The sequence below is a fragment of the Balaenoptera ricei genome, chromosome 19 (genome assembly GCF_028023285.1).
Source record: "Balaenoptera ricei isolate mBalRic1 chromosome 19, mBalRic1.hap2, whole genome shotgun sequence".
NCBI classification, from domain to species: domain Eukaryota; kingdom Metazoa; phylum Chordata; class Mammalia; order Artiodactyla; family Balaenopteridae; genus Balaenoptera; species Balaenoptera ricei.
Window position 1 is genome coordinate 7786738 of NC_082657.1, and position 121896 is coordinate 7908633.

Consider the following 121896-nt stretch of genomic DNA (forward strand, 5'->3'; position numbering starts at 1 on the left):
TTTATTTCACACATAAAGTATGCAGATCTTAAGTGTCTAGACTGATGAAGTTGTTTTTTTTTTTTTTTATCTTTTGGCCACAGCACGTGGCATGTGGGATCTTACTTCCCCGACCAGGGATGGAACCCGCGCCCCCTGCAGTGGCAGCACAGTCTTAACCACTGGACCACCAGGGAAGTCCCGCAATCAGGTTTTTTTTTGTTGTTGTTGTTGTTTTTGTTGTTTTAAATCTAATACAGTGTTTATTTTTCATTCACCAGGTCTTTTTTTTTTTTTAAATCAGGTGTCTTTAATTAAGGTATGTACATTGGGTTTTTTTAGATATAAAGCTATTGCACACTTAATAGACTACAGTACAGGGTAAACACAACTTTTATATGCACTGGGAAACCAAAAAAAATTGTGTGACTTTGTTGTAATATTTGCTGTATTGTGGTGGTCTGAAACCAAACTCAAAATATCTCTGAGTGATATTTGTATTGTGTACATACAGGGGTGTGTACTATATATATGGTGTGCAGGTGACTGTGAACAAATAGCATGTGTGTATATGTGACGCTATGCATACATTACGTGTATACACATTGTATGTTGAAATGTGGGTGTTTATAGACTGTAAGTATACATGTGTGGCTGTCTATATATAATGAGTTCAAGTGTACGAACCTACTATTTACTGGGGATCCAGTTTCCTTTTTTTTTTTTTTTAAGATATGGCAATTTATTATTTATCTTTATTTATTTATGGCTATGTTGGGTCTTCGTTTCTGCGCGAGGGCTTTCTCTAGTTGTGGCAAGCGGGGGCCACTCTTCATCGCGGTGCGCGGGCCTCTCACTATCGCGGCCTCTCTTGTTGCGGAGCACAGGCTCCAGACGCGCAGGCTCAGCAGTTGTGGCACACGGGCCCAGTTGCTCCGCGGCATGTGGGATCCTCCCAGACCAGGGCTCGAACCCGTGTCCCCTGCATTGGCAGGCAGACTCTCAACCACTGCGCCACCAGGGAAGCCCCAGTTTCCTTTTTTTAATAAATTTATTTATTTGTTTTTATTTTTTTGGCTGTGTTGGGTCTTCGTTGCTGTGCACAGGCTTTCTCTAGTTGCGGCGAGCGGGAGCTACTCCTCGTTGCGGTGCGTGGGCTTCTCATTGCGGTGGCTTCTCTTGTTGTGGAGCACGGGCTCTAGGCGCGCGGGCTTCAGTAGTTGTGGCTCGCGGGCTTCAGTAGTTGTGGCGCTCGGGCTTAGTTGCTCTGCGGCATGTGGGATCTTCCCGGACCAGGGCTCGAACCCGTGTCCCCTGCACTGGCAGGCGGGTTCTCAACCACTGCGCCACCAGGGGAGCCTGGGATCCAGTTTCTAAAGATGTCCATCTCTTCATGCCCTGCCTATCTATATCCCCTTTGATGGGAAATTGCCCTGCCCATCAAGAGCTTGACCTGTCCACCCTCCTGGCCAGAGATGACTGAACTTGAGATAGATGGCTAGCTCCACAGTGGCTTCTCCTTTCCTTGGTTAAGGTCTTGACAAGTGTAGGCTGGCTCTAAAAGACGAGTTGGCCAATTCACTCTTTTGAGTATTTTTATTAAAAAGCTCAGAAGGCAGTTGGTAGGTGAGAGTTTTTTCCTCCTGATGCCATTGGGGTGTCCAACAATTCAAGTCAAATCTGACACTGTCTTCCTGGACTTAGTATCAGATCCCACAAGTGAAACAGTTTAGCTCCAGAAGACTGCCCCCAACTTCAGACACTCATCTCAAGTCCAGGGCCATTCATACTCCGACTGACCAGTCATAGATCGGGGATTCCCATGATCAGGAAACTAGCAGGCTTGATAATTTGCTAGAATGGCTCACAGAACTCAGGAAGACACTTTATTTATGTTTACTAGTTAATTATAAGAGAGACAAATGAGTAGTCAGAAGAAGAGGTCCATAGGAGGAGGTCCAGAAGGGTCCTGAGCACAGAGCTTCTGTCCCCTTGGAGTTGGGGTAGACCACCCTCCTGGCTCATGTTTGCTAACTCAGAGGCTTCCTGAAACCCATTGTTCAGGGTTTTTTGGAGGTATCATTATGTAGGCACGATTGATTAAATCATTTGGCCACTGGTGATTTGCTCAATCTCTGGTCCGTCTCCCCCCTCCAGAGCTGAAAAGTGCCAATCTTCTAATGAAGGCTTGGTCTTTCTGCTGACCATCTCCCATCCTGAAGCCATCTAGAGGGCTGGCAAGAGTTGCCTCATCAAGTCCTGTCACTTAGCAATGAGAAAATGCCAAGGATATTAGGTGCTATGTGCCAGGAACTGGGGACAAAGACCAAAGATCATTCTATGAAACCACAGCAGGTAATCTTGAAAGGGAGAGTAGAGGTAGGTGTGGCTGGGACATATCAGTTGCAGGCTGAAGCAGAGGAAGCCAGTAACCAGAAGATACCTGAAGAGATGTGCAGACACCTCAAAGGAACTTCAACTACTGGTCAAGAAATCCCAGAAAATCTGCTTATATTTGAACAAGTACAACCTGTTCCTTTCAACTCTGGTTACAACAGAGGCTAGTTCCAGGAGTTAGGGTGGTTGCATACATAGGACAGACCTCCTGAAAACACATGGGCTCACTATGGTATTGAGACAGGAGGGAAGGGGGCAGGGCACACCCTTAAAGAATAACACAGCCATTGAGAAAAACAGGGTGTGACAAAAACTGGTTAGAACCAGTTAGGTCCAAGATGGCGGAAGATTCGACTTCCAGTTGACCCGGAGCCTCATTATATGCTCATTGTAATACATTAGCATATGCTAAATGACACACCCACAGGGGCCATGACAGTTCCATGGCTGACCATAAAAGCCCAAAAAGTGGGCGATGGTCCAGTTCCTGGAAATCTCTGTCCCTTCTCCAAAAGAGGTGGAATAATCCTCCCACTTCTTAGCCTATGAAATTTCCCAGCCCATAAAAACTAACCACCCCATATCTTGGGGCCACTCTCACCTTCTGAGATGGTCTGCATTCTGCCTACGGAATGTGTATCTCTCTAAATAAACTTGCTTTCACTTTACTATGGCTCGCTCTTGAATTCTTTCCTGTGCAAAGCCAAGGACCCTCACTTGGTGGCCCGTCCCAGAGACTCACCCGAGACCTGGGACATGACAATCCTCTCACACCACATTCTCCTGCGACATCATTATAGGAGGTCCAGGGCATTGAGGATTCCCCATCTTGGGTCATAAATCTTGACCCAGTGGTTTGTAGAGCGAAGCAGTTAATTAAGCTGTTGGCTGAGATTGTTTAGAACAAATCAAAGGCCCCGAAAGGATGAGACTTTGAAGATATGGTTGCGGAGCATAAGTAAAGAAAAGCAGGAAATGAATTGGTTCTGACTCCCCATTATGTAGCTAGAAGCCAGCAAGGAAAAGCAGAAAAATCCTTACTTAACGTCATCACAGTTAACACCTTATTGTTGCTAAGATCCCATCTAGAAATGATTGATGGGCTTTGTCCTTCTGCAGTCTAGGCTGGACCAACACATGTTGCCACAGGGAAAGTCCAGGTCTGGCCACTGACTGAGCAAGCTTGGACTCTTGAGTGAATGGGAATGCCGATATCTGGGGGGATATCCCAGGAAAGATGGCTTTCTGTTCTCTCAGCTCTTCCAAAGGCTTCCCTCCTCCTTCTCTGTGAATATGAGGTTCCCACCCAGGTTAAAAAAAATCCCTTCCTCCTGAGCAGGCTTTAATCCCAGCATATCCTGGAAGCTCTGCACCAAAGTAGGTTAGAGGTAAAGGTTTCTATTTGATTTGGTCTAGGGCTTGTGTTCCTGGTCAAACTGTTGAACCAAATGGCCATTAAGAAGAGAACATTGGGGCTAAATCAAGTTAGGTGTGACCTGATTGAAGCTGGGAAGCTTCCAGAAGCTATTCCGGTGTGGTCCTTTAGGGTTCATTATGGCTGAGAAGAGTTAGCACAAGACCTAATGTAGCAACATCCCTGCTTCTGATTTATAAGTCTCTGAAACCCTCTGAGTCCACTAAGATCACAGGAGGGTTCTCTTTCCAGAAGAGACTCAGGCTTGTCAACTAGATGCCTGGATTTGAATTGAACCAACTCAGCGGGGGGTGTGGGACCTTTGGGTGCCCCCAGGTGTTGAGCACAACCAGAAATAGACTTCTGGGTGGTACAACTTCCTCTAGCCCCTTCCGCATTGAAAGAAAGGAGCCAGGGAGGCTGGGTTTGCTAAATAAGGTTTATTTCAAAGCTCAGTTTTGGCTCACGAAAGTCTCAGCCTTATTGCCCACAGGCTCCAGATAAGGCCGCTTTCTCAAGGCCACAGAAAGTGAAGCCTCCACTCACTCAGCCCTGCATGGAGTGTACTTGACTCGGTGACTTGGAGAGGACACATCTCTCTGGGGTTAAGTGCACGCCCCCCTGCTGCGGACTGGATTTTGGCTCCTATAGTCATTAGCTGTGTGATTCTGGACAAATGACGTCACCTTTCTGAGGATTAAAACAGTGCCTGGCATACAAACACGTGCAGTAAATTTTTGATATTATCACATACAAAGCAAAAGGTGATGTTCTGTATGGGCTCTGGGCCAGGGACCAGTGGGTTTCCACTTTTCCTGTTGGGTGTATGGGTAATGGTCAAGTCTAGCGTTTAGACCACAGATCATCGTATTGGGATGATCCTCCTCTAGGTCCTCTAGGGCAGACCTAGAGGAGGAATCAATTTCATGAGAGGCTGCGAATCCTGAGACCAACTAAAGTAGCTCCGTACTGTCAGAAGCAGACACAATAGATAGAGCTGACTTTGGGGATTATCCTTCTGGGGAGTGAGTGAGTGTGTCTGTGATTCACCTGCCATGATTGCCATTTGATTTTTTTTTTTTTTAAATAGAGTTGATGGGAATTTCCTGGCAGTCCAGTGGTTAGGACTCTGCACTTCCAGTGCAGGGGGTAGGGTTTCAATCCCTGGTTGGGGAACTAAGATCCCGCAAGCCGTGTGGGTAGCAAAAAAAAAAAAAAAAAAAAAAAAAAAATAGAGTTGAAGGCATGAGATAAAGAATATGGGTGATGGGTGATCAAGAGTTGCACTGACGGGCTTCCCTAGTGGCGCAGTGGTTAGGAATCCGCCTGCCAATGCAGGGGACACGGGTTCGAGCCCTGGTCTGGGAAGATCCCACATGCCGCGGAGCGACTAGGCCCGTGAGCCACAACTACTGAGCCTGCGTGTCTGGAGCCAGTGCTCCGCAACAAGAGAGGCCGCGATAGTGAGAGGCCCGCGCACCGCGATGAGGAGTGGCCCCCACTTGCTGCAACTAGAGAAAGCCCTCGCACAGAAACGAAGACCCAACACAGCCAAAAATAAATAAATAAATACATAAATAAATTTATTTAAAAAAAAAAAAAAAAGAGTTGCACTGCTTTAAGGAAGTACGTTTTTGCTTGCCCAACCCATAGACCTTGTTACAGCCCGTTATGGGTTGAATTGTGTCCCTCTAGAAGAGATATATTGAAATCCTAACCCCTGGTACCTCGGAATGTGACCTTACTTGGAGACAGGGTCTTTACAGAGGTGACCAAGTTATAATGAGGTCATCCGAAGGTGGGCTCTAATCCAATAGGATGGGTGTCTTTATGAAAAATGCAAGCACAGCCCATAGTGCATCATATGATGTTGGCCCAAGGGTGGCCCATCCATTGGCCAATCTGTGATGTGTGCAGGTGGGTGCTGGCTCAAGAGGATAAATTGTACCAAGCAGGTTCTCTCCCTTGGGAATTTGAAGTTAGAAGCACAGAGACGGTGGCCAGTTGATTGTGGGCTTGGCAGTGGAAGGGCCTCTTAGGGCCCAGTTAGTGCAGTATGTTAAGCCATATCTAGGATGAACTGGAGAAATCCAGTTCAGAGCAGAATGCTCCAGTTCCAGAGCAGAGTGAATTCAGCCCTGAGAATAAAAATCGATAAAAGATCCTATGGAGAGGTGAAAGCATCACTGTGCTCCAGATGCCTTCCTGGTTCCTGGTTTCCCTCAAGGCCATGCAGCACTTTCATTCGGGTCCAGATCCCCACAGGATTCCTCAGACTCTGCCCCTGACGGGGGAGAGGAACCGTCTGAGGACAGGAAAGCTGGAGGAAGGAAGAGGGAGCGTCGAGGGAGGAGGAGGAAAGCTCCCTGGGGAGTGGCCTCTGCCTTCTTCCCATCACGGTTTTCTCTTCCTTCCTCCAGCTTGAAGGGCAAGGAGTAGACTTGGAGCCTCTGTCTTGCTCCAAATTTGCTGAGCTTGGGACATGGAACAACGGGGGCCAAGGGGGATGCTTGTAGGAAGGCAGAAGGATGGAGGGAAGGAAGGGAGACAGAGAAGGAAAGGAAGGAAGAGAGATGGAAAAAGACAGGAAAAGAGAAAGAGGGAAGTAGAAAGAAATGGAGAAAAAGACAGGGACAGAGAGAGAGAGACAGAGAGAGACAAAAAGAGACTGAGACAGAGAAAGATGGAGGCAGGGAAAGAGAGACACAGAGAAAGAAACAGACAGAGACAGGAATAGAATGACAACAAAAGAGACAGAAGGAGAGGCAGAGAGGGAGAGAGAAAAAGGCCGCCAGGCAGGATAGATCTTGCTCCACTGGGTCCCACCTCCAGCCCCTGCTCTGCCCCAACTCTCTCTCTCTCTCTCTAGGTCAGTCCCTTTTGAGATCTCTCAGTCTGTGTCTTTATTACACACTTCCTCCTGTGAAGGAAGGGACAGTGTCCATCTCGTCCCCTGTGTGTCCCCTACAGCCCTCGGAAGCTGGGCTCGGCACATAGCAGGTGCTCAGGAAATACAGGCAGGAAGAATGCAGTCCCGTCTGGCCCCATTTTTTTTTTTTCTCCCTCCTCTCAGTGAGTCTCTGCCAGCATCTCCCTGCCTCATTCATTTTCCTATATCCCCTCTTTTTTTTTTTTTGGTCTCCATTTCCCAGCACCTAGTAGGTTAAAAAAATGAATATTAGAAGCACAGACCTTCACAATCAAACCTCTTCAATTCTGGACCGGCAGCGGGTGCCCCTGAATGTTCCTTCGAAATTTGTTTACAGCAGAGAGAAAGACAAGGTAAAAGGAAAAGCAGAATGTTCTAGAACAATGTCTCTCAGTCTTCCTGGTTGCTTCTCCCCTCCCCACCCAGGAAGGGGGATTGGCCACTGCTGAGGAGCCTCACTGGCCTCCAGAACTCAACCCCATGACCTTGACCGAGGCTTGGGGAGAAGAGGAAGAGATGGGGAGAGCCTCACAGGGTGAAACCCAGTGTCTGGGAGTGGGGGGCCCCGCACTGCGAGGTTTTGAAAGATTTAGGTTTGGAGAGAAGCGCTATGGGGTGTGGCAAGAGTCTCTGATTAGCTGTGTGACCTTGACCAAGGGCCTCTCAGTGTCATCATCCAAAAAGTGGGGATAATAATAAAAGCACCTCTCTGCAGGCCTGTGGAGTGAATGCTGGACCACACGGGCTGTCCCTTTCATCTGGAGCAGGGTTAATACCCCAAACTCACATTTATGTCGGGCTCGAACCAAATGTCCTGTCTGTCGTCGTGCTCCTCTTCCTCCTAGTTCTCACAGCTTTATCTTGCTGAATTTTAACAACAATCTTGCGATCATAAACACACCAATTTAAAAGCTAAGGACACTGAGGCTCAGAGACCGGTCAGAGAGCGGGTGAGTGGCAGGCTTGGGGAAAGGCCAGGGCTGCGGGGCGGTGGGAGGGGGGGGCGAGGGGGGGAGAGGGAGCTGGGGAGGGGAGGAGACCTGGAAATCAGCACCCCCTGACGTCATCGGGGGTCATTGGAGGTGAGCTCTTGGGGAAAGCCGACAGCTGCAGTCAGAATCTAAGGCTACACAGCTTCTGGCAAATGGGAGGAGTTTGCCTTTCGCTTTAGTCCTCTGAGGTCAGGAAGTCCATCTCCTTACCTGCCCTCAGTCCTTACAGCTGCATCATACCCTTCAGGGAGGGGCGAGAGGAAGAGTCAAGGTCCCTCGCTCCACCCGGTCCCCTGGGAGTCATCCCGTGAGGGGCTGCCCTAACTCTGCAGGGGGATTCTGCCTTCAAGTCCCTCAGAAAAGTGGGGCCACCCAAATCCGCTGATAGCTTCTTTTAAACTTTCTCGTTCTCGCCCACTTACTTCCCTCTGTCCCAGGCCTGGCCTCAGCCCCTCCCCTCTCGGAGTCCGGCCGAAGCCTCCGTGCCTCCCCTCCTCCCCCGCCTCTGTCCCCACGTCAGAGCTCACCCTACCGGCTCCTCTGCTCAGAACCCCAACTCTCCCCAACCTGAAGTCCAGTCCCATCACACCCTGTAATTTGCGTGTCCGATTCCTTGAGCTCTGAAAGCCCTTCCCTCCCCCTTCCCGCCTCCTCCCCCAGGTCGGCTCCGGTGCCCAGCTCAGTCCCTGCTCAGCTGCACGATCCCCTCCACACCCGCGCCGCCGGGCACGGGCAGGTTTGCCCTGTCCATCCCTGTCCCCGAAGTTCACCCTATAATCACAACGCTGGGGAAGAGCTTAAGACAAAAATGTGAGGCTACCACTTCGGAATCCCCAGTGTTCTGCTCGGCCTGGAATGGAAACGGTGACTTAGCACAGAATCTAGGGACTCAGGGATCCGCTCACCTCCCCGGCGGGGGGCTTGCCTGGGGCTGGAGCCTGCAGCCCGGGGTCTCTGACCAGGGTCCTGCCGTCCGTCTCGGAGGTCGGGGAGCAGCCTACCGTGTGGGACCAGGACATTCCAGTTACCGCGGTCCCCGTCCTGGTCTTTCGTTCTCAGTTTGCCTCGGTTCCGGGGAACCGGGTGACAGGAGGGAGGGAGGGAGCTGGTGGCCTTGGGTGGGGAAGGGGAGAGGGGTGGTGACAGAGGGGATGGGGGTGAGGTCAAGTAACATATTTGCCAGGAAGGAAGGTGATGGGAGCCGAGGAGGGCGGCTGGCTTGGGGGCTGACGGAGAGGTCAGGTGGCCGGTGTGCTGGGGGGCAGAGGCAGTGGGCGCCTGGGCTGGGAGGGATGGACCCTTTGCTTCCGGAGACCCCCGGACGGGGCTGCAGCCCCGAGTGGGTCAGAGGCCAAAGGATTGGACAACTGAGTCTCCATTGCCGCTGAATCCCTGGGATCAAGTCTCTTCCCAGCTCTCTGTCGCGCGCGCGCGCGCGTGTGTGTGTGTGTGTGTGTGTGTGTGTGTGAACGCAAACGTGCTGCAGGTACAGGGAGAACTCCCAGTCGCCATCTCTCACCTGGTTCTGGCTGGACGACAGAGTGGCTCGGCGAGCAGCTCAGTGCATTCCGTTCCCTTGGGGTCGACTTCTCAATCAGAATCTCCCGAACCTTCCAGCACCTGTGGCCGCAAACCCTGCCCAGGATCTACCCGGAGCCTGAGGGAGGCGGGGTGGCCGAGCAGCTGGAGCCCCTCCCTCTTCCCTGGGCGCTGCCAGGACGCTGCCCGGAAGGCCGCCTGGAGGAGATGGGACGGAGTCCTGCTGGGCCCGGTTCTTCCTGGTTCAGTCCTCTCAGCGTCCTACGTTTATTTAGTTTGGCAAACAACTGTTAGCACTTACCTGGCCAACCAACCTGATCCCCATCTTCACAACAATTCCTTGAGAGGGACACCCTCTCATGGTACAGCGAGGAAAACCGAGACACAGAGAGGTGAAGTAACTTGCCCAAGGCCACACGGCTAGAAAGTTGGAGAAGCTGGAATACGAAACCAGGCAGGACGGAATCTTAGAAAACACCCGGCAAATAGAACGCTTCTCAGTTTCCCTTATTTCAACAAAGATTCCCTTAGGAAATGACCATTTTGCATCTCTTAATGGTATGTTATGGGTCCAGGTGTGAGCAGCGTTTTGCAGGAAACTACCCTCAGCCCCTTTCCCTCTCACTTTACTTATTTATTTTAATTTATCTATTTTATTTATTTATTTTTGGCTGTGTTCGGTCTTCGTTGCTGTGAACGGGCTTTCTCTAGTTGCGGCGAGCGGGGGCTACTCTTCGTTGCGGTGCGCGGGCTTCTCATTGCGGTGGCTTCCCTTGTTGCGGAGCACCGGCTCTAGGAGCGTGGGCTTCACTAATTGTGGCGCACGGGCTTCAGTAGTTGTGGCACATGGGCTCAGTAGTTATGGCTCGCGGGCTCTAGAGCACAGGCTCAGTAGTTGTGGCGCATGGGCTTAGTTGCTCCGCAGCATGTGGGATCTTCCTGGACCAGGGCTCAAACCCATGTCCCCTGCATTGGCAGGCGGATTCTTAACCACTGCGCCACCGTGGAAGCCCTTCCCTGTCACTTTAGCAAACCTATGTTATAACTAATTTTTAAGCCAGGCATCTTCATGCTCCACTCATCTCCAGCCCAAGCACACCTTTCACATCTTTTAATCGCACAATACTCTGCCTAACTTGTTGGTTCTTTCTGCGGATCAAAGAAGTAGAAATGGGGGCTTCCCTGGTGGCGCAGTGGTTGAGAATCTGCCTGCAAATGCAGGGAACATGGGTTCGAGCCCTGGTCTGGAAGGATCCCACATGCCACGGAGCAACTAAGCCTGTGGGCCACAACTACTGAGCCTGCGCGTCTGGAGCCTGTGCTCCGCAACAAGAGAGGCCGCGACAGTGAGAGGCCTGCGCACCGCGATGAGGAGTGGCCCCCACTTGCCGCAACTAGAGAAAGCCCTCGCACAGAAACGAAGACCCAACACAGCCATAAAAAATAAAGAAAGAAAGAAAGAAAGAAAGAAAGAAGCTTTCATTTAAAAAAAAAAAAAAAAGAAGTAGAAATGAAGAATTAACAGATGACCAGGTCTCTTCCCTAGCTTCCGCTCCAGTAATCTCCTGAACAAACTGTGTGACCAAACTGTGTGAAGAAGATAACATCTAGAGGAAGATCACGAGAGTCCACAGCCTGCACACAGCTGGATGACGGTGACGACACTGACCCCCTATCTCAATGATGAACCGGGACTACTTCCCTCTTTCCCTTACAAGTTTCATGGCAGAATCTTCAGACGTGGTTTTTGGGGGGACACTGAGTCCACCATCTCCCCAGGTTGCCAGCACTCTGATTAAAGGCACCTTTCCTTTGCTGTCAACGTTTGTATTGACTTTGTTAGCGGCGAGCAGCGGGGCCCGATTCACTCGATAACATTAATGGCATATCATGGGTCCAGGCAACGCTTGTCTATGGCTGCCAAACTCAGGCGCAAGACTGATGAAGAATTTTACTGGGGAGGGGTGAGGTGGGCATCAGCAGAGCCCCCAGCAGTCCTAACACTGAAAGAGGAACAAGCAGCGCCTCTACCCCGTGAAGTGATAGGAGGTCCCTGCACCACCATCTACAAATGCCCGCCTCAGCCTTCCCTTGCCAAAAAAAAAAAAAAAAGAACCTGAATCCTATCAAGCCTCTCACTGTAATCGCCAGTTTTCAGAAAATAGGAGGAAGGAGGATAAAGTTGCCACTGAATCAACACCATGAGGATGAAATCAGCCAAGTCCAGAACGTGGGACACAGTCTACAGGACAAATGACCCGGTTTCCCCAACGATTCGGTGACGTGGAAGAAAGAAGCAGGGGTGGGTGGGGTTACCTATAATACATGCAAAGCAGATTCAGGGCTCAGAAACGTATAAACAGATTTTTCAGCTGTACGAATGTCTAACAGGTTGTTCAAAAGTCATGGGGATGCGGGATGATTCTTCCCCTTGTAACTTTCAGTAGTCCTGGCCCTCAGTCACTAAGTGCTGTGCTAGTGTCGGAAAACCATCGTGACAACTAAAAAATGCTCCCATGGATTCCCAAAATGCCCCCTGGGGGACAGCACTACTCATTTGAGAACTGTTGTCTTAACCCTTCTGCTGTCCTGTCTTAGCAGCACCAGCTCTCTGGAGAAGAAAACCCTTCTTGGTAGCAATTGTCAATCTCCACAGTGTAAAAACTCCCACCATGACCAATGGCTTCATAGTGTATGAATATCTATATGAAATGTCCAGAATAGGCAAGTCAAAAGGGACAGAAAGTAGGTTAGTGGTTGTCAGGGGCTGGGGAAGGCAGGGAATAGGGAATGACTGCGCTGGGTACCGGTTTCTTTTTGAGGGAATGGGAATGTTCTGGAATTTGATAGTGGTGATGCTTGTACAAGACTATGAGTGTGCTGAAAATCACTGTATCATACACTTTAAAGTGGCAAATTGATTATTGCCATTATCAGTTGTGATATTGAAACCAAGCAGGACCCTGTGGGGCTCCTGGGCACAAAAGCCTTTCTGTGTCCCCTTCCTTGCGTTCCAAAGGGCAGGTTCAAACAGTTGCTAATCAGGGAAGGGAGGGAATGCAGAGACAAGGGAGGAGTAGTCAAGAAACAATAGTGCAGCCTTGGGGCAGGGTCCTGGTTCCCCCTCACGGGATACACATAACAATATCTTTGAGCTGTTTACAGAACTAAAACCCACCCAAGATGGAAGATGTTAGCATTCTTCATTCCAGAGAAGACCACCTGAGGCCAGATTAAAAGAACCAGAAAAGCTCATCAGGAGACCACCTGAGACCAGATCAAAGGAGTGCAGGCCCTGCACACACCCTAATCCTTATCAGCAGCCCCGCCCTTGAACCATTGCTATAAAACTCCTCACCGAATCCCCCCAGGTTGGGACACACCGTTTTGAGAGGCACAAGCCCACTGTGTCCCCCTTTGCCTGGCAAAGCAATAAAGCTATTCTTTTCTGATACTTCACCCAAAACTCTCTGAGATTCGATTCGATTCCGTGCACAGAAGCTGAGTTTTCCGCATCAATCTCACTGGCCCTAACCCTCCTCTGCCCAGCCTGGCCTCGATTTAAGTTCCTCGCACACTTCCCCAAGCCTCAGCAGCCAGGTGTCTTGCTTTGACTTCTGCTTTGCTCTTTTCAGACACCCCAGCTCAGAATGCCAAGGAGAAAGCCCAAGGTCACACAGAGAAGGTGACATAGAGGCAGGTTTCAATCTAAGTCACTCATACCCAAATCCTCGCTCGCCCTTGCCTGGCCAGTGCCTTTGCAATTTGGGTATCAAGGTTAGTCTGACTTCTTGGGGGCTTCCCTGGTGGTGCAGTGGTTGAGAATCCGCCTGCCAATGCAGGGGACACGAGTTCAATCCTTGGTCTGGGAAGATCCTACATGCCGCGGAGCAACTAAGCCCGTGCACTACAACTACTGAGCCTGTGCTCTGGAGCCCGCAAGCCACAACTACTGAGCCCGCGTGCCGCAACTAATGAAGCCTGCGCGCCTAGAGCCCATGCTCCGCAACAAGAGAAGCCCCCGCTCACTGCAACTAGAGAAAGCCCGCATGCAGCAATGAAGACCCAATGCAGCCAAAAATAAATTAAATAAATAAATTTATTTAAAAAAAAAAAAGAAGCCTGCACACCTCAACAATGTGACTTTTCTAGGCCAGTGTTCTTTTCAGTTTTTAGGACCACGACTCATTGTGACACAGTTCATAAACACACAGATACAGTCCTTTTTGCCACTTCAAGTGGCATATGCACAAGTTCCAGGGATTTGGATGTGGACATCTGGGCAGGAGGGTGAGGGGCATTTTTCTGTCTACTACATGTTCTATAGTTTTATTACATTTGACTTTCAATCAGTCCGTTTGTTCAGCTCTCAATATCACCCTGAGCTGCCTTTTGGAAGGTGAATTCTGTCCGATTTACATACCTCAAAATTTTGGCTGTTTCATGGTAGTACAGTGGCTTAGTGCATGTTAGCTGCCGGAGCTGGCTTTCCTTAGTCTTTCATGGGAACTCACCAGAGACAGGTCCAACCGGGATGATCTTATTATCTTGACTCCATGGATTCCTTTGCCCTAAGAAACTTGATTATGGAGAATTGTAGGTCAGGTGGGTCCTCTGAATAGAGCTCTGTAAAGTTCCACATGAGCTCAAGAAAGAATGTAGTTGTCTGGTGATAGTCATTCATTCAACAAATATTTGTTGAGTGCCTACTAAGTGCCAGGTGCTGTTCTAGGTGTTGAAGACACAGTAGTGAACAAAACAGACAAGGGTCTGCTCTCATGTAGTCTACATTCTACTGGGGAGATAGACAATAAGCCAAAGAAAAGCCAAAGAAAGGGACTTCCCTGGTGGCGCAGTGGTTAAGAATCCGCCTGCCAATGCAGGGGACACGGGTTCAAGCCCTGGTCCGGGAAGATCCCACATGCCGCAGAGCAACTAAGTCCATGCGCCACGACTACTGAACCCTCATGCTGCAACTACTGAAGCCCGCACGCTAGAGCCCATGCTCTGCAGCAAGAGGAGCCACCGCAATGAGAAGCCCGCGCACCGCAACTAAGAGTAGCCCCATTCACCGCAACTAGAGAAAACCCACGCACAGCGACGAAGACCCAACGCAGCCAAAAATAAATAAAATTAAAAAAAAAAAAAAAGCTTAGTCTGACTTCTTGAGCCACCAAGAACCTCCATAACCCTCTGTTTTATATTCATACTGCACCTTGAATGATAATAAAACAATAATAATGGAATCATAATATCTACAGTGGCTGTAGGCCCCTGAAGGCAGGAGCCCTATTGCTGTTATTTATTGCTGCACAATATCAACAGCTTAATCCTCCCCACTCCAGGAGGTGATCACTGCCAACTGAGGCACAGAGAGGTGCAGTCACTTGCCCAAAGTCACACAGCCTGCAAGTGGCAGAGCTGGGATTTGAATCCTCAACCCGTATCTGATGTGGTTTTTAAATTATAGTAAAATACACCTAACATAAAATTTGCCACCTTAACCATTTTAAAGTGTGCGGTTCCAGTGTTAGGTATATTCACAGTGTTGTGCAGCCAACCTCCCGTACTCTTCATCTTGGAAAAACGAAAACTCTGTCCCCACCATACAATTCCCAGTACTCCCTCCTCACCACCTCTGGCAACCACCATTCTACTTTCTGGTTCTGTGGTTTTGACTTTTCTAAGTACCTCGTATAAGGGGGATCATACAGTATTTGGCTTTTTGTGACTGGTTTATTTCACTTAGCACAATGTCCTCCAAGTTCAACCACGTTGTGGCCTATTTCAGAATCTCCTTCTTTTTTAAGGCTAAGTAATACCCCATTGTATGTATAGATCACATTGTGTTTCTGCATTCATCCATTGATGGACACTTGGATTGCTTCCATCTTCTGGCTCTTGTGAATAGTGCTGCTATGAACATGGGTTTAGTCTGTATTTTTTTTTTAACTGAAGAAGTTTTCTTTATATATAAATTTAGTTACTTATTTAGTTTTTGGCTGCGTTGGGTCTTCATTGCTGCGCGCCGGCTTTCTCTAGTTGCGGCGAGCGGGGGCTAGCTACTCTTCCTTGCGGTGCACGGTCTTCTCATTGCGGTGGCTTCTCTTGTTGTGGAGCACGGCCTCTAGGCACGTGGGCTTCAGTAGTTGTGGCTCGTGGGCTGAGTAGTCGTGGTGCACGGGCTTAGTTGCTCCGCGGCATGTGGGATCTTCCTGGGCCAGGGCTCAAACCTGTGTCCCCTGCATTGACAGGTGGATTCTTAACCACTGTGCCACCAGGGAAGTCCCTAGTCTGTAGTTTTAAAAGGAACACTCACTGCTTCTTCAGCACCCGGAACCATTTCTGCTGATAATAAATGCTCAGAAGTTTGTGTTGACAGTGTTCATTGCAGCACTATTTACAATAGCCAGGACATGGAAGCGACCTAAATGTCCATCAACAGATGAATGGGTAAAGAAGTTGTGGCACACATATACAATGGAGTATTACTCAGCCATAAAATGGAAAGAAACTGAGTTATCTGCTGTGAGGTGGATGGACCTAGAATCTGTCAAACAGAGTGAAGTAAGTCAGAAAGAGAAAAACAAATACCGTATGCTAACGCATATATATGGAATTTTAGAAAGCGGTACTGATGAACCTAGTGGCAGGGCAGGAATAAAGACACAGACATAGAGAACGGACTTGAGGGCAAGGCAGGGGGGAGGAAGGGTAAGCTGGAACGAAGTGAGAGAGTGGCATGGACATATATACACCACCAAATGTAAAATAGCTAGCTAGTGGGAAGCTGCCGCATAGCACAGGGAGATCAGCTCGGTGCTCTGTGACCACCTAGAGGGGTGGGATAGGGAGGGTGGGAGGGAGACGCGAGAAGGAGGAGATACGGGGATATATGTTTATGTATAGCTGATTCACTTTGTTATACAGCAGAAACTAACACAACATTGTAAAGCAATTATACTCCAATAAAGATGTGAAAAAATAAAATAAAACTAAAAAAACAAAGTTTGTGTTGAATAAATACAGGGGTGCCCAACACCTACATAGTGAGTGCTCTTGTGAACCTCTTGCCCTTAGAGATGGAGAAACCGAGGTAGAGAATTCACGCCCTTCCTGGGAGCCCACAGCTGAGGTGGGCAGAGTGGGATTGGATCCCAGGACGTGATGTTCGGGGACCCTGGCTCCTTGCCATCCTTCAATCCAACCCCTACTTAACAAACCTGAAAGTGGCCGTCACCTGCGTGGGGCTAGCTGCACAGAAGTGGGAAGCAGTACAGAAGAGGGGCACACTGGGTGTCACTGGCCCAGGTTGGAATCCTGACTGTGCCACATGTAAGCTCGGGGACTCTGGGTGAGAGACTGACTTTCCCCAGCCTGTGAAATAGCCTGGCACCTGCTTCAGAAGATTGCTGTGGATAAGCAGTGAGGCCCCGTGGGAGAGGTACCAGCAGGTGAACCATTACTAGTAAGCAGTGACTGTGACTCAGCCCCTCTGCAACGGTGCTGACCCTAAACAAGGTCCTGCACAGACACCTTCTGCATTTCCTCAAACACTGACCCGTGTCCTCTTGAAATGCAGCTGCCATGCTGTGAGGAAGCCCACCTATCCTTCAGGAGAGAGGCCACATGGAGGGGACCCAAGTGTCCCAACCAAGCTCCCCACTGAAGGCAGCTGCATGAGAGACCTCAGATGACCTCACATGGAGATAAGAACCACCCAGTCAATCCCTATAACTTAGAAACAATACATTCTGCAGTTGAAGCCATTTTGTTTTGGGGTTTTTTGTTACACAGCATTAAGGTGGCATGCTTCCCTGAGAGCTGGAAGCATGTCTGTTTTGCCCCCTACTGTGTCCTCACTGCCAAGGACATTTCTTGGTAGATAGTAGGTGCTCTATACGTATTTGTTGAAGGAAGGGAGGGAGGAAGGAAAGGATTTTCAGAACTTCGTGTCCTGGACAGATGTCCATGAAATGTAAGGGAAGCCAGTAACTACCCACCAGCCTCTATGTATGTATCTATAGCGTGTGTTTAGTTGGAGGCTGTACATATGTATACAGACACCCCTTGGAAATGTGGAGGGTTTGGTTCGAGACCACTGCAGTAAAGCGAATATTGCAGTAAGTCAAGTCACACAAGTTTTTTGGTTTCCAAGTGCATGTAAAATCATGTTTACACTGTAGTCTATTTATTAAGTGTGCAATAGCATTATGTCTTTAAAAATGTACATAGCTCAATTAAAAATACTTTAGTGCTGGCGCTTCCCTGGTGGTCCAGTGGGCAAGACTCCACGCTCCCAATGCAGGGGGCCCAGGTTCGATCGGTGGTCAGGGAACTAGATCCCGCATGCATGCCGCAACTAAGAGTCCACATGTCGCAACTAAGAAGTCCATATGCTGCAGCTAAAAAAGATCCCGCATGCCGCAACAAAGATCCCGCGTGCCGCAACTAAGACCTGGCGCAGCCAAAATAAATAAATAAATAAAATAAATAAATATTAAAAAAGAAAGAACTTTAGCGCTAAAAGATGTTAACCACCATCTGAGCCTTCAGCGAGTTGTAATCTTTTTGTAATAATAACAACAAAGATCAGTGATCACAGATCACCATAACAAATATAATAATAATGAAGAAGTTTGAAATGTGGCGCGAACTACCAAAATGTGACACAGAGACATGAAGTGAGCAAATGCGATTGGAAAAATGGCGCTGATGGACTTGCTGGAGGCAGAGTTGCCACACTTGTAAAAATCGCAGTATCTGCTGAAGCGCAATAAAGAAAAGCACGATAAAACGAGGTCGGCCTGTAGATACTACTATCTCATTTCATAACCAGGGCCTGGGATGCCAGAAGTTTCCTGATGGAGGATTGTCCCGCAACCCCATGACTTTTGAACATTTTGCCAGACACGCATGTAGCTGTAAAACTTGTTTCTAGGTAGCTGAGCCCAGGACGTGTTTTGCTTATTAACCGTGGAGTTGGAGGTTGCACGTGGAGCCCAAGGAGTTGGAGCCCAAGGCTGCATATTGGTATGTGGACAGGATGCTCTCTTGTGACCACAGGGAAGGTGCGTGGGTGTCCAGAGCTGAGGGTGAAACGCTGGAAGCTTCCTGGACGCCCCGCCATCCACGGGCTCTGCACTGGGCAGGAGATACTCAGCGGAAACTAAAGGACCACTTCCAACATCCTTCCAGCCTCTCTCACCAAGGTTACCTGTGGCCTCTGCCATCAGGCTGAGAGCCCTACGGGGTGGGGACTGAGGCCAGGCCCACTCCTAAGCTGGTCCCCTGGCACAAAAAAGGAGCCTTGGTAAATTTTTAAAAACCGTATTATGGAATTTAAATTTAACAACATGCAGAAAAGTAGACAGACTAGTACAATAAAGACTCACATACCCATCGTTGTTTTCAATGCTTTGCCAGTCTTGGGCATCTGTACCTCACCCAGGCTTCCTCATTCAATCTGTAAACATTTCATGGTACTCCCCCGACTGATGAGACTATTTTAAAATACATAACAAACACCATGCTGTTACTAGATCTAAATATTAACAGTAATCTCTGAATATCACATAATACCCAGCCTAGATTATAATTTCCTGGATAGTCTTAAAGCTGTGTTTTTTCTTTGAACCACGACCAACACATTCTCATGTAAAAGTGAAAATCCACTGGTCTGTGCCCCAGACCCCACACATAACAGCACCCTTTGCTTTGGGTTTTTGTTGTTGTTGTTTTTTTTTTTTTGGCCACACCACGTGGCACGCAGGATCTTAGTTCCCCGACCAGGGATTGAACCCGTGCCCCCTGCAGTGGACGCTCAGAGCGCTAACCACTGGACCGCCAGGGAATTCCCAGCACCTTTTGCTTTGTGCGTGATGATGGCTAATACTCACTACATGGGTGTGTGTGCCAGGAGCTGGGTTTTTTAAATAACAGCTTTACTGAGCTATAATTCGCATACTATAAAATTCACCCATTTAAAGTATACAGTTCAAAGAGAGTAAATTCTACGAGTTCTCACCATAGGAAAAAGAAATTGTTTTTTCTATTTCTTTAATTTTGTATCTCTATGAGATGTTGGATGTTCACTGAACTTATTGTGACAATCACTTCATGATGTGTGTAAATCCAATCATTCTGGTGTACGTCTTCAATTTATACAGTGCTGTATGTCAATTATATCCCAATAAAACTGGAAGAAAAATAAATAAAGTACACAACTCAATGGTTTTGAGCAGCTTGGAGATCAGTGACTTCCAAATCGGAATGGATTCAGAGCTCTGCACCCATCCCTACTGTCATTTTAGAACATTTTCATCACCCAGTTAAGCAATCACTGCGAGGAAGGTCTCCATTCACTCAGCCCTGTATGGAATGTACTTCACGCGATGACTCAGAGGACACATGACTCTGTGGGTAAGTGCACACCCTCTGGCCACGGGCTGCTGATTTCAGCTTCCCACACTCAGTAGCTGTGGTCCTGGGCAAGTGACTTCACCTCTCTGAGGGTTAAAACAACGCCTGGCCAAAGAACCACATATTGTAGGAAATGTCCAAAAAAGGCAAGTCCATAGAGACAGAAAGCAGACTGGTGGTTGCCAAGGGCTGCGGTGCTTAAAAGGGAATGGGGAGGCTTTTCTTTCAGTGGCCGTGAGGAAGGGACCTTATCTGGAGCTTGTGGGAGATAAGACTGTGAATCTCCTGAGCTCTAGCTGAGCTGCGAAATGAACCTTATTCAGCAAACCCAGCCTCCCCGGCCCAAGAGGGTTGTCCCATCCAGGCATCTATTTCTGGCTGGGCTCAAATAAACACATGGAGGCGACCCAAGGGACCCAGCCCCATCTGGGTTGGTTTGGGTCCAGGCATCTAGTTGGACAAGCCTGAGTCTCTTCTGGAAAGATAACGCTCATGCGATCTTAATGGGCTCTGAGCGTTTCAGGGACTTATAAATCCAAAGCAAGGATGTCGCTGTAGGTCACTCCTGTGCCACATCTGTATAGCTTCCGGCAGCTTCCCAGGTTCAACCAGGACTCACCCTGTTTGACTCAGCCCCATTGTTCTCTTAATGGCCCCTGGGTTCCAGGCTCTGACCAGGAGCACAGATCCTGGGCCAAGGCATCTGTGCACATGCTGGCTGTAACCTGTTTGTGTGCTAAGCCAGGAGCACTGACTCGGAGCTTGTTCAGTCCATTCAGTAAATATGCATTAAACGCTGTATTCGTTTTGTAGGGCTGCTATAACCGCGTACCGCAAACTGGGTGTCTTCAAACAATAGGAAATTACTCTCTCACCTTCCTGGAGGCCCGACACCAATCTCTGCCTCGGTCATCATGGGCGTTCTGTGTGCCACCTGTCGTGCTGCAGTAGGGCACACCTTATTCCAGTGTGACCTCATCTTAACTAATTACATCTGTAAAGACCCTTTTCCCAGATGTCACATCCTGAGGTACTGGGAATTAGGATTTCAACATCTCTTTTAGGGGGACACAATTCACAATTCAACTCATAATAAACACACACGATGTGCTGGTGCTCTCTGGAGCGCTGGGCTATGAGAGCTCTGTCTTCAGAGACCCTAAGTAGTCCCTGTCCTTCTGGGCGTCCTTGTATCCCCTCTGGTGAGGAGCAGGGGCAAGGTGTCGAAGGGCTTGCTACCTTCTGGTTTGGGCTTGCAGATCCAGGAAGGAGCTTAGTAAATACTTCTTGAATGAATTAGTGTAATTTATTGTTGGCAGCTGGTCAGTTCCTGCTTTGGCCCTGATAAAATAAAAGTTGTAAACGTCCTTGTCCACCAAGGCTCTTCAAACACAGGGAACAGAGCTGGGTCACCCAAGCTTCTAGATTAAACAGAGCTCAATAGAGTATATCGAGCTACCCCATTCAGCTCCCGGAGGCAGCTGGTGCCTGTTCTGTCCACCGGCAGGGCCTTTTCTGGGTGGAGATCTCCTGGGAGGTAACAAGAGAGGGTGGCTGTGAGCACGGGTCTTCTGAATCTTCCCCCAGCACCTAAAGGTCCCCAGGATGTGCAAGAAAAGATGTGCAAGAAACGAGCGCCCAGCTTCCCACCCGTGGGTGCTGTGGTAGCTCCACAGATTTCCTCTTCATCCACCAAGTCAGGTCTGTGAGAAATGTCACCTCTCTTCATTATTTTCTGTGAGTCAATTTGATTTTGACTGAGAACAAGTCCTCATTCCACTAAGTTGGCCAGAAATTCAGCTAGTGGTTTCAACGTCAGAGAAACGTGGGCATTTCAGATTCAACGTGGGAATTTCTGTGTGTAGTACCAAAATCCTGGAGGCATCACTCAGACTCCCAGCAGGAGATGGGACACTCATAGGAGGTGACATGAGAGGAGTTAAATAGGATAATTTACCAAGATGTGGGTAGCGTGTAGGGAAAACAATGAGAGACAATACAGCTCCCAGGGGCTAGCAACTGTGGGGAGCTGTTACCACCTCTAGGTCAGCCGGGATGGACCTGGGACAATAAATACCCCAGCTTCACTCTCCTTCCTCTTCCGATTTCTGGACTGTGATCCCACTGACCCAAGCCAACAGGAAGGCATAGGGCAGGGGAGCTCACAGATACTGTGTTGCTCAGTTTGGGCTGCCGTAACAAAAATACCCCCCGCCTGGGTGGCTTAAACAATGGAAATTTCTTCCTCCCAGTTCTGAAGGCTGAGAAGCCCAAGACCTGCTGATTCAGCTCCTGGTGAGAGCCCATTTCCTGGTTTGCAGATCAGTAAATGTGTGTTAAATGAATTAGTGCAATTTATTTTGGTGGCTGGTCAACTTGCACTTTTGCCTTTATAAAAATAAAACGTTGGCAGAGAGAAGACATCTCTCTCATGTCTCTTATAAGGGCACCAATCCCATTTATGAAGGCCCCACCATTACAACCTAATCCCTCCCACAGGCCCCACCTCCAAATACCAACACATTGAAGATTAAGGCTTCAACATACGAATTTGGGGGGGGGACACATATATTCGGGCCACAGCAGATAACATCAGACAGCCTCCCAGGGCACAGAACAGGGGGAGAACATTGGAGATGAGATTTGGAGGGGCAACAGGAAGAGACCTAGAACATGAGTATTTTATTGAAATGTGAGATACAGTTGCCATCCACTTCTATACTCTGATGTTGTTACACTTTTTCTTTTTTTTTTTTTTGGCCATGCTCCGTGGCATGTAGGATCTTAGTTCCCCAACCAGGGATCGAACCCGCACCCGCTGCATTGGAAGCATGGAGTCTTAACCACTGGACCGCCAGGGAAGTCCCGGATGGTGTTATTACACTCGACAGAGAGCCAGGGGTCAGGTCTGAGTTTCCTCTATCCTTCTGGCTTGAATCTCTCCCAAAGAGTTAATTTGGGAAAAGATCCTGGCTAAGGTAAGTTATCCTGAGAAGGGGCTGGCCCTGAGAGAATGGAGGAAAAAAGGGAAAGGGAGTAAAGCCCGTCTGACTCTAGGGGGTAGGGCTGGGAATGGAGGCTGGGAGCTGTTATGGGCTGAACTGTGTCTCCACAAAAATTCCTATGTTGAAGTCCTAACCCCCAGAACCTCAGAATGTGATTGTATTTGGAGACAGGATGTTTACAGATGTAATTAAATTAAAATGAGATCATTAGGTGGGCCCTAATTCATTATGACTGGTGTCCTTACAAGAAGAGGAATTCTGGACACATACACGTACAGAGGCAGGATGTAAAGTCATAGAGAGAAGTGGTCATCTGCAAGCCAAGGAGAGAGGCTCGGAGCAGATCATCCCCTAAGAGCACTCAGAAGGAACCAGCCCTGCCGACACCTTGATCTCAAACTTCAAGCCTCTAGAACTATGAGATAATAAATGTCTGTGGTTTAAGCCACCCCATCTGTGGTACTTTGCTACAGCAGCTCTAGCAAACTAATACAGCAGCTTCCAATATGGCCTGAAATAATCCTCACCTTCTGGTATCATACCCTTGTGTAGTTCCCTCCCACATTCAATCAAGCTGCTCTGTGTGATGGACAGGATATGACAGAAGTGACATTGTGTGACAAGGTAAGGCTCCGTTGTAAAGGGCATTGCAGTTTCTACCTTGGTCTGTTGGGTTTCTCTCTCTGGAGGAATCCAGCCGCCATGCTGTAAGGACACTCAAGCATTGTAAGGACACTCAAGCAGCCCCAAAGAGATCCACATCAAGAGGATGTGACCAAGAGCCAAGAGCCACCAATAATTTGCTAGCCATGGAAGTGGATCCCCAGCCCTAGTAAAGCTTTCAGATGACTGTGGCCTTACCCGACACCTGACAGCAACCTCACTGGATATCCCAAACAGAACCACTCAGCTAAGCCACTCCTGAATTCCTAACCCACAGAAACGCTAAGCGATGATAAATTCCTGTTGTTGTTTTAAGCTAATAAGTTTTGGGGTAATTTGTTTCACAGCAATAGACAGCTAATACAGAACCCCCCTCCCCAACTCCCCTCCCCTCCAGACCCTTCTCCTGCTTGGTTTCTTTGTTTTTTCATTTTATTTTATTTTTCTAATATTTATTTATTTTATTTGGCTGCACCGGGTCTTAGTTGTGGCACACAGGATCTTCGTTGCTGTGTGAGGGATCTTCGTTGTGGCATGCAGGATCTTTTAGTTGTGGCATGTGAACTCTTAGTTGCGGCATGCATGTGGGATCTAGTTCCCTGACCGGGGATCGAACCCGGGCCCCCTGCATTGGGAGCACGGAGTCTTAACCACTGGACCACCAGGGAAGTCCCAATCTCTTGCTTTAACGTCCCCCTACCCTTAACCCCACACCATGATGACACCATCAAGGACTTAAGAAGTAAACTGGGGCCCAAAATGGCTCTAGGGAGGTACAGTATTACTAATATGTGAAAGGAAAGGTGTTCAACCTCACAAGTATGCCAAGAAATGGGAACTCAAGTAAATAAAGATACTTGGAGAGGGTTTTCAAACAGGAAAGAGATGTGACTGAAATGTTTTCTAAACCAGTGCACCTATGTTTGGTGTAAATTTTAAATGAACATAAATAATTGTATGTTAATTTTTTTTAATATCCAAAAAGGAGTAGTATGTCAATAAAAGTATTGGTTATCTCCATAATTTAAAATATACCAAACACAAGAAAACGAGTATTGTAATCACTTAATCCAACTTTTGTCCATATTGGGGTTTCTCACAGCAGCATTAGGTCCTGAGGGCACAGACAGTGCCAAGGTGTCAGGTCACCTGTCCACACAGGTGACTGCTGACATGGCCATGGCACGGTCTCTGAGGTCCCTGCCCCTCTGTGGTCAGCCTGCTGCTTCGATGACATGTGGGCTCTGGGCGTCTTTGCTGCTGTGGACCAAGGCCCGGTGTTGAGTCCCGCCATCACTGTGAGGCCCTCCCATGCCCCATCCTCAGTTCTGGGGACTCCCCCTCCCCGCCAAAGGTATCTCCCCGACATTCAGCCTCTCAAATCCTCTTTTCCCTCACATTCTTTCGTGATAAGGTCCCATTCAACCCAAAGCCTGAATTCTTAGCTGCCAAAAATACCCAGCTCCCCTTTACTCGAAGGCAGGAATAGTTTCATCGCCAAACCCTCCAAGGAGGCAAGTACCAAGTATCTGGACTCCATGCTCCAGGATCTATAAAGAAGGAGAGGGCAAAAATACGTTTCCATTTCAAAGCAGTCCAAATGTCCAGGGCATGCCAACCACATACATGTTAGTGGTCAACACTTACCCCCTGTTTCCAAGACACTACACGATTTCGTTGCATTCTCACGAGGAGCTGCATTATGGTCGTTTTTTCAGGTGGCACACTAAGGCACAGAGAGGTTAAGTCACTTATCCAAAGTCACCCAGCTGGGAAGCAGAGCAGCCCGGATTTAAACTCAGGCGTGAAAGCCCACGCGCTGCACCCCACACACTGCCGTTGGGCCCAAGGGTGAGGCAGGTACATGAGCGGGGCTAGGGGCCATTCTCTCTAGCCTGCCCCAGGTTGGCTGCGGTGCCGACCCGCTTCGGCAGGAAGGCCGCCTGGGGCTTAAAGACCGTGTGGAAGGGGGAGTTGGGCAGGGTGAAGCTGGCCAGGTAGATGGTGTTCCCACCCGTGAGGCAGGCGGCCCAGATCCCAGAGGTGCCCACAGTGATGACGGCGTGGTTACGCTGCGTGAGTAGTGCAAAGTCCCTGGCGGGCGAGCCCTGCAGGTTGTTGCCGGTAAACACCACGTCCCGGAGGGAGCCTTTGAAGTTCTGCCAGCACCAGGCCGTGTCGTCGCTGGTGACCACGAAGAGTGGGCTGCGGTAGCGAGCCCGGAACCAGTCCAGGGCCTGCTGCAGGTAGCCCCGGTCGGCCACCACGCCCTTCCACACGTTGGGCATGACTCGGACGTAGTTCCCCCGGCGCACGTGGACCCCCACGAAGGTGGCCTGCCGGGCCCACTTGGCCTGCAGATCCCGCAGGAAATTCTGGGCCTCCTCGCGCACGTGGTCGTGCAGGGTGAACTCCTGCAGGATCTCGGCGCGGAGGTGGTGGTAGAAGGTCCAAGAGCAGGGGTAGCCGGTGAGGCGCACGTACTCCCCCGGGATGTGTCGGTACCGCTCCTCCATCCAGTCGTTCAGGGGGTAGTTCTGCCAGGGGATCCTGCTGGCCGTGGTGTCGTGCAGGACGGGGAGGGTGATTCTGAAGATGGGGGCCAGCGTGCTGTGCATCTGGGGTGGGATGAAGGCCGGCCGCCCGTTCATCTTGGCCAGGGCGTACAGGGTGGCGTACTCCCCCATCTGGTTCCCCAGGCGGCCTTTGGAGTTGATGGTGGACATGCCCCCCCAGGGCAGGTGTCTGGGGAACAGGACCACGCGGCCCGGGTAGACCCAGGGGGCGGGCACCAGGGCCAGGCGCTGGTGGCAGTGGAAAATGGTGGACCCGGCAAAGATGACAAACAGGAAGTAGATGGTGGACAAGGAAGGGCAAGTAGCCCAGAATCTCATGGTGGGTGCGGGAAGGAGAGACGACTTAATTCAGGAGGGATGGGGCAGGAGTTCATTCGCTCACCCCACCCCCAACCACTTGTTCATTCGCTCACTCAGCCCATCCAGGCATGTCTAGCGGCCTCCACCGTGGAGGTCTTAGAGCACAGACCCTGGACCCCTCTGGCCTGGGTTTAAATCCCACCTCCACCCCTTACCAGCTGTGTGACTGTAGTCAAGTTACTCCTGAATCGCAGTTTCCTTGCCCATTAAAAAGCGATGACTGGGCTTCCGTGGTGGCGCAGTGGTTGAGAATCTGCCTGCCAATGCAGGGGACACGGGTTCGAGCCCTGGTCCGGGAAGATCCCACATGCCGCGGAGCAACTAGGCCCATGAGCCCCAACTACTGAGCCTGCGCGTCTGGAGCCTGTGCTCCGCAACAAGAGAGGCCGCGACAGTGAGAGACACGCGCACCGCGATGAAGAGTGGCCCCCGCTTGCCGCAACTAGAGAAAGCCCTCGCACAGAAACGAAGACCCAACACAGCCAAAAAAAATAAAATAAATAAATAATTTTTAAAATTAAAAAAAAAAAGCGATGACTGAGTTGAACCATTTGAGAGTGCCAATATTCAACCATATTTTTTTTCCTACACAAACAGCCATTTCATATGGTCCAACCTAACAGAACTACCTCATTTGTAACATTTTTAGAACAGTGTCTAGCATACAGGAGGCACTCTGTAAGTCTTGGAAAGTAAAGACTTCTAGAGTATTTACTACATGCATCCCTGGGAGCTCACGAATCTATTAAGGCTGCATATACAGAGGTTCTGAGCCTAGACTGTGAGGCTAGACAAGCCCAGGTTCATGTGCAGACTCTGCCTCCTGCTGGCCAACCCGGAGCATGTCAGTTAACTCCCTAGGGCTCAGTCTTCTCCATAAAATGGGGTTAATCATAGCCCCTGCATGAGGGGCGCCTGGAAGGGCCCCTGCCATGGGAAGCGCTAAGTGCTTCCCGCTACTGTCAGTGGATGTGGTGGATTCAAGCTGCTGCAGAGCCTTTGACGCTTCTTCCCCTGACTCTGGGTGGGCCTGTGACTGCCTTGGCCAATCACATATGGCAGAAGTGACACCGTGCCATTTCCGGACCAGGACTTAAGGGTCCGCCAGTTCCCACCTCCTGCCTCTGTAACATTCTCTCTGCGTTGCCACCTCTAGCTGCCTAGATGTAGCTTTTTTTATATTTAGGTCTCTGATGAGCACTTCTTCTTCTTCTTTCTTGTTGGTAACCACTTTATTGAGATAATATTCAAATACCATACAATTCTCCCATTTAAAGTGTACAACAGCTTATAGTATATTCACAGAGTTGGGCAACCATCACAATTAATTTTAGAAAAGTTTTATCACCCCCAAAAGAAACCCTGCACCCCTTAGCCATCCCCACCCCCAATCTTCCCCTCCTCCCCGCCTCCTCCCTCCAACTAATCTAGTTTCTGTCTCAGTGGATTTACCTACTCTGCACGTTGCATATAAATGAATCACACAGTAAGTAGCTCTTTGTGACTGGCTTCTTTCATTCAGTGTCATATTTTCAAGGCTCATCCATGTTGCAGCATGTGTTAGTATGTCACTGATTTCTTTTTACAGCCGACTAATATTCCATGGCATGGATATGCCTCGTTTTATTCATCAGTTCATCAGTTGCTAGACATTTGGGTTGTTTCCACTTTGGGGAATTATGAATAATGCTGCTATGAACATGCACGTCCAAATCCCTGTGTGGACCTAAGTTTTCATTTCCCTCCGGTATTTACCTAGGAGTGGAATCGCTGGGTCATGTGATAACTAACTCTGTGTTTAACACTTTCAGGAACTGCAGACTGGCTTCCGAGCAGCTGCCTCATCTTCCACCCCCACCAGCAGCGTATGAGGGCTCTGATTTCTCCACATCCTCGCCAACACTCACTACTGTCTGTCTTGTTGACCACAGTGGGCGTGCCATGCTAGCTCTGTGAAGCCTACACTTCTGAACCTACCCAGACTCCCTCCAGCTCCTGCCTCTGACTGGGCTCCACGAACCTCAGTTTCCCCATCCTTGTAATGGGGTGGAGAATCCCTTCTTCAGGGGTTGCTTCTTTTTCAGTCCCTCTCTCCTCCAGCTCTCCCCTGGGCTCCCAGAAACGGTCTTTTCACGCTGGGTCTCCAGTGTGTCCTGACCCGCTGTGTCCTCTCCCCTCCTCTGTTCCCCTGACCAGGCACCTGTGGTTTCCCTGTGGCTGTCCCAGTGCCTGCAGCTCAGGAGACCCCCAAGGCCCCGACAGAAGCCCTAGATTGTGTGGCCCCTGCTCTTCCTCATCTGGCTTCCATCTCACCCCCTCAGGCTCCCCATCTCTCCCTCCCCTGGCCCCCTTAAATGTCAGGGCTCTGTGGGCCTCACCTCCACTCTCCGCCTCCTCTTCCTCCTATATTCCAGGGCTCCTCACTTTATTAATCTGACCCCTGTGGGAAATCTGAACACTCTTGGGCCCTCCTCAAAGGTCTCACATTCAACGTGGGTTCCCAGTGAGGTCAGCTGACTCTTACCACATGAAGTATATATTACGCTCTCTCCCCTGAGATGTACAAGAAATGCCTTGCTCGCTGCTTTAGTTTCCAAAAAGCAAACTAAATCTGCCCCTGAGCCCCTCTTCTCGCTGGGCTGGTAACAACTCTGTCCCAATCACACAGCCTGTCCAGCTCAGGTCCTGCCTGGGGTCCTACGCAGAGGAGGACTCAAGCTTCCGCCTCTGGTCAGCTCACCCAGCTCAGCTAGAGCCCCAGGCCGGTCTCAAAGCCAGCAGACAAGCTGAGCAGGGACTGGAGCCAGGGCTACTGGGGAGGAGAAACCAGCTCAGCACAGAGGTACCCACCCAGGGTCACCTCCACGCTGTGCGGCTCGTGCAGTTGCACAGGGTCCCTGCTCTGCTCTAGCCGTCTAGAAAGTCTCCATAAGCGAGAGCAAGGCAGCCCGGGTTTTCATTTTGCCCTGGGCTCTGCAAATCAGGTGGCCAGTCTGGCTGCCACCTCTGTCCTCCGGTCTCAAGAGCTCCCTCTCCTGGCCTCTCATGAGCCTACACAGCTGAAAAGCCACAGGAAATAGTGAACCAAAGCTGGTGCTTCTGTGCTTCCCGACTCAAGCCAGGCACTGGTTTCGGCGCTTATATCCTGGTCCACAATTCCTGACTGACCATTTTCATGAAGATTGCTGGCAAACCCCAACCTGAGTTGAATTCACTTGGGGACAAAATCTGAACAGACGTGCAGCTATTCATAGACTTGACTTATTTTGGAGCAAACGCCCACGTGTTCTGCTTGCAAAAACAATAATGTTTGATTATGGTATGCTGCCCAGACCCCGCCGGGGGCGTTGTATAATATATAATATAACCTGTGCACCCGTGATGGTATCAAAACAGCGGTTCTGCAGCATGTCTGGTCCACAGAGTTTCAGATATTAGACGGTAGGCCTATCTTCACTCATTTGGTCCTCATGATCTCCCATGAGGAAGGTACTTTTTCATGCCAATTTAACAGAAGAGGAAACTATGACACAGACAGGTTAAGAAACTTGCTTCGGGTCACGCAGCTAGGGAAGATGTGGAGCCTGGGTTTGAAACCGGTGTGGTTCAGGAATCTGTGCTCCTAATTACTATCCTGGATTTTTCCACTATGTTCTGAGGAAGGGATACTCAGCTGCACACTCCAAGCGCAGTTACTCAGGGGCTTTGACACGCCCTGCCTCCTGGGGCCTCTGTGATTTCTGCGTCACCACCGAGACAGGGATGAAAGATGTCTCTGGAAGCCCAGAGGCGTGGGTCCCACCCTGCTGAGCCCACCTCAGAGCTGTGGCCCTGGGAGGTCCTGCCTCTGGGGCGCTGTGAGGGTAAAGGTGCCCCATACTTGAGGAACTGCCCCTTCCCCCCAAAGTCTCCTCCCCAACTCGGGGAGTTGTTTCCTCTCTGCTCTCTGCTTCTACCCCCCACCCCAGGCCCCTTCAGGGGTGATAATCGCCTCAGGCAGCTCAGACTACTAAAAGCAAAAGTGAGAAAGCAAGCTTCCCTCCAGGGAACATTAGCTTAAGAAACTTCTAGTGGGGGTGGGGGGGAGGATATAAAGTGAGACCTAAACCTTCTTCCTGAGTTTTCTCTGACAGCAAAATCAGCCTTTGCACTGGCCACTCCCTGTGCCTGGGTCCTCCTGCCCCGATGCCCACGTGGGCATCTTGCCCTCACCTCCTCCAGGTCTCAGCCCAAATGTCCCCCTGACCCCCAACCCCCAAACTACTTCCCTACTTGCTTTTGCTCCAAAGCGTCTGTCACCGTCCACCTTTCTCTAGAACATAATGACTTGCTACTCTTTTGTCGCGCTCTTGCTCTCTGGACTGTGCGCCTGACAAGGACGGGCTGCTGCGCGTGTTCGTGCGGCGGCCTCAGCAGAGCGTCAGACACGCAGTAGGAAGTCAGCGAGCTCCAGCTGAATGGATCGGTGCGGCGAGTACTGCACTAGTTACCCTGTCCATCACGCCGCCCGCCCGGGATCTCACATGCCCCCCTCTGACTTGGTGGCGTCTCCTTCTCCGGCAGCTAACTCCTCCTCCTCACGGCTTACCCATGTCCCACCCTGCCTCCTGCCCCCGGGGCTGCCTCTCCACTGCCGGGTGTGAGGGTCACCCAGAACCAGAATCACGGGTAGCCTTGGCTGTGCCCTCCCGCCCCAGACACTGGGTCCCCAAATCCCTGTCAGGGTCGGGCCCACGCTGTGCCACAATCAATGCACTCAAGGCCACAGCAGCAAATGTGGTGCCCCATCCTCCTGAGGCCGTTGCTTTTCTCAGGGGGAAGTGACGAAAAATATTATTTTTCTAGTCAAAACCATTCGGATATATAATGGAGATGAGGGCGACATTTGCATGAAAGGTTCACGAGTGAAGTGTTGAGGCCTCACAGCAAACTGGCCATGGAGGGAGCCGCTTTGAGCTCAGTCCCCCCGGGGGTCCCTGATTTCTCCCTCCAGCCGCTAGAACCACCAAGGTCCCAGGCATTCGTATCTCCCCCTCCTCCTTCCCCACCACCTTAGAAAGCAGCCCAAGTCTTTGGGTTTCCGGGTGGGTGGTGCGACCCTTCAAAGAGCACTGATTTTTTTAGGGCTTGAAAGCGACTGACCTTCATGCTCAGTTGACCCACAGCTGACAGAAGGTTCCAGAGGGCAGGAGGGGCTGGCTTGGGGTCACACAGCCAGAGGCCCACGTCCCGCCTCAGCGTCAGCGGCCCTGCCAGCGCCGCCCTCCCCAGCAGGCCAGCCCCTTCCTGATCACAGCCACCACGTGCCGGGGCTGAGCCCGAGCCTGCAGGCGCCGAGGAGTAGCGGGGCAGGGGCGGGCTGTGAGCGGAGCACGGACCCCAGACCCCGGAAGGCCATCTGGCCGCCGTCCCCTCCTACCTGCCTTGAGCCTTCTGGGCCAGCCTGCTCCGGGCTGTCCAGCTGCGGGCCCCGGGGGGGCAACGGCGCTCATGTCCCACACAGTGCCGGGTGGCGTGGCTGCCAGGGGTCCCTGCGGGGGGAGCGTGGCTGCCTTGGCGAGGGGGCTGGGGCGGGGTGGTGCTGGATTCGTAGGCTCTGCTCTGCGCTCCCGCCCAGAACCCCTACTAGCCCGGGGGCTGAGAACAGCCACTCTGCACTCACTCCCGAGCGCCCACGCTGGCCGCCAAGCTCCTGCGGGAGGGAAGGACCGTGAGCAGCTAACTGCAGGGGACAGTCTCCTCCAGGGCACAGGTTTGGACGACGACAGGGGTGAAGGGTGGGGTGTGTGCAAAAGAAGCCGGGGAAAGGGGCCTGGGTCCCAGGTGGAACCCCACACTGCCCAGGCAAGAGGCCTCACCCTGGACCTGGTGGGTACCCGCTAGACTCTGCTCCTTAAAGTGGGGGCCAGGGTGGGCTACAGTCTCCAGAAGGGGCAGGGACTGGGGGCCGGACATCTGGGCTCCCCAGTGGCAGGCGGTGGCGTCTGGATCCCCCAGGAACACCGTGGCACTCAGCCCAGTTGCCCGGGGTACTAAGGGCCGGAAAGCGGTACCCCGTGAACCGCCCAGGCAAGAGAGGAGGTGGGAGATGGGGTGAGCCCCTTAACAAGGCCGGTGCCGGGGGACTGGGGCAAATGCCCGGCGCAAAAGCTCAAAATGGCGCCAGGCTCCTCCTCGGGAGGTGCGGAGGGCCACGCCCGTCGTCTGCGCGGGGGAGGCGGTCTCCGCACCGGGCGATGCGGTAGGAACGCTGCGGGCTGTGAAATCAGGCTGGGAGGACGGGACCCACCCGCATCCACTGCTACCTCTTCGACTCCCAGCTGGGGCACAAACCCGAGTCCAGATTCAGAGCCAGGGGCCTGGGCAGTGGGGCCCAGAAGGGCTCCAAGGCCCCCAGACCCGAGTGGGCTCATTAGGGGCTGCCAGCCTGGGGGGGGGGGGGGTTGGGGGGGGGGCGCGCATTTCCGCTCCAGGTCCATCCTCGATCCTGCCACCCCCGGCTCTGGACTTCTGGTCCCCGCGGACGCCCTAGCATCTGGCCCTGCCCTGTCTCCCTCTCTCCTCCCTTAGTACCCGCCACTCCCGACATCTGTTTCCCCTTCTGCTCTGGGGACCTTAGGACTGGAGGGGAATGCGGGGGCTCTGATTCCCGGACCCTGAGGCCTAGGAGGGCAGTGGAGGGTGGGGTGGGCAGAGGTTATCAGAAATGCAAGCACAGGGTCCTCCCATCACGAGTCCCAAGGGGAAACCAGGGGTCTGCCTTCCCAGCCCAGGCTTCCAGCCCCCAGGCATCCCGGTCCCCATCGGGTCCCTGAGCACAGCTCTTGGGGCTCTGAACCTGGGTGAGAAAGGGTTAAGGGCGGGTGGAGGCTAGGGGTGGGTGGCAGGGAGGCCTGGTTGTTTGGGTTGTTTGGTGATAATCCCCCTCCGTGCCCTGGGCGTGGAGAACAAGGTTAGGGCCCCACGTGGGAAAGGGCCTCCACTCTGATCCCCAATCCCCATGGGCCCGGCCTCCTGCTTCGGCTCCCCTGGCCCAGCACCCCCGGCCTCCCCCGTCCCCCTTCCGCCTCCCCCCAGGTCAGGCCTGCTGGACTCCTCCTGCTCCACAGGTGTCTCTGAGCCCCCCTGCCCACCTGTCTGTCTGTCTCAGCCCCCAGGCTCCCTGGGACCCGGTCCCCCCCACCCTGTGGACTCTGGTTGCCTCCTGGTCTCTCCTGGTGTCCATCCTCTCTCCTCATAGTTCCTTCTCCCTGCCTGGCCCTTGCCCTTCACTTGCCTCTCCCCCCCACCCCCCCTACCCCCCCCCACCCCCCGCCACTCTGTCTTTGCCGTCTGTGCCTCTATCCGTCCCTTTCCCTATTTCTTTGTCACTAAGTCTTCATCTGTCTCTAACTCCCCCTCCCCTGCCCACCCGGCTCCTCCTTTCTCCCCCTTGCCCCCTCTTTGGGTTTCCCCATCTGTCCCCCCTCCCTGCCCTCTCCCCAGGGCCCCCTGCCCCTCGACACTGACGGATAGCTCTGGGGTGTTAAGCTACGGATTAGTTCAGGCAAAATTCTCGATTTTGCTTGCGTTCTTTCCCCTTTGGGTTATGTAAACAGTAATTCTCCCCAGATGGAACTATTTTCCTCGCTCAGAAGCAGCCGGGAGGGGTCTGGGGCAGGGCTGGGGGTGGAATGCCAGGCTTCCTCAGGGAGCCTGGGGAGTGGGGTGGAGGCTGACCCCCGAGGGCGGCCTGCGGCCCCCAGCGCAGCCACTCCTCTCCTCTCCAGGTACTTGCCTCTGCCAGAACCATGCCAGTGACCTTTGCCCTCCTGCTCCTCCTGAGCCAGGCCAGCGCAGACCCATGCTACCATCCAGGGGGCCGCCCCCGCTTCTGCCTCCCACCAGTGACCCAGCTGGCCGCCATGGCTGCCTCCTGTCCCCAGGCCTGCATCCCCTCCCCGGGGGCGGATCTCGGCCCCCGGGCCACCTGCAATGGCAGTCTGACCCTGGCTCTGGGTGGCCCCTTCCTCCTGACGTCCGTCAGCCTGCGCTTCTGCACTCCGGGACCCCCAGCCCTGGTCCTGTCTGCCGCCTGGGCCACCGGAGGGCCCTGGAGATCACTGTGGCGCAGACCCGCCTGGCCGGGGGCCTTGGGAGGTCCCGAGACGGTGACCTTCCGAGCCCCACTGGGCCCTAAGGCCAGGGTGGTGGCCAGTCACCTCCGTGTGGAGCTCGGGGGCCAGGCAGGGCTGGCAGCAGCAGGAGTGAGAGGCCGCTGCCAGTGCCATGGCCACGCAGCCCGCTGTGCTGCCCGTGACCAGCCGCCCCGCTGCCGCTGCCGCCACCACACCACCGGCCCAGGGTGTGAGAGCTGCCGCCCATCCCACCGCGACTGGCCCTGGCGGCCTGCCACGCCCCGGCACCCTCACCCTTGCTTGCGTGAGTCCTGGGCCCGCCCTGACCCGCCAGCTGGCCCACGGCTCTAGCAGCTGGGCCCTTCTCCCTGAGGGGCAGGATGTTCTCCCCCTCCCCAGCGCTGCATGCTCCTTGCTTCTCCCCGTACTGTCCTCCAGCTAGGCCCCCTCTTCACTTCCACCCACTCCCTCCCCACCACCAGTGCCGCCCCCAGACTTCCAGCTGCTTACATGCCCATTAGGGGGCTCCAGCGTCTCCCCGACACTTGATCATGGTGATGGTGATATGGATAACATTTCCTGAGCTCCCAGCCCAGGGCCTGGCTTGGTGCAGGTGCTCAGGTGGTATTTACTGAGTGGTTGTAGGAAAACAGGGCAACTGGACATTTTCGGAATCATCAAATCAACCACAGGGGGTAAGGATTTATTCATTAGACACATATTTATCCAGCAACTACTATGTGCAGGGCAGGTATTGCATCAGGCCCATTTTACAGATGAGGAGACTGAGGCTAGGGCTGGGAAGTCCCTTGCGCAAGGACATGCAGCCGGAAAGTGGCAGGGCTGGAATCTGAGCTCAGGAGGATAAGCTCAAGGGTCTTAGCTTGTCGTTGCCAGCCACCTTTATGTGCTGTCACACTAGATGTTCTCGGGCAGCAGACACAGGCATGGCCTCAGCAGCCAGCCAGACTGCCTGGGCTCAAATCCCAGCTTCTCTGCTTCCTGGCTGTGTGACCCCCAACAAATGACCAAACCTCTCTTTGCCTCCATTGGCTCACCTGTAATGTGAAGATAGTAACAGCCCTTCCTTTACAGGCTGTAGTGAAAATTCAATACGTTAAAATACATAAAGTCCTTAGAATAAAGCCTGATACAGGACCTGGCACGGAGGAAGAGTTATCTGATTCTGCCAATGTTACCATTGCCCACACGAGGAGGGTGAGGCCCAAGGGGACGTGTCACTTGCCCTATGTCTCACTGTCAGCAAGGGGCAGTGCTGGGACTGGACTCAGAGAAGTCTTCCGAGAGGCTGGGCCATCCACCGGCCTTCCAGCTGGACCAGAGCTCCCCAGGCCCCGCTCAATGCCCTCCCCCATCCTTGGGGTTTCCAGACTGGCCTCCTGAGTCTGGGCCCTTCCCCATCCCTCCAGCGGCTCTCCTCAGAGACAGCCCTCCTCATCCCACCTCCAGCCTGGAGCCTTGCTAGAGGGTCTGAGTGTGTTACATGGCCCTGCTAACTCCACTCCATGGATAGATACACACACCACACACACACACACACACACACACACACACACACACACACACACACCCCATTCTCTCGCGCCTGGACCTCCCTCTCTCTCCACCTCGGACATCCTTTACCCGTCTCCCCCTCTACGTCTTCCTGCAATGTCACGTGGACTAACTTACAGATCATCCCAGCTATCCTCAGCTCCCCACTCTGTCCTCATCACACTTGGGTCCCCTTTGACCCGCTGTTCTCATCATCCCAGGCCTCTGTCCAGTTGGCCCATTCCTACCAGTAAGACCTGATGCCCCTACCGGGGAGTGAGGGAGGGGAGAAACACGTGGCCTGAGCGTGGGGTGGGGTCCGTCCTGGGGGAGGACAGGGCCTGGGAGCTGGGGAGGCTGCCCCTCTGTGCATCACCACATCCCCTCAGGCTGAGCTGGGCAGCCGACCCTCCGAACCTGGGTAACAGACCAACAGTGTTGTGATGGAGGAGGGTCTGGGCAGACAGGATGAAACTAACTCCTGTGGCGGAGCTGTGGGCTTTACAGACACAGTGGCCTGAACCCTTCCCCCAATCCAAGTTTTCTAGTGGGGAGTGAGGTGAAGTGATCACTCTCAGGTCAGAAAGAATCCAAAGCCCAACTCTACTGACTGATAATCTCAAGAGCGCTGCCATCCCTAATGCCTATAAAAACCCTTGAGAGAGGAACTGAGATCCCCACTGGATGGGAGGAAACTGAGGCTCAGAGAGGGGGAGTCATTTTCCCAAGAACACACAGCTGTCTCAGCTCCCTGACCTTCCCGCTACTCCTTGGGGCCCTCAGGACCTGCCAGTCCAGGCCTCTCAAACCTCTTGGGAGTCAAACACTCCTTACATCTCTCCAAAGAGCGGTCCATGAACCCCCTGCATCAGCATCTCACTTTGGGATGCTTGCTAGACATACAGGCTCCTGGACCCACAGAAGCCCTGGGTTGGGCCCTGGAATCTGTGTTGCTCTTTTTAAACATTTCCTCCATAATCTGGATAAGCGGTAAGGTTTGAGAGCCACTGCTTTTGAAAATCTGATCAACACTCCCCAGCAAAATGTACATGGTAAGTGGTCCTCATGTGAGCTGTGTGAGAAGCACTGGAGTGAGCCTGGGTGCCAATCCTGCCTCTGACCACCCCTCAGCTGCGTTTCTTTGGGCAGGTGACCTCGCCTCTCTGCCTCAGTGTTCACATCTGTAAAATGGGGATGATGACAGCCCCAGTCTCACAGAGCTGCTGTGAGAAGGAAACATGCCAAGCACTCAGCACATGGCACCTGGCACGTGGATGTGCTAAATGGGCAAGGGCATGCTCTGTGTCAGGTACTGAGTTAAGTAAGCACTTTTTACGTAGGTGGTTGCATTTAAACATCATGAAGTAGACACTATAAATGCCATTTTACACCAAAGGAGACTGAGCTACAGAAACGAGTCGTCACTTGCCCACGGAAACAGTGAGACACTTACCCGCGGGGGTCTGATTCCACAGCCTAGGCCCAGAGCCGCCACTCTTCTTTACACCCCCTGGTTTCACACAGACATCCAGCATATTCATCAGTCCTCTCGGGCTCACCCAGCTCCAGTCCAGTGCACCCATTTTAAAGATGACAATGAAGAGCTTCTAGGACCCACACTTACCCAGGGACCCCCAGGCAGTCTCTTTCCTGAGGGCAGTGGGGAGAAAGCTGGGAAAGGGGAACAGAAAGCTGGGCCTGATATGCCCTCACTCCATCCTGTTCCTAGCCTGTTCCTGCAACCAGCACGCGCGACGCTGTAGGTTCAACTCTGAGCTGTTCAGGCTGTCGGGCGGCCGGAGTGGGGGTGTTTGTGAGCGGTGCCGCCACCACACAGCCGGGCGGCACTGCCACTACTGCCAGCCGGGGTTCTGGAGGGACCCTAGCCAGCCCATCAACAGCCGCAAGGCCTGCAGGGGTGAGTGCAGCCTGAAGCCCAGCCTACAGGGAAAGGAGGCAGGCAGGTCTGAGCAGGGAGGGGCTGGGGGGTCTGGATCCTGGGTCTGAGGGGGGAGGGGCCGGGGGCCTGGATCCTGGGTCTGAGGGAGGAGTGGCCAGGAATTCCAGTCTCCTCAGTCCTTGGGGAGGAAGAGGCTGGGAGCCTGCACCCCACATCCCCAGCTCCTCTCCTCATGTAGCCTGCCAGTGCCATCCTATCGGGGCGACAGGTGGTACCTGCAACCAGACCAGTGGGCAGTGCTCCTGCAAGTTAGGGGTCACTGGCCTGACATGCAGCCGCTGTGGTCCCGGCTACCAGCAGAGCCGCTCCCCCAGGATGCCCTGCCAGCGTGAGTCCTGAGGGACAGGGCCCAAGTCTGAAGTGGGGTGGGAAGGAGACATCCCAGATCTCCAGGGGGCAGGTGCCGTGAGGACCTGGTCCGTAGGAGACGGAAGCTAGAGAGTGGAGGCCGGACTCTGAGTCCTTAGGGAGGTGAAGACTGAAAGTCCAGTCTCCTCCATCTTGGGGACGAAGAGGGTGGGAGCCTGGATTCCTGGGTCTGAGGGAGGAAGGGGCTGGGGACCTGGACTTCTGAGTCTTAAGAAAGTGGCTAGGGACCAGGACTCCAGGTCCTGGGGGAGAAAGGCAAAGTGTGCTTCCACTCTTGGGCCTCAGGGGAATAGACATTTGGGGTCTGGATGCCTGGCTTCCTCGGGGGGAGCGGGCTGCGGATGGGAGGCACTAAGGCCCTGTCTCTCCTCTGCTCTTTCACAGGAATTCCAGAGGCAACCACCACCCTTGCTACAACCCCTCATGCTTACAGCTCAGGTAAGACAGGCTGCCCTAGAAACCCCTGGCAGCAAGAGGGATCAGGGATGGGCTGACTGGGCCGCCAGGTGGGGATCCAGGGGTGCTCCACCGAGCCCAGTCCCCAAGGGTTCAGGCACCCCAGCTGTCCGTCAAGATGAAATGCAGGGGATGGGCAGGGGCAGAACGCTGCAGTCCAGGCCTCAGGAGCCCACTGCAGACAGCCTGACCCTCCCCAGACCCTCAGTGTCAAAACTACTGCAATATCTCGGACACCAGGGTCCACATGAGCCTTCGGAGGTACTGCCAGCAGGACTACGGTGAGTGCTGGGGAGGAAAAGGCCAGCAGCGGCACAGGGGTTCCGATCTGCTGCAAGCCACCCCCTTCTCTGGCCTTCAGTTTCCTCAGCTTAAATGGGAAGGGGTGTTGGACTCTACAGGGCCTTTCCTGATCTAGAACCTAACAGGACAGCAGACAATGGGCAGAAGGGGCAGTGGGGAGGGGGTGCTCCCTACCTTCCTAGGTCTCCTCTCTCCCCATGTTATTGGCCTTGCAGAGTTTCACGATCTCCTTCAGCCTGACATCTCTGAGGGAGGGAGGTGGCCTCCTGAGGATGGAAGGAGAAAGGGGAACTGGTTGAATGGAAGGGACCCTTGCACCGTCTTGTCTGTCTCGGACCCTCTGCCTCCTATCAGGGTCTGAGATATCGGAGCCCCACTCCCACAGACTCACCCCACCATTCCATAATCCACCAATCCACACCAGCCCCCGACCCCAGGGCCTGTGGCTGCAGGCTCTCTTGGACAGTCAGTTCCGCCCAGTCCCAGTTACTTCCCTCAGTGGTATAGGATCCCAGACCTCTCCTCCCTGAGGCTCAGCATCTGGCCACTAGTGTCCTTGAACTTCAAAGGTGGAGGCTTCTCCCCCCACCTCCCACAGGGATCTTCTGCCCCAAAAACCCAGCTTGTCTGCCAGAGTCCTGCTCCCAACACGTCTTACCTCACCCCCTCAGAGAGGACACGTCTCTGAATCACCACTAGTATGACCTCGACCCTCAGCTTCCAAGGACTGATCTCCTTCTGGCCCACAAATTAATCCTAAATGCAGATCCCTCCCATGGAAATACCCCTGTTTTCCAAGGGCTCTGTCTGCTCCTAACACCTTCTGACCCCTTGGCATTAGAGACCTGGACTTGCCTCTTGGGCCTTGTTCCCAGCCCCACCCACTGCAGGGTCCTCCTGGGACCTCTAACCTTTTAAGTAATCCCTGTACCCGCTGCTTCTAATATGACCCCCAAAGCGCCCCATCTGGCATATTCCTGGTGGGCCCCTGGGTTCCTCGCCCTGTCTGGCCTCCTCTCCAGAGGGACCCCCACCCCCGCCTTCCCAATCACAATCCTGTGACCCAACCTCTCGCTCCATAAGCCCCGCCCTCCTTGCTTTGACCCATCTCCCCAGAAAGATCTCACTCCTCACAGCACACGACCAGACCCCCAGACCTCTCACCCTCAAAGGTTCAAGGTCTCTCCCTACTGATGCGATCCCGGAAGCCCACTCTCGGGTCCCGGGCCCCTCCCCACCAGGACTGACCCCACGGGACCCAGAGGCTCCCCACCGCCCAGGCCTGACATCTCCCCTCCCCGCAGTGCTCCGCGCGCAGGTGCTGGCGTCCGAGGCGGCAGGCCCGGCGTGGCAGCGGCTGGCCGTGCGCGTCCTGGCTGTATACAAGCAGCCGGCGTGGCCTGTGCACCGCGACGGCCAGGACGCCTGGGTGCCCCGCGCCGACCTGGCCTGTGGCTGCTTGCACCTGCGGCCCGCCACCCACTACCTGCTGCTGGGCAGCGCGGCCGCCGGCTCCGACCCCGCGCGCCTCGTCCTCGACCGCCACGGCCTCGCGCTGCCCTGGAGGCCGCGCTGGGCCCGGCCGCTGCGGCGGCTGCAGCAGGAGGAGCGCGCCGGAGGCTGCCACGGCCTGCGGCCTTCGACACCGAGCCCCGAACCCAGGATCTAGAGCCGGAGTCGGGCGGCCTCGAACTCCAAGGAAGGAGCTGGAAGCAACCGCGAGAGGAGTCTTCTACCTCGACGGTGCGTCCCTCAGCAAGCCAATCAGACGCCGCGGAGCCCCTGACGTCACTTGCATGCGCCAGCACCGAGGAGGCATGAGGGACTTTTAAATAAAGGCGGCAAGCCTCTTGGTCTCTGGCTAGGACACTCGGCCTGTGACCTACGCAGCTAGTCCCCTCAATAAAGTCTCAACTCTTGGGGAAAGTCGGCTACAGACCCCTGACCTGTGCTGGGAGGGTATCTGAGGGGCAAATGAAGAAGGCCACGAGGAAATCTGTGGAGCCGAATATGGCTACAGCTCTCTGACAGAATAGCCAATCCAATGAAAGAGCTGATATGACGTCACTGGGTGCTAGTCGGATTTATGTTGCCTGATGATTGGTTAAAGCCGGTGGGAGGGGAGGGTGGCTAGAAAAGGCGGGAAATACAACTGAGGAAAGCACAGCAGTGTCAGATTTCCAGAAAGTTCCAGATTGAGAAACACTTGGTTTCTGATGGCCCCAGGATGGTCTCTGAGAAAAGAATAATGGAACTTTGAGTGACTATCTGAACAGGGTTCTCATGGGTTCACCTGGTCTTGAAGCACAGCCTAAACCCTTGCCTGAGGGAATAGCCAATTGGGAGCCACAGAGTGGTGTGACGTCACTTGGTGCTAGGCAGAATTCGATTCCACCCAACAGCTGGGTACCTACAGGCCAGAGGGATGGGGTTAAAAAGGCAGGAAGCTTAAGTACTATGGAATGGAAGGCCGTCGGGGCCTATGATCTTCCTTGTCACCCTGACCTCTGCCCCCACAATCAACAAAAAAATTTCAAATTTGGGTGACCTTGGTAGGAGAGGAAGTGAGCTAGTACTTTGAAGGAATCTCAGACAAAGTGATATGACTTAAGGTCCACTGGGGCCTAGAGAGCAACCTATTCTTTCCCTGAGAGAAAAGCAGACCTCTTAGCCAGTGGGGAGTCAGGCTGGGCCATGCTGTCATTGGGTGCTAGGCAGAGAGAACAGACCCTCCCGCCAATGTTCTGGGTATGCTCCTGAGGAGACTAAGAAAGGCAGGAAATAGCCTTCAGGAGGTGACTGTTTGACCCCCAGGCTACCAATACTATCCTATATATGGGGAGGCTTGCCTTTGGCTTCCAACTGGGCCCTGGGTGCGGGCATCTCTGAAGCAGGAGTTAGGAGTCTTTAAGGGGTTTTCTAAGAAGAGTTCTGTGTTTCAGAAAAGTTCTAGATTCCTTATCTTGCTCTTTCCATCCTTTCTTAAAATCAGTTCAATTGGGCACTTACCCCACTACTTCACCCTCACATCTACTTACAACTTTAATAATATATTGGCCAGGGACTTCCCTGGTGGTGCAGTGGTTAAGAATCCGCCTGCCAATGCAGGGGACACGGGTTTGAGCCCTGGTCCGGGAAGATCCCACAAGCCGCGGAGCCCGGGCGCCACAACTACTGAGCTTGTGCTCTAGAGCCCGCGAACCACGACTACTGAGCCCTCGTGCCACAACTACTGAAGTGCGCGCGTGCCTAGAGCCCGTGCTCTGCAACAAGAGAAGCCAACGCAATGAGAAGCACACGCACCACAACGAAGAGTAGCCCCCTCTTGCTGCAACTAGAGAAAGCCTGCACACAATGAAGACCCAATGCTGCCAAAAATAAATAAATAAAATAAATAAATTTATTAAAAAAAAATATATTAGCCAGCTTTTTTACGAACAAAACTGAGTTTATTAGGGACTAGCAGAGAAATCACAACCAGCGATATGCAAAGATGGGTGACCATAAGCAAATACAGAGAACAAGCAAGGGGAACATGCTTTTATAGGGAAAAGAGGAGAGTTGGGGGGGGCCGTAATAACCAAAGAGTCCATTGGAGGAAACTGGGAGTCCAAAGTATGGAGGTTTCGCATTGGTTGGCCTGCTACAATCTGACTGGCTGAGCTGCCCTGGATGGAGAGAAGTTTTCTTCTTCCTTCTGATAGTAGCCTAGAGGTACCTTCCTATCACAGATGTAGGTTTACTTCTCTCCTGTTAATTGAGGTCTCCTGGCAGGATCCGAGAGCTCCCCCTACAGGCCTGTCCCAACTCCAACTCTACCTGAGGTTTCTTCAGTTACACATACTAAATATGTTCATAATTCGGCCATTTTTTTTTACCATTTCCACTGCTACCACCTTGAGCCAAGCCATCACCACTCTTTGCCCGGATTACAGGTAGTCTCCATACTGGTCTCCCCACTACCCTCTTAGAGTCTTCCTCACACAAAAGCTAGGATAATGATTTCAAACCTAAGTCAGACTGTGCTGTTACTATGCTCAAAACTCTTGATTGTCTGCCCATCTTTCTCAGAATAAGATCCGAAGTCTTTGCCCTGCCCTACAAAGCCTTACTTGATCCACTCCCACCCCATACCTGACCTCACCTCTTACAACTCTCCCTCATTCACCCCTCTGCAGCTACACTGGTCTCCTTCCTGTTCCTTTAAAAACCAAGAACACTCTGCTTCAGGGCCTTTGCACTTGCCCTTCTCTCTTCCTGGGACACACTGCCTTGTAGAGCAGCAAGCTAGTTCCCGTACATCATTAAGGACTTCCATTAGTCAGGTTAGGCTAGCCCTGTTGGCTTGACACAATGAGAGTTGATTTCTTTCTCATGTCCCTGTCCCACGCAAGTCAGCAAGGGGCGATTTTCCACACAGTCATTGAAGCACCCAGGCTCAGAGGCAACCACCGTCTTGTCACTGCACCAGCTGCAACCCATGGTATCCTTGATCACTGGGGAGGGGGGAGAGAGACAGACAGACAGACAGACAGACAGAGGGTATTGAATGGTCCCACACAAGAAATAGATGCTTTGGCCCAGTAACGACTCTAGCCCTTCCACTCACAGCTCGTTAGTCAGGATTACAGTTGCACAAAGGCAGGAAAGCAGAATTCTCCTATGTGCCAGAAAGAGAGAAGAACCAGTGTATTAGTTTTCTATTGCTGCCATAACAAAGTAACACAAATTCAGCTGCTAAAACAACACAGATTTATTCTCTGACAATTCTGGAGGTCCAAAGCCCAACATGGATTTTACTGGGCTGAAATCAAGGTGTCAGCAAAGCTGCATTCCTTCTGGAACCTCTAGGGAAGAATGTTTCCTTTCCATTCCCTGCTCCTAGAGGCCACTTGCATTCCTTGGTTCATGGCCCCTTCCTCTAACTTCAAAGCCAATAATGGTAAGTCGAGTCCCTTTCACACTTCAAATTTCTCCTGCCTCTTCTTTTTCTCCTCCTTCTCCTCCTCCTCCTTCTTCTTCTTCCTCTCTTTTTTTTAAAAAAAAAATTTGTCTCCTGCCTCTTCTTCTGTCCTCACATCTTTTTCTCCTCACAGCCTGGAAAGTTTCTCTGCTTTTAAAGGCCAATGTGATTAGATGGAGCCCACCCAGATAATCTAGAATGATCTCTCCATCTCAAGGACCTTAACCTTAATCATATCTGTAAAGTACATTTTGGCATATAAGGTAATATAGTCACTGGTTCCAAGGATTAGAGTGTGGACACCTTTGGAGGCCATTATTCTGCCTACTACCACTAGATATGGGTGAGCACTAGAATTTTCCACCACAAGGCTCTGTTCAAATTTCAGAGCATCAGAGAAAACTTCCCTGATGACCTTAACTAAATAGAAGCTTCCTCCTATCATTCTCATTCTTTTGTCCTGCTTTATTTTTCTTTTTAGCACATATCTTTTTAGCACCTGATATATTAAATGTTCCTCTATTGTTTACTATTTCTCTATTTCTTCCACTAGAACGTGAGCTCCATGGGAGCAGGGATTTTGTATCCCCTACATCTAGAAAGGTGTATGACATGTAGTATATGCTCAATAAATACTTGTTGAAAGACTGGTCAACGAACGGTCTAACTTGCAGCCCAACTGAACCTGAAGTGGTACCTCAAGCATCTGTATTATTAGGAGCCATAGTAAACCCCAAATAACATTGGCTTAAACAAAATAGAAATTTATTTCTCTCTTGCACCAAAGAGGTCTGAAGATGGTCACACCACTAGGAACCTTGTTGCTTTCCTCTCCACCATCCTTAGAAGGGTCCTTGTCTTCATGGTCCAAAGTGGCAGCTAATGCTACAGCCAGCACATCTAGATCCATGCAGCAAGATGGAGGCAGGCAAAGAGAAAAGACCAAAAGCTCCATGCAGCTGACTTACCATGTTTTCCAAAAGCTGCTACACAATCCCTCTGTTCTCATCTCATTGGCCAGAATTTAGTCACATGGCCACACCTAGCTGCAAGAGAGTGTGGAAATATAGCCTTTAATGCTGGGCTGTCTCAGACCCAATTAAATAGGATGTTTTGATGTCAAGGAAAGAGAAGAGAAAGGATATTTGGGGAAATTAATGGGCCTGGCTTAATGCCAGGCCCTCAGCCAACCAGAATATACAGAGTATACAATGACATCATGAGGTGTTAGGCTGAGCAGTATTTTGACATTTCTAGAAAAAGAGAAGCTGAGATTGGAAGTAGATGATGTATGGCCATGACCTTTCATCCTATGTCCTGTTGCCCTCACCTTGGATTTGTGGCTGTTTCGTTTGATGCTCTAACCCAAGCCCCTAGGACACAGTAAGTACGCAAAAAATATTTGCTGAATAAATGGGCAGGTCCTATTATTATACCCATTATACAGATGAAGCAATTGAGGCTTCCAGGGGGACTTCACCTTGAGATGGGGGCAGGGATTAAAACACACATGTGTTTGGGTTTGGCTAGAATCCTTAACCACCTCTTCGATAAAGAAACTGAACGAGAGGAACTTCCCTGGTGGTCCAGTGGTTACGAATCCGCCTTCCAATGCAGGGGACATGGGTTTGATCCCTGGTCGGGGAACTAAGATCCCACATGCTGCGGGGCAACTGAGCCCAGTGCACTGCAACTACTGAGCCTGCGCACCGCAATGAAAAACCCCGTGTGCCGCAACAAAAGATCCCACATGCTGCAACTAAGACCTGACACGGCCAAATAAATAAATAAATACAAATCTAAATCTTAAAAAAAAAAAAAGAAGAAGAAAGAAAGAAGCAATGATAGAGGCAAGGAGACTTAGCATCCATCACACAAGTAGCTGGCAAGTAGCCGGCATTCAAACTTAGTTCTCCAGAGCTGAGCTATCCAATCAGTAGCCACTGCCACATTGGTGGTGGATGGATAACATATCCGACAGAGCAGATAAAGAACATTTCCATCATCGCAGAAACTTCTATTGGACGGCACTGCTCTAGAGACGATTTTCATGAAGTGCATGGACTCTGGAGCCAGACCACCTGGGTTCAAATCCCTCTCTGTCCCTCAGTTTTCTCATCTGTGAAATGGGGGTGGTGATGATGATGATAATAGGAAGTAACCCACAGGGCATATTATGAGGATTAAATGAATTAACATGTGTAGGTAATGGGCTTAGAACAGTGTCTGGCACAGAGTAAGAGCCATTGGAGTTTGTTTTTATTATTTAAACACTGGTGGCCACACATCCCCCAGGAGAGGCGAACCCAGAAGGTGAGAACACAGATCGGCAGGATTTTTCCCAGGCTCTCCCAGAGAGTTAAGAGCAGGGAAGGAGGGGCGAGGAGGCCAAGGGGGGCTGTGGGAACCACCCGGGCCTGGAGAGTCCTGGCCCTGCTGCCTCCTACGCAGGGGTTGGGGATGTAGGAGACAAAAGTGAGGAGCGGGGCAAGCCGCATATGTTCTTTTTGACCCAAACTTTGTTCCCAGTGCCTGAGACGAATAGGCGTGAAATTCACATCTGGGACCCACCTCCGGCCTGGCCATTCCCTCCCGCCTCTGGGCATTGAGCCCAGTCTGTCTTGCTGCTATAATGGAAGCAGCACAGGTGGCTTCCAGAAGTCAGAAGAGGCCCCTGCCCACCACAGCATCACTGATGGCTTCCTGAAAGAGCAAGACTCCTGAAATGCATATGAGCTGAGCACGAATTTGCCCAGCGGAGGAGGTAGAAAGAAAGGCCAAGTTAGAAGTTACAGTTTGTGCAAAGGTCCAGAGGCCAGAGGGCCCGGTGTGGTAAGAGAGGAGGAATGAGGCTGGAGATAGGGAGTAGCCAGGGCATGTGGGGCCTCTAAGACCAGGCTGAGGGCCTGAGTTTTTCCCCAGTGCCCCTGGGGAGCCCTGGGAGGTCTATGACCAGACGATGGGCAGGATCAGCCCTGTATGAGAAACAAACGTGACATGGACCACCACAGAGGCGGCTCCGTTCACTGGGCCAGCCCCAAGAAGGCCTTGAATACAGCCTGCAAGTCAGGAAACTTCTCTCAGAGGATGTGACATCTGAGGTAGGTCTTGAAGGACAGAGGAGGGACTTGGACATGACAAGAAAGGTGGAGAGGTGGGGACTTTGTCCAGAGGTGCTGGGGAGTTATGGGAAGGCTATAACTAGGGGAGAGGCGAGGTCAACTCTGAATGTAGAAGACCGCTCCGGGGTCCCTGGAGGGTAGACTGGAGGGGGAGGGAGACTGCGGTGGGGGGAGGGGCTGGAGGGAGGATCCTGGTGGAAGAAGATGAGTTCTGAGCCAGGGCTGGGGTTATGGGGACAGAAAGAGGGTCAGGAAAATGTTACCTACACTGGGAAGACTTCCTCTTACCCCCATGTAAGAAAATCTTTTTCTTAGCCATTTCTGAATGCAATGCCACAGTCCCTATATTTTACTTCATTCACTCACTTATTCATTCATTCAACATATTCTCCCAAGTTCTCCCTGGGAAATGCTGGGACCAGGACCTGAGTCAGTCCCCGAATTTGCCCTGGAGGAGCTCCCAGTCTGGGAGGGTGAGGTAGGAGAGAGACCTGGGTACAGTCACATTGGTGTGATGTGTAATAATGGGGGCAGCACAGGGACCAGCCTGGGAGGTCAGGGAAGACTTCTTGGAGGAGGTGAGGCCCTCCCTGGGCCTTGAAGGAAACCCAAGTGTCTCCCAGGCTGATGGGAGGGGTGAGAATCTCTAGGGAGAGACATCAGGAGCATCGTCTCATTCAATCACGCCCGACTTCTCTCCTGAGGACGCCCATGTCCTTTATGCAGGGTGATGCTGGGAACTCAGAGATGGGTCAGGCCTGAGCCCTGGAGGAAGGGCACACAGGGACACAGTCCCTCTCCTAATGAGATCTGTGCTCTAATGGAGGTACCCAGGACATTGGGAAGGTCCACAGAAGACACAGACCTAGCCTGAAGGTCAGGGAGGGCTTCCTGGAGGAGGAGAGTCAAAGTGTGGGGAGAGCCTACTCTTCCTGTCATGTCAGTCTGTCTTCTCTCCCTCCGTGTCTCTCTGGTTCCTTCATTGGCTCTCCCTCTGATGAATTCCATGCCTTTCTCATGATGTCACCCCACCCGTGGGGTAGGTGGCTATAAAAAATTACCACAAACTGCGGGGCTAAAAATAACAGAAATTTATTCTCTCACAGTTTTGGAGGCCAGAAGTCTGACATCAAGGTGTGGGCAGGGCCACAGTCCCTCCGAAGGCTCTAGGGGAGGATCCATCCTCGCCTCTTCCAGCTCCTGGTGGCTCCTAGTGTTCCTTGGCTTGTGGTTGCATCACCCCAATCTCTGCTTCTGTCTTCACATCACCTTCTCCTCTGTCTCAAATCTCTCCCTGCCTTTCTTTTCCCTTTTTCTTTTTTTTAAGTTGAAGTATAGTTGATTTACAATATTCTGTTAGTTTCAGGTGTGCACAAAATGATTCAGTTATATATATACATACGTATATATCTATGTAGATATATACGTATGTATATATATCTATATTCTTGTCTCTTGATTCTTTTCCATTATAGTTTATTAGAAGATATTGAATGTAGTTCCCTGTGCTATACAGTAAATCCCTGTTGTTTATCTATGCCTTTATTTTATAAGAACTTATCATTGGATTTAGGGTTCACCCAGACAATGTGGGATGATCTGATCTCAAGATCATTATCTTAATTACATCTCCAAAGACCCTTTTGCCAAATAAGGTCCTATTCACAGGTTCTGAGTGGGCATGTCTCTTTTGGGGGGGAGGGAGGCATCAGTCAACCCATGACATGTTGGGTGAGTTACTTCCTTCTCTGAGCCTCGGGGTTCTATCTGTATAATGGGGCTAATACTAACCCCCACCTGATGGGGCAACTTTGAGGGTTAACAAAACCTAAAGAGTGCGTGGTACAGCCCCAGTGTCTAGAAAACTCTCAATCAGAGTGGCTTCCATTTATTTATTTGGTTGCACCGGGTCTTAGTTGTGCCGGGCAGGCTCCTTAGTTGCAGCTCGCAGGCTCTTTAGTTGTGGCATGCAAACTCTTGAAGTTGTGGCATGCATGTGGATCTAGTTCCCTGACCAGGGATCGAACCCAGGCCCCCGGTGTTGGGAGCGCGAGTCTTAACCGCTGCACCACCAGGGAAGTCCCTGGCTTCCGTTTCTTACTGACTTATTTGTCTGTCAGAGCTGGTTTCTTCTGCCAGTCTTTTCCTGCCACTTCCCCATAGTCTCTGCACATATGTCTCCATCATATTTTCTCCATCCTTCTTTGCTTCCTTCCTGTATAACTCTGGGCAAGCCCTTTGAGACTTGGCTTACTCATCTGTAAAATGGGATAATGACATCTTCTCTTTCATAGAGCGGTTGTGATGATTACATGAGTCAGTTCATAGAAAGTGCTCAGAACTTTGCCTGGTATGTAGTAGGTGCTTTATGTGCTGGCTGCTATTACTGTAATTATTATTACTACTACTGCTTTGGTTTCCTTTGTCTTGACTCTTTTCCCTGTCTCCGCAGCTCCCTCTGTCTTCAAGAGTCTCTCCTGACACATTCCTGCCTTTCTGAATACGTGTCTCACCAACCTCTAAGCCTCACGGGCCTTTAAGAGTCTGTCTCTCTCTTCTCTCCCCACCCGTGATGGTTTTAAAATAAGCCCACATTCTTTGATACCCCTCTGTTCAAGAGGAGGAGCTTAATCTCTTTCCCTTTGAATGTGGGCTAGACTTAGTGATTCACCTCCAATGAATAGAATAAAGAAGTGATGGTGTCAGGAATTCCCTGGCAGTCCAGTGGTTAGGTCTCGGTGCTTTCTGCTGGGGCCTGGGTTCAATCCCTGGTCAGGGAACTGGGATCCTGCAGGCTATGCAACGCAGCCAAAAAAAAAAAAAGGGATGGTGTGTGATTTTGGACATAGGTCATATAAGACCCTGCTCTCTCTCTCTCTCTCTCTCTCTCCCTCTCTCTCTCCAATCACTCGCTCTGAGGGGGAAGCCAGCGGCCATGTTGTGAGGACACTCAAGCAGCCCTATGAAGGGGCTTACCTGCTGAGCAGCTGAGGCCTCTTGCCAAGCACCATGTAGGTGAGCTTGGAAGTAATCTTCCAGCCCCAGTCAAGCCTTCAGATGACTGCAGCCCTGGCCAATAGCTTACTGCACCTTCATGAGAGACTCTGAGTTCTCTGTTGTTATCTGAGCCAGAGCCACCCAACTAAACTGCTCCAAAATTCCTACCCCTCAGAAACCATGAGATAATAAATATTTGTAGCTTTAAGCCACTGAGTTTTAAGATAATTTGTTATGTGACAAGGGATAATGAATATACCTTTCTTTCTCGCGTTTTCTCTGTCTCTCTCCATTTCTGACTCTCCTGGGTGTCTCCATCTCCCTCCATCACAGGTCCTTGAATGTCCATTTCCAATTCTCTATCCCTGAATGCCTCTGTGTTTCTGAATCCTCTTTAGTCTCATCCTTCATGTCAGCTGACCTGTTTCTGGGACTCTCTCCACCTATCTGGGTCTCTCCGTCTCTGTCCATCTGTTGGTCTCTGTTCATACCTCTTCCTCTGCATGAGTGCGTCTCTTTATAGATGTGCACATGTGTCTGCCTCGTTCTCTGTCTCCTCCTATCTCTGCCCCTTGCTCTGGGTGTGTGTTTCTCTGTCGCTCTGTCTTTAGATCTCTTTTTCTGTTTCTGTCTCTCCCCACACACTTCCTGCCTGGCATCTTGCTCTTCCATCTTTAACCTGGTATGTGGGACTCTCTCTCTCTCTAGGTCTCTCTGCTTCTATCTCCAAGTTTGTGTGTCTACATCTGTCTCTCTGTGGGTCTCTGTATCTCTTTCTCTGCCTCCATCTGCATTTGTCTCCTTTTGTATTTTTTCCCTGTCATTCTGGGGGGTCTCCCTCTCTATGTCTCTCTCTCTCCTGCCGCCACCACCTCCCCCAGCAACCCCCCAACCGCCCCAGCCTGCTTTCTCATCTCTACCCTGCATCTCCCTCCACCACGGCTCTCCGTACCCATCTCAGGCTCCCCTTCCCTTCCCAAGCCTCCACTGTTCCCTGACCTCACCTCTGCTCCCTCTTCTCTGCCTTCCCGGCTCCTCCAGCCTCTCTCTCTCCCTCTCCAAGTCTCTGCCTCCCCCTCCTGGTCAGCCGCCCACATCGCGCGCCAGTCTCCCAGGGGATCCCCCAGCCGGGTTAAGGGAGCCCCTGGCGGAGGCCCGAGTGATGCATTGGGCGGGGGGCTGCAGGCACTGATGCAGGCTCCAACCTGGGTCCCCGCGACCTGGGAGACGCCGGATCCTCCGGGGCCAGCGGCCCTGAGCGGGAAGACATCCGAGGACTCTCCCAGCTCCACCTTAAGCGCCCCCCTTCCCCCTTCTGCGGAGGATGGAAACTGCCAGCTCTTGGGCCCCAGGTGTCCGGGCCACCCCCGCCTCCATGGCCCCAGCGAGGCTAGGAGCTGGGGACCAGCCCCCCAACGACCCCTCCATCCTGCCCCTGGGGCACCCCCCACACACACCCACGCCAGCCCGAGGAGGAGGGTTCTCTGCTGTGAGAGCTCCCCCCACTCCCAAACAACGACAGAAAAATTAAATAACAGCAAGAGAGAGAAGAGAGGGAGGGGGAGGAGGGAGGAAGGGAGGAGAGAGAAGAGAGAGACGGAGAAACAGAAGAGGCAGGAGAGGAGGAGGTGGGGAGAGAGAGAGGAGCTGGAGGCCGAGAGGGAGAGAGTGAGGAGGAGAAGAAGGGGAGAAGGGAGAAGCGAGAAGGGAGAGGCAGGAGCAGAGAAGGGAGAGAGGGAGGGGGAGGAGGAGGTGAGAGAAGCAGGATGGAGGTATGGAGTTAGGTGGCTTGGGAGAGCGTAATGAAAAGAGAACGAAGAGGGGGGTGTGGATCAGAAACCCAGAGGTAACCCGAGGGAGAAGCAGAAGGCAGAGAGGAGTAGGAAGATCGGGAGGTAGAGGGAGAAGGAGGCTTCGGGAAAAGAGGAGAGGAAGGGGAGGCATAGAGAGGCAGGAGAGGAGAGCGGGGTGGGGGAGTGGGGGCGTCTCAGTCCCCGGCTGCCTCAGTAATTGGGGAACTGGGACTCCCTGTGGGTAGGAGAGGAAGGCTGGAAGTCCGGGTGGGGTCGGGGTTCCACAAAGAGAGGAAGAAGCTGAGAGAGGGCGGGCCAGGGCATTGGGAAGGGGTCGCCCCGAGGCCTCCCGGGGATGGGGGTTGCAGCTCGTCTGAACGCCCCTCGAGCGCTGCTACTCTGGGCCGCACTGGGGGCGGCAGGTAAGGCCTGGGGGTTGGGGCAGGAGCCCCTGACGGGGGTGGGGGAGGGGTGCCAAGGAGAGGGGTTCAGGCTGCTCTCTCCCCAGCTCACATCGGACCCGCACCTGACCCCGACGACTGGTGGAGCTACAAGGATAATCTCCAGGGAAACTTCGTGCCAGGTGCAGCCAGGGCGGGGACCCAGGAGTCTGGGCTGCCGGGCGCTTTCTTCCTGAGACCCAGGAGTTCTCTCCTTCCCGCCCCCCCGCCCCCCAGGACGCAGGAGTCCCATCCCCTTCCTCCCTCCCTCAGGAGGCCCAGCTTCTGAACCCGAGGGACTCAGCATGGGACATTATACATGCGCATTTCAAGTAGTGAGTGGGAGGGAGTGGAAGGTAAGGGAGTGTGGGGCTGGAAAAGTGTGTGTGTGTTTCCTGGGAAAGAGGCAGGTAGGTCCTGGCTCCTACTGAGAACCAGAGGTTCAGTGGCCCCGTTGCCCACCTCGTCCAGCCCTCTCTTGCAATTCCTCCTCCCCACTACATTCATTATCCGGCTGTGGGACAAGGGGGACCAAAGGAACTACAACTCCCATGGGCTCTGGGGCAGGCAGGCACTGGATGGGTAGGCTGGCAGTCTCAGGGCCTGCTGGGAGTTGTAGTTCCTTCCCCAATGACAATTTAAGAGAGGTTTGATCAAAGAGACTTGAGGTGTTGGGGGGGCCGGGGCGGTCCTTAGGAAGCTCCTCCAAGATTCTTCTAGGACCCAGGATTCTGGATCCCAGCCCCCTCCTCCCTCAAAGCCAGGAGTCCAGATTCCCAGCCCTTCGTCTCCTGGGATCCAAGGAGTCCAGACCACAGCCTTCCCAGCAGATCCCAGCCTTGGGATCCAGTCCATATTTCTGACTCCCTTTCCTCCCTGCCCCACCCCTGCTCCCAGGGCCTCCCTTCTGGGGCCTGGTGAACGCAGCCTGGAGTCTGTGTGCTGTGGGGAAGCGACAGAGCCCCGTGGATGTGGAGCTGAAGAGGGTCCTTTATGACCCCTTTCTGCCCCCGCTGAGACTCAGCACAGGCGGAGAGAAGGTAAGGGGCCTGGAGGGCGGGGTTACCAAATCCACTGGGGCTGGGCCTGAGTGGAGGTGGGGGGTAGGGCTTTGAGTTGGGAGGCTAGCCTTGGGGAAGGAGGCCTACAACACAATGGGTGGAGAGGAGGCTACTTACACTCCACAGTGGATCACCAATTGTTCCCTCCTCAAACATGGCTCCTAGTCTTCCCATCTCTTAGAATCAGTGGTAAAACAGACTCAGTGTGCCAGGCACTGTTTTCAAACTTGATAAATCCTCTAATTTTCACAACAACCCCATGAAATAGGTACTAATATTATCCTTATTTTATGGATGCAGAAACTGAGGCACAGAGAGGTTAAGTTACTTACCTGAGGTCAAACAGCTAGAGAGTGCCAGGGCTGGGATTCAAACCTAGGCAGTGTGGTCCCAGAATCCATGCTCTTGCCCGCTTTGCAATACCATTTCTTTTTTTTTTTTTTTTTGGCCGCGCCCCGCGGCATGTGGGATCTTGCTTCCCCGACCAGGGATCGAACCCGCAACCCCTGCACTGGAAGCGCAGAGTCTGAACCACTGGACCACCAGGGAAGTCCCACAATACCATTTCTTATAAGAGGTGGCACTACCTTTCACTCAGCCAAAAGTCTCAGAGCTATTCCCCATCCCATTTCCTCCCTCACTCCCATTTCCCATCCATGTCCTTTCTAGTCTCCTTGCTAAACAGCATTTCACTTCTTGTCCCTCCACTGCTCCCACCATCATCTCGCACCTGGACTGGTGCCATAGCCTCCTTGCTGGCCTGCTTCTCTGCCTCCTGCAGTCCATTCTCCATCCCACAGCTAGAGAGATGTTTAAAAACACAAACCAGATCATATCACTCTCTCCTACTCAAAATCCTTCTATTAGGACAAGTAATAACAGCACACACTCACACAGTACTTAGCATGTGCCTGGCACTGTGCCATGGGTGTTATATACATTCAGTTATTTAAATAAAAATACAAAATACCCCATCCTTGCCCACAAGGCTGTGCACCATCTGGCTCCCATCACCACTCTCTCCTTTGCTCACTGGGCTCTGGTCCCGCTGGCTTCTTCACTGTCACTAAAATAGGCCATCTCAGGGCTTTGCACTGACTGTTCTCCCTTCTGGAATGCCCTTCTCCCTGCTCCTTGCAACTAACCCCTCCTTATCCTTCAGGTCTCCATTCAAATGTCACTTCCTCATGGAAGCCTTTCTTGACACCCCACCCCCATCCCAATCTATGGGTTCCCCCCCCCCCTCCTTTTTTTTGGCTGTGCTGCTTGCAGGATCTCAGTTCCCCGAGCAGGGATTGAACCCAAACCCTGGCAGTGAAAGTGCAGAGTCCTAACCACTAGACTGCCAAGGAATTCCCTGGGTTTCCCATTATACTTTAACAGAACTCCCAGTTCTCCCCAGTGTGAGCACAGGATGTAATTAACTAAGCATTTACTTATATGATTCAGAATTTATTGTCTTTCTCTCCTCCACTGGAGCAGAAGCTCCATGAGGCCCAGAATTTTTGTCTACTTGCTCATTGCTCTTTTCCTGGCAACCTGGCAACCATAGTAGCAGCTCAATAAATATTTGGTAATTAAATCCACCACTGTTGAGCACCTACCATGGACCAGCCCAGAGTCTGGAAAGACAGTAGTGTTCAGACTATGCTGAATGATTAGATGTTTGTTGGCAGAGGGAAATGTACGAATGGAAAACAGTAGGGAAAAGATCTTCTCTCTGCATCCCTATGAAGGCCTCCACCTCTCCCACAGCTCCGGGGAACCCTGTACAACACCGGTCGCCATGTCTCCTTCCTGCCTGCGCCCCGGCCTGTGGTCAATGTGTCTGGGGGGCCCCTCCTTTATAGCCACCGACTCAGTGAACTGCGGCTGCTATTTGGAGCGCGTGACGGAGCTGGCTCTGAACACCAGATCAACCACCAGGGTTTCTCTGCTGAGGTGATGCCTGCTAACCTCTGACCCTCGACCTTCACCCTGAGTCGACCCAATTCCTCCCACCTCATCCTCCTCTTAATGCCTCATCCCATCCTCCTCCACAGAACTACCCCCGCCCCAACCCTGAACACTAATCCTTAACCTGACTTGGAACCCCAAAGGCCCAGAGCTGCACCCATTGCCCATTCTGTCCCCCCTGTCTGCCAGGGGACCCCACTCTCTGTGCTCCCCTCGCAGGTGCAGCTCATCCACTTCAACCAAGAACTCTATGGGAACCTCAGCACAGCCTCCCGGGGCCCCAATGGCCTGGCCATTCTCAGCCTCTTTGTCAATGTGAGCCCAGGCAAGATTCGGAGGGAGGGAGGGGCTGGAACCTGGGGTCTGAGAAGAGGGAGGCTGGAAGGCCCAGACTCCGGGGTCCTAGGGGAGGAAGGGGTTGGGGGCTTGGGCTTCTGGGTTCCTATCTCCTCACCTCATACCTCCACACAGGTGGCTGGTAGCTCAAACCCGTTCCTTAGCCGCCTCCTTAACCGTGACACCATCACCCGCATCTCCTACAAGAGTAAGTCCCTGGGCATTGGAGGGTGGAGAGGGTGGGGGTCGGGTGTGCACATAGGGGAGTTCAGCAGGGGCACCCCTCTTCACTCTGACCTGATATTCCCGCAGATGATGCCTACTTTCTTCAAGACCTGAGCCTGGAGCTCCTGTTCCCCGAGTCCTTTGGCTTCATCACCTATCAGGGCTCTCTCAGCACCCCACCCTGCTCGGAGACTGTTACCTGGATCCTCATTGACAGGGCCCTAAATATCACCTCCCTCCAGGTGACCCTGGCAGCCCATTGCCCCCTCCCTGCCACCCCCAACCCGTTCCTTGGCCTGGGTGTCCCCTTGCCTCACCTACCCTCCTACCCCCGGTTGACAGGGAACTGGAGGGGATTCGAGAGTCTGACAACCCTGGAGAGTCTGGTGGGGGCTGAGCAAGACCCCGCCCACCCGCTCTCGGGGGCCGGGCTTCCTGCGTGACGTCACCAGAGCCATTCATTATTCACTCCCAGTTTCCCACCCCCCCTTCCACGGCAGATGCACTCCCTGAGACTCCTGAGCCAGAATCCTCCGTCCCAGATCTTCCAGAGCCTCAGCGGTAACGGCCGGCCCCTGCAGCCCTTGGCCCACAGGGCCTTGAGGGGCAACAGGGACCCCCGGCACCCCGAGAGGCGCTGCCGAGGCCCCAACTACCGCCTGCATGGTATGATCCAGTCTGCACCCCCCTCCACGTCTTGGTCTAACCCGCCTATGTGTCTCCCCTTGGTGTCTTAATATGATACAGTCCTACCCCCCTCTGCTGCTCTGTATGATCCAGCCTCTTGAGCTCTCACTCGCTCTTTCTCCCTTCCCCCTTTGTGTCAAAGTGGTACAGCCCACCTCCCGGTCATAGACCATTGCTGATCCATGATTTGTCTTCTTCGCTGCTTGCAACTTGGTGTATAACCCGAGCCCCCTGGTTTCCTAATGGTACGATCAAGTACTGGTCCGTGGTGCCTATTACTATGGCTTTCCGAAATGGTACAGCCCGAATCCTTTTCCCTGTTTTCATGTGGTACAACCCACCTCCCTTACTGAGAAACAACATGGTACAATCCCCTTTCCCCCCCACTGCCTCCTCGTGGTTCAGCCCAGTGATCTAACGTCTACCTCTCTGGCTTCTCAACATGGTACAGCCCATTACCCCCCCCCCCCACCAATGAATACCTTCACGTAGTTCCACCTAATGCTGAAACCGGATGTCCCTATTCCACCCTCCTGCTGCCTCCCTATGGTTCAGCCCAGTGCAGTATAACTGACCATTTCCCCCAGCTTCTCAACCTGGTACATTCCGGCTCCCCCTTCGCAGCCCTCCCTGTGGTAGAGCCCCGGGCGGCCCACCCCACCATCCCCGCCCCCTGCATGCTCCCTTCAGGGTCCATCCTACCGTGCCTTAAACTAACGCCCCCAACCCGTGTCATCTTACAGTGGATGGTAACCCCCATGGTCGCTGAGACTCCCCATCGAGGATTGCGCCTGCCTTTCCCAAGCCTCCCCACAAGGGGAGGGGAGTCACCCCCAAAACAAAGCTATTAAAGGGACAGAATACTTCCTGTATCTCAGTGGTCTGATTCTAGGGGCGGCGGGGAAGTATTTGGGTATTAAAGAATAGCAGCCTTCTTCTAGAAACCAATCTCCCTCTTCCTAAACCCCACTACTCGGTTTTTTGGCTTCCCATTTCACCAGTCATTTGGATTCGTGGCTCCTTTAAGCGGCTCTTCTCCCCTCCCACCCCTTTACCCACCCTCCCCGTCAGGCAGCACGCGCAAAGCCATGTGCTTCCCCCTCCCGTCTGCCTCATTGGCCCGAACTGGGTCACGGTCCCGCCCCCAGTGCCGTCTCCCATTGGGTGAATGTAGGTCAGGGTCCCGCCTCTCTCCAAAAGGCAAGGTAACTTCACGCACTGAGACCCTCTCTCGCACTCCCAGGACTTGGCGGATCCAGGGGTCCCATTGGCTGTGCGTCTCGAGGGGTCAAGACGCGATTGGCCCGCGCTTTCAGCCGGAGGGAGGCACGCGGCTGGGGTGCAAGGCCGGAGTCGGGCGGGGGCCGAGAGGAGGGGTGCGCGCTGTGGCGTCGGGTGTTTTGGTTTGGCTTTTTTTTTTTTTTTTTTTTTCCGCGAAAGAAGTTTGCTTTGGCCACGCCTCAAGGCAGCCGCCTCCTCCTGCCCTCTCCCCGGCCCTCCGCGCACACCTCTTGGTGCAGATTGCAAAGCTCCTTCCTTGGAGAGGGCTGCAGATTTTGCAAGAGCCAGGCTCGCCCACCTTGTAGAAGGAGCGCCTTGTGTCCCCTTGAACCCTCGGTTGCAAAGAGCCGGCCGCCTGATTTGATCAGCCCCTCACCCAGACTGTATGGTCTCCTGGGACCCTCTTGAGTTGCACGTTTCTGCACCGAGGACTGCAAATCCCCGTCGCTCCTAGGATTTGCAGTGTTCTGGATACTGGAGGCTTGCAAGCTACGCTCGCCCGCCCCTGGGCAGACACTCGCCCGAACCACAGGAGTGTGCTGCTGACTGGCAAGCCAGCTGTTCGCCTCTCCATGAACCCGTGAGCCTGCGGGCAGGTGCCGGGCGATGGCGCGGCCCGTGAGCGACAGGACTCCGGCCCCTCTGCTGCTGGGCAGCCCGACCGGGGCCCCCCCTGGCGGGGGAGCGCTGCTTGGGCTGCGGAGCCTTCTGCAGGGGACCAGCAAGCCCAAAGAGCCAGCCAGCTGTGAGTTCTAGCCCCCATCTCGCCCAACTCAGACACCCTGCTCCCTTAGTGCCGGGAGGGTCCACAGCTACCTCCTACGTGCCAAGAGTCCATCCTCCCAACCTTTACCTACCCAAATATTGTACTTAGCTGTTTAGGCCCCTAGATCCCTCAGCACCCAGGACCCAAAAGTACCGGTTCTCATGCCTGTCCACTCCCAGGACTCAAGACTCTAGGCCCCAGCCCCCTCTTCCTTTTGGTTCCGAGAGTCTGGACCCCTGGGGTCCAGGGAGAAGGGAGGGGGGTGTGTCGGATGCTCACACGGTTGTTACACGGGCTTGGGCGGGGCCTCCTGGGGTCACATGGAGTCTAGGGATGAGGAATGTGCCCCAGGAATAGAGCCCCTTCCTGCCCCTTAGAGTGTGGGGGCAGGGAGGAGGGGGTACAGTGCGCAGAGAGTGGGGGGGGGGGTTGTAGATTACAGAGGAATTAACAGAGCTGTCATTTTTAAAATCTCTCCTGCCCAACCCTCCACCTACCTCTGTCTGAACTTCCATCCCCCTTCTGTGTCTCTTATCCCTTCCTGGGTCTCTGTCCCCATCTCTCTCTTTGCGTCCCTGTCCTCCCCTCTTTCTGAGTCTGTCTTCCTCTCTTTATCCCTTTCTCGGTCCGCCGCCCCCGTCTCTGTCTTTTCTCTCTGGGTCTCTCTCCCTCTCTGAGCCTCTGTCCCCTCCTCTCTCTGGGTGTTTGCCCTCCCTCCCGGGTCTCTCACCCACTTCCCTTCTGTCCCCCCTCTCTCTGGATCTCTGCGGTGTGGGGTTCCATCCCCTCGTTCCTCGTGTCTCTCCCCTCTCGGAGTCGCTTCTTCATCTCCGTCTTCCTCCTCCTCCCCACCCTGCCCGCTCTTTCCCTGGCCCGCAGGTCTGCTGAAGGAAAAGGAGCGCAAGGCGACCCCGCCGGCAGCCACGGTCCCCGGGCCGGGCCTGGAGCCAGCGGGACCGGCGGATGCCTCAGCTGGGGCGGTAGTGGGCGGCGGGTCCCCACGGGGACGCCCGGGGGCTGCGCCCGGCCCGGGTCTGTTGGCGCCGCTACTGTGGGAGCGGACGCTGCCGTTCGGCGACGTGGAGTACGTGGACCTGGACGCCTTCCTGCTGGAGCATGGGCTCCCTCCCAGCCCGCCGCCCCCCGGCGGCCCGTCGCCAGCGCCCTCGCCCGTGCGCACACCTGCACCCTCCCCGGGGCCCGGCTCCTGCGGCTCGGCTTCCCCTCGCTCCTCGCCCGGGCACGCCCCCGCCCGGGCTGCCCTCGGGGCCGCCGGCGGCCACCGCGCAGGTGCGACGGCTGGGGCGGGGCAGGGCCCTGGTTGGGCGGGGCTTGGACTCCAGGGGGCGGGGCTGTGAGAATCTGGGGGTCAGGACGGTGGGACTGGGGCTGCATGCCCGAATTCCGGGTCCCCTAATCGGGAGATGTCGAGAGAGGAGTCCGGATTCTGTGTCCCCTAATGGATCAGGGACTGCGTATCCTGGATCTATAGGAGATGAGGGACTTGGGACCCCAAGTTCCAGGAAGCCTGCCCAGTGGTGAGGTCGTGTGAATTTTTACGTGGGACGTGAGGACAAAGGCTGTGGATACTCGAGGAGTAGGGATTGGGATCCCAGAACACTGGAGTTATTTACTGGGGAGTGGACTGCACCCCAGAATCTGGACCAGGAAGCGGTGGAACTGGGATAGGACCGGAAATCCTAGGCCCTCTACGAGGGAGGAAGACGAGGGCCGGGCACAGACTTCTGTTTCCCCAGGACAAAAGGGACTGGCAGCCCTGCCTCCTCGGCCCCCTCCAGTGGAGAGGGGCTGGCGCCCCGGGTCCCGGAGTCCTTCAGAAGGGACCTTCATCCTGCGTCTTCCATTGCGGCAAGGACCGAGCTTTCTATATTCCTGGGGGAGGGGCCTGGGGTCCCAGAATCGTGTATATCCTAGTGGCTAGGACGTTTGGGGCCTGAGAATATCGAGGGGGTCGGTTCTCGAGTGTTCCCTAGAGAGCAGAGGGGTCTGCCTCCTTGGCGGTTGAGAGGTTCGAGCTGGGAGACCCCAGGGAGCAAGAGGAAAGGTGTGCTCCCTCGGGCACCTTGGGGTAGCCAGGGGCGGACTGCAGGTCGGGGATTCCTGGACACACCTGCTCCTGGTCCGACCTCCGGGCAGGACCAGGGCCCTCCCCTTCCCAGTCGCACATTCCCGCGCCACGTGAGTCCTCTCCTCCCTCCTCCGTGCTTCGTGCTTCGCGCACGCGCGGTCACGCGGGAGGGGGCGGGACTGGGGAACATGAGGGCGCCCGTGGCGGCAGGGGGGCGGGGCGGGAAAGCAGGCGCCAGCACGTGACTCGGCCCTGAACCTGTGTCCTGAGTTGCCCCCAGCTGGCTCTCTCTTAAAGGTACAGGCCGCTCTTATGCTTGAACCAACCTGGAACCTCAGAGCCCTTTATGCTTCTCGTCCCTAACTCTGGACTTAGTAGTTCTTAAGGAGCTAACTTGAGGTCTTTTCGGTGCATTAAATTCCTTTTCCCTGAACAGCCGGGGGTCTAGGCTTTGGTTGGGGATTCAGTTAAGAAGGGTAGGACTATAGAGAAGGAAGCTAACACTGTAACTCTGAAGTCCTGAGGTTTTAGAAACAATAATTCAGGTTCCTGTGCTACTTAGGGCAAGTCACGTATGATTGGGCCTCAGTTTTCCTGTGTGTAAAAGTGGAACTGGTTTCATGATTTCTGAGCATCTCTGTGGCTTAAGGAGCCTTCATATTTTATATTAGGGAGGTTGATCCCTGGCGGGCTTTATGTTAAACCCCATAAGGGCCTTCCTTGTGGTGGATATGATACCTGAGCAGGGGGTAGCCTCTGGGAACCCCCTCCCCAAAATAAATACACACTCAGGCGGCACATTCTATTTCCCCAAGGCCTGACCTCTCGGGACACACCCAGCCCTGTGGACCCAGACACGGTGGAGGTGCTGATGACCTTTGAACCTGACCCAGCTGATTTAGCCCTGTCAAGCATTCCCGGCCATGAGACCTTTGACCCTCGGAGACATCGCTTCTCAGAGGAGGAACTTAAGCCCCAGCCAATCATGAAGAAGGCGCGGAAGATCCAGGTGCCAGAGGAGCAGAAGGTGAGCATTGCTGGGTGTAGGACACAGGCTTCGTGGGTTCTGGCTCCACAGCCAGGGATGGCCCTTTCTTTAGTCAGACCTGGGTTTCTCACTTGGGATTAGCTCTCACATTCTCCTAACTTACAGCCAAGGATCAGTCCTCCTTGGCCAGGGGCTGCACAGGGACAGAGGTTTGGGCTTGAGATTTGTGAAAACCGTATCGTTGTGGGATTCAGACTCAGCCAGCACTGATGGGACCAGTTTTACAGGCTTGGAGCTTCTCCTATCGGTTGGACCCAACACCCTCATTGGGGCAGGCTTCAGGCTCTACCAGGCCCAGTTGCTAAGGATAGCATTCTTTAGGAATGTGATATCAGCCTGTTTCTTCTGAGCAGCCAACTAGGCAGGGGTTGGTCCTTTAATCTCTGATCTGGGGCATCCTTCAGGGCGATTGCATCCGCCTAGGATGAAGACTTTGCCAGCCCCTCTAGGCCTTGTTTTCTGGACTCACTGGTAAGAGGCCTCAGGTTCTCATTAGCGGCCAGGGCCACATTCTGATTTGGGGTGCTTTGGGCAGTGACTGCATCTCTGTAGCATTCTGTCTTTGTCAGTCCTGGGTTCTTCCCTAACAAGAAGTACCTGGGCTTGTCTCGCAAGACTTTGGCATGTCCTTGTGTAAGACACAACTACTTGAAGCAGTGAGTACTGGCCTGTAAACCAAATCTAGACCAGTGGTTTCTCTTGCCATGAGGCCCTGTTGCTAGGGAGTGGGTTTACCCTAGCAAGCAGGGACTAGGCTTTAATGAAATGGGGATGGAGGGGCATCTTTCATAGCTCTGGGTGGTCCTTGTACTAAGGAGTGGTCCTCCTCCACAGCCAAATTCCAGGACTGGAGAACTCTGAACATAATGGTGTGGGGAGGTCTCAGGATAGACCCCTTTGCAACCAGGGACTGTTGGGGAGGAGGCAGCTCCCTGGCCTCTATTCAAAGCCAGTGGGTCAGAGACTGGCTGTGGTCATTGGGACCACTTACACCTCACTTTCGTTTGCTGAGGAGGGGTGAGGTTGCCTTGGCAGCAAGGTCAAAAGGGCCCAGCTCTGAGAGGATTTTATGGGACACCAAACCCCATCAGTAGGGAACCTAGGCTTTCCTTAGCAACCAGGATCTGGAAAGGTGATGTATAGGGCAGTGCTTTTCAATGGGAGAAGGCTTCAGACCCTGAAGGTCTTGTTGCTAGGGAACAAGAATCCTTAGCAAACCAGGAGCTAACTGCAGGCTTTTTGTCAAGTGAGAAGAGCTTGGGCCTGCTCTGCACAGTGGAGACTTGAAGCTCAGTTGCTTGGGGTGGGAGGCTATCTCATGCCTTAGCTGTTGCTAGGGGCCTGCTGTCCATAGCAACCGGGGCCCTAGAAGGCCAGACCCTTGGGTACCCATTCAGGGGAGATGGGGTATCCTTTAGGCCCCACTGCTGGGTGAGAAGCAGCCCGGGGGTTGGGGGGGCACGGTTTCTTAAGTGCACTCTGGTCCTTGAAGGCACAAGCAAAGCTGTTCCTCCCTTCTCTCGCTGGGCCGGGGCCCCTCTGGACCTCAGTGCTTTCCCACCCATCCAGGACGAGAAGTATTGGAGCCGGCGGTACAAGAATAACGAGGCAGCCAAGCGGTCCCGCGACGCCCGGAGGCTCAAGGAGAACCAGATATCGGTGCGGGCGGCCTTCCTGGAGAAGGAGAACGCCCTGCTACGGCAGGAGGTGGTGGCCGTGCGCCAGGAGCTGTCCCACTACCGCGCCGTGCTGTCCCGCTACCAGGCCCAGCACGGAGCCCTGTGAGGCCGCCCCCACCCCAACAGGCGGAGCTCTCCTCCTCCTCGCTCAGACTTGCGCCCTGACGCCCTCTTCCCTCCCCGCCCTGTGGCCCACGGGCCGGCCAGCTGGGTGCCCCAGGGATGTGATGATGCAGATAAATACATTTATATTTTTAAGAAAAAGTGAGCCTCCCCGCTCCCTCGTGGGGGCGGGGAAGGTCCTCAGTGTGTGCCCCCCGGCACGTCGGGGACCCCATCCTCCCACCGCCTCCGTTAACACGATCCTGAATAAATCTTGAGAACCCCAGAGCCAGCTGTCGTGGGGGAGGAGGCAGCTCCCTGGCCCCAGTCCAAGGCCAGCGGGTCACGCTGGCCGCAGTCCATGGGCAGGTCTGGGCTTCGATCCATAAAAGGCAGGAGCTGCTGGAAGTGCCTAGAGTCTGTTCCCTCCCACGGGCTGCTGGATGGAGGAAGGGGCGAGGGCCTGAGAGGAATGAAGCCACTACCTTTATTGCATAGACCTTTTCAATTGCTTTGAAGACTGAGGCTAGGGGACGCACAAAAGACAGAGGAAACGAACTTCCCCGCCCCCACCCACGGGGGGAGGGACATTAGTGCAAATCGGAGCGCCGCCCGGGGAACTTGCCCCTCCTGGGCTGATTGGCCAGCTTGGTGGAGGCACCGGAGTAGACGGGTCCAGTTATCTAAGGCCTCCCCAGCCCGTACGTTCCAGGTCACGTCACTGGACTACGCGTTAAGACAGGCTCCGCCCTCAGCCGACCTGGCTTTCTACGAGCCGTTCTCGAGGGTCTGGAGTGAACCCGCCCTCGTTGATCAGGCACTACCCTTGGGGCGAGCCCACTTCTCCGTGACCGTCAGGGCCCCAACCCCCGGAATTCGGGACATCCTCCAGCATCACCTCTGGTCCCCTAGGGTAGGGCGCAATCCTGAGACCAGGCAGGACCACTGTAGCCTCCGCCCTGACTCTAGCAGCCACACCACGCCCCCTAGCTCAGGCTCCGCCCCCTCAGGAATGTAAGCCCCGCTCCGGGCGAGCTCCAAGCTTGGTTGGAGTTAAGGCTCCCGCCCAGGGCAGCCTGAAGGACCCGTGAGCAGAGTACCGAGGCCGGGATGCACCTGCGCCTGCAACGGCCCGTACTCCACCTGCTCCCCGTCCACCGTGAGCACGCCGCGGGGCGTGAGCGGCTCAAGGCGGAAGGCACGAGCCGCAGCGTAGCCCAGCTGCGGACAGCCCAGGCTGAAGTGGCTACCGCGCTCCATGGCCAGAAACAGGCGCAGGAGCGCCGCCCGTGAGATGCCACCGCGCACCCAGCACAGGTGCACCAGGCCGTCGTCAAAGCGCGCGTGGGGCGCTGCCACTAGGTCAGCCCCCAGGTGACTGGGTGAGATGGCCAAAATAAGCACAAAGTCCCCCTCCATTGTCACCCAGCCTGGGGGTAGTGGAGTGCCTAGAGGAGGGAGCAGGTGGTCAGGTGGGCCCCCAGCAGAGATGGCCACCCGGGCATCAGGGGTGGGAGGTGGGAGCCCAGAGGATGCTGGCGTTTCTGAGGCCCCCTCGGTGATGGGTGAGAGTTGAGCTGCCTTGGGGGAGCCAGGGGGCGAGGGCAGCAGTGGGTCTGGGGACAGTGGAGCATCCCCAGCCCCACCCCAGTCCCCAGCCAGCTCTGGGCCCCCACCGTTGAGGGACAGGATGGGCGGGGGTTCAGGTGAGCCAGGGGAGGTCAGGGCAGGCTGAGGCAGGGGCAGGGGCAGGTCAGACACTGAGCGGTGCAGGGGTGAGTGGGCCACGGGTGGGGCTGGGCCGGGGGCTAGGGTCAGCTCTGACTTGGCACGTGGCAGGCCATGGGGAGGGGCGGGTGAGGCGGGCTCCACCGTGGCAGGGAGGTAGGAGAGGCGGCCACGGTAGGTGTGCAGTGTGGCGAGGCCCAGGACCGTGCCCAGGGTGAAGCGAGCACTGCCCAGGGCCCTGAAGCGCTCGCTCTGGATGTCCACATCTGACACAAAGCCCCAGGCCACAGACAGGAAGGAGAAACAGCGGGAGCCGGAGGCCAGAGTGACGGAGAGCAGGTCCAGCGGGTGGCTGCCACCCCGGCAGAGCAGCAGGGAGCAGTTGAGCAGCAGGTCAATGCCCAGGGCCGGCTCAAACCTTCACAGTCACACATGGACGGATACAGCGGGAAAGAGGAAACAGGCTGGGTGAGATACACAGTGCCAGGCGGGGAGGAAAAACACACAGACGGGTGGGGCAGCAGACAATGGGGAGAGGAGGCCGGGCATGTCCCGGGGCCTGCCCGCAGCCATTTGGCCACCTCCAGACGGACTCTTCTTACTGAGCCAGGTTCCCTGTCAGTTCTTTCATTCCATAAGCATTCACTGAGTGCCTCCTGTGTGCCAGGCACAGTTCTAGGCACTAGGGAGACAGCTAGGAACAAGACAGGCAAAAATGTCTGGGGGGTGTGGGGAGCATCCCTCAGCCGGACTGATCTGGCTGAGGGGAAGATGTAGCGCAGATGTGCCAGGTCCCTGTTATACCAGGAGGGCTCCTCCCACCTACCCCCCATGCTGGTTCACGGCTCCTGCCAGCGCGTTGCCCGAGCCACAGGGGAGGATGCCCACGGGGGTCTTCACGGCCTCTTCCCAGTCGGGGCGTTCTAGGAGTCCATTCAGCACCTGGAGGGTGGGAGACCAGACACCTGTGTGTTGGTCCTGGCCTCCGCAGTCCCCCAGGGCTCAGGCTTGGGGCAGGGTGGTCCTGCCCTACCTCATACAGCAGCCCATCTCCGGAGACGGTGACAATGCCATCCCACTCGCTCAGGCTCAACCCCTGGACCAGCTCCCGGGCGTGGTTATGTCGTTCTAAGGTGGGGAACCAGGAAGTGAGGCAGGCTGTTCCACCCCTGACCCACCACCACTCCCCAGGACTCAGGAGTCCTAGCCCGCAGCTCCCGCCTCCATCATGACACTGCCCTTACCTGTCTGGATGAGGTTGAAGGACAGCCCCGCTTCAGAGATCATGGGCAGCACATGGTTCTTACACCACTGCCAGGCCAGGCCCCGCCCCCCAAAGGGATTGACCAATAGGAGCAATCGGGGAGGCCTTGGCAGAGGGTCGGGGGTGATTTCTGCAGAGAGAGGAGAAGGAGTCTACAGACGTCAGGGAACCAAGCCCCTCACCTCAGAAACGGTAAATGCAAATAGCCTCCAGTGGAGGTGGTGGAGGGCTGGCATCAAAACCTGCTGGGAGTTGAAAGTTTTTTTCTCCCCGGCCTCACCAGCTCAGGCCCAGGTGTACAGCCCACCCCCGTCCGAGGTGCTGAGACAAAGGCAGGGATTCGGTGTCTAATCCCAGTGCCCTTTGGACTCACGGGTGGGAGGAGAGCTGTGGTTTCCACCTTCCACACCCCCAAATACCTGGAACCCAGGAACAGGTTATTCCACTGTGCGGTCCTCACCCCCAGCCAGCCAGAACCAAGGAAGTCCCACCAGCTGGGGACCCTGGAACCTTTACCTTCCTGTGCCAACTGAGTACCCTAGGTGGGGCCCTCTGCCTGAAAGCCTCCTCTGAATCCCCACAGCTGGATTAGATGCCATCTCTGGGCTCCTGAGACGCCCCAGGGGACCTCTGCGAGTGCCTGTCATCCAGAGTGGTGACTGAGCGTGTCTCACTTGGCTGCTCTCACCAGCCTGGGAGCCTCTGACTCATCTGTGGTCAGGACCCATGGAAGGGGGGAGGGGACAGAGACAGAAATCTCATGAGAGCAGCACACACAAATCCTTCTCTGCCTGGGATTTTGCCTTCTGTGCCCATCCCTGTCTGTGCATCACTCTTTCAGTATGAACCCAGAGAGACACACCACACAGACAGACACACAGAAAAGTAGAGACAGAGATGCCCACAGAGGGAGATCTGAGGAGACACCAAGGTGGCCTGAGGACAGAGAGGCTGCCCAGCGCCTCACCCCCGTCCCCAGGAAGTGGCAGTCCGCGGAGCAGACACGTGAGGGCAGTGGCCCAGCGCTGGGCCTCAGCACGGTTCTCCTCATAGGTGGCCGCCCCGTCGGCCCGGAAGGTGCGTGCAGCTCTGCGCCGGCCCCCACGCCGGCCCCTCGGGTAGGTGTAGATGCAGAAGTAGGCTGCTGAGTCCGAGGGGCTTCGGCTCCGCAGGGTGCAGCAGCCTGAGACCTCAGCCAGCAGGACCAGGCCACCCCGGGGCCGGGCTTCAGGCTTTGGCCGCAGCCGCTGTATGTGCAGGGCTTGTGGTGTGAGAGTGAGGGCGAAGCGTGGGCCTCGGGCTGGGTAGGAGCCAAACTCGCCATGCAGGAGTGGGGTGCTGGCGGTCAATGGCGGTGGCGGTGGGGGGGCCATGGCCTTGACCCTGTCCAGGGCGCTCCTAGGCCTGTGGCCCCAGCTCCAGGTCAGCTCCTGCTCTGGCCTCTGTGGGGAGGAAGGAGGGTAGGAGTCAGAGTCCAGGACACCCATGGTGGGCAGAGGGAAGCAGGGGCAGGGCCTGTGGATAAGAGGAGACAATGAGGGGTGCTGACAGGCAAGATGGGAGCACCAGAGACAGGCCCAGACAAAGTGTGGGAAGACTGAGGACACAGGGCAGAGGTCAGACACAGGGCAGAGGTCAGCTGGACAGGAAGGGCAGCATCCTGCAGGGTCCACGCCCAGGCATGCAAACGTTCATTCCTTTATTCCCCAAATAATTATTCAGTACTATGTGCCAATCATGGTGCCAGGCCCAGCAAACACAGCAGGGAATGAAACAGACGAAAATCCCTGCCTTCGTGGAGTTTATATCCTAATCGGAAGACAGGAAAACAAGGTAAAGACATAAAATACATATCGTGTTGGATGACGATTAAGGACTTTGGAGAAAAATAATGCAAAGGAGAGAGATCAGGATGGTGGAGACATATAAATAGACATGTAAAGATAGAGAAAAACACAACACACACACACACACACACACACACACACACAGAGTCAACTCCAGATGGAGAAAGTAACAAGGAAGAGGCACTCAGACACAAAGAAAAAGGTCTGAGAGCAAGAGAAACACTCGGAGACAAACAGCTTCAGTGAGATGAAACCTAGTGTAATGAAAGATACTTAGAGAGCAGAGTGAGAGTTTAGGGGCTCCAGAGGCCCTCTGAGAGTCAGACAACAGAGTTAGGAGAGAAAAAGCAGACAGGAGAGGCAAAAGGTAGGGGATGTAGTAGCTGGAGAAACTGAGAAAGGGGTGTGACATGGAGCAACTAAGGGGTCAGAGAGGTAGAGGAGCCACATGCAGGCACCTGCAAGGGACAGGAGCCAAGAGCTGGACCTCAAGCACTGACCTGGGTGTCTGGCCGCCTGCTCTCCAGGGAGAGAGTGGGAACTGGGCCTGAGGTCCCCTCCCCCTGCCCTCTGCCCAGTTTCTGCCTCCTCCTTCCAGCTCACCTTTGTTCCCCACTGCCCCGCCCACCCAGTCACCTATCAGTCCTGCCCCTCACCTTCCCCAGGCGCAGAACTGCCCTAGACACACCCCCATCTGTGGACTCACTCTCAGGAGCCACCTCTGCCCCCTACCCTGGGCAGCTCTTCAAGCCCCACCCCTAAACTTGCATTGACTCCCCCCACCCCCGACTTAGAGCCCTAGGTCTCCCCCAGTCCTGGGGCCTGCGCCTTGGTCCCTAGGTCCCCAGGTCTCTGGCCTGGTCTCCATTCTCTCCACCCTCCATGTACCCCAGACCAGGGCCTGGGTCTCCATCCATAGGTCCCCCCAGTCCATAAGCCTGAGTGTCTGTCTCCGGTTCCCCGGGTCCCGGCCCTCCATCCCCACCCCATTTCCAGAACCCAGTTCCAGACCTGGGTTTTCATTCCTGGATCCCTCAGTCCTGGTTCTGGTTCTCCATCCCACACCCCTAGTACCCAAGTCCCGGGCCTGCGTATCTGTTCCTCTTGCTCCCTCAGTCGTCCTGACTCGGGTCCCTGTCCCGACACCCCAGACCCTCCTCACACGCCGGATCCTCCTCCAGGCGGCCACTCAAGTCAGCACCAAGTGCCCCCATCAGACCCAGGGGTGGGGGGAGGGTGTGCATCCGCTCAGCCAATGGTCGCGCGGCCGGCCTAAGTTGCACCAATAAGAGCGTGCGGGGGCGGGGCCAGCAGACTCGCGAGCTTGGCGCAGGGGCCTGCCGCGGGAGAGCGGGAGAACTGGGCGGGGTATCGCGCTTCGCGAGATCAGCCGCCATTGTAGGTGAGGGCACACGCGCAGCAGAGGCGGCTTCACGGAGACAGGGCCAGCGCCCCTGTCGCCATCTTTGTTGAGGGCAAGTGGACCTCTCCCATCCTTTGACTTTATAAAAGAGAAGGGGCAAGGGGGAGAAGGTCTTTAACTGCAGATAGAGAATAACCCTAACACAGATAACACAGACCCAGAGATATGCAAAAACAGTAAAAGGGAAGAGTGAACCAGAGTCAGAGGCAATAAGAGACCTGAAGAGAGTGTCTCTTTTTCAGACAGTTACAGAGAGTCAGAGAGATAGACATAAAGAAAAGCAGAGATACAAACAAAGAGACAAAGACAATGGAATTAAGAATGTGCAAGGTGGGCTTCCCTGGTGGCGCAGTGGTTAAGAATCCGCCTGCCAATGCAGGGGACATGGGTTCGAGCCCCGGTCCAGGAAGATCCCACATGCCTCGCGGCAACTAGAGAAAGCCCACGCAACTAGAGAAAGCCCACGCAACTAGAGAAAGCCCACGCAGCGAAGACCCAACGCAGCCAAAAATAATAAATAAATAAAATAAATAATAAATTAAAAAAAAAAAAAAGAATGTGCAAGGTAAGGACATAAGAAAACCCAGAAAATGATGGACACGGCGAGACATGGGGACAGACACTTTCAGAATGAAAACCAGGGAGGAGAGGTTCATTAATTCACAAACTATTTACCATGGGCACAAGCCAGCGTGGGGGCAGCATGACATAAATATCTGCCCAGTGAATGACCCAGTTACATGGTAGGACAGAGACTCAGGAGAGAGACTGGGAGTATCTGAGAGAGACCTCTAGGTCAGGGGTGAGGGACAGAGAGAATGTTAGAGGCTGAGAGGAACTGAGGCCAAGAGACAGAAAGCAAAGATGTTGACAGAGAGATACAGCGAGGCAAAGACACGATGAAATTGAAAGAAATCAAGGCAAGAATAATATCAGGTGACCTAGAAACAGAATTGTAGAGACAAAGACACATGCTGAAGGAGATAGGGACTGAGCTCGCTAGAAACAGATAAATGGAGGATGAACTTCATTTATTGCCAATCAATGTACCTAGTGTTCAACTGAGAACAGCAACAGCACCAGATAACATGTGCCAAAAAATGACCCAGGGAGAGAGAGGGCCAGAAACCCAGAAAGATGGAGAGACAGGCAAACACAGTGCGTGTGCTTAGGGCTCCAGGGGAAAGAAAGACAGATACAGTAATCAAAGAGGCTGGGACTCAAAGACCAAGGAACAGGGACAAGGAAGAGAGAAGGAAACTGTGTTCCATCGTATGGTGATCTGGACTTCCAGATGGACCCTTACCTGGTCCTGCTGCTCCTCTGCTTCAAGGTGTCCATGCATCTGCAGGCCCTCTGCTGTGTTATCACATCAGCAAGACCCTGGCCCTGGGTCGGAGGCCATGGGAGGGTGGTATGGACAAGGAGTCAGGCCTCATGGTGCAGGCCTGGCCTGTGGCTCTGTGGAGGAGAGGTAAGTAGGAGCATGAAGGGCAGAGGAAAGGAGGCCAAGCTAGAAGTGCTGCAGGGCTTCCACGAAAACGAGTGGACAAGTCAGCTTCATCACTGCCCCAACCAGTCCATCTGGTCCCATCCAGTAAGGGCTAATAACAGCAATAGACGCCCCTTTTTGCAGATAAGGAAAGTAAGGCACAGAGAAGTAATACGACTGGCCCAAAATCACAGAGAGGTTGCCCAAGGTCACACCATTAGTAAGTAGCAAAGCCAAGAATTGAATTCGGTTACAGATAGTATCACCATCTTTCTGTCTCTTCTCCTCCTTGGATCTCCACCTTCCCTCTCTTTCTAGGTCTTCTAACTCCCCGGGTCACCATTTCGCCACCCTTGGTCTCTCTCCACTCCCCTTCTGGGTCTCCATTCCTCCTCCTCTTTGAATCTCTGTCTCCCTCTCTCTGAGTCTCTCCTCCCCTCTTTCAGGAGTTTTTTACTTATCCCTCTCTCCACCCCATCCCCCAAGCCCCGGGGGCCTCAGCTTGCCTCCTCTGTGCTCCAGTACCTTGCACATCCCTCAAACCGAACCCTCTGGGCCACTTGAATCTCTTGGCTGGGAAAAGCAGCCTCCAGGTGGCAGGGGCTGAGTAGGGTTCAGGGAAGGGTCATCCGGGGGCAGAGGGAGAAGCTGAACCTAAAAGGTGGAAATACGGGATGCCATAGACTGGACTGCAGCAAGAAGATCTCGGGTTAGACCTCAAATAAGACTTCCCGAGCTGCGGCCGCACCTGGGAAGCGCAGCACGAGATAAGGCAGATGTGAGCCTGATAAGGAAACGCCCAAAGCCTGAGGTCAGAGGTTTCCCGAGGTCCCGACTAGCCCCGCCAGCCCCGCCTCCTCACCTCCAATACTCGGCCCTCTAGGTCCTCCGGGAGCCACAGAGAGGCCTTCGGCGTCGGGCCAGAGCGTCACCGCGCGACGCGTCTTCCTAGCTCCGCGCGACATCTCTCTGGCTCCGAGATCCCCTTCTGCCGGAAGACTATCAAGAACAGGGACTGCATAGGGCCAGAGAGGCCTCCGACGTGCTCCTTGGCGTAGCGCTTGTTCCCCTTGAGATGTTCCTCCACCCAATTACGGAATCGCCCATCTAGCTGGTCCTCCGATTCACCATAGAGAGACACGAGTCAAGGTAGAGCGCCGCGTCGCGCCCGTGTGACGTCACGTAGGCGCCACTCGCTGAAGGCTTTCCCCGCCCATTCTGGTTATGTTCTCTCTTTCCGGACCTGGCTGAGGAGGAGGCGCCATCATGGTGAGCGCGTTTTGCGGCGTTCGGGGCTTGACCATCCGCTGCCATCCGCCGCAGTCTCGAGCTGGGGACGTTCCAGAGTGAGGCAGGGGTTCCAGGGTGTTCGAAGGAGGCGACTCCCGCTGTGAGGAGCTATTTTGGGAGCCCGAAGACCAGGGATGGGAGTCCTCAACCTCCCGCCTCTCCCATAATCCTGTATTATAGGTCCCATCGAATAGATGACCAAGTTGAGAGGCAAGGAGGTTAAGTGATATGACCGGGGTCACAGTGCCAGTAAGTGGCGGAGCCAGGATTCGGACACAGGCGCTGGTCCCACAGCCACTCATGCCTGTGGTGTCCCTGGATCCGTCACTCCCCAGCCTGAAAAGCTGGGTTCTGGGGCGGGGTGGGGGGATGTCAAGCGTCCGGTGCCCGGGTTTGGGGGCCCGGCAGGCTTCCGTTCGAGTCTCAACTCCCTACCCACCGTATCATCATTCCTGTGCACAGAAAGCATCTGTTAATTGGAGACCCAGTAATTATGCCTCAAAGATGTGAGTTCGAGAAGAAATAAGTCAGAGGAAGTGCTCACCACGGGTCCCTGCATACATTAAGTGCTGGATAAATGAGAACTATTAGTAATTAGGTAGTTCTTTATAACTCATGACACAGCCTGAAAAACTTGCAGGAAAGCAGGCAGGGGGTGTACTGGAAATCGTGGGCTCCCTTCAGTTTTAGCACTACTGTGGGAAACTATACTTAATAAGGAGGTCGTTCTAGGGTTGGTCTGTGCAGAGTAAGTTCTAGAAAAAAGGGTCGTTGTCTTTATAAGAACTTGAAGTCTGCCCTTGGTTTAACTGTTTTTGATAGCGCTCCACGCATGGGAGCAAGGTTTGGGAGCTTAAATAATACTTATATTGTTGAAAAATACAGCTTCTAAAGAAGTAAAAACTTGAGTTAACGCGGCTGCTGTGTTAAGGTCTTTCACGGTGCTGTGTGCCATGTGTTGAAGGCTTTTTGTGTAGAATTAGGTTTCCCCCTCTTTTTTTTTAAACAAAGGAGTCACTTGAGGCCCAGGGAGTTTTAAGTATTTTCCCAGAGGGCTCCCAATGGTGGTCTGGGATTTGTTGTCTCCAGAGACTGGGGCTTTAGCTGTTTCTTAGAGGTGAGGAATAACAATGTTTATGGGGTGAGGAATCTGCCAGATCAGAGTTGGGTTCATGGTCTTCCCTTCACCCCGGCAGGGAGTTGACATCCGCCACAACAAGGACCGAAAGGTTCGACGCAAGGAGCCCAAGAGCCAGGACATCTACTTAAGGCTGTTGGTCAAGGTGAGGTTGGGGTCTAAGACCCCTGGGCAAGGCCACCCTGGAAATATCAATACAAGTTCTAGAGCCTCCATGCTGGTATTGGTCCCGGGCTCCTCGCAGGGGCCTGCAGGGCAGGCTCGAATCTCTGTTGCTTTCCCTTAGCTTCTGGAGATTACAGTGTTTTCAGCCTCTGGGCTGGTTTACCGCAGGGGAGTGGGGAGGGGGATTTTCCGGGTCCCTGGCCAGGAGGGACCTAGGCCAGCTCTCTCCCTTGGGCTTAACGGGATGGGGAAAGCCCTAAGTCATTTATTTGCCCCTTTGTTAGAAAGCTGGGAGGGAGGGGGGCGGGTGGGCTGCCCTGGGTTTTCATTTGCATTTTCCTTCCCTCCAGCTGTACAGGTTTCTGGCCAGGCGAACCAACTCCACCTTCAATCAAGTTGTGCTGAAGAGGTTGTTCATGAGTCGCACCAACCGGCCACCTCTTTCCCTTTCCCGGATGGTGAGGGGCTGATGCGGAGGGCATAGCCAGCCTGGGGAGCGACTGGATCATGTCTGGAGCTGGACTTCGGGTGGAAGGGCGGGCTTGGAGCTCTCTGGTAGCAGCCTGGCTATCAGCTGGCTTAACCTCATCCAGTGGTGGGTGCAGAGCTCTGACCCTCTGACTGTAGCTGAATAGTGGGGGCATTGGACTGGCTTGGCCTCTTGGTCTCATTTTCCTTCTCATTGTGTGTGTCTGGGGGCGGGTTACAGTGGCTTTATGAGATCTTCCTGAGGTTTCAAGTTATAGAGTGTCTTCTGTCAGAAGCTTTCTGTAGGAGAGATCCATGGAAGAATCTGTTTGTATTTTCTTTGGAGATTTTCCCAGACTGGACCTGAGATTAGGCTTGTGCTAGGTTGAGAGGTGTGGCATGGGTAGGTTTAGCCCAAACGGGACACAACTGTTGTTTCTTGGGATGGCTGAATGGGTGGGATTGGATTTAACCACCAGAAGGGACTTGTTTAATGTGCATTTCATCCCCACGCCCGCAGATTCGGAAGATGAAGCTTCCCGGCCGGGAAGGCAAAACGGCTGTGGTGGTGGGGACAGTGACTGATGACGTACGAGTCCAGGAGGTGCCCAAGCTGAAGGTGCGTGGGGGGCTCAGGAGCGTGTGGGGGGTGCTCAGGGTGAGGTCCTATGGACCTGGCTCAACTTCTCGTGGTGCCGGCAGGCTCATCTCACCTCTGGGTGAGGCAGGCATCGTGCCTGGGTTGGAGGGGGGATTGTCCCTCACATTGTTGATGGCGGGTATCCCTGGACAAGCCCCTTCTGGGGCCCTGCTGATGGTGTTCGCTTTGGATCCAGACAGCCAGAGTTCAGACCTGGATCTCTCTGCCACTTTGTTGTTTTTTTTTTTTTTTTTTTTTTTAATTTCTATTTATTATTTTATTTATGGCTGTGTTGGGTCTTCGTTTCTGTGCGAGGGCTTTCTCCAGTTGCGGCGAGCGGGGGCCACTCTTCATCGCGGTGCGCGGGCCTCTCACTATCGCGGCCTCTCTTGTTGCGGAGCACAGGCTCCAGACGCGCAGGCTCAGTAGTTGTGGCTCACGGGCTTAGTTGCTCCGCGGCATGTGGGATCTTCCCAGACCAGGGTTCGAACCCGTGTCCCCTGCATTGGCAGGCAGACTCTCAACCACTGCGCCACCAGGGAAGCCCTGCCACTTTGTTATCTCTGGGCAAAGTCTTGGATCTCTTTGTGCCTCAGTTTCCTTACACGTAATAGCTTCGGGTTGCGGTGTTAAAGGGATTTCTAGAAGTAAAGTGGTAAGAATGGCTGTCGTGAACTCAGGAAGCTGCCTCCAGTAGTTGGTGGTGGTGGTGATGAGGCCGAGTAAGCAGCTGGGACTCCTGCTGGGCCTGGGCAGTGGACAGGCAGCCCCAGCAGCCCCTGGGTCGCCGTCCGGGGGGCTCTGACCACGCCTGTCCCCTGTGTCCCCCAGGTGTGTGCTCTCCGGGTGAGCAGCCGCGCCCGGAGCCGCATCCTCAAGGCCGGGGGCAAGATCCTCACCTTCGACCAGCTGGCCCTGGACTCCCCCAAGGGCTGTGGCACCGTGCTCCTGTCTGGTGAGTGGGGCTGAGCGGCTCGAGGCGGGTAGGGGGGTGGGAGGGGTCTGTCACGAGCTGTGGGACTGCTAGCAGCCTTTACCTTCCCAGGCTTGGGAGGTCAGTGACACCTCACCCCACCCCAGATCAGCCTGAGCCACCCCTTCCTTCCCTTCCCCAGGTCCTCGCAAGGGCCGAGAGGTGTACAGGCATTTCGGCAAGGCCCCAGGAACCCCGCATAGCCACACCAAGTGAGTAGACCTAGCCCTGGACCCCAGCCTGCAGGTCTCTAGAATATCCCCCCACCCTCTTACCCGCTTTTCCTTCAAGACTGCCTAAAGCTCTGTTCCTCGGGTGTTGAGCTCCCTGCACGGCCAGCATCACAGATGCAGGCTTCCCAGGGCCTGTGTCCGTCTTTCGGGTGGGGCCTGCATTCCTCGCAGGTGGATGGCCCCGGGGCCTAGTGCAGGCGCTCCAGCAGCCACTCCTGCCAGTTTCGCTTCCTGCGCTGCCAGGCTTTTCCAGCAGCGGACTTGGTGTCACCAACCGATGCTGCTTGGGTTGAGTGAGGGCCCTTCTGGTGTCCCTGTGCTGCTCTGTTAGAGCAAGCAGCTCTCTGCTGAGCTCCCAGCTGGCGAGCGGGCCCTGGCAGCCGGAGGCGGTGGCGTCCCTCCTCCCTCACTTGTCTGTAACGTGAGCCTCTTCTCACCCTCCCTTCTCCCTGCAGACCCTATGTACGCTCCAAGGGCCGGAAGTTCGAGCGCGCCAGAGGCCGACGGGCCAGCCGTGGCTACAAGAACTAACCCCAGATCCTACCTTGTTATTAAAAAGATTTTGGATGCTAATGGCCTTTTGTGTATTATTGGGGAACGGGGTGGGGGGAGGGAGAGGGTCGGAACCGGCGGTGAGAACGCCTTTGTTTGGGGGAGTGGTTGCCACGCCCCTTTCTGGGGCGACCAGCCTTTGGGATGAGCCCCTTCCGCTGTGCTGGGGGACGGAGACTTCGGTCCCAGGTGTGCGTGGTGACTGCCCTAGGCCTGTTGGCACCCTTGGACCTCGCTGCACCGTTGGGACCTGGCGGCCCTCCAAGGCCGAAGCCCCACCTCTTTCCCAGGTGTGGTGTCGACGCACCTGCTTCCTTTTCGAGTTAGCCACGCTTACTCTTAAAGGAACCGCGCTCCCCTCCCGGATCTCTGTGCTCGGGATGGCTGGCGGGGCTTGGACCGCGAAGTATAAATGGGGCGGGCCGCCGTGGGGGAGGGGGTGCGTGGGAATAGGTGATGCGCTCCCCCTCCCCCGAAGCCTGAGTCAGACCGGCCGCCAGTGCCTGGGCGGAGCCCGTTGAGTGTATTCCTGGAGCTGGGACCTTACCGTCCTCTGCCTCCAGGGGCTTGTGTCAGCCCTCCCCCTGTGTTTGCACAAGGGGCTGGGTTCCCCGGCTCCCAGGAAGAAACCCGGTGATTGAGGCGAGGTGGCCGGAAGAGCCGCAGAAATAAAAGGTCTCCAGGCCCTTGATCTGACTGTTCTCTGAAAAGGCAAGAGAATGAGGGGTAGGGGTTGGAGACCTGGACGCAATGTGGGGGTCTGGGGAGGGCAGGAGGGAGAGAGAGTGGCCTGGCTTTATTCCCCTTCCTTCTCTTTGCAGGGCTGGTCGCTGTGGTCTGGAGAAAGGGAGCCGACTGGGTGCTGGGATTGGAAGGAGGGCTGCTTGTTGGCAGGGATCAGGGGACCACCCACCAGAGGCAGGGTCAGGATCCTCAAAGGGGCAGCTTGGGAGGGAGAGATGCGGGGTGTTCCTTGTCCAGGAATAAGTGGATGGTCCGACAGCAGGAGATAGTGGGATTAAGGCAGAAATCCGGGCTGGAGTCAGCATTGATTAGAGGACAGCCAGAAACAACCCGGTGGCCCAGTCCATGACAATCAAACCCCCTGTGGAGGGCATCCACCACTGCAGCAGCCTGAGTGGGTGTGAACGCTCAGGGAGCAGAGTCCTCAACCGGCAGAGGAGACTGACCTAGTTCCCCAGCTGGGGAAGGTGATGCCGAGGTTTAGGGCTGGAGTGCATTCTTCCAAGGCTGAGAGGGGAGATTCAAAGAGAAGGCTTCCGGGATGGTCAGCCAGTGAGAGCTGGTGAGCCAGCCAGCTGGGTGCTCCACTGGGCGGTCAGATACTGAGAGTGTCTGTTGGAAGCAATCAGTGTCTTCCAGACAAAGAGACAGCCAGAGAGGGTCAGTTAGATGTGCTGTCTGCCAGGGACAAACAGGCATCTCGCTCTGCCTTTAGTTAGGGACATTTGGGTGTTCAGAGACGGGCAGCCTGTTGTCTGAAGATGGGGAAGTCAGCCTGAGCCAGCCAAAGGGTCAGTTGGGGGATCATGCAGCCAGTGGGCTGGAGGTGGCTGGTGTGTCAGGGAGCAGAGATGGGCAGCTGATGGATCGCACCGTTGGAGACAGTGTCAGGTGGTCAGCCTGACCAACACGCAGGGCCAGTCATAGGCTCAGCCAGACCATCAGAGGCTGGCAAGAAGCTCAGATGGCCGGTGGGCTGTTGGTCTGAGCAGTGCCACGCACCCGCTGGTTAGTCGCTTGGGCAGTCTGAGTATCAGGACGGCAAGCCAGGGACAGTGCAGGGAGCCATTTGGACTTAGGGCTGTCCTGGTCGCCTTGCACGGCTGCACAGACTCTGTCGGGAGACCCCCAGATGCTCAGTGCCCAGAGACGGCCAAGCCCTTGGACATCCAGACTCTCCATCCTCCCACCTGAACGGCCCGATGGCAGCCTCCCAGCTGGCAGCCCTGGAAGGAATGGAGTCAGGGGCCGGGCAGCTGCCCCTGACCGAGGCCACTCCCAGCTTCCTGTATTCCGAGGGCCAGAGGCTGGCGCTGGAGGCCCTGCTGAGCCAGGGCGCAGAGGCGTTTGAGGCCTGCGTGCAGCGCGAGGGGCTGCGGCCCTTCCTGAGTGGAGATGAGCTCCGGGGCCTGGTGGCAACGGCTGAGGACTGGACAGCAGCGAAGCAGGAGCCTAGCAGGGCAGCAGAGGGAGCCACCGCCACCGATGGGGACTTGGGCAGCCTGACCTACTGGCCTGGACACTCAGAGGAGCCGGTGCCCATGCTGCGGCTGGGCTGGCCGGAGGACTCAGCATGGAAGGGTATCACCCGGGCACAGCTGTACACCCAGCCACCCGGCGAGGGCCAACCGTCCCTCAAGGAGCTGGTGCGCCAGGAAATCCAGGCCGCCCACAAGGTGGGGGCCTCAGGGGCCTAGCGTCCCTTCCCCAGACCCGGTCACCCCCACATGCCAGCCCCCAGATGTGGGAGTGAGTACACATCCCTTGGGAGCCAGGCATTGTGAGCTGTGCCCTCCTGGAACTTGTGTGTCCACAGCCCTGGAAGCCAGGAATCCACACCTCCCCGCCCCCAGGACCTGGACATCCACACCCCCCAGATCTCATCCTCTCCCTCTTGCATCTGGGGGGGGCCCCACCTTCTCCCCAGGACCTGGGTGTCTTAGGCATCCATGGCCCTTGGACCTAATTATGACCCCCCTGGTCTCAAGTCATCTCCTCTACCACCTCCACCACCAGGGTGGAGGTCTCCATCCTCCTTTCGGGGAGGGCCCAGATGTCTCCCCTGCAGCACCCCCTGGACAGCCTTTTGTTTTAACAGTTTATTTAGTTACATATTTTATTTATTTATTTATTTATTTAATTTTATTTTCGGCTGCGTTGGGTCTTCATTGCTGCGCGCGGGCTTTCCCTAGCTGTGGTGAGCAGGGGCTACTCTTCGTTGCGGCGCGCGGGCTTCTCACTGCGGTGGCTTCTCTTGTTGCAGAGCACGGGCTCTAGGCGTGCGGGCTTCAGTAGTTGTGGCACGTGGGCTCAGTAGTTGTGGCTCGCGGGCTCTAGAGCACAGGCTCAGTAGTTGTGGCTCACAGGCTTAGTTGCTCTGTGGCATGTGGGCTCTTCCCAGACCAGGGCTCGAACCCGTGTCCCCTGCATTGGCAGGCGATTCTTAACCACTGCACCACCAGGGAAGTCCCCCCATTCTTTCACAATTTTTCTGTTACTGCTCCCGTGCTAAGTGCTTTATATGAGTTAACCTGCCTAATCCTCAGGAGGACCCTGTGAGGTTGAGACTTCATGTACCCATTGCGGAGACAGGGAAACTGAGGCATGGCATGTTGTCTCTTGCCTGTATGTGGCCGAGTGGGGATCTGAACCAAGGCTGTCTGGCCAGTGAGTCAGGGTTCATCACTACTACCTTTTTCTGCCTGCAAGATCCAGGCCTTCAGCAGCCCCCCCACCCCAGTTCCCAGAGCTCGCCTTGGTGGCCTGGCAGGTCATCCCTCCGGAGGACCCAGGTGGGCAGCTGCCCACAGTGCCCTGCAAGGACCTCCAGCCCACTGACCCCTGGGGCAGGGCAGCCATGTAGTAGTGTCACAGCTCAAGGGATACCGTTGCAGACATGTGATTTATGATGGCAGTTTTCAAGCAGTTAGAGGTGTGGGTCTCGAGGAAGGACTGTTTTCTTCTCATTCACACATAAGCGCTGCATGAACAGTAGTACATGTCTGGGGAGTCTCCCGCTCAGGCTCCCTGAACATCCCATGGAGGCTGGGCCCTTAAACTCTCCAGAGCACCTCACCCTCTGAATGTCCCCCTGAGCCCTAGGCTCCACCCACAGCCCCTCTCCCCACCCTCAGCTGGTGGCCGTGGTCATGGACATCTTCACTGACCCAGACCTGCTTTCGGACCTGGTGGATGCTGCCACACGCCGCTGGGTGCCCGTCTACCTGCTCCTGGACCGTCAGCAGCTGCCTGCCTTCCTGACGCTGGCCCAGCAACTGGGGGTGAACCCCTGGGCCATTGAGGTAGGGGCCTGGCAGGAGGGACCCCTGAGTCCCCGAGGCCCTGGCACTTGGAGCATCAGGTGAAGACCCTTCCATGGGGTCCTGGGTCATCGAGGTGGATGCCAGCTGAGAGGGTCCCCTGAGATGTGATGCCCATGACAGGGGGGGAACTGGGGTGAGCCTTCTCATGGGGTCCCTCTGAGTCAGGAATATCTGCAACAGACCCCTGAGGCCCTGAGGAAGCTGGGACAGAACCTTCCAGAGAGTCATGGGCCACCTAGGTAGGACCAGCCCGGAGGGATCCTGAGCCCTCAGCACTGGGTGGAGGTCTGGGGGGTCGGCCTGAGCAAAGGCGTGCCTCCCCCACCCCAGAACCTGGACATCCGAGTCGTGCGGGGCTGCAGTTTCCAGAGCCGCTGGCGTCGGCAGGTGAGCGGCAACGTGCGGGAAAAGTTTGTGCTGCTGGACGGCGAGAGGGTCATCTCAGGATCCTACAGGTGCGGCTACCCCCCCTCACCACACTGCCCGGTCTCCTGTCCCCAACTCTCCCTCAGTGGCTTCAGACAGCAGTTGGCATCCCCTTTCCCAGACTCTCTTTCCTCATCTGTAAAATGGGTTTAAACCCCCTGCTCGGGAGAGAAGGTGTCCTGTGGCAGAACAGGCTGGCACTGGCCCTGCTGCTGGGCTGTTTAGTGGCCTGGGGGTAAGTCTTCATCTCTGTGACCCCTGTGTTTCCTCATCTGGAAAACTGGGCTCTCACTTGGTGTGTGGGAGTTTCCAAACCAGGGGGACCTGGATTGAAGTCTGAGCTCTGCTTTGGGTGAGTAACTCCACCTCTCTGAGCATCTGTACAAAAATCAGAGCTGGTATGCAAATGGCCCAGCCCTCAGACCATCTCATGTCCCTCCTCTGCTCTCTTTGGGGTCTGATTGACCCTGGAACCTGGCTCCGTGACTTCTTAGTTCTGTGACATGGGGCTGATGCCTTCCCCACTCTGAACCTCAGTTTTCCCATCTGGAAAGTGTGAAAATAGCAGCACTTACTTCCTGGGAACAGCATGTCAGGGGGCACGTGGACTCCAGGTCAAAGAGCCTGGGGTCAAATCCTAGCTCGGACAGTTACTGGCTGTGTGACTTTGCATAACTGACTTCCCCTCTTTGTGCCCCAGTTTCGCCCTCTAGACAATGGGATGGTTCAGTTAGTGCGTCTACAGCAAGGTTTCTCAACAGAGGTACTACTCACATTTGGGGCCGGATGACTCTGTGCTGTGGGGGGGGGCTTTCCTGGGCTGAACTGCCCTCTACCCAGGAGATGCTGGTAGCGTTCCCCCTTCCCCAAGTACGACTACGCAAACCGTCTCCAGACTTTGCCCGGTGCCCCCCGAGGGGCAGAAGTGCCCACTTGATTACCTTTACTCTAGGCTGGACGACTTGTTAAAAAAAAAAAGCAAACAGATTTCTGAGCCCCGCTCCTTTTCAGCCGGGCTGGGATGGGGCCCGAGAATTGGCATTTCTAGCAAGTTCCCGGTTGATGATACTGAGGCTGCTTGTTCAGGGACCACATTTTGAGAACCGCTAGCATCGAGACTGGGAGGTTGGTTTTTTTTTTTTCTTTTTTTTGTCTGCAACGCGCAGCTTGCGGGATCTTAGTTCCCCGACCAGGGATTGAACCCTGGGCCCTCGGCAATGAAAGCGCAGAGTCCTAACCACTGGACCGCCAGGGAATTCCCGAGACTGGGAGGTTTTGAGGAGAATCCACGTTCCCAGCTTCACTTGGGGATTCAATGAGATAATGATGCCTGGCACGGAACATAAGAAGTGCTCCATAAACGTCAGCTGTCGTTTATTATTATTTGTTTTTTTTTTTACCATATTTCATAGACTCTAAGGTGCCACCAAAGCAAAGAAGCATCCTGATCAAAATGTGAAAAGATACGCGTCTTAGAACCAGTGAAATACTGTAGTGCAGTCAAACCCATCGGGCATGGTTCCCCACCACTAAATCAGGCCTGAGGATGCCTCGCTGAGCCCTGGACTCTGGTGACAGCCCTAGAGTGGATGAGGCCAGGGCCACAAGAGGTTGTCCAGGGCCTCTGGCCATTTGATAGGGGAAGGGGATGGAGGCGGGGGACACGGGGGGCAGTGCAGGCGGGAGACCAGTCTGGAGCCCTGCCCTCCAGGTTGGTCACAGCAAATGTCGGAGGAATAGTGGCACGCCCAGCGCCAGGCCGGTGGTGGCCCCTGCCATCTGGCCGCCTGCGGGGTGGGGGGCCCCGTTACACAGGCGGCCGGTGCAACAGTTGGTGGTGAGGCTGTAGGTGACACCCATGTAGCTGACGGGCTCCTCGTGGCCACACGAGGTGGCCTGCACGCAGCCTTTGTTGATGATGGGGCTGATGCCGGGGGCCACCCCGTGGCCCGTGAAGCAGTCCTCGTCATCGCCACAGCGCATGTGGGTGCCGGGACAGGTCGTGGAGTCGGTCAGCTCACAGAAGACGCAGTCCTTGGTGCCTGTCGTGCCTGGGGGCAGAGCCATCACCAGAAGCAGCAGCCAGCTGAGGACCATGGTGGCCTGGCGGCGGTGACGGTGCCCAAGCCAGGCCGTAGGCTTCCTGGGCCTCCCGGAACTGCTGAATGACACTCCTCACGCCCGCAAGACTTGTACCCCTGGTTCTGGTCTCCCAGGATCAGCACCTGGTGTGTCCTCGGTTCCCAATGGTCCGCGTCCCTCTTGGAAGCTCCGTTGTGACCACAGCTCTCCGGTCCTTGGGTCTCAGAAACTCCCCCGGGATGGAGACGAGCCAGTGGCTGCTGCCTGACAAGAGACTTTGTGGAACGGAATGGGGTGACCTCACAGACCCCACCCAGGGTTCCCACTGGCTGCTCTGGGGGTGAGGTCATAGGTGGGGGAGGGGTGTCACAATCTGAGGGGCAGGCTGGCCGACCGACCTGCCCGGGAGCAAGGACACTGCCACTCTGCCTAGGTAAGGAGGCTCAGACCAACTTTCATCATCTCGGCTGCGAACTCATCCGCTCTGCTGGGTGCTGGGTGCTGTCCTGCCGAGTGCAAGATACACAGCCCAGGGCGAGCCTGTTTTTCCGATGGGCAAAGCGAATGAAGCTCAGGAAGGGAAATTGATATGTCCAAGGTCCCCTGAGCCAGGACGAGAGTCCAGGTTCATTTAATTCCAAAGAGAGCATTTACTGAGCACCTGCTGTGTACCAAGACCTGTGCTCAATGCTTTAAATCACAACCACCGTGATCACAGGGATAGTAAGGGCACAGCTCACCACGGCTCGCAGGCTTTTAATGCTGGGCACCTACCAGGCCCTGGGCAGGAGGCCTGACCCATGTTCTCTGATTTCTAAGCTTCCTACGTTTTAGCTCCATATTACAGATGAACAAACTGAGGCAGGGAGCAGGCACACCTAGAGCCTGGCACACAGCAAGCACTTAATAAATGGCAATCATTGTAGGAAGCAGCTGAGTCTTCAGTCCCTGAGGGTGTCAGAATCCCATCTCTCTCCAGAGGGGGAAACTGAGGTATCCCTCCATGGGGACAGGGCAGAGGCCAGGTTTAAACTCGAGTCTGATTCCAGATGATCATTTAAGGACTTTAACTCATGTTGTCTTCACATCAACCCTCTGGCGTATGTACTTCATTGTTCCCATTCTACAGAGGTGCATGTTGAGGCCAGAGGGATGGCAGGACTTGGCTGAGGTCACAGAGCCTGCCCTGGGACCAGGTTGGGGTCTGGTGATGGGGGCCAGACCAGGCTTCTGGGGCTGCTTGGAGATCCTGACCCCCACCTCTGTGCCCCCCAGCTTCACATGGAGTGACTCACGCCTGCACCGTGGTCTGGTGACCCTGCTGACCGGTGAGATCGCCGATGCCTTCAGCCGAGAGTTCCGGACACTCTATGCGGCCTCCTGGCCGCTCCCGCCCGCGCCCACCCGGGGTCCCTTTGTCAGAGCCCTGGGGGGGCTGCAGCTGGCCTACAGCCCGCATCGCGTGGCCCGCCGCTGCTCCGTGGCCCCGTCGCCGCCACCACTGCCTGATGGCTCGCTGGCCCACCGCCTGGCCGCCTGCCGAGTCTTCGAGGGGGACAGACAGAAGACCCTGGCCAAGCCAGGGCCAGCTCTTAGCGACATCCTGAGGAGTGTACAGCGTGCCCGGACCCCCAGTGGCCCCCTGGCCCAGCCCAGCCGCTCCCTATGGGACCTGAGCCGCCTGTCCCAGCTGTCAGGCTCTAGTGACGGTGACAACGAGGTGAGACCTGGTGGCTGGCCTGAGAGAGAATAGCTGGAAGAGAATAGAGGCATGTGAGGGCCTGCGATGTGCCTGGCCCCGGGGGGGCGGGGTGGGGGAAAGCAAAACTGCTCCCCTGTGTTCATAATTGCATCGTCCACTTCCTGTATCCCTACCGTGTGCTGGGCAGGGGAGCGCCGGGTAACACTGGGTAGAGACCCCAAGAACCCTGGGTGTGAAACCTGGCAAGATATACCAACTGTGAGAGCCCGGGGGTGGGAGGCGGAGACTTGCCTTCTCTGAACCTCAGTGTTCTCATCAAGGAAATGGGCTGAGCTAGTGTCCCCATCCTCAGTTTGCTTGGGCGGAGGAGTCAATGAAATCGAAAGAAATAGAATAATCATCATCATTACAATAAATTCCCAAAATGGAATTTATTTTGATTTCCTGATATCCTCCCAGGGCAGTGAAGCGATACTCTTATTATGCTCACTTTTACAGATGGGAAAGCTGAGGCTCAGAGAGGTTGCGTTTAACTTGCCCAAGTCGAAGCAACGATCTTTTGCGGGCACCTTGCCACGTGCCAGGCCCTGTGCCAAGCGCTTTCACAGAGGTGGTTAAATGTAACCCTATGAGGTGGATGTGATTACAGCTCTCCACCCACCCATTTCACAGATGGGGAAACTGAGGCACCAGGGAGGAATTGGACCTTAGCCCTGGTTGCCTCCCAGGCAGAACTTTTAAATGCTCTGCTCGCTGGCTTCCTGGATTCGAGTGTGCTAGGGGTATTGGGGAGGGGATTAGGGAAGGTCAGGGGGGGTCTCCCCTCCCTTCCCCCAGCTGCTTAGACACTGGGGTTCCAGCAGAGCCTGCCCCAGTTCTCTGGGGAACCCTGGGCGGGGCCTCAGTGTCCTCAGCTGTGAAGTGGGCTATGGAGAGGGTAAGAGCAGAGCCACGTGGGAGAAACCAGTGGATTTTCCCTGGATCCAGACAGACCTGGGGTCAGTTCCTCTGTGAGCTGTGCCCCCTCTGAGCCTCAGTTTCCCCATCTGCTAAGTGGGAGCTCAACACCTCTCTGGAGGGTGAGGGAGAAAGTCCCAGGAATCACCTCCCTCCATCCGGGTCAAAGGGAGAAGAGGGATGGGCAAGGGCCAGGTCCTCACTTCTACCCAATCCTGAGCCGCCCTCACCCAGCATCAACTCCCTTGGCAAATATTTGCTCCCCCCATGAAGCTGCCGGCTGCTTCCTGTTCCTCCCCCACTGCAAATCTGCGCGTGGGGACGCAGCTCCTTGCCCCTTCTGTAGGTCTGGGCGTCCCCCGCCTCCCCACTCACTTCCCTCCTGGTTCTGGAGACCCCCTCGGAGTTTCACACCCTCCCCTCCGTCCTCACCTCCCTCCGGTCTCACCTCCTTCCTCCTCTGGGCCCCCAAGAGCCTCCTCTCACCTCCCTCTCTTTTCCTCCACAGCTCAAGAAGTCCTGGGGCTCCAAGGACACCCCAGCCAAGGCCCTGATGAGGCAGCGGGGCGCTGGAGGGGCCCCCGGTGGTGAGGCGGACTCCGGTCCACTGGCCCGCTTCCAGCCCCGGGGCGGCCCCTTGCCCCTCATCCCTGCCCGCCGCCTCCACTATCTGTCCCCGACCCGAAGGCAGTTTGGTGAAGATGCTGCCTCCAAACTCCCAGAACCCAGAGGCGTCCGGCAGCCAGACCGGGCCGCCCAGCCAGGACTCAGGGGGTGGCGCTGACAGGAGCCAAAGCCACATGGGGCTGGCCCCGTCCCAAGACAGTCAGACAACTGTCGCTCAAAGCCCCCTGCCTCACTGTTATACCTTGAACAAGGCTTCTGGCCTCAGTGTCTGGGAAGTGGAAGGGATTTTTCTTTTCTTTTCACTTGTTCTAGAACTTGGGCAAGCCCAGTGCTCACTCCAGACCTCATTGTCACAGCCTAGAAAATGGGCACAAGGTCTCCACTAGCTGGGATCCTAGAACAGCACACTTCCTGTTCGGGCCGGGTCAGAACTTCTCTGAGGAGAGGCCTGGCTGAGTGGCCCCCATGCTGGAATTGTGTGGGGTGAAGATGGGGCGTCCCTGGGGCTGAGGGGAGGCTTCCTGCACCCGCCATGCTCAGGAGCTGTGGGTAAACTGAGCCTGGCCGAGGAGAGGAGAGAACCCGACCCGGGGAGCCGAGCTGAATCATGAGGGACTGGAAATCGGTGAGGACACACCTGTTGGGGAACAGGTCAGGGCCATGGAGAGGGACCCAGCAGGTGCTGCAACTGTTTTGTGGGCGCTAAGGGGTGATCGGTTAGGGCTGCCTTTTACCTCTGCTCAGAATAAAGGTGCTTCATGCCAGAAACTTGCATTTCCACAGTCTCATGGGAGACCCAGGAGTCCAGACCTGGCCCCCTACTCCCTCAGACCCAGGAGTCCGGGGCCCCAGCACCCTCCTCCCCAAGGACCCAGGGGTTCTGGTCGCCATCACTCTGCTTCCCAAGGATCCAGGAGTCTGGGCCGCAGCACCCTGACCCTGGGGGAGTCAGGTGCCCAGTGCTGGCCTCCCTGCCCCCACCTTTGCCTCTGGGAGAGGCTTCTGAGTCACCGACCCCACTGGCGTGCCAGGTGGGTTAGAGGACCTCGCCCTCCCCAGGCCTTGGGTGCCCTGCTCGGGTCCCCACCCCGGCCTCGGTGGCCGGCAGTGGCGCCCCGTCCGCCCTCGCGCGCCCCCTGCCGCCCGCCTGCGGCACGCCACCTCCGCGGCGCATCGAGGAGCCGGGGCAGTAGCGAGCGATGCGTTTATTCTCAGGGTCACGGGTGGGGTGGCTCGGAGTCCTGGTCTGGGCTGGCACTCGGGTCGGGACTGGGGTCGGGGTCCGGACCGGCGTCCTCGGGGTCCACGTCCCAGGGGAAGGTCGGCAGCCCCCGCATCCGCTCGCGGTAGACTCGGTCGAAGGCTTCGCTCTGCGCCACCGTGAAATGGTTCTTCCAGTCACCGCAGATCCCTGGAGGGAAGGGAGGGACGGCCGAGGTGAGGAGCATCCAGAGCCTCGTCCCCCGCCCCCAAGATCCCAGCACCTTCTTTCCCACCTCCTGGCCTTTGCCTATGGCGTTCCCGTTGCAAGAAGCGCTGTCCTTCCCCCGCCCCCCTCCATCTCCATTTTTGCCCCTTTCCCTCCTGTGATGATGGCTGACACTTACTTACACTGGCCACCAGTCGCCTGGCCAGACCCCTGGGCGCCATTCTTGCCTCCTCCCTCCCTCAGCTTCCTCCTGCCCTACTCCTCCCTCCAGCAGACCTCCTACCTTCCTCCACCGACCTCTTAAATCTCTACCCAGAATATCCGCCTCCTCACCTAGCATTCCTGCACATCCTTCCCAGCCCCTGTATCACCTCCCCTGTGCCGTGTCCCTCACCTCCCTTGCTAGAACAGGGCTTCCTCGCTCCAGTACTCCTACAGCGCTCTCCACTACCTTCAGTATTGCTCTGACACTGGGAACCAGGGCTTTCCCTGCACTTAGTGGGTGCCTGGCATCATGCTGACCGTTTGCCAGGATTCACTCCTTAGCCCCTCACAGCAACCGAGCAGGTAAGGGGCGTGACTTTGCTAGTTCTCTGTGCCCCGAGGTGAGCACTCAGATCCCTCAAGTTTCTTATCGCATGGGGTAACCGGGGCCACCAGCCTTTACCTGGAGTCCTGGGGCCAAAGTCATTTGGATCACAGTATTTTTTTTAACATCTTTATTGGAGTATAAATGCTTTACAATGTTGTGTTGGTTTCTGCTGTATAACAAAGTGAATCAGCTATATGTATACATATATCCCCATATCCCCTCCCTCTCACCCTCCCTATCCCAACCCTCTAGGTGGTCACAAAGCACAGAACTGATCTCCCTGTGCGACGCAGCTGCTTCCCACTAGCTATCTATTTTACATTTGGTAGTGTATATATGTCAATGCTACTCTCACTTCGTCCCAGCTTGCCCTTCCCCCTCCCTGTGGATCACAGTATTTTGAATTTTAGCAAATACACCACATTACATGACACCCCTAGTGAGGTCTGGGGGGCTCCCTGTGGTGGGCTGAATAATGAGCTCCCACCAAGATGTCCACGACCTAACCCTTAGAACCTATGAATATGTGACCTGACATGGCAAAAGGGACTTTGCAGATGTGATTAAGTTAAAGATCTTGACGCTTAATGGCAAACATCCTTATAAGAGGATGCAGGAGGGTCAGTGTCAGAGAGTAGAAGATGGTTTTGAAGGTGGAGGAAGGGGCCACGAGCCAAGGGATGCAGGCGGGTCTGGAAACTGTAAAGGCAGGGAACCGATTCTCCCCTAGGGTCTCCAGAAAGAACACGGTGCTGACACTTTAATTTTAGCCCAGTGAGGCTGATTTTGGACTTCTGACATCCAGAATGGTAAAGGAGTGAATGTGTGTGTGTTTTTAATCTTTTCTTTTTTTTTTTTTCTTTTTTTGGCTGCGCCGTGCAAGATCTTAGTTCCCCAACCCCTGGGCCACGGCAGTGAGTCCTAACCACTGGACTGCCAGGAAATGCCCTGAATGTGTGTTGTTTTAAGGCACAAAGTTTGTGGTATTTGGTTCCAGCAGGAATAGAAAACTAATACACTCCCACCCTCAGCCTGTAATCCAACACTTGAATATTTCTGGGGTAAACATTAATGCTAAGAAGGATTCGCAAGGACTCCAGATAGCCTCATAGTGTTCAGAGCTGGCTATGGCAACGCCTTGATGCGTTTTCTTCCCACGGGGAGCTCTCTGGGAGTGGTGGATCTGAGACGGCAGGCACATCCGCAGCACCAGCTGTGTGCCAGGCCCCGTGCTAAGCCCTGTGTGTGGATTCATGGGTCCACAGTGACCCCATGAAGGCAGTTCTGTTGGAGCAGCCCCATGTAACAGCCGGGAAAACAGGCCCAGAGAGGTTAAATAACTTGCCCAAGACACACAGCCAGGCAGTGGCCTAATGGGGCTTGGAACCCCAGAGTCCCCTTACCTTTCCGGAGGAAGGCACCGTGGCGCTGGTCCAGCAGGCTGGGGGGCAGCAGGGAGAAGTTGGACATGGTGTTGGCCTTCATGGCTTTGAAGGCCGAGTGCGCCACGACGGACTCCAGCGCCTCCTCGCCCAGCGGCCGGCCCAGGAACTGGCAGATGCGCTGCACGGAACTGTGGAGATCCTGGGGGCAGGGGAGAGGGGTCAGGGGATGAGCCAGCGGAGGGAGGGGACCCCAGACCAGGGAGGAGCACCAGTCCCAGAGTTTGGATGCCTGACTCCCAACCCAGACCTGGAATCTGGGTGATTCTGCCTCTTTGCCTCAGTTTCCTCACCTCCAAGCCGAAGGGTTGGGCTATGGCCTCTGAAGGTTTTTGACAGTTTGGGGTTTTGGAGGGTTCTGTGGGTGGGAGGGAAGGGGTGGGCCTGGGTCAGAGGTCACAGCAGGGGGCAGAGGTCAGTCCAGCATCTTATGGAGTGTCACCCTCTTTCAGGTTTGAAACAGGTGTCAACTGGTCTGTGCCCCAAACCTGCCCCCCCACCCCTCAGGTCCCCATCCCAGAACAGCCCCGTCATTCACCCAGAGCCAGACTCCTGGCCCGTCCTAACCTCCCCTTGCCCCTTCCCCCTCTTGCCCCTGTCAGTCATCAGCCCCGTCCCTCCTGCTTCAGCTCTCTGCCATACCCCCTCCTCTGTGTCCCCACAGTCCCTAGCACTGGCCAGGCCTTGTCCTCGCCCTCTGGAGCCTCGCCTCACCCTCCTCCCCGGCCTCCCTGCCTCCAGTCCCTCACACCCAGAGCTGACCCTGCTCCTCCCCTGCTCCCAGCCCTCCTGCGGCTTCCCAGGGCCCCAGTCCCCAGGCCTGGCTTTTAAGGACAGGCGTGGCGTGGTCTTTCCTCTCCTTCCCTGCGCTTTCCTCCCTGCAGGCCTTGGCACGGGGCTCTCAGGAATGCCCTGCACCACCCTTCTCCACCTGGCAAACTTACCCATCCAGATGCAGCTCAAGTATCACCTCTCTCATGACTGATGGCTCAAGTCACTGTGGATTAAGCACCTACTGTGTACCAATCTCTAGTCCAAGCCCCTCATGCGTATTTGTGCCAATCCTCCCAATAGCCTGGCAGAGAGGTGTCATTACCCCCATCAGTAAATGGAGGCCCAGAGAGGGGAAGACACTTTCCAGGGTCACACAGCCAAGGAGGAGCTCAGATTTGAGTCCCCAAAGCCCACAATCCTCTCTTCTATCTCCCTGGCTTCCCTGATATGCAGCGCCCGGCACAGTCAGCCTTCTGGTCAGTTCCACCGACCCCACGGCCCTGATTTTCCAGGTCATTCTTGGTTTCATAAGCCTCCATCCCTTTATCCTCTTGAACCACTGACGTGTCCCAGAAATTCTAACATGTTGGCAGTTCCTCACACTCAGGGGCAGCCCAGAAGCTCGGTCAGGCTGCGTGGCCCAGTTTTTGGTTCAGAGAACAAAGCTTGATGGAAAACAGAGGGGAGGGGTGATGCCGAAATCTTTTCTAGATCTTTCCATCAAAAGAGATTTACCAGGGTGGAAAAAAAAAACCAAACCCATGGGGTCTGCAGTGGAGAGCTATGTGCCTCAGGCAGTTTCTCAACTCTCTCGAGGTTATAAGCCCCCACTTTCCTCCTCTGTAAAATGGGGGCAATAATAATATTGGGGTGAACCATTTAAAAATTACCATATTTTGCAGCTTGAGAGGCGGAAACATTAGCTGTTATGGTTATTATTAATCAGATAGGCCCTTGCTCAGAACCTAATTACTCTTACTTTGGCACACTATACTAACACTTTGCTGTACCTTGTCAGACGGTTACAATATGCCAATGCCAGGTACTGTGGTCCTCACAACAACCCTCTGAGCCAGCATTTTCCACACATTTTTAAGGATGAGACGTCTGAGGCTCTGAGATTTTAAAGAGGATTTTAACGGCTTTTTGAACACCAAAATCCAGGCTCTTTCTGCTACGCAAAGTATCAACAAAAAGGAGGATACGAAAAATACATGAAATGCACACACGGGAAGAGAACGTGTCTGGGGCCGTTGGTGAAGGAACATGTATTGGGAACCACTTAGATTCCCAGCCTCTCAGAACAGATCTTTGTTAAGAACACAGAAGAGTTGGACACGTTCACTGGGGATTGGTCCATCTGGAAGCCCAGCGTCCTCCTTACAGCCGGGCAAAGTCGTAGTCATTCTGCATGGTCCCTTCTTCCAGGCAGCCCTTCCTGATTGCCCCAGCCAGAAGGCCTCTCTCTCCCAGGTGCCTGCCCCGGGAATGTTTGACGGGGTGCAGACAAGCTCCCTGTCTGCCTCCAAAGGCTGTTTCCTTCCACTGCTTCCCTCTGCCTTTCAGGTCACAACCATAGTGAAACCATCATCACTTCCCATGGGTCACAGTTTTGTATCGTCTCATTTAACCTATCACCTCCCCTGCTCAGAGGCCACCTGTAGCTCCCACCTACTCAGAGAAAAGCCAAAATCCTCACTGTGGGTCCCGTCCCCTCTGTGCCTTCATTTCCCACCCCACCCCCTCTCAGCTCTGGCCACTCCAGCCTCTTTGCTCTCCTTGGAACACATCAATCACACTCAGGGCCTTTGCACTGGCTGTTCCCTCTGCCCGAGACACTTTTCCCCAGATAGCTCCATGGCTCTCCCCTGACCACCGTTCTGAAAATCATGCCCACACACATTCCGGATCCTCCTTCCCCACTTGCCTTTTCTCCTTAGCTCTCTGCCATCTGGGAAGGGGAGCTGGAGGGCGTGAGGAAGGGAGGAGTGGGGGGGCGCTGGGTCGAGGTGCGGGAGGGGGAATCACCTGCTGCAGCTCCTCGTAGGTGATAAACAAGAAGTTCTCTTTGCCCTGCATCCGAATCCAGCCCTTAATGTGGTCGAACCAGGAGCCGAACTGCACTGAGGACAGAGAGGCAGGCAGGGTGAGGGATGGGCATCTGGGCCACCCCCCGCTGGGGCTCAGAGGGCCCCAACTAGCCCCACATGGCCCCAGGCTTTGGCCCCTTAGAGCTGGAGGCCTCCCTCCAAGCCCCCCATCCCTGCCTCTCCCCAGCTCCTTCTTATTCCTCCTCTGTCCACTAGGGGCTCCCCCCACCTCACTCTGCCCCAGTCCTCACCTTCGCCTTTGAGGAAGTTCTTCAGGAACTGGTCAGGCGTGCCAGGGTCCTTCAACTGCCTGGCGATCTTGGAGTAGTGATAGAGCGAGACCACCACGTCCCGGGGGTTCCGGCCCATGTAGATCACCTGTGTGTGGGTGTTGGGAAGAGGGGAGAAGATGTCAGACCCCGAGGTTTCGTGCCCTCGAGACTTCTCTCTTCTGATCCTGCAGCAGGACGGACTCAGGGTAGACTTCTCAAGGGACTTCCTAGCTAATGGGAGTTCAGATCAGTTCACCTCAATCCACAGGAGGGGAGAGCTCCCTCCAACCACATTCTAGGAAAAGAGAGGGACTGTTTCAAGGCCAGGTGGAGGGACAGTTTGGCTTCAGGAAATAAAGAGTGGAGGAGCAAGGCATGGGGTTCAGGGTAGGGAAGATCATGGTGAGGGGTGTTGACCAACAGAGAAGGACAGCCACCCTTCCTTCCTATTCCCGCAGCGGAGGCCCCAGCCTCCTCCTCAGCCTCCCAGCCTCCACACAGCCCCAGAGGGCCTTTCTGTACCCAGAGCTGACCGTGCCCTCCTTGGCTCTCCAGCGCCCCAGAGTGGAGTCCCAGACCCTGGGTCTGGCCTTCAAGGCCCTGATGACCTGGTTCCAATCTGTTTACCAGCTTGATATTCCACAACTAACCCCACTCCAGCCCCATCAGATACGTCCTTCCCCAGGACCAAGGTCAGCCACCCGGGTGGTCAGCCATGGCTATGTGGCCAACCTCCAACAAAAGCCCTGGATGCCGAGGCTCGGGTGAGCTTCCTTGGTGCTACTCCGTGTGTGTTGTCACATGTCATTGCTGGGGGACTGAGCACTGCCCATGCAACTCCACTGGGAGAGAGAGAACTTGAAGCTGGTGGCTGGTCTCACCTGGATGATCCCCCAGGCACCTCTTCCCTTCATCTTTTTTTTTTTTTTTTTTGACTCTCCACACGGCTTGTGGGATTTTAGTTCCCTGACCGGGGATTGAACCCGGGCCCTCAGCAGTGTGAGTGCCAAGTCCTAACCACTGGACCGCCAGGGAATTCCCACCTCTTCCTTTCATTGACCTTAATCTCTATCCTTTCTCTGTAATAAGCTGTAACCGTGAGTATAACAGCTTTGCTGAGTTCTGGAGTCCTTCTAGTGAATCACTGAGCCTGAAGGTGGACTTGGGGACCCCTAGATTGCAGTCTGATCTCTTCTCTGTCTATACTCACTTCCTTCCTTGGTGATCCCACCAGTCTCCTGGCTTTAATTTCTCTGTCTGTCTCTCTGTCTCTGTTTCTCTCTGTCTCTGTCTCTCTCCATATATATATATATACACATCTCAATAGGCTGCAAATAGATGTGTCCAGCCCACATCTCTCCTGTCAAATCCAGATTTGTCTATCTCACGGCCCACTGGCATCCTCCACCTGGGTGTCGATGGGTCACAGCAGAGCCATCTTCCCCCCAAACCTCTCCTCCCCAACCTCCCCATCTCAGTTCATGGCAGCCCCATCCTCCCAGCTGCTTAAACCAAACCCCCTGCAGTCACCCTTGACTCATCTGTTTCTCTCACACCCACATCCAACCTGCCAGCCACTCTTCCTGGTTCCACCTTCCAAATACACTCCAAACCCAGCCCTTTTTCTTCACCTCCCTGTGACCACCACCCTGTTTGCCTCCATTGTCACCTCCTCCCTGGCACCTGGCTTCTGCCCTCACCCTGATGGTCTGTTCCCTGACTTGCAGCCAGAGGGCGCCTGTGAAAACCTAAGTTGGATCCTGCTTCTCCTTGGCTCTGAGCCCTCCCCTGGCTCCTGTCTCACTCAGAGACAGGCAAACTCCCCACCAAAGTCCACACAGCCCTGCACATTTTGGTCCCTGTTACCTCTCTGACCTCATCTCTCTTCCTCTCCCCCTTGCTCACTTAGATGCAACCACACAGTCCTCCTTGCTGGACCTCAGGCATGCCACATCGACCCCAGGGCCTTTGCACCTGCTCGTGCCTCTGCCAGGAATGTTCTTCCCCCAGACCCCACCTTGGGCTTCCTTCCCTCACCTCCCAGGTCTTTACTCAAACCACGCCTTCTTACTGAGGCCTCCTTTGACCACCCTATTTATAATTGCACCCCCTACCCCTAACTCTAACCCCCACCTTCCCCTCCTTCTCAATGTGAACTGATCACCTTGGATGTATTCAATCTTTTCCTTATTTACTCCATCTATTCTTTGTCTGTCCCCTTTAGAATGTGGGCTCATAAGGTGGGTGTTCCTTGTGTGTGTATTTGCTGCTGTTCTAGATCAGGGCCGGGCACACAGTAGGTCCTCAATAAATATGTGCTGAGTTCATCAGTTAGTTATACTTTGCCCCACCAACACACACTCCCCTCCATCCTCCCACACCTTGGCCTTGGAGTTGAAGAAGGCCTTGGTGAAGAGCTGGATGGGGAGGTGGGAGCTCATGAGGCGAGGGCTGGGCTGGTCGGGGAGGCTGAAGGCACCCATGATGGCCTCACACCAGGGCGACCGCTTCCAAATGGGCACTGAGTGGATCCAGGAGGGGTCCCCGTCCTTTAGGATTAAGCTGAGGATCTCAATCATCCAGTTTGTGCCTGTTGGAAGAATTGGGCAAATTAATCAGAGGTGGGAAGGGGTGAAGGGGGGATACAATCAAATTCATAATGGCTGCATTTATTGCACAATTTGCTGCATATGTTTATTGCATGGATTCCTCACACAGCACAGAAGTTAGGATTGGTTATCTTTTTTTAAAATTGAAGTATAGTTGATTTACAATCTTGTGTTAGTTTCAGGTGTACAGCAAAGTGATTCAGATATTATATATATATATATATATATATATATATATATATATATACACATATATATATATCTCTTTTTCAGATTCTTTTCCATTGTAGGTTATTACAAGATATTACATATAGTTCCCTGTGCTATACAGTAGGTCCTTGTTGTTTATCTCTTTTATATATAGTAGTGTGTATCTGTTAATCCCAACCTCCTAATTTATCCCTCCCTCTTCCCACTCAGGGTTGGTTATCTTGATTTTCAAAGCAGGAAACTGAAGCTCAAAGAAACAAAGTTGCTAACTAAGGCGGCAAAGCTAGGAAGTGGCACGTGGCCAGGATTGGCTAGCTGTCCCCCCAACCCCATTTCGTTTCTCTACCGGGAATATAACAGGGCGACATTTTTCCAGCCTCCCCTGAAGCTACACGTGGGACCGTGTGACTGAGTTCTGGCCAAGGAAGTGCAGTGGCAGCCATGTGCAGCCATTTCCAAACTTGGCCCATAAACACGGGCCACGTGACACATCCTCCCCACCCCCACCTCCCCGCCCCCTGCTGGCTGAGTGCAGAGATGCCAGTGGAAACTGGGGCTCCTGGGGATGGCAGAGCCATAAGATGGAAGGAGCCAGGATGCTGGAGACAGCATGGATTTCCCCGCAACTTCCCTCCATCTATCCTGCACTAGGTGGAATTTACAGGAATGAGAAATAAATTTCTTTTTTTTTTTTGACGGCGCCACGCAGCTTGTGGGATCTTAGTTCCCCGACCAGGGATTGAGCCCGGGCTCTCGGCAGTGAAAGCATGGAGTCCTAACCACTGGACTGCCAGGGAATTCCCAAGAAATAAATTTCTATTGAAATTTCTTCTGAGATTCTCAAGCACTCCATTAATACACAGAGGAAGCTGGAACTGAATTCAGGTGGCCAGACTTAAAATCTCAGCTCTTTTCACTGCCCTTTCATGCTAGACTTAAAATCTTAGCTCTTTTCACTGCCCTTTCATGGGAGTAAGCCCTTGATTTCTTGAGGGAGCCACAAACATCACATAGTAGGAAGGGATCTCATCCATGACCCAGTTCACAGGTCTGGATTCCAGGAGATTACAGGTAGGTCAGATGAGAAATAATAGTAATGTGAACAATCACTTGGTGTTAGTATTATATTGTCCTGGGTTCTAACAACTACCCTGTGCCAGTTCCCAGTGTATTGCCTCTCAGCTCCAAATCCACTCTTGGTTGCCCTGTTTTGTGCCCTTGGAGCTGTGTAAACGGATCTCCTTTGCCACCTAGCGCAATGTGAAGCTTTGTCAGTAGAGGGCGCAGAGGAGCCCTGCAGAAGGATGGGGTTTCTCTTCCTGGTTCTCCTGGGCTTCTCCCAGCCAGCTCTTGTGATGGACAGCGGCCAGCAGTGCAGTAGACCCCAGTGACACTTACTCCCCCTCACCCCGCCCCTCGTCCCAAAGCAAATTTCCTCGGGTGCTCTCTGCTTCAGCCCTAGAGGGAGGGGCTTCTCCCCGTATTAGCTCTTCCTGTATTGTTCAGGGTTCTCTTTACCCCTTGGTGTTTTAACCCCCTGTTACCAGTTAATAATTCTTTTTTTGTGGGTATGTGGCAAAAGATACGTAACATGAAATTTACCAATTTAACCATTTTTAAGAGTACGGTTCTGAGGCATTAAGTACATTCACATTGTTGTGCAAACATCACTACCGTCTATCACCAAAGCTGTTTCAAGCAAAGCCTGCTGTTTGGGGAACAGATTTCCACAACTTCTGTGGAGGGAAATTTGGCTATATTCATCAAAATTGCAAACACACAGAGGCTCTGACCAAGCAATTCCGTATCTAGGAGTTTGTTCTACAGATAAACGCATACGTGTGCAAATGACACTTGCACAAGATGTGGCATTGTGTGTAAAGTTTATATTGTGTATAAGTGCAAAAGACTGGGGACTTCCCTGGTAGTGCAGTGGTTAAGAATCCGCCTGCCAATGCAGGGACGAGTTCGAGCCCTGGTCCGGGAAGATCCCACATGCCGCGGAGCAACTAAGCCCGCCACAACTACTGAAGCCCGTGTGCCTAGAGCCCCTGCTCTGCAACAAGAGAAGCCACCGCAATGAGAAGCACGTGCACCGCAGCGAAGAGTAGCCCCTGTTCGCGGCAACTAGAGAAAGCCCAGCCCGCGCGCAGCAAGGAAGACCCAACGCAGCCAAAAATAAATAAATTAATTTTAAAAAATAAATAAATGCAAAAGATTGGAAACCAGGAAAAGCTAATCAGTAAGGAACTAGTTAAACAAGAATTCTTGTACATCTAATGTTATGCAATACTATGGAACTGTAAGAAAAACCAAAAACCAGGAAGCTCTTTGTTTACAGTTCTAAGATGGGATGATATCAAAATACAAGGAAAAAGAAGGCACAACCATAAAACAAAACAAAACAAAAACATGAGGCAAAATGGCATGTATCACATGTTAACCTTTGTGTGAAAAAAGTAAAAAAAAATTATGTACATTTTTTCTTGTACATGCAAATTCTGGAAAGATACACAAAGACTACTGGTGACTGGGAGAAGAGAGATCTTACAGTGTAAACCTCTTTGTACCTCTTGAATTTTGAACTATGAATGCATTACTTTCTAAGAGAGAAATTAAGATATTTTAAACTTTAAAAAATAGCTAGAATAACTGGACAACCATATGCAAACAAAGAACCTTGATTTATACCTCATACCACATATAAAAATTATCTTAGATCATAGACTTTAGTGTAAAATCTAAAACTGTAAAGCTTCTAGAAGAAAACATAAAGGCCGTCTTTATGACTTTGGTTTAGGAAAAGATTTCATAGCTATGACATCAAAAGTCTGATCCATTAAAGAACAAATTGACAATTGGAGCTCATTAAAATTTAAACTTTTGCTCTTAGAAGACACTGAAAAGAAAATGAAAAGACAAGCCACAGACTCGGAGAAAATATTTGCAAAAGGCATATCTGATAAAGGATGTGTACTCAGATTATATAAAGAACTCTCAAAACTCAATATTTAGAAAACAAACAACCCAGTTAAAAAGAGCAAAAAAAAAAAAAAGGAACAGACACATTACCCAGAAAGATAATGATGGCTAGTAAGCCCCTGAAAAGATGCTCAACATCATTAGCCATTAGAGACATGCAAATTCGAACCACAATGAGATACTAGAACACATCTGTTAGAATGATTTTTTTTAAAAACTTGACAATATCAAGTGCTGACAAGGAAGCAGAGCATCTGGAACCCACCTATGTTGCTGGAGAGAATGCAAGATGGTAAAGCAGCTTGCTTGCCAAAAAGTGCAAGATGGTTTCCACTATGGAAACCAGTTTGGCAGTTTCTCATAAAGTTAAGCATACATAATTCCCATAAACTCAGCAATCCCACTTCTAAGTATTTACCCAAGATAAACGAAAACGTATTTCCATGCAGAGACTTGTACACAAAGCTTCATAGCAGCTGTATTCATACTCATCCCAAACTGGAAAAAAACCCAAGTGTCCTTCAACAGATGAACAGATAAACCCACCGTGGTCCATCCAGCTGATGGAATACTCCTCAGCAATAAAAAAAATACAACAACTTGGATGGATCTAAAATGCATTATGCTGAGTGAAAGAAGTCAGCCTCAAAAGCTACATAGGGTACGATTCCACGTATATGACATTTTGGAAAAGGCAAAACTATTGGGGCAGCAAACAGATCAATGGTTGCCCGGGGCTGGGTTGAGGAAGGAGCTGACCACAAAAGGGTGTGAAGGGTTTTTTTGTTTGTTTTAGGTGGGTGATGGAACTATTTTATATCTTTTTTTTGGCCGTGCCACATGGCTTGCAGGATCCTAGTTCCCCCACCAGGGATTGAACCCAGGCCTCCTGAAGTGGAAGTGCCAAGTCCTAACCACTGGACCACCAGGGAAGTCCCTGAACTGCTCTATATCTTGATTGTAGTGTATCTTGTACATGTCTCTCAAAACTCATAGAACTCCAAGAGAAATGAAAACACGTCCACGGACAGACTTGTATATCAATGTTCCTACAGGCATTATTCATAAGAGTCAAAGAGTGAAAACAACCCAACTGATTGTTTATCAACTGATAAATGAATAAGCAGAATATAGTATAACCATATCATGGAATATTATTCGGCCATAAAAAGGAATGAAGCACTGACAACAACTTGGATGAACCTCAAAAACATTACTCTAAGTGAAAGATACCAGACACAGAAGACCGTGTATTGTATCATTCCGTTTACCTGAAATGTCCAGAACGGGCAAATCCATACAGAGAGAAAGCAGATACCTAAGGCTTAGGGATGTGGATGTGGGGATTGGGAGGTGATGGCTAATGGGTACGGAGTTTCTTGTTAGGGGTGATGAAAATGTTCTAAAGTTGACTGTGGTGATGGTTGCACAACTTGGTGAATATACTACAGCCATAGATTTGTACACTTTCAAACGGGTGAATTGTATGGTATGTGAATTATTTTTTTATATGTTACCAAAAACCAAAAGAACCCTCATCGAACTCTATGCTGGAAAAGGTGAATATAATATTTTGAAATTTTTCAAAAATATTTTGAAAAAAATTAAGAAGGCAGCTCCAACATTTTAGAGAAGAACCCCCCCCCACCCCCTGCCACCAGGCCTCTCCTGTCACTCCCTCCACCGCAGTCCCACTGACCTTCTCTTGCTTCCTCAAACTCACCGAGCCACCTCCCACCTCAGGGCCTTTGCACATGCTGTTCCTCTGTCTAGGATATGCTTTCCCACTCAAACCGCTCTGCAGATTCCAACTCTCTGCATGAACATCTCCCCAGGAAGCCTGCCCTTATCCCGCAGACCTTCTTATTACCTACACTCGATGCTCTCTTCACCTTTCCTTGGGCGGGGGGTGGGGGTGGGGACCCACCCTAACCCTAATTAGATAGTAATATAGGCGACTGCATGTTTAAATGAAGCCTATTTTCTCCCAACAAATGTCTCCTTTGTTCAGAGCTGTGTCTCCGCACATGGTAGACAATCAGTAAGTAGCATTTCAGTAACCGAATGGAGAAAATTAAGATCTTTCTTTCCTTCCTTCCTTCCCTCCTTCCTTCCTTCCTGAAATGTTTATTGAATAAGTTCCAGGCACTGTTTTAGGTTCAAAGAACACAGCCGCGATCAAGACAAACCGGAATATCTGCACTCACTGAGCCATGTTCTAGTGAGGAAACCAGAGACTAAATCAACAAATGAATATATGATATAGTGGCCGGCAGCGAAGAAAAATATGAGGGGCGTTAAGGGATAGAGAGGGACAGGATGGGGACGCTATTTTAGCCAGGGAGGTCCGGGAAGGCCTCCCAAGGGGGGTGAGAGCCAGCCTGGTTGGAAGGGAGGGAGCGAGGCACACAGGGATCTGGGGGAAGGGTGCCCCCTGGCGGAGGGACCGGCCAGTGCAAAGGCCAAGCTCACCTCGGTTCTGAACGGACCAAGGCGTCCCCCGTCCGCCCCACCCCCTCCCGCTTTCCTCTTCCATTCTCCTCAGTGTACCCTTCTCATCACCCACAACACTCTCCGTAGCACCCCTGCCCCGGCCCAGCGGGTACCTGACTTGGGGTAGGTGATGATGAAGATGTCGTCGTCCTGCACTTCCGAGTTCTCTGCGATACTGATGCTCTCAGGTGAGTAGATGCCGACGGGGAAGAGGATGCCTTTATACCTGAAGTATTCGCCTGACAAATTCTGGCTGTAGGAGGGTGGGGGAGAGACACCGTAAGGATCGGGGAGGAGGCGAGGACAGAGGTCACCCCTGGGAGAGTGGGGGGCCAGGGGCCTGCTTTTTTTTTTTTGTTTTTTTTAGGTCGGCTGCAGGCGGAATCTTAGTTCTCCGACCAGGGATCGATCCCGTGTCCCCTGCAGTGGAAGCGCGGAGTCTTAACCACTGGACCGCCAGGGAATGCCCCTGATTCTTTTTCTTAAGGGGAATCCCCTCAAACCAGTATAAGCTTCAGGCCCCATGAAACACGGATTTGCCCATTCTTAGCCGTTCGTTACTCGGCGCTAATTTCCATTTGTGGTCCTTTCTGGTACACTTAGGACAATACATCGAACTGGGGGAAAAATTATGCGTGTAAGTGGGTTGTACTGTCTGTGGATTTCATTTCAGGATAGTGAAGAGTATTTATAGATATTGTGAGGATTTATAAAGAGGGCTAGGGTCCGACCACACAGGTAAAACTCAGAAACAAAATGTTGAGCGAAGGATGAAGGACACAAGAGAGTCTAGATGATATGATTCGAATTAGGGGAAGTTGAAACACAGGGACAAATAACCTATGATGTTAGAAGGCAGGATGATGGTTATCCCTGGGAAGTGGGGGCAGATGGGGGCGGAGCTGGTTACAAGGCGTGCCCTCTTTGCAAAATTCCTTGGGCAATTGACTGAAGCTCTGTTCACAGCACTTGTGTTTTACTTTAATAAAACTTGCAATGCACATATGGTCACCTTACCTTTGATAAACGAGGCAAGAATATACAATGGAGAAAAGACAGCCTCTTTAATAAGTTGTGCTGGGAAAACTGGACAGCTACATGTAAAAGAATGAAATTAGAACACTCCCTAACACCATACACAAAAATAAACTCTAAATGGATTAAAGACCTAAATGTAAGGCCAGACACTCTCAAACTCTTAGAGGAAAACATAGGCAGAACACTCTATGACATAAATCACAGCAAGATCCTTTTTGACCCACCTCCTAGAGAAATGGAAATAAAAACAAAAATAAACAAATGGGACCTAATGAAACTTAAAAGCTTTTGCACAACAAAGGAAACCATAAACAAGACGAAAAGACAGCCTTCAAAAAAAAAAAAAAAAAAGAAAAAGAAAAGACAGCCTTCAGAATGGGAGAAAATATTTGCAAATGAAGCAACTGACGAAGGATTAATCTCCAAAATTTACAAGCAGCTCATGCAGCTCAATATCAAAAAAACAAACACCACAATCCAAAAATGGGCAGAAGACCTAAATACACATTTCTCCAAAGAAGATTTACAGATTGCCAACAAACACATGAAAGAATGCTCAACATCATTAATCATTAGAGAAATGCAAATCAAAACTACAATGAGGTATCATCTTACACTGGTCAGAATGGCCATCATCAAAAAATCTACAAACAATAAATGCTGGAGAGGGTGTGGAGAAAAGGGAACCCTATTGCACTGTTGGTGGGAATGTAAATTGATACAGTCACTATGGAGAACAGTATGCAGGTTCCTTAAAAAACTAAAAATAGAACTACCATATGACCCAGCAATCCCACTACTGGGCATATACCCTGAGAAAACCGTAATTCAAAAAGAGTCATGTACCACAATGTTCATTGCAGCTCTATTTACAATAGCCAGGATATGGAAGCAACCTAAGTGTCCATCGACAGATGAATGGATAAAGAAGATGTGGCACATATATACAATGGAATATTACTCAGCCATAAAATGAAACGAAATTGAGTTATTTGTAGTGAGGTGGATGGACCTAGAGTCTGTCATACAGAATGAAGTAAGTCAGAAAGAGAAAAACAAATACCGTATGCTAACACATATATATGGAATCTAAAAAAAAAAATGGTCATGAAGAACCTAGGGGCAGGACGGGAATAAAGACACAGACCTACTAGAGAATGGACTTGAGGACACAGGGAGGGGGAAGGGTAAACTGTGACAAAGTGAGAGAGTGGCATGGGCATATATACACTACCAAATGTAAAACAGATAGCTAGTGGGAAGCACAGGGAGATTGGCTTGGTGCTTTGTGACCACCTAGAGGGGTGGGATAGGGAGGGTGGGAGGGAGGGAGACGCAAGAGGGAAGAGATATGGGGATATATGTATATGTATAGCTGATTCACTTTGTTATAAAGCAGAAACTAACACACCATTGTAAAGCAATTATACTCCAGTAAAGACGTTAAAAAAAAACAAACTTGCAATGAATGAATGAATGAATAAAACATTAAAGGGAAAAAAAATACGCTTCCCACTAAAACAACTGTTTTTAATGAAAAGGAGGTGAGGGAAACAAAAAATGGAGACGAGGTGCTGGGCCCAGTGAAGGTGAAACCCTAGCTGTCTTGCACAGGCCTTTTCTGTTAGTTTTTCCTCGTGCGCCCAGTTGACAGATGAGGAAACTGAGGCCCATTGAAGGTCTTGACTTGCCCAGGGATCTCCCAGTGTCTTTCCTGAATGCCTCCACCAGCTTCAGAGATTTGAGGGATGGGGAATTTCTCCAAGGCTTGGCACCAGGTTCAGGCTTGCAGGAGAAGGACAAAAGCTAGAGAATTGTTTCCTCTGCCTGGGGTCGAAGGAGGGCTCTGAGGAGCCCAGGTAAGGCTCAGCCCAGCCAGGGTTTCCAAAGGGCAGCGTCCCAAGGCGGGGCCGGGAGGAGGCTATGGAAGAAGCTGGCATGTGGGCTAGGGTCTATTGGAAAAGGCCCCCTTTGTTCCTGGCTGGGGGATGTTCCCGAGGGGACCAGGAAGGAAGGACTGGTCACCTCAGAGGGGTGGTGGCAGGGGCTTTGCAGGCCCTGCTTCTAAGCTTCTAAGCTTCTAACCGAAGTAGGACAGATGTGAGAAAGAGTGTGGTTCTGGAGCTGGACATTGCAGGCTCAGAGTCTGGCTTTGGCACTCTCTAGCCGAGCTGAGGCCTGGGGCTTAATCTCTCTAGGCCTCAGTTTCCTCAACTGTAAAATAGGGATAGGAGAAGTAGCATGGTGTCTTGGTTAACGGCATAAACCCTGGAGCCAGAATACATGAGTCTGAATCCTACCTCTCTCCAGTCATGCGGCTGTGGGCAAGTCACTCATCCTCTCTGTGCTTCAGTCCTTTCATCCATAAAATGGGGATAATAAGTAAGCATTACCTCCTAGGATGGTCGTGAGCATGTAAAAAGTGCTTAGAACTGGGCCTGACATAGGAATATGCACTATATAAATGTTTCTTAATTTTTTAAAAATAGAGATAGTGGGAGGGTTTAATGCACCCATAGAAATAAAAACGATTAAAATAGAGCCTGGCTTGTGGTTTGCATTCGATAAATCCAGGCTAAAATTATTGTTATTATTATACTTAGTAATAGAGGCAACACCGGGCATTGTGTGAGCCCAGAGGAGGGGCTCCTTGGCACCGCCTTTGGCACACAGTAGGCCCTCAGCTTATTGTAATTGCTTTACTGTTCAGTGATGTCATAGGTTGAGCGCAGGCAGCAGAATTAGTGATGTCACTAGTTGCCAGGCAGATTTAGGCCAGTGGGCGGAGCTGTGAGGCCATCAGTCACTAGGCAGATTAGCTGCTAAGTGCCTGGGTCTTGGCTCTGGTGGGTCACATTTGCTCCCTCTGTGCCCTGGGCAGCAGATCTCACCTCTTTGAGCCTCAGTTTCCTCTTCTGACACATGAAGATAACAGTAATCTCAACCTCAAGGTTTTAATCCTACCTAAAGATTAAAAGGGATAATATACATTAAGCCCCCCGGCTCCTAATAAATGCTCAGGACACTGAAGCTCCCTTTAGCGTACAGCGCTATTTTTGTCTTTGATCTCACCAACAGCTCCTTGAAGGAGAAATGTCCTCCCCAGCTTACCGGAGAGGAAAACGGAGTTGCCAACCAGGAAAAGATACTGTGCCCTTCAGGAGTCCCTGAAATAGTCACTGAATACATACATGAATAAATATGAGGGTGTCCCGCCATCCGCCTCAGCACTTACAATCTCCAAATTGGGGGTCCAAGCCCCACCCCAGGAGGCCAGGGTGGAATCCACAGTTCTGGCACATTGTTGGTGCTCAACCAGTATTTGACTGAATGAATGAACGTGTGAATGAATGAATGTGTGGTTGAATGAATGTGCGAATGAATGAATGAATGAATGTGTGGTTGAAGGAATGTGTGAATAAATGAATGTGTGATGAATGAACGTTTGAATGAATAAATGGGCAAATGAATGAAGTGGGTTACCAGGAAAAAAGTTAAGGAAAGTCAAAGAGCACTTGTTACCTCCTTTCACCTGCCTCCGTGGTTCTCAGCCCTGGGCATTTTAGAATCCCCTCTAGGGACTTTAGAAACTTCCAAAGCCTGGCCTCATTCCAGGTGGACAGTGTCCAGACCTTACCATGCGCCCTCTGGGCCCAGAACAACTAGTTACTCAGTAAATGACTGTGCATCAATGTTCAATAAATAATCGAAACATGACTGGGGGAGAGCTGGGATCTCCCTGCATGTTACGAGGCGACAGGTGAGAAAATGGAGGTTGAGGGAGGGGAAGCGATTTGGCCAAGGCCATGCAGCAAGTACCGAGCAGAGCTGAGATTTGAACCTCAGCCCCGTAGACAGTTCTGTTCCAGGCCCTCCTTCCCCACGTCCCCCCACTCCAGTCAAAGCCCCCCAATGCACCGAGCACTATTCCAGCCTCTGGCCTTGTATCAGCTGTTCCTCCTGCCAGGAGGCTGGAGAGGGGGGACCCCCACCCGGATTCCTGCTTGGCTGAATCTTACTGTGTGTCCCCAAACAGGTGCTGTGCGTCTTCTCTCCCCACCTTGTAAATTAAATCTGGCCCTGGGGTGACCTTTCCTCTCCCTGGGCTCCAAGCCCATTCTTTTCCCATGCCAGGTCCAGGGCCTGGCATGCAGCTATTGCTTGGTTGGAGCAGAGGAATGAAGATGATAATTGGGCTGGGGCAGAGACCAGCAGCAGGAGAACAGCGGACAGAGCTACAGCCCACGTGATGGGCAATGGGCCAAGGACGTACTTAGCCTCCTCGAAGGGGCCTGGCCTGCCCTGCCAGGGAGACCCCAGGACATGAAACTCTAAGAATGGCCCAACCTGGCGACCCTCCTTCCTCCCATCCCCCCGCCCCCCAGCCCACCAGGCCTTAGCTTTTCTTCTCTGCCCCCACTACCCCTGTCCAGCTCAGGTCTCCTCCTCGCCCCCCTGGACCCTCAACGAAGCCTCCTCCCCAGTCTCTTGGCCTTCAGTTTCTCCTTCCTGTTCATCCCCCACGTGGCCCAGAGCTCAAGGCCCTCCGTAGCCTGGTGGTGGTGGTGGGGGGTCTGTCTGGATTGCCAATGTATCAAAACACGGAGGGCCTCCATCAATATTTATGAAGAAATACAAATAACACTCACAGTGCCCTCTGGCCCGACACTCCTCACTACATTATGTGCCTTAGTTCGTTTATTTCCTCAACAACCCCAGGAGGCCACCCGCTATAGTATGTCTATCCCCGCGTTACAAATGAGGAAGTAGAAGCCCAGAGAGGCAAAGTCACTTGGCTAATATCACACAGCGGCAGAGGCAGAGCTGGGGTTTGAACCCAGGCAGTGTAGCCCCACAGTCTGCACCCCTAGTCACCCAGTGCCATGGGTTGTAGCGCCTCGCCAATCGTCATACAGTTGTCCTCAGGTGTGCTCATTCTGGGCAGTGGCTCTGGGGTCTTGGGGGTGGGGGGCGGTCAGGAAGACACAGGTTTGACCTCAGGCAGCTTACATGACCTCTCTAAGTCCCAGTGTCCACCTCCTTCCCCTTGGTCACAGGAATATTTAACTCCCAGGTGTATATTATAATGATTATCATTATATTGTATTATATTCTATATCGTATATCAATAGACCTCAATGAAATATCTTAAGATAAGCACAGATTTTAAAGCAGAGTTCTTCCTTCTCCTGGGAGTTCACCCAAGAGAAACAAAAACTCTTTTTCACACCAACATCTGTACTCGCATGTTTATAGCTGCCCTATTCATAATCGCCCAAAACTGGGAACAACGCAAACGTCCGTCAGCAGGTGAGTGGATAAACAGTGGTACATGTACACCACATGGTGCTACTCAGCAAGGACCAGAAGCAAACCTTTGATACTCACCTCCGCACAGATGGGTCCCAAAGGCATTGGGCGGAGTGAAGGAAGACAGACTCAGGAGATCACCATCTGTACAATTCCATTTAATGACTGTGGTGGTTGGAATGATGACCGCCCCCCCCCCCCGAAAGATGTCCATGTCTCAGTCTCCAGAAACTGCGAATATGATCCATTGCACCATAAAAGGGATTTTGCTGCTGTGATTATGTGCAGGATTTTGAGATGGGGAGAGAATTCAGTGGGCCCTAAATGTCATCACAAGGGTCCTTGTAAAAGGGAGACAAGAGGGTTAGAATCAGAGAGAGAAGATATAATAATGGAAGCAGAGGTCAGAGAGGAGAGAGATTGGAAGAGGCTACGCAGCTGGCTTTGAAGAGAAAGAGGAAGGGGCCACGGGCCAAAGGATGCAGGCCCTCTAGGAGCTGGAAAAGGCACAGAAGGGAACGGGAGGAGTGCCACCCTGATGACACTTTTGATTTTAGCCCAGCAACACTGATTTCAGACTTCTGACCTCCAGAAATGCATGAGCACAAATCTGTATTGCATTAAGCCACTCAGTTTGTGGTCATTTGCTGCAGCAGCAATAGGAAACTAATATGTCATTTTTGACAAAAGACAAAAGTATATGGAAGGGGAATAGATCAGTAGCTGTGGGGATGAGGGGTGGGAGGGGAGAGGGCAGCTAGGGATGGGGGAGGGTGTGACTACAAAGGGCTGATGGTGCAGTTTTGTATTCTGATTGTGGTGATGGTTACACAAATCTATACATGTGTTAGAATTCATAAAGCTATACACACCCCCCTACACAAAAATCAATTTTACTGATTGATTTTTTTTTAAAAAAAAAACCTCATTCGTATAAATGTCAATACTTAACACCCATTAACCACTATTATAACAAGACATCCCGTTGGCCGGCGTCCCTCTTGACTACCCAGGGTTGTGCAGAGAAGCAACACCTGCCTATAGTACAGGCCTGCCTTTGATTTGCTGTGTAACCCGAGGTCACTCTCAAAACCTCTCTGGTTTCATTTGATGAACGAGCAGTGATGGGCAGGCAGGGACCAGGGACCTCTTTTCCAGGGACCTCCTAGTCTGATGTTCAAAGAGAGCTCACCATTCCAGGAGCTTTAGGCCATCTTGCCTGAGATGGGGCAAATTCATTCATTCCGCCCACAGATATTTATTGAGCCCCTACTATGTGCCAGGCCCTGGGGGATAGGAAAGTGAGTGCAACTGACAAAAAACACAACAAAACAAAAAAACAACAAAACAAAACAAAAAACCCTATTGCAGTTTATGTTTGAATGAACAATAAAATTAACACAGAATGTTTAAAATGTAGTGTATCGGATGGTGATGGAAAAAATGAAGCTGGTGGGGGCAGGGAGCATCTGGGGTTGGTTGGGTTTGCAATTTGAGATCGATGGAATCAGGGGAGGGCCCTCCGAGGAGGTGACATTTGAGCAGACCTGAAGGAGGTGAGGGAAGAGCCGTGTGTTTGTGTGTGTATGTGTGCGTGTGTGTGTGTGTGTGCATGCGATCCAGCCGCACGAGGAGTTTTTCCGCAGCCCCGCTGTCCTGCTGACTCACAGCGGGTGCCTGTGGTCAACTCGCCTGCCTTTCTCCGGCGAGCATTGCCAAGGCTCCTCGAGCCTGAGCTGGGTTCAGTGCGCCTTATTCCCAGGGCACCTTGTGCAGTGGCAGCCGCCCTCCTTTGCCTGAGCTGCTCTCGCCTACAGGAGTGCCTTCCCTCACCTCCCGAAATTCCTCCGCCTGGAGCCCATCTGGGTAAGCGTCCCCATCTCCTCAAGCGTCCCCATCTCCTCTGGCCACCTCCGCCTCAGTGGAATGACTCACGCCTTGGCCAGAGCGCAGAGAACCGGGCTCTTTCACTCTCCTGCTCTCATCTGCTGCGGCCGAGGAGACTGATTAGAATAACCTCTTTGGAAGATCACTTGGCAACATTTTAAGTTATACAGGCCACCTCCACTCAAGCAGAGGACACCCGGTCCATGCGCATTTTTACCCCTCTCAGCATTCTATTCTTTTCTTTCATAGCCCTTTTAATACTTAGTAACTATTTTCTTTGTCTATTGACTTCTTGAAATCAATCTTCCCCACTAGTAGTGGAGCTACAAGGGAACAGGAATTCTGCTTCTCCCATGTCCCACCTCCAAGAACCAGCATCAGACAGGCAGGCAGCACTCCATTATATCTGTTGGATGCACAAATGAACGTGACCTCCAGAAATTTATGGGATGGGTGCCCTTGAGGAAGTGCCCGGTGATATATGTACCACCATGCTAATTGCAACATTGTAAGGGGGACCCGAACAACAGAGAACTGGTTAAATAAGTCAAGACTGGATGAATAAATCACTGCCTGCAAACCTTGGAATCCAGCCATTCAAAAGGAGGTGTTTATGTTTTGATAGGGATTGGGGTTACACATGTATTTCTCAAAATGGCACACTTAATAAGTTTGTGCAGTGCCCTGTATATAAACATCATCTATTTAAAAAAAAAAAAGCCCATAAACAAGTGTTGAAGTCTATTTCATAATATGCAGCCTGGAATGTTTAAGGTGAAATGCTCTGATGGTTGCAAATCACTCCTTTGAAATGCATCACCAATAAAGATTGCTGGATGGATAGAAAGATGTACAGATATATGATAAAACAAGTATAATAAAATTTTAGGAGTAGTGGGTATAGAGGGGGTGCGTGCTGAATAATTCCTCCAACGTTTTTCTGTGTCTTGGAATTTTCATTATGAAAATTCCAAAAGATTGGAGGGGTAAGGAGGTGGCATTTATTTGGGAAGATGTCTGAGATATTACAGAGAGTGAAAAGACAAGGGGCAGAGCCAGATATAAAGTAGTATCTTACTTATGTTTAAAAAATAAGTAAGTAAAAACAAGATACACACATAGAGAAAAATTTTCTGGCAGGCAAGCATTAGAAGTGATTACTCTGGGGATGGGTCTGGGGTGGTTGCGAGAACCAGAATTTTCCATTTTATGTCCTTCTGCACATCTTGAATTCTGAATTGTGAACACAGTGGCAGTGACTGCCATGTTCTCGCCCTCTGCCCCCGTGGCTGGTGGCACCAGAGAGGTTTCTCCGGGGACTTGGGAGTCACGGGTGGAAGATGGCAGAGCCGGGCCTGGCATCACATCACCAGGAGAGCCCACATGGGGCTGGGATGTGAGTTTGAAATGAACTTCTACCGTGTTAAGATCCAGGAGTGGGGGGATGTTTTTTACACCTGCTAGACTGCCTTAATACGGCACATGTGTACCTTTCCTTCTTTTTAGAAAATCTAATTAGGAAAATAACAGGAATTCCCTGGAGGTCCAGTGGTTAGGACTCAGTGCTTTCACTGCTGTGGCCCGGGGTTCAATCCCTGGTTGGGGAACTGAGATCCCACAAGCTGCACAGCAGGACCAAAAAAAAAGTTTAAAAAAAAAAGGGAAATAACAAATTATTGGATTGTATCTCTGTATCTATTGATCATCTGGGTTTATTAATAAGTTATATGTATTTATTATCATCTGGGCTTGTTAACAAGTTAATGGTCTCCCCCAGCACTGCCATGTCAGCCTCTGGGGATCCCCATACTACCAGCTTGGTGTGTAACTTAACCGCACTTATAGAAGTACATGCGAGCACAGAGTGGGCACTCAGCTTCCTTCTCTGCTCCTCCTCGCCCTGCTTTTTTTTTTAAAAAAGTATTATTTATTTATTTATTTATTTAGGCTGCTCCAGGTTAGTTGCGACATGCATGTGGGATCTAGTTCCCCGACCAGGGATGGAACCCGGGCCCCCTGCATTGGGAGCGGGGAGTCTTACCCACTGGACCACCAGGGAAGTCCCCGTCCTCCTTCTAAGCAATATTGATATCAGACCTTACTCTGCATCTTGCTTATTTTTTAGTTACTCTACTATGGCAGTCTTTTCAAATCTGCAGCTATCTCCTTGTTTTGATCTTATTTTATTTATTTTTTTAATTAATTTTTATTGGAGTATAGTTGATTTACAATCCTTGTTTTTAAAAATAGCTGCCAGAGCATTATTTACAATTGCCACGGTATGGAAGAAACCTAAGTGTCCATTAACACATGAATGGCTAAAGAAGATGTGATAAGGACTTCCGTGGTGGTCCAGCGGGTAAGACTCTGCACTCCCAATGCAGGGGGCTGGGGTTCGATCCCTGCTCTGGGAACTAGATCCCGCATGCGTGCCGCAACTAAGAAGTCCGCATGCTGCAACTAAAAGATCCCGCATGCCACAACTTAAAAAAAGAAAAGAAGATGTGAGATATATATATATATATATATATAATAGAATATTCGTCATAAAAAGGAAGGAAAGTTTTCCATTTGCAGCAACATGGATGGACTTGGAGGGCATTATGTTAAGTGAAATAAGTCAGACAGAGAAAGACAAATACTGCATGATATCTCTTATATGTGTAATCCCCAACACACAACAAACTAGTGAATAAAACAAAAAAGAAGCAGACTCACAGATATAGAGAACAAAGTAGTGGTTACCGTTGGGGGGAGGGAAGGGGGGAGGAGGAACATAAGGGTAGGGGATTTTTTTAAAAGGGTTATTATGGGATTATATGAAATCATGTTGTGAAACTTTTGAAAATTTTAAAGCACTATAGAATTTAAAGAATCTTTCATTCAATAAAAAAATTTTTTTTAATGGCTGCGAGATATCCCATTTCCATCTTGAACATTATTTTCCTGTTGAGGAAACGTCCTAATTTTTTTTTCGTGTTTTCAATTATTTTAATAACAGATGGAAATTATTATCACCTAAAGTTTTAGAATCATTATTTTTCTGCTTATGAAAAATTACATATAGAACATTTGGAAGATACAAAAAATAATAGAGAAGAAAATAAATATCACCTGCAATTCCCCCACATAGAAATGACCATGATATAGAGATAGGTGGATAGCCAGCTAGAACTTTGTCTCTCAAAGCCTCCTAATTTTAAGTGAATTTTGACAAATGCATAATACCTCCATGCAATCCGAACCCCTATCATAATATAAAAGAGTCGATCACCCCAGAATATTTCCTGGTGCTTCTTCCCAATTAGCTCCCACCTCCACCCTCAGGCTACCACTGTTCTGAGTTTTTCCATCATAAATTGACTTGGCTGGTCTTGGGCCTTCTAGAGCTGTCAACTTATAGAAAGTACTCTTTGGCTTCGTTTGCTTAGCATAATACTTTTGACATGCACCTGTGTTTGTGTGTGCATTATAGTTTGTTCCTTTTTATGGCTGAGTAGAAATCGACTGTATGAATAGATTACGGCGTGTTGACCCATTCTCCTGTTCATGGCTGTTTCCGGGTTCTGCTAATATGCATAAACCCACTGTGACCATACTTGTCTTCGTGTGGAAACTACATGATCATTTCTCTTGGGCAAATAAGTAGCATTGGAATTGCAGGGTCATAGGGTGGGATGTCATACTGTTTTGATTATAGTAACTTTATAGATTTTAAGTTCTGATAGGGTAAATTCTCCCTCCCCATTCTTTTTTTTTTTCTTCCCTGGCTATTCTTGCACATTTAAAATCTATACACACTTTTAAATGATTTTTTGGTTTATTACTTTGATGATGATGATGATGATGATGATAGAGGACAATCTAGCTAAAGAAATGAATCACTCTCTTCAAATTCTCAGGGTTCTTTGTACTGCATCCCTGGCTCTGTCCCTCAAAGCCCAGCAGATTCTTTGTGGGCCCGGTGGCCTGCACTGCCCCACCTCCCCTCGATTCCCACGCTAGCACAGCCAGTGTTGTTCCGTTCCCACTGTCAAGTTCAACTTGTTCCCTGCATACGCCATGCTCCACCACACCGCTGGAACTCTGCACGTGCTGTGCCTTTAGCCTGAAGGCTCTTCTCGACTTTTCTCTCTTCCCTTACCCTCTCTCTCTCTCCCTTCCAACATATATTTATTAAGCCCGTACTATGTACCTCTCCCCACCCTTGGGGCCTTTGCAGTCTAGAGCCATGCCATCCAATAGAACTTCCTCTGATGATGGAAACGTACCATTCTGTACCATGGCGGCCGCTGGTCTCGTACAGCTACTGAGCCCTTGAAATGTGGCCCATGCAACCCGGAGCGGGGCACAACTTTTAATTTTATTGAATTATTATTGATTTCAACTGAAACACTGACACTCAATTCAATTATTGGAATACCTTTTTATGCAGGTTTGGAAAAGCTCAGGCCTGAGAATCGACTTTTGTCAGCTGTAACGGTGATGAGAACTGAATGCAAATCAGATCTTTCTGATGTAAGGTTAGCACCTGATTTGAGAAAGTGCACAGTGTGTTCAGAGGCTTAGTATGAAAAGACTAAAATATCTTATTAATAATTTTTTTCTATCGATTATAGGTTGAAAGAATATTTCAGATATAATGGATTAAATAAAACATCTAATTAAAATTAATTTCAACTGTTTCTTTTACTTTTTGTTTAATGGGACTATGAAAATGTTTACTTAGGGGGCTCGGGTTATGTATCTATGGGGCAGTGTTAGTCTGGAGGGTGGACAGACCACAGACTCATTGATCCCATTTGGGGTGACCAGCTCCCACCCCCACCCCGTGAAGGTGACGGCCACAGAGGGGCAGCCCCTCCCTGTAGTTCCAGGCCCCTGTCTGATCCCTTTCTCTAGCATGGAGGTAAAGAGAGGGGTCTCCGGAGCAAATCCCAGATGTACGAGTCCTCTCTGGGCCTCAGCTTTCCCATCTGTAAAATGGGAATCCTAACATCATCACCCTCACAGGACTGTTGTGAAAACGGAAGGGGTTCAGCCACACAAAGCTCCGAGCACAAGCCTGGTGCATGGCCAACGCTCAGGAAAGTCGTAATTATTACCATCTTTCACCCCGTCCCCACCCTTCCTGGCACCTGGGTTCTTGGCTCAGGAGTGGTCACGGGAATTAGAGAAGGAGGAAGGAAAACTGTGTGATCCCTGACTCAGCAGAGAACAGCAAGTCTGACATTTCCTGGGGCATCACCCACTGCACCCATTTCACTGATGTACATCTATCTGCCGGACCCTGTCTGCCCGGTGGGTCCCAGCTGGCGGGTGACATGGGTGGGATTTGAACACAGGGTTGACTTCCTGCGGGTTGCTTGACTCGTGATGCGGGCATTCTTGTCTGTAGTGGCAGAGACCTCGGGGTCCCTGGTCTAGGTCCCCTTGCGAGTAGCTGGCCACGCCACTCTTGGGGTCTCTGATTCAGGCCTCCCAGCGAGACCAAGGTCTCCCTTCTTGCCTCAGCATTCGATGCCACTGATGGTCCACTGGGTCCTGCTCTGCATCCCCCAGAGCCTGCTTTCGGCAAACTGGGCTGCTCTGGTTCTTTCCAAGTGTGTCCTGGATATTCCCACTTCCTGATCCCTATGCAGGGCCGCAGGCCTAAGTGGGATGCGGGCACACATCCTACCGCCCCCTCCCTGGCCTCTAGAGAGCAAGGTAACCGAAACACATCCTTCCCTTCACTCTCCAAGCCTGGGTCCCTTGCAGGGCGTGGTGGGGAGAAGGGAAGGTGGGGCTGTGAGCATCTTTTTCTAATCCTCACCAGGGCGCCTGATTTATTAGTGGAGGTCCAGAACCCCACCTCCGCTCTGCCTGACCAAATTCCACCCAGACAAGAGGTCCAAGGTCTAATTATTTGTTTATTGCCTTTTTATTAGCGGCCCCCTTCCCCTTGGGAAAAGCAGCTCTGAGACTGGCAGGACTATAGCCATAAAATCATCCAAGTAGCTTGGCCTCCCCAAGGAAGGAGGAGCCAGGGCTGTAAAACCAGGGTTGGTGACTTCAGCCATAAAAACGGTGAGATCTGAAAAGAACTTGTTTGGGGTTCTCCAAGATCAGAGGTAGGGGAGGAGCAGCAACCACAGGTCCAAATGCTGGCTAGGCTTCTCCTGGCCTTGACCTTCACCCTCTCCAGAAAGGGCTGGTCAAGGTGCAGCCCGGTGCCCGGGGTATTCCAGGAAATGCGGCAGAGCACAATATACCTACTAAGCCTCCTGTCTGGGCGGGGTTACCTCCTGCTCCCTCATCTTGCTTATCCCCAAATTCCTTCCACATCTGCCCACCCCTTCCAGGGTGTGATAGAGTCAGGCTGTCCTGGTTCACATCCTGACTACAGCTCACTTGACAGCTGTGTGACTTTGGACAAGTCACTCAACCTCTCCGGGCCTCAGTGGCTTTCGGCATAAATAGAATGACAATAGTTAATCTTTCTCGTGGCTTAATCTCGAACAGTTGTTGTGAGGATTAAATGAGGTAATAGGTGGAAGGCACTAAGCAAGGTGAGCATGAAAAAGATTCTCTAGGGATTAACATCTTCTGGGCTTGTCTCTGTGCCACCTCTGCCTCCTGAAACTTAGTATAACTGCCTGGGTCCTGCTTACCTCCTGCTTCTAACTTTTTCCTCCTAAAATTTTGGTTTCGCCCTTAAGATCCCTTTTGAGTCCTTTGGATATATACAAGTCTCCATGGAACACATTTAACATTTCGAAGCCATAATTTGTAACAAATTATGAACTAATGAACTAGAACGTTCCAAGCAATATGTCTCTCGGGCGCCTCTGGGCTCCTCCTTGTCCCATTGGCCTCTCCCCCTCCCCACCATCCGAATTAAATCCCTGTCAGTCACTTGTTTTTTTTAAAAGACAGTTTTGTTTTTTGTTTTTAAGATTTTTTTTTTTGATGTGGACCATTTTAAAAGTCTTTATTGAACTTGTTACAATATTGCTTTTTTTTTTTTGGTTTTTTGGTCCTGAGGCACGTGGGATCTTAGCTCACCTGCACCCCCTGCATTGGAAGGCGAAGTCTTTAACCACTGGACCGCCAGGGAGGTCTCTATGCTTGTATTTTGAAAATGATATCTTGCTTAGCTTTTCTTGTTTCGGGGGAGGTGGGGAGCTTAAAAATGGAATCTGGCTGCAGTTAGTGTCCCGGGAATCGCTTCTTGCCCTTGACGTCAGGACTCATTCATGTCACGTCCAGCACCCGCTGTCCTTTTCCTCTACTGTCTCCTCCCCTGTGTGCCCTGCGCCTCCTCACTTGTCCTCCAGCCCTGACTCATCCTGCAAGTGCCAGCTCAAAGCTTGCCTAATCTCGCCTCCATTCATTCCTTGACATCATTCTCAGAGCCTTCACAGGGTCCCCGAGCCGAGGACTGCAGAGGTGGTCCCGACTCTGTCCCTGTCTGTGAACGGTTCCGCCTTTTGGTACCACGGCACAGGTTTGAAGCCAGAAGTGTGATCAGGGACCTACCTGTGGTGGCCAAGAATCTTAAATTGTGTGAGAAGGAGTTCGCCAGGTGAAGGAGAGAGATCATTCCAGGCGCAAAGGCTTCAAGGTGTGAGATCCGGGCTGGAGGGGATGCGGAAGCAGCCAGGTGGGGCCCATGGAGCAAGGAAGGTGGGGAGGGGGCTTGGGGGGCAGAGAGACGCTCCCACAGAGGGAGCTGGGCCAGCAGCAGGGCCCTAGCCCCACTCCCCCATTTTAAACCAGAGCAGCTCTGTTTTGATCTCTGTTACGTATTTCTGTTTGGATGTAAGATTTCTCCTGGACAAAGGAATCTGTGTCTTAAAAAAGGTTTTGGAAACCATCGCTGTGGGTGCTGGGGAACCATGGAAGGGCCTTGAGCAGGGGGGTGGCCAGGGATAGATTTAAAGATTTAGAAAAGACTTCTCTGAGAATCCCTGCAGAGGAAACCATGTATGCAAAGGCACTGGGGCAGGGAATAGTGAGGTATAACCAGGGAATTTGAAGTGCTGGGGTAGATGGAATGCAGGTGAGGGAGGGGATTGACCTGGAGAAGCCAGGGTGCCAGGGCCTGGAGGGCCTCTGGACTGGGAGGAGGGGAGGGGCAGCTCTGGGAAAGACTGGAGGCGTGGAGGCCAGGGCGAGGCTCCAAGGGCAAAGATGAAGTCTGAGCTGAGACCATGAGAATGGAGAGAGTCAGGGGTCAGGAGAGTGGGGTTGGGGAGTGACAGGCCATGGGAGGGAGAGGAAGGAAGGGACAAAGACAATTGGCGGTGGGCAGGGGGGGGGTCTGACCTGGTGACCGATGGGGCCATCCCTGAGATGGCATCCTGGGAGGAGGAATAATTCTGGGGAGCCGCTGAGTTCCCACACAACGCTGGGGACATTATGTGTCTGAGGGGCCTGCAGCAGGGAGTCCAAAAGGGATGTTAAGGGCCCACATGAGAGGCATCCTTCTGGGTCCAGGGGATTCCAGAAGCTCATGGAAAAGAAGATTTTAAGCCACCTCCCAGGGGGCTGCAGAATTTCGGTCCAGAAGTGTCTTATAGGTGAGGGTTATTTACTCCCATTTTTCAGATGAGGAAACTGAGGCTGGGAGAGGACAAATGACTGAATCAAGGTCACGCACTGAGCAAGGGCTGGGGATTTTATGGCCAACTGGCTGTGTAGGAGCAAAGAAGAGGGAGGCTCCCAGGGCCTGGTGGGAAGAAAAGGCTTCCTAGATGTGGGAACCCAGGAAGAGAACCAGTTTATTTCAGGAGGGAGAAATGGCAGAACCCAGAGGCCCAGAGAAAAGAATGCTGAAGAGAGAACGCTGGGAGTTTCTTCAAACAGAGCTGGGACCAGCCTGGTAGCCACTCTCATCCTGAAAGGCCCAGAGACCCAGGAGGCTTGTCTATGTCACACAGCACTCAGAATTCAACTGCTCATCTCTGGAGTCTGGGGCATGAGGGTGAGGGAGGGGAGTGGCGAGCCTGAAACAGTACAGTCAGGGGTGGCTGGAGGAGCTCAGGAGGCCAGGAGAGACTTGCCTGGCAGAATGCAAGATATGGAGGGTTGGGATCATCTAAACAGCTCACTGTGTGATCTTGGGCAGGCTGCCTGCCCTCTCTGAGCCTCCACTTTCTCCTCTGAGAAATGGAGCCGTGGGGAGGGGTATCACTGAGGCTGTTGAAGAGAGGGGAAAACACGGGCTTTGGGGTCAGGTGGACAGGGTTCAGATTTGCTCTGGCTGTGTAATCATGGTCCCATCACTTTCCCTCTCAGCCTCAGTTTCCCCATCTGGAAAGTGGGTACTATAAAAGCGTCTGACTCATTTCTAGGAACAAAGGAGTCACACTTCTGAGGTGGGGAAAGCTCTGTCTTGGGGACCCATCCTTTGGGTCCCCAAGTCCTCCAGGGCCACAGACTCTGACTCTGAGACTCAGCTGTATCCCAAATCCAGTCCACCTCTGCTCTCCCATCCTCCCCCCACCAAACAGAACAGAAGCCCCTTGAGGGCAAGCACCTCCATTTGAAGGGCTTTTGGTCGTGTCTGGGAGGAAAGTGGGTACAAAAGGCCCTCCTGTTTCCCAGACAACTACCATGCACCAAGCCCCTGCTCTCATCCAGTCCTACATCAGGCAGACAAACTGCTTCTGGACCCGTTTGACAGAGAGACTAAGGCCCTGAGACGGACAAGACACCCCAAGCATCCCAACTGGTGACTCAGCACAGCCCGGGTCCTCGAATCCCTTCGCAGGGAGGATCTGCGCTCCAGGGTGGACGAGCCAGCCCAGCCCAGGCAGTTCTGAGGCTCCAGGAGGCCGGGGGCCACCTTTGCAGGGGCCCCCGGCTCTTCTCCCAGGCCACCTCCTCCAGGGGCGCTGCCGGCACGTGCCCAGGTCTGGGCCTCACCTGATCTCCGAGATGTTTTTCTCATAGGGGTCCCACGCAGACTGGTTCCCGGGCTCGGCAGGCTCATCCATGGCAGGAGGGCGAGGGTGGGGAGAGGAGGACGCGCTGGGAGCAGATAGCACGGGGAGCAGGTGTGTGCGGCGGTGGCGTCTGCCACGCAGCGAGCCCGCCAGGTGCCTACCTCCACGCCCAAGGGGAGGCGCGGCATCCAGCCGGTTCTCCCAGCTGCTACCCACGCCTCCGACAGTGGGGAGAGGCCAGGAGGGAGCCACCCTTCTCTGAGGGTGTAGAGGAGGGTGATGGGCGCCTCCTGGGCATCTTGCCAGTGGCTGGGGACAGAGTCCAGGGGGTCAGAGACAATCCCACACCGGAACCTTCCGTGCTGGTGGCTGTGGGCATGTCTGTGCCCATCTGGAGTCTCAGTTTGCTCATCTGGTCAAGGAGCTAGTCCCATCTCAGAGAGTTCATTCATTCATTCATTCATGCCTTTATCCATTCAAGAAATATTGATTGAGCGCCTCCTGTCTGCCAGGCGTTGTTCTAAGGGTTGCAACACTGCTGGGAACCAGACCGACAGAAACTGCCCTCGCGGGCTGACACTTGTAAGGGGCACACGTCGAAACAGATTGAGAGACGGGGACAGACGCAGCCAGGGTCACAGGGGCACAAACAGGAGAGAGGGGGCCACCGAGAGAGGGTCAGAGACAGCAAGAGACACAGAGAGAACGAGGTAGAGACAGAGAAACATGCAGAGTGTCAGAGACGGGGAGGTGCTGAGGGAAAGCAAGAAACACTGAGGGTCAGAGATAGTGAGAGACATTGAGAGACACAAAGAGATACAGAGATGCAACAGATAAGGGCCAGAGCTGGTTGGTGTGGGAGCTTGAAGCTCACAGTGCCTGGTCTGAGCCCCAGCTCCAGCACCTCCCAGCTGTGCGGCCTGAAACCAATCCCATCAGCCCCCGGGCCTCAGTTCCTCCGTAAATGGTACCCACGTCATCGGGCTGTTGTGAGGACCGGGTGAGACGTTTCTCAGATGCTTTGCGGAGAATCTGACACACAGGAGGCTCCACAAAGCCCACGTCCCCTTCTGCTCTGTCCCCCACCCAAACCCAGCTCCTCCCCACCTGCTGGTCTCCTGACCCTTCAGACACTTGGCATCTGGTCACAAAACCCAGTCTCCTCACCAGAAATGACTGCTTTTTATAGGACAAAGAATGTGTGTACCTTGTTTAAAAAAAAAAAAGATCTCAGTCGATAAGTCCAGAAAGAAAATAAGCATCCCTGGGACCTGCCTTCTACTCACAGAGGTAAACACCATTAACGTTTTGGCAGACTCTTTCTAGAAACTTCTTCTCATCTTTCTACTATGTGCCAGAGAAATTTTGGTTGGATAAATAAATACAAAAATATCATCATTTAAAACTCTATTTAGTAGAGACACAGATGTAGAGAACAAACATATGGACACCAAAAGGGGGGGGGAAGTGGCGGGGGGTGGTGGTGGTGGGATGAATTGGGAGATTGGGATTGACATATATACACTAATATGTATAAAATAGATAACTAATAAGAACCTGCTGTATAAAAAATAAATAAAATTAAATTAAAAAAAAACACCTCTATTTAGGAGGCTCCGTTATGCCCTCCTAATCAATATTTCCCCAAAGCTAATACTATTCTGACTTTTATAACCACAAATTAGTTTTGCCAGCTTTTGATCTTCATATAAATGGGCTTATACAAAAACAAACAAACAAACAAACAAAAAACGACTCTAAAATTAAAAGTTTGTTTAAAAAGAAAAAAAAACAACTCATTTACTGACCAATTACAGTTTGCCATGTTGTGTAGGTGAGGGGGGTGGGGCATGTCAGACTCACATAATCGATGCAGAAGGGGGCTCAGAGACGTAGAGTGACTTGCCCAAGGTCACAGAGCATTGCCCACCCTCACTCTGAAAACAGGCAGAAGACAAATGTCCTGGGGCGTCACGCCCCCTCAGTTTATCTGCCCAAAGGCGCATCTCTAGGATGTTGGGATATGAAGAGCCTCCCCCTACCTCACACCACCACAACTGAGCTCGAATTCTGTCTCGGCCACTTTTTTTGGCGGGGTTGGGGGCAGGCCACACTGCATGACTTGTGCGATCTTAGCTCTCCACCAGGTATGCAACCCGTGCCCTCGGCAGTGAAAGCGCAG

General features: G+C 53.0%; 10 protein-coding genes and 1 non-coding gene across 24 annotated transcripts in view; 5 read left to right on the forward strand and 6 right to left on the reverse strand.

Annotated features, from left to right (window-relative positions):
* LOC132353070 (galactoside alpha-(1,2)-fucosyltransferase 2) overlaps nucleotides 1–9362 on the reverse strand; it is an 11467-nt gene extending 2105 nt beyond the window's left edge. The window contains exons 1-2 of one of the 4 annotated variants that reach the window (XR_009498950.1): nucleotides 9231–9362; nucleotides 8654–8708 (exon numbers count right to left, since the gene is read on the reverse strand). The gene's annotated coding sequence lies outside the window, so the exon portion shown is untranslated. Of the gene's footprint in view, nucleotides 1–6982; nucleotides 7241–7506; nucleotides 7561–8653; nucleotides 8709–9230 lie in introns of those variants that run through there. The other 3 variants (XM_059903952.1, XM_059903953.1, XM_059903954.1) reach the window with 3 other exon arrangements.
* Nucleotides 9363–25214: 15852 nt separating this feature from the next.
* On the reverse strand, nucleotides 25215–32865 carry LOC132353951 (galactoside 2-alpha-L-fucosyltransferase SEC1-like). The gene is made up of 6 exons (XM_059905453.1): nucleotides 32850–32865; nucleotides 32566–32703; nucleotides 32135–32308; nucleotides 31696–31968; nucleotides 30815–30824; nucleotides 25215–26229 (listed from the first exon to the last, which is right to left on the reverse strand). The coding sequence occupies exons 1-6, from the start codon at nucleotides 32863–32865 to the stop codon at nucleotides 25215–25217; spliced, it is 1626 nt and encodes a 541-aa protein (XP_059761436.1).
* On the forward strand, nucleotides 31943–40846 carry NTN5 (netrin 5). 2 transcript variants are annotated; one of them, XM_059904133.1, is made up of 7 exons: nucleotides 31943–32028; nucleotides 34046–34697; nucleotides 37677–37865; nucleotides 38086–38235; nucleotides 38661–38714; nucleotides 38933–39013; nucleotides 40340–40846. In XM_059904133.1, exons 2-7 carry the CDS (start codon nucleotides 34067–34069, stop codon nucleotides 40702–40704), a joined length of 1470 nt encoding a protein of 489 aa, XP_059760116.1. In that variant the 5' UTR covers nucleotides 31943–32028; nucleotides 34046–34066; the 3' UTR covers nucleotides 40705–40846. The 2 variants fall into 2 exon arrangements, with proteins under 2 accessions (XP_059760116.1, XP_059760117.1); XM_059904134.1 differs by lacking the exon at nucleotides 40340–40846 and adding an exon at nucleotides 39251–39506.
* Nucleotides 40847–51468: 10622 nt separating this feature from the next.
* On the forward strand, nucleotides 51469–57487 carry CA11 (carbonic anhydrase 11). 3 transcript variants are annotated; one of them, XM_059905256.1, is made up of 9 exons: nucleotides 51469–52332; nucleotides 52419–52493; nucleotides 53248–53390; nucleotides 55167–55352; nucleotides 55587–55682; nucleotides 55839–55911; nucleotides 56016–56170; nucleotides 56429–56594; nucleotides 57359–57487. In XM_059905256.1, the coding sequence occupies exons 1-9, from the start codon at nucleotides 52266–52268 to the stop codon at nucleotides 57382–57384; spliced, it is 987 nt and encodes a 328-aa protein (XP_059761239.1). In that variant the 5' UTR covers nucleotides 51469–52265; the 3' UTR covers nucleotides 57385–57487. The 3 variants fall into 3 exon arrangements, with proteins under 3 accessions (XP_059761239.1, XP_059761237.1, XP_059761238.1); XM_059905254.1 differs by lacking the exon at nucleotides 57359–57487 and having other exon boundaries at nucleotides 56429–57352; XM_059905255.1 differs by lacking the exon at nucleotides 57359–57487 and having other exon boundaries at nucleotides 53278–53390; nucleotides 56429–57352.
* A 195-nt stretch (nucleotides 57488–57682) lies between these two features.
* On the forward strand, nucleotides 57683–63866 carry DBP (D-box binding PAR bZIP transcription factor). Its single transcript, XM_059905257.1, has 4 exons — nucleotides 57683–58641; nucleotides 59542–59952; nucleotides 61567–61778; nucleotides 63369–63866. Exons 1-4 carry the CDS (start codon nucleotides 58503–58505, stop codon nucleotides 63582–63584), a joined length of 978 nt encoding a protein of 325 aa, XP_059761240.1. The 5' UTR covers nucleotides 57683–58502; the 3' UTR covers nucleotides 63585–63866.
* A 178-nt stretch (nucleotides 63867–64044) lies between these two features.
* On the reverse strand, nucleotides 64045–72449 carry SPHK2 (sphingosine kinase 2). Of its 8 annotated transcripts, XM_059905246.1 has the most exons (8): nucleotides 72083–72156; nucleotides 71860–71988; nucleotides 71149–71303; nucleotides 67540–68014; nucleotides 66553–66702; nucleotides 66342–66436; nucleotides 66135–66250; nucleotides 64045–65726 (listed from the first exon to the last, which is right to left on the reverse strand). In XM_059905246.1, exons 3-8 carry the CDS (start codon nucleotides 71185–71187, stop codon nucleotides 64634–64636), a joined length of 1968 nt encoding a protein of 655 aa, XP_059761229.1. In that variant the 5' UTR covers nucleotides 71188–71303; nucleotides 71860–71988; nucleotides 72083–72156; the 3' UTR covers nucleotides 64045–64633. The 8 variants fall into 8 exon arrangements, with proteins under 8 accessions (XP_059761229.1, XP_059761228.1, XP_059761233.1 ...); XM_059905245.1 differs by lacking the exons at nucleotides 71860–71988; nucleotides 72083–72156 and adding an exon at nucleotides 72197–72449; XM_059905250.1 differs by lacking the exons at nucleotides 71149–71303; nucleotides 71860–71988; nucleotides 72083–72156 and adding an exon at nucleotides 69582–69642.
* A 48-nt stretch (nucleotides 72450–72497) lies between these two features.
* Nucleotides 72498–76814, forward strand: RPL18 (ribosomal protein L18). Its single transcript, XM_059905258.1, has 7 exons — nucleotides 72498–72603; nucleotides 73821–73907; nucleotides 74278–74385; nucleotides 74916–75014; nucleotides 75867–75990; nucleotides 76151–76220; nucleotides 76697–76814. The coding sequence occupies exons 1-7, from the start codon at nucleotides 72601–72603 to the stop codon at nucleotides 76770–76772; spliced, it is 567 nt and encodes a 188-aa protein (XP_059761241.1). The 5' UTR covers nucleotides 72498–72600; the 3' UTR covers nucleotides 76773–76814.
* A 1907-nt stretch (nucleotides 76815–78721) lies between these two features.
* FAM83E (family with sequence similarity 83 member E) lies at nucleotides 78722–86890 on the forward strand. Its single transcript, XM_059905059.1, has 5 exons — nucleotides 78722–79213; nucleotides 80672–80839; nucleotides 81191–81315; nucleotides 84644–85088; nucleotides 86536–86890. Exons 1-5 carry the CDS (start codon nucleotides 78740–78742, stop codon nucleotides 86809–86811), a joined length of 1488 nt encoding a protein of 495 aa, XP_059761042.1. The 5' UTR covers nucleotides 78722–78739; the 3' UTR covers nucleotides 86812–86890.
* SPACA4 (sperm acrosome associated 4) lies at nucleotides 82768–83383 on the reverse strand. The gene has a single exon (XM_059905288.1). It carries the CDS (start codon nucleotides 83381–83383, stop codon nucleotides 83003–83005), a length of 381 nt encoding a protein of 126 aa, XP_059761271.1. The 3' UTR covers nucleotides 82768–83002.
* A 954-nt stretch (nucleotides 86891–87844) lies between the features above and the next one.
* SULT2B1 (sulfotransferase family 2B member 1) lies at nucleotides 87845–119962 on the reverse strand. The gene is made up of 7 exons (XM_059904549.1): nucleotides 119695–119962; nucleotides 101661–101800; nucleotides 95635–95843; nucleotides 93233–93359; nucleotides 92920–93014; nucleotides 90079–90259; nucleotides 87845–88065 (listed from the first exon to the last, which is right to left on the reverse strand). The coding sequence occupies exons 1-7, from the start codon at nucleotides 119763–119765 to the stop codon at nucleotides 87872–87874; spliced, it is 1017 nt and encodes a 338-aa protein (XP_059760532.1). The 5' UTR covers nucleotides 119766–119962; the 3' UTR covers nucleotides 87845–87871.
* On the reverse strand, nucleotides 94216–94288 carry TRNAV-CAC (transfer RNA valine (anticodon CAC)). The gene has a single exon. It is a non-coding gene; the product is annotated as a tRNA-Val (tRNA).
* Nucleotides 119963–121896: the final 1934 nt, after the last annotated feature.

Excerpts from the sequence above, each read along its gene's own strand:
- DBP (XM_059905257.1), top strand. The coding sequence starts at position 58,503 with ATGGCGCGGCCCGTGAGCGACAGGACTCCGGCCCCTCTGCTGCTGGGC. Across the intron at positions 58,642-59,541 it reads GCCCAAAGAGCCAGCCAGCT|GTCTGCTGAAGGAAAAGGAG; the intron begins GTGAGTTCTAGC and ends CCTGGCCCGCAG. Across the intron at positions 61,779-63,368 it reads AGGTGCCAGAGGAGCAGAAG|GACGAGAAGTATTGGAGCCG; the intron begins GTGAGCATTGCT and ends CCACCCATCCAG.
- CA11 (XM_059905254.1), top strand. The coding sequence starts at position 52,266 with ATGGGGGTTGCAGCTCGTCTGAACGCCCCTCGAGCGCTGCTACTCTGG. Across the intron at positions 55,912-56,015 it reads CACCCGCATCTCCTACAAGA|ATGATGCCTACTTTCTTCAA; the intron begins GTAAGTCCCTGG and ends ATATTCCCGCAG. Across the intron at positions 56,171-56,428 it reads TAAATATCACCTCCCTCCAG|ATGCACTCCCTGAGACTCCT; the intron begins GTGACCCTGGCA and ends CTTCCACGGCAG.
- NTN5 (XM_059904133.1), top strand. The coding sequence starts at position 34,067 with ATGCCAGTGACCTTTGCCCTCCTGCTCCTCCTGAGCCAGGCCAGCGCA. Across the intron at positions 34,698-37,676 it reads GCACCCTCACCCTTGCTTGC|CCTGTTCCTGCAACCAGCAC; the intron begins GTGAGTCCTGGG and ends TCCTGTTCCTAG. Across the intron at positions 38,236-38,660 it reads CCCCAGGATGCCCTGCCAGC|GAATTCCAGAGGCAACCACC; the intron begins GTGAGTCCTGAG and ends GCTCTTTCACAG.
- FAM83E (XM_059905059.1), top strand. The coding sequence starts at position 78,740 with ATGGCAGCCTCCCAGCTGGCAGCCCTGGAAGGAATGGAGTCAGGGGCC. Across the intron at positions 80,840-81,190 it reads TGAACCCCTGGGCCATTGAG|AACCTGGACATCCGAGTCGT; the intron begins GTAGGGGCCTGG and ends CCCCCACCCCAG. Across the intron at positions 81,316-84,643 it reads GTCATCTCAGGATCCTACAG|CTTCACATGGAGTGACTCAC; the intron begins GTGCGGCTACCC and ends TGTGCCCCCCAG.
- RPL18 (XM_059905258.1), top strand. Across the intron at positions 73,908-74,277 it reads ACTTAAGGCTGTTGGTCAAG|CTGTACAGGTTTCTGGCCAG; the intron begins GTGAGGTTGGGG and ends CCTTCCCTCCAG. Across the intron at positions 74,386-74,915 it reads CTCTTTCCCTTTCCCGGATG|ATTCGGAAGATGAAGCTTCC; the intron begins GTGAGGGGCTGA and ends CCACGCCCGCAG.
- SPACA4 (XM_059905288.1), bottom strand. The coding sequence starts at position 83,383 with ATGGTCCTCAGCTGGCTGCTGCTTCTGGTGATGGCTCTGCCCCCAGGC.
- LOC132353951 (XM_059905453.1), bottom strand. Across the intron at positions 32,309-32,565 it reads AGAGGTAGCAGTGGATGCGG|TACCCCGGGCAACTGGGCTG; the intron begins GTGGGTCCCGTC and ends TCCGGCCCTTAG. Across the intron at positions 31,969-32,134 it reads GGGTACCCACCAGGTCCAGG|GAGCTTGGCGGCCAGCGTGG; the intron begins GTGAGGCCTCTT and ends TCCCTCCCGCAG.
- SPHK2 (XM_059905245.1), bottom strand. The coding sequence starts at position 71,187 with ATGCATGGACACCTTGAAGCAGAGGAGCAGCAGGACCAG. Across the intron at positions 66,703-67,539 it reads GCCACTTCCTGGGGACGGGG|AAATCACCCCCGACCCTCTG; the intron begins GTGAGGCGCTGG and ends CTCTCTCTGCAG. Across the intron at positions 66,437-66,552 it reads CTTCAACCTCATCCAGACAG|AACGACATAACCACGCCCGG; the intron begins GTAAGGGCAGTG and ends TCCCCACCTTAG.
- SULT2B1 (XM_059904549.1), bottom strand. The coding sequence starts at position 119,765 with ATGGATGAGCCTGCCGAGCCCGGGAACCAGTCTGCGTGGGACCCCTAT. Across the intron at positions 101,801-119,694 it reads AAAAACATCTCGGAGATCAG|CCAGAATTTGTCAGGCGAAT; the intron begins GTGAGGCCCAGA and ends ACCCTCCTACAG. Across the intron at positions 90,260-92,919 it reads CCTACGAGGAGCTGCAGCAG|GATCTCCACAGTTCCGTGCA; the intron begins GTGATTCCCCCT and ends CCCTGCCCCCAG.